This window comes from Phoxinus phoxinus (genome assembly GCF_949152265.1).
Source record: "Phoxinus phoxinus genome assembly, chromosome: 1".
NCBI lineage: Eukaryota > Metazoa > Chordata > Actinopteri > Cypriniformes > Leuciscidae > Phoxinus > Phoxinus phoxinus.
In genome coordinates, this window is record NC_136876.1 from 30,284,531 (window position 1) to 30,428,709 (window position 144,179).

At 39.8% G+C, this 144,179-nt stretch overlaps 4 protein-coding genes across 11 annotated transcripts in view; 1 reads left to right on the plus strand and 3 right to left on the minus strand.

The window, feature by feature from the left end:
* The window catches only part of LOC307003135 (uncharacterized protein), a 12,031-nt gene extending 9,820 nt beyond the window's left edge, over nt 1-2,211 (plus strand). The window contains exon 7 of the mRNA XM_079621260.1: nt 1,650-2,211. Within this exon, the coding sequence (XP_079477386.1) occupies nt 1,650-1,770 (121 nt within the window). The 3' untranslated portion in view covers nt 1,771-2,211. The remainder of the gene's footprint in view (nt 1-1,649) is intronic.
* Nucleotides 2,212-14,717: 12,506 nt separating this feature from the next.
* septin9a (septin 9a) lies at nt 14,718-90,033 on the minus strand. Of its 7 annotated transcripts, XM_079625600.1 has the most exons (12): nt 89,761-90,033; nt 80,662-80,745; nt 56,157-56,837; nt 27,251-27,451; nt 23,138-23,266; nt 22,903-22,984; nt 22,431-22,568; nt 19,966-20,083; nt 18,335-18,430; nt 18,155-18,251; nt 16,822-16,873; nt 14,718-16,124 (listed from the first exon to the last, which is right to left on the minus strand). In XM_079625600.1, the coding sequence occupies exons 1-12, from the start codon at nt 89,783-89,785 to the stop codon at nt 15,992-15,994; spliced, it is 1,836 nt and encodes a 611-aa protein (XP_079481726.1). In that variant the 5' UTR covers nt 89,786-90,033; the 3' UTR covers nt 14,718-15,991. The 7 variants fall into 7 exon arrangements, with proteins under 7 accessions (XP_079481726.1, XP_079481730.1, XP_079481729.1 ...); XM_079625604.1 differs by lacking the exon at nt 56,157-56,837 and having other exon boundaries at nt 89,761-90,020; XM_079625603.1 differs by lacking the exons at nt 80,662-80,745; nt 89,761-90,033 and adding an exon at nt 76,690-77,064.
* A 22,556-nt stretch (nt 90,034-112,589) lies between these two features.
* On the minus strand, nt 112,590-117,897 carry LOC307005686 (uncharacterized protein). Its single transcript, XM_079626060.1, has 4 exons — nt 117,756-117,897; nt 116,794-117,102; nt 115,952-116,097; nt 112,590-115,716 (listed from the first exon to the last, which is right to left on the minus strand). Exons 1-4 carry the CDS (start codon nt 117,835-117,837, stop codon nt 115,615-115,617), a joined length of 639 nt encoding a protein of 212 aa, XP_079482186.1. The 5' UTR covers nt 117,838-117,897; the 3' UTR covers nt 112,590-115,614.
* An 841-nt stretch (nt 117,898-118,738) lies between these two features.
* LOC307003004 (uncharacterized protein) lies at nt 118,739-124,224 on the minus strand. Of its 2 annotated transcripts, none has more exons than XM_079621030.1 (12): nt 123,938-124,224; nt 123,647-123,848; nt 123,253-123,285; nt 122,161-122,360; nt 121,990-122,077; nt 121,826-121,861; nt 121,696-121,749; nt 120,901-121,134; nt 120,299-120,405; nt 119,908-120,073; nt 119,694-119,777; nt 118,739-119,605 (listed from the first exon to the last, which is right to left on the minus strand). In XM_079621030.1, exons 1-12 carry the CDS (start codon nt 124,006-124,008, stop codon nt 119,570-119,572), a joined length of 1,311 nt encoding a protein of 436 aa, XP_079477156.1. In that variant the 5' UTR covers nt 124,009-124,224; the 3' UTR covers nt 118,739-119,569. The 2 variants fall into 2 exon arrangements, with proteins under 2 accessions (XP_079477156.1, XP_079477157.1); XM_079621031.1 differs by having other exon boundaries at nt 123,967-124,214.
* Nucleotides 124,225-144,179: the final 19,955 nt, after the last annotated feature.

Consider the following 144,179-nt stretch of genomic DNA (forward strand, 5'->3'; position numbering starts at 1 on the left):
ATTAGGTACAGACGTTCCTCTCACCATTCCATGTTATGTGTTTGTGTCGCCATTAAGAACTCCGGTCAATTTTAACATTGAGCTAATTTTTTAGTAAATTTGGAGTGCTGTCAATACAGAGATCAACGACAAAAATAGGTGTTGCCTACACCGTGTTATCCTCTTTTTAAAATTTGCACCCTATTGACTTCAATGGGGCACGTTATAAACCTGCTTTTATTTCTCTTATCATCCTTGATGTGTCATTACAAGTGCCCAGCCATGTTAGATGATTCCTTCAGAGTGAACACGGTGAATCTGACTGCATTAGATGTGAAAGATATGAATAAAAATTATGTTATTTCAGCCAGCGCACATACCTGTATTTACATCCTGTTTTCGGTCGAAGTCCAAAGTAGTCGATTGTCGAGTTCACGCTCGTGATCATAGGTAACTAAACCTAAACAGGTTTCGACCGAAAACAGGATGTAAATACAGGTATTTGCGCTGGCTGAAATAACATCATTTTTATTCATATCTTTCACATCTAATGCAGTCAGATTCACCGTGTTCACTCTGAAGGAATCACTCAACATGGCTGGGCACTTGTAATGACACATCAAGGATGATAAGAGAAATAAAAGCAGGTTTATAACGTGCCCCGTTGAAGTCAATAGGGTGCAAATTTTAAAAAGAGGATAACACGGTGTAGGCAACACCTATTTTTGTCGTTGATCTCTGTATTGACAGCACTCCAAATTTACTAAAAAATGAGCTCAATGTTAAAATTGAACGGAGTTCTCCTTTAAGATCATGTCATGCGCCTCCTCTAACCGTTGTTAAATGGAAATGTAAAATGTAACCATGACAATCGCTTGTAAGAACACCTACATTGAGATGGTACCAGAGACTATCTGCAGTGGAAAAGCAAACAGAAATGTAAAGCGAGCCGAGTTGAGCTGCACCTTGCAGTGGATAAGAGACTTTGGACTGGGCATACAAAAATCTCACTCCATTATTAAAATGAATAGCAAAATATGTATAGAAATGTAAACGCCATAAAGTAAACTCAAAATTCATCAACAGCATATTATAAACAATGTAAACAGTACTTATTAAAGGAACAGTTCACCCAAAAAAATTTAATTTGCTGATAATTTATAGTTTATTTCTTCATCAGAACAGAATTTAAGATTTTTAGGGTTTCATTTCAGGCTGAAGTGAATGGAACGTCCAATGATGGAATGACAATCAAAAATACAAAAATAAATTATGAGCAAATTTTAATTTTTAGTTAACCATTTCTTTGAGTACTGCACATTATTACAAACTGCTCTGAAACCACGAGTAATGAATGAACTCAAAGCTGGTGGACGTGCAACAGTTTTCACTTTCAAACGTGCAATTGCATGTCTTTAAACTGTCACTTTTTGAAGTTTAATAATCCCATTTCACTGTATATCGTGACTCTGTCTTTCCGTCCATAAAATTAAGACTGTTTTTAAAACACCTTGGGTAAGAGGTGCTCATTCCTGTTTCTGGATATCTACCTTCCTACCAAATAATCAGTGTAAAATATATTCTAATGTTAGACTGTATTTTCAAATATATAACAAAAATAGGGAATCTCTCAGACTTTGAAATGTATTTTTTTTTTATTGTGTTCTTAGGTGCTTCCTGGGCATCAACCCTGATACAGGATCTAAATCCAAGAAGAAGCAGGGAGGCATCAATCAGCAAGTTTGTTCTCTGCTGCGCAAACTTGTGGATTTTGAATGGATGGCAACATAATGAGATTTTGTGTTGAGTATGTAATTGTTGGCTTTCTCCGTTTTTACTTGCTATATCACCACTGAATGTGTTGGACTGCCCTTCTGGTCAAGACCTTCACTTCTACCGTTACTGTTCTGTTTTTTGGACTGCCATCTCGTTTGTTCTCTGCTGCGCAAACTTGTGAATTTTGAATGGATGGCAACATAATGAGATTTTGTGTTGAGTATGTAATTGTTGGCTTTCTCCGTTTTTACTTGCTATATCACCACTGAATGTGTTGGACTGCCCTTCTGGTCAAGACCTTCACTTCTACCGTTACTGTTCTGTTTTTTGGACTGCCATCTCGTTGCCGACTCTTGCCCGTTGCCGACTCCGACTCATGCCCGTTGCCGACTCTTGCCCGCTGTTATGATATTGTTGTAACAATTTTAATGGAAAATAAAATCAATTGTGGAAACTATTGTTTAATCTTTTTTTTACTACTTTTATGTCATCATATTGCATTACTGTATTAAATTGTAAGTTTACAGTTAATTACTGGCTACTAATTGCATTACTTTTACAGCTGAAACACAATAAATTACTGTTCAAGTTACAGCTGATAACTATATTTATACAGTTATGCACTGTGAAATTACAGTAATGATGTGATATCATTAACTGTGAAATCACTGTACACAACTGTCATTTTGCTGTAATTTACATTAAATTTCTTACTGTAAATTACTGTGAAAGTAATGCAATTAGTAGCCAGTAATTTACTGTAAAATCACAGCAGAATTTTTTACAGTGTAGATTTCAGTCGGCACACATCAGTCGCTAATTAAGAATAACTGCGTCTCCATGTTGTTTCATCAAGAGAAAATGTCACTATACTGCCTTAACATGTTAGAAGAGAAATCCAACATGAAAACAGCACACTATAATCATGATGATAAAACAGTATGGAGAGAAATAAAGCAACATATTCGCAGTTCAGAGGTCCATAAGCCCTCGTTCACCTTTAATAAACACTGCACTTCTATAGGCAATGGTGTTTCCCTTTATTGTTTAATATCAAGAGGCAAGCAGATTGAAGCTAGCAATTCAGCAATTTCCCCTTTCCCGCAGGAAAACTCCAGCTGAGTAAAAGAGCTGGGCTGTTCAGAGCCAATCAGAAATTGTATTTAAGGATTTGATTAAGCTGTAAGAAAAGTCAAATAATGGGAGTTAATAAAAATATAAAAATTGATATGAGCAGGGTTACATTGGTTAAAGTGCTGTTCTCACAGATATTACTCTCGAATACCATGCGAGCATTAATACGGGCAAAGAATATGTACAAAATTAAATACATCAAATTGTAAGAAAATGTAAATATAACCAAATATAAAGTGATGAATGTTAAAGGCTCATTCATTCAAAAAAAACTAAATGAAAACTCTGCGATTGAGGGTAAAAAATATTCTAAATATAGTCTTCTTTCACTATGAGTTTTTCCTTGAACTGCTTTTCAGTGGTTGTCTTCAGTGTAATTGTTTCAAATAGGCACAACTAATAAGATACACTGATATTATTATGGAGATATTTTTTACACTAGACCTGACATTTAATAGCTCAAGGTTATTGTATTTATTTCCTATTGTTCTATTCCAGGAAAATGTAGGCTAGCTTTCAGATCGGACCTTGCTAAAAATACACATGAATTTCAAGAATATCTGGGGGCAAAATCCTAATCTCTTAATGTTGAAGAAATTAACTCCTTGACATTTCTCATTTGAATCGATCTCTCTTAATTATGCACTATTTTCCATGACTATATATTCAATGACTCGTGGTCCACTGTGTCTCTGCAGATGCCTGACGGCACATTCCATTTGCTGCAGTTAACGAAACAAGATTACATAAGCCGAGCAGGTTAAACCCACAAATGACTGAACATATAATAAAAAATATCACCTCATACTGTTAGAGCAGAGGTCCAACAATAAATATTAAAAGTGCCAAAATGAAGTATACATGTAAATATTACAATACGCAATATAATACATTGACTTCATGGCTCACAGTTATGTGTTGCTGTGAGACTCTGATTTCTTCCTGTAATTCCACACAAATGCATAAAGGATTGAAAGCCGGCAAGTCTGCCAAGGCCGCTGATGAAAACTAAACAGGGCTTGAAGTCGAACTGGCCCCTGGGACCCTTCCTACTCACGCTTGCACGTCTCTTTCTTTGTATTCTTTCCTCTATCTAATTTTCACCAGGATGCGAGAGCTAGGCGCGCTACACTGATTTCCATCAGCGCCCAGGAATATAACCTCTTTGTTGCCTGGGCAACCTGCATTTGCCTTAGCGGCTTTTTTTGCATATTGCTGCAAATTTTTTCCATTAGTGAGCCAGTGGTAAACAGGAGAGGAAGATAAGGCTGGAGGGGGATGGAGAAGGTTGGCGGCGGGGATGCGAGTGGAGGGGCACTGTGCTGCACAACCAGCTGGTTTAGGATCAGTCTTTCGGGTCGCACCATGGCACAACACCTACAGTACCCCAAAACAATAAGCTAGTTATTAACCAATGAGTAGATCTCAGGAAAGCATTTCTCAAAAGCATCATGAGCTAAGTTGATGGTAGAGATCCTTGGTAGCAACGATTCTCTTAGGCCTAAATGCTATTGGGAAAGCAGTCCTGGTAATTTTTCACAGAAAGAAAGAAAGAAAGAAAGAAAGAAAGAAAGAAAGAAAGAAAGAAAGAAAGAAAGAAAGAAAGAAAGAAAGAAAGAAAGAAAGAAAGAAAGAAAGAAAGAAAGAAAGAAAGAAAGAAAGAAAGAAAGAAAGAAAGAAACTTCCCTGTCTTGATTGAACTAAAACAAGGGAATTAATTACTAGGCCTACAACGTGGCCATGATTTAGTAAAACGAGGGAACAAATTATTATATTGTTGTAACGAGGTTCAGATATGGGAAGAATTGGCGGGAACCGGCAAACATTCAAAGATTTTAATAACAAAAGAAATTTGTTTTAATACAAGAACGAAAGAACCCCTCGCGGACTGCTGGCCACACAAAACAGGAACAAAACATCAAATAAAAATCAGGCCTGTTCCTCTCTCAATCTTCACAGTTGTCGCTCCTCCTTTATGCTTCCGCTCCTCCATGAGAGATACGAGACCGGTGCGCGGTGTGCGCCTCACAGGTGTCGTTCATCATTAATCACGCCACTTTTCTCGCGGCGTTCTCACGTCCCTCGACCTCGTCCTGCTCGCCACAATCGTGCTCTCGTTCTACTTAAAGCTAGAGTAGGTAATGTTGGAGAGCTAGCCAGATTTGAAAGTGGCACCTCTTCTAAGCTCCGCCCCCTCCTGTCAGTGCTCCGTCCAAAGCTACGCCCCCCCACAAACATGAACGCGCATCCACATTTGGAGTTAGCTGCATGTACCTATACTACCAGTGATGCGCGGGTTGATCCAAAATGAGCGGGTGCCTGCGCCCGCGGTTACGAGTCATCCAAAAATATTTTTAATGATATTCGGGTCGCGGTCGGTCGGGTCGTTTACCTTTGTAATTTATATGTACTAGACACAATGTTCTATGAAATACATAGGTCTACACTTTATTGTCTGAATGCGCGAGGATGACGCACGAGCAGATGAAAGTGGGAAATCCTTATTTACCTTTTGAATGTTGAGCGCGTTATTAACTTTTGAATAAAAGCTGACGCGGGACAAAATGCCCGATTTCCCAACGCGTTGAACTGAGCAATGCCATTGTGCCATTTTAATAGGCTTCTTTTAAACGCATATAGCTCAGTAATGTCAGTTTTATGTAGCCTATTTGCTGAGAGGGGGCGGGATTTTTGTTGGGAAAGTCCGGGGAGAGACGCACACGTCGATTAGGCTGGATAAACACATGCAGCATCTTAATTGTTAAAAAAATGAAACGAAATAAATGAATAAATCAAGCCTTTATTACAAAACACTAGGCTATATCATACAGCATTCTGAAAAATGCGCACCCCTAGTTCCTCCGTCTATGGCCCATGACGCGATGAGCATTTACTCTAGCTACTTTAAAAAACGCGGGTCGGGTACAATATTTTCTTTCTTTTTTTTGCGGTCCGAGTTGCGGGCGGGTTAGTTGAAAACGTCGGTCGGGTGCGGGTTGTTTATACATTGACCCGCGCATCACTGCTGTGCACGCAGTGGTGCTCGGGCACGAGACATTAAGGCATCTGATTGGTTCTTTACATTCGCACCGAATGGCAGTGATTGGTCAGAGTTTTTACTGTCCTACAGCTGCTACAGAGGTCAGATTTGTTTCATTCCTTTGTCTGAACACATAATGTATTGACTACTATCAGAATGGAAGGACCATTTCACCCAGTATAAAAAAAAATGTTTCTGAACAGGATTACCAACCCTACCTTTAAGGAAAAAAAAATAGCAAAACGTGCTGACGTACAGTATTAGTAAAAAGTTGTGAGAACGAATAGTTAAAGTGGCCACAATGCACATATTTCTTTCAGCATATCATGTGCGGGGCTCCGTAGAAAAGGCAAAGTTTGACAAGTTTTTGTGACACTCAACCAGATACTGCGGAATAAATACCAGACATAAAAGATCACATTATGTATGACACACTCAGCATGTGTGGGTCATTCACTCAAAGAACAAACGGTGTTGTGAGTGTATAAACAGGAACAGGAAGGCATTGCAGGATCTTTTGTTACATCAAATAATATACATCTTATGGTGAAAGCTTCATCATCTCTTTAAGTGTCATAAACATGAAATGAATGCCTCGCTGTTGACCTATGACCTTTCTCTGAGTCAGAGGGAGTTATAGAGGTTGCAGTTTAACGCTGGGTCTGGGAGTTACTGTAGGCTAACGGGACACAGGTTAACCCGCAGATCTCTCTTGACTCCCCTTAGCTTCCCCACTGCACGTGAAGTGCAGCCAAGTAGAAAATGAATTCCTTAGTACCTGATTATACTGTTAGCCTTAGCTCTGACTTGTCCATCCAATGTCCCACATCAGCACTTTAATGGCCGCAGACGTGACTCCCCGGTCGAATGAAATAGAGACTGGCTCCTGCAATATGCTAGTAAAGGGCAATTTACCTGATGGAAGCTCCTTCATCAGCCTCTTCTTTAAAGCCATAAGACCACTCATCTCCTCAGTCACCCCCTCTTCTTTTTATTCATCTGAAACTCATTCTCCAGCCATCCTGCGGTCATGCATCATCTGTCCCACATCGAGTGCACCTGATTGAATACCGGTACATCAAACAATCTCTCCATATATTACATGGACGGCGCAAAATGAGGAAAAGCAAAAGGGATGGAAAGAGACACAGAGGTTGTGTTATAACATTCCAAATGTCCACTTGCTGTCCAGATGGGATACACTCACGTTCTCCAGCGAGACAACTAATAACTGGTTGTATGGATCCTGATGTAAAAGCAAGGATTGGCCAGTTGCTTCTTAAATGTAGTTATAAAGCCACCAACAGGCCAGACAGAAGATGATATATGAGAAAAGTGAGACCATCTCACCTGGATGAGGTGAAAATAACACTCTCAAAGTAAATAAAACCTATGGTGCATGTGACTCAATGCATACAAGTGCATGAACAAATGTTTATTTTAAATGCAAATTTATTCTGAATACGAATGCTGAATGTAGAATCACATGGAAATCAAAACAGTTCAGGGGGCTGCAAATAGCATGGTATCACACATACACACAGAAATCGCAGGCTACTGATAGGGGGCAGTGCAGCTATAGTCAGGCGCTTGCAGAGTGAATGAGACGATGATAAATGAGTGAGCTGCTCTCATTAATGCAGATAATTAACTCCAATGGAGCAACAGCACAGGCACGTACACAGCACAGCACAACAACATCCTGCCCGAGAAGGAAACAGGCCACCGACTCTACTGATGCAAGATGGAAATAATCTCCCGTGATACCAAATTGATTTTCAGACAAAACACTGACAAAATGACATCATCAAAATTTAATTACATCATCTCGAAGTTTGTTTGGGGTTTGAGAGAGCCCTGTTTATAGCCCAAAAATATACTTGAATGTTTGGTTGACACACACACACACACACACACACACACACACACACACACACACACACACACACACACACACACACACACACACACACACACACACACACACACACACACACCGCACCGTATGTTTTGTGTACCATTACACCCCTAATATATATATATTACACAAACATTCATATATAAATACTATAGGCTACATATATGCTGAGAGACAGACAGACATGGAAAACCATGCCCACACCCATAAGCACCACACAAAACATCAAAGCACATGCACTACATTCTGACTGACATCAAACTTGCATTTTGGTGTAGTTTTTATTTATTTATGTTAATAAAAAAAAAAAAATAAAAAAAAATGTTTACTTATAAAAGGCTGCTCGCACTACATCACACTGATCTACAGAGGGTTTTGCCCATGGAGATGGAGATCAGAGAGCCATCTAGAGGACAAAGCTGAAAATGAAATTGTGGAATGCAGTCAGTTGCAAAAGTAACTGAATGCCTTATAAGACAGGCATGTTCAAAATACTTTGACCATCGCCTATTCTTAGAGGCCTGTGATTGTGACTAAACTTAGACCTTGAGTTATTGCTCTTGAGAAATTATAAGAAAATCAGTCTGCGCTAATAGTGACAATGGTTGCTATAATGTACAGACAAATTTCATAATGCAACATAACTTCAATCTTTAGACCAATGCAAAAGTCTAATTAGAAGATCCCTTGTGAATTTCGAATTGAAGTGTTTTTAAAATGCAGCTTTTCGAATTAAAGCAAATTTAAGTGGTTAACATTAACTCATAAGACTTTCATGTGTTGTTGAACAAATTAGTCATAGGCTCAAACTTGTTTTTGAAGCTGCTGCTGAAAAATATCAAGCACTTTGATTTAAAGAGGCTATATGCGTTTTTCTGAAATTTAAACTCGCGACTGACACCTGTGGCCAAAAAACAGAACTGCTCTTCCTTTCTGCTCGCTCGTACGTGCACACTTCACAAGTCATCTGCTGCAAGGAGGTCAGGTCAACATTATGTTTACAGAGGTAAGAACAGTCAAATACATATATTGTTTGAGATAAGTGTTCTGAGTGATCTGAAACATTTAACATGAACGCGCTTGACGTCACATCCGCAGACAGCGCGGGAAAAATCCGACCCGAGAGAAAATAGGAAAAATAGGATACAGGCTTATAGGTGCACCCACTGTGAGCAGACAAGGTGTCAGTATGCTCATCAGGAGATGTTTGAGTCATAAATGGTAAAATAAAAAGGCTATTGTTTCGTTTATTTTGGGGAAAAAGTTCCATATAGCCCCTTTAATGGTGAATACATAGGAAACTTACATTTGAACACTCATAGGCAGAACTCAAAGTAAGCAAACACTTACTTTACACAAATATTGGGTAAAATAAATTCCAGATTAAACTGGTCTGATCTTAAAATTTATTTAATCTTTAATCTGGAATCGTCTTTGTAAAGACAGATTGCGCAAAAACGATGGATTTAATTTATTAGATTTAGTAGATGCTTTCAGCCAAAGTGATGTAGACTACAAATGAGGAATACAACAAGCGATTCATCTTAAATAAAGAGGAAATAAAACAAAAAGCACTAGCAATCCAATGTTTTTCGAACATCATCCCAAATAGGCTACTTCTAGAACAGGGAGGGATATAAGAAATGGTGAAAGCATAAATGTTTTTTTATTTATTATTATTTAGTAGTCTACCTTTTTGGACAGCCTTCACGTTGAGAGCAACTATGCTGCTTCCTTAGACAGCTCACTAGTTTTTGGAGCAAAGCCCATGTGCGTTTCACTGAAGAGCAATACCCATCTTTAGCGACCGCCCACACAACCACAAATCATCATCAGACAGCCTGAGAGTGAGACTCTTAATATGACCGAGGTGTGTAACCCCAGAGACCCTGCCATAAAGAGAATCAGACACCAACAGCCTAACAAAACCTTCAATGTGTCGCATGCACTCACCGTCTATTGACGTTTCAGTCTTTAACAAAGACCCAGACCCCTGAGCAGTCCTACAAGAATGAAATGTCAAAGTTGAAAACAACAGCTGAGGAGGATGAAGAAAGATGCTGTCAGGTTGGTACCTTGTACATGTACAGTATTTGAACTGAGCCGTAACTGCATAAATGAATGCCACCCCTTTGTGCATACTTTTCTGACAACACATACACACTAGTGAAAGCACACAAACTCATTCGCACAATACAAAACCACGACATTGTCTTACTCAATGTTATGGCAGCAAGAACACTGGAAACTGATTTGCGTAATTCCTCTCAGCCATTAGCTTCAGGAAAAAACGTCACATCAAAAGGAAATGAGGGAGGATCCTCTCCCTTTACCTATCTCTCTCTCTCTCTCTCTCTCTCTCTCTCTCTCTCTCTCTCTCTCTATCTCTCTCTCAACATTTATCAAAACTGTGATCTTACGTATGTAATAAACCGTTGCGCGCATGCAAAGGAAATGCACCACAATTCAATTATTTCAAATCTGAACACCTGATATTACAAAATTTAAAATGAACATATAACAGTTTCAAGAAAAAAATACTTTTATAATGTAAAATAATAACATGCATGCAATAGAAACACACAGCACAATTTCAAAATCTGACATGATATAACAAAGTTTTGCTTATTTTCATAAAAAAGAGAAATAATATGTTACAATAAATAACTTAAATGGAAAAAATCTAAATAAAAAGTTATAAATCATAATAATGCATATGAAAGAATGTATCAAAACCAAAAGCATTACTGGAACAACAACAAAAACTGTAATCTGTTTCTGTAAAAATGTAAATGTCACACACACACACACACACACACACACACACACACACACACACACACACACACACACACACACACACACACACACACACACACACACACACACACACACACACACACACACACACACACACACACGAATTGAATTTGCTGCTGCCTCCTAATCAAGGCCAGTATGATTTGCATAAGGCTGCATCCACCCCTCTCGTGCATGTCTGAGAGCCTGGCATTGAGCCAGCAGACAGAAAGGAACAGACACATGAAACACAGGGAGAGAGAGAGAGATACGAAGAGAGGAGGTAAGGTAGAACCAGAACAACAACAGGAAAATTAAGCCATGTAGAAAGGACGAGAAAAACAAATTTGAAACAAATGGCACAGATGCCTGCAGAGACAATCAAGGGGCAAGGTGGAGCATGACGGCAGGTGGCCACAACCATGCCCGCTCTGAGCAAAACGGCAGGTAATGTGTCTAATTAAAGAAAAGGAAATAGGCTGTTTTAATTAACACAGTCTTAGAGCAGCTAACATATGCAGATTAGAGAGGTGGAGTCAGAACTAGAGCTGTCGACTTTCTGCTAATTACCACGAATGAGACCTCAAGGACGGCTCGAGCATACATGCTGATTATTGTGGGAAAGCGTTGAACAAAGGTTATGCAGACGAGTAGCTACTCTAGATGATGACATTACCCACACCTCCTCTATATTCTGTACATTTGGTATTTACATGAATACTCGCACCATGCAGCAGATTGAGTGTTGATATGTATTAATGTGGCCCAAACATATGTTGCCTCCCATTGCTTTCCTCGATGTGAGGAAAAGCTATGGGACTAATGCTTTTTCCCGCAGTAGCTATAGTTAATTAAACAAACAAACAAAAACAAAACAAACAGACAAAGAATGGAGAAAGTTGATCTACACCAGTGGTTTGGCTTTACGATCTACAGTGGCAAGCCATAATAGCATAGCATTTAAAATGATTTTAAAGTCATCAGACAAATTAGTATAGCATTTTAGTTGGCCATAACATAAAAATAATTCATCTTATCTGTATTGTACAGAATTTGAAGTCTTCGACTGCTGGAGCTGGTCAGATGACAACCGTTAGTTGCTAAGCAGATTTAATTTTCCCAAAGCGCAGAGACAAGACAGCATATAATTAGAGTGACCGCAAATACAAACGTGTATCAAGCTGAGATCAGGAATTAGTCTTCAGGGGCAAAATAAATGTGCCAGCTTTAGAGTTTAGTGCACTGTAACAGCGGGGGCTTTGCCCACTAATAAGTGCACACAAGGCTCTCTCATCTTCATGAAGACGGCATCCACAGACAAACTATGCTCATTCAAATGGCAAATTAATTTAATTACAGCAAGATGCAAAAGCGCAAATAAAGGGAGGGAGAGCAAACAGACCGTGGTGGGGAACAGACGCCCCGCTGTCTCAATCCGTGAGACACAGGAAAGAAGGAATCTGGGAAACTGAGTTCTGTGAGCCGAGAGACAGAGGTGTAGACATAAGGTGCAAGCAAAGCAGGGCACCATCTGTTTCTGTAAAGGTGAGAAAACGGGATGCCATTCTTAACAGCGATAAGAATGCATCTCCATTTTGAGATGGATGGGTTAGGAGATAATTATGATCAACTCCAAGCACCTAAATGATCCTTAAAAAAAGGCAAACAAATTATATGTATTTCAATAATTACATTTCAAGGCAATAAAATAAAACTTCAATACTGTGTGATACTGACAGGTGCTCGAGGTGTGATTATTATTATTATGCATTTTATTTAAAGGTGCCTTTCTTGACACTCAAGGTCACCATACATCATCAACAAGAAAATTACAATATTTAAAGGGGTCATATAATGGTACATGCACTTTTACAAGTTGATTGTACTGAAATGTGTGTTGGCAGTGCCTGTACACAACCATCATAAAATGATAAAAATCCATCCAGTGTTTTTTTTTTTAATCACCTTATATGTTTTACCCTGTCTCAAATTGAGCTGTTCGATTTTGTGACGTCACAAAATCGACGCCCCTCCCACGATTGTTGATTGACAGCAGCGTTTCAACACAGACCCGCCCTCGCTCGTGAGCGAGCTGTCAATCATAGTCCGCGCGTCATTGTTGATATACGCTGGAGCACTGTCTGTGTCTATGAGCAGAATGGCGTCTAAGCGATTGTGGTGTTCTGTTCTCGGGTGCAATAAAGGAACACAGCAGTCTTTTTAATGTTCCTAGATCAGAACCACTGAAGACGCAGTGGCTGAGATTTGCTTTAGAAGGGAATATTCCTCAGGACAAATGTTTTTTGTTTGCGCAAATAATTTTTCACCAGACTGCTTTACAAATGAGGGTCAATATAAAGCTGGTTTTGCTAAGCTGCTCCTGAAAAAAGGATCGTGTTCCTGCTGAACCTCCAGAAGAAGTGAGTGTAACGTTTTATTAACCTTTATATTAATCTTTGCAAATCGCTAGCACGCTTCACGATGAATGCGGCTAACTTAATGTTTACACTCAGGGTAACGTTACATTACGGCATGTTTTTACGACGTTCTCAATATAATTAATAATTCCACGCATCACTGACAAGCCTACATTTAACGTTACCGATTTTTTTTTTTCATGACCATTAACTGTTAGCTGTAACATCAATCGGTCAATGAACTAGCGTATCAGTAAACACATAGCGTTCGTATCTCACTAACTTACTCTACCCTGACAGTACACACACAAAAATAGATAAAAGTGACATTACGTTAACCAACCATCCGACTCCGGTTCGAATTGATACGGTTGCACAGTCAGTATCCTCAGAGACTCCCGCTGCCATTCTTCAAAATATAGCCTCAACTCAAGCCTCAATACAGTTGTCAAGGCAACACTCCACGTGTGTTGTGTAAAAAAACGCCCCACAGAACAGAGGGGCGTGGTGAGCAAAGCTCATTATCATTTAAAGACATATGCACTAAAACGGCGCGCTGAAAACAGAGCTGTTTTTGACCAGGTAAAATGAGTGTTTTCTTACAATACTAATGATAATTTTTAATTAAAGTATATTACAAACTTTTAATTTAGACCATAAATAATCATATTAGCTTGTACAAAAATGGCATTATATGACCCCTTTAAGTAAAAACAATGAAATGCAATAAAAAAAAATAATAAAAAAAAAGACAATGCAGTTGTGATCAGAGGGAGTAAGCTATTCTAAACAGATGGGTTTTGAGTTTGGATTTAAAATGTGAGCGGGAATCAATATTACGAAGATCTGGTGGAAGCGAGTTCCAGAGCTGAGGGTCAGAGCAACTGAAAGCTCTGCTCCCCATAGTAACAAGGCGGACACAGGGAACAGTGAAATGGATGGAAGAAGAGGATCTAAGAGTGCGAGCGCGTGTGGGTATATGAAGGAGGTCAAAAAGATATGAAGGGGCGAGATTTATGAATGACTTTAAAAGTGAGGAGAAGTATTTTATAATTGATACGGTAAATGATGGGGAGCCAATGGAGCTGTTGTATAAGATGGGAGTGATGTGATGATTATGCTCTACTGTAAGATACCTCATTCAAGTAAGCTGTTAAGTCCAAGCATTGACTTAAAACGCTGTACATGATACCTGCTGAAAAAGATGAATTACTTGCATCTGTTAAAAAAGCATCAGATTCATAGTTCATCTCTATACTAAAAAAGCAGAATGGATCAAGAGGAAATGAGAGCATGTTACACTGAATTAGAAAGAAACATAAAACTCGAGAGAAAAAAAAGAAAGTAAAATAAATTGTGAAAAAGTGCCCTGTTAAAACGCCATATAATCAGTACTGATCCAGATATAAATATAAATTTGGCTAAAATCAAAATAATGCATCTAACAATGAATATAAAATAACCTTGTTAATAAGTTTTTATATTCTGGTTGAAGACCAAATGTCAAAATTATATGGTAAGGTAATTTAATGGACAACTTAATTTAGTACCTATGCAAAATAATATCATGGAGTGGAAAACCCATTATTAATCAATAAATCTGTCCCAGGACCACATCATTTGAGCAATTACATTTATAAAAAGAGTCAAAAAAATAATTTACCATTCAAATCTTTATTTCCTTAAAATAACAGGATATCAAAGTTATTTGTGTTACTCTGAATACCAATACAAAAATGTAATCACTATGAATATACAGCACAGTACAAAACAAAGATATTTTCCCAATGACGAGCATTAATAAAGGGGTTTGCAGACAGAACAAAGCCTGAGGAACTCATCAGACGTGGCAGGCAGCTTTAAGGCACACAGACATCTTGGCACTTTAAGTTTCCTCTCCTCTAGGCTAAGACAAAACAAGAAACCTAAACTGACAAGATTTCCACATATTCAGCATGACTGGAAGAGAACGAGGCGTTCTGGAAGGTTTAAGATAAATGGCAATGAATATGGCCTGATAAAAACAGTGTACCAGGTGGACAGTATACACACAATTAAACGATTCATTAAAATACATCAAACACACTGCTATTCTCTGTCCAGTTCAGGTCACATTCTGCAAGAAATAAGATCGTCTTTATAAATTATGAGACAATCTCATTTAATCCATATAAATACTATTCAATTTTGGATAATCTTTCCAACACAACTCTCAAATCTCTATGTTTTTATATGGTACTGGGGGTCCAATGAGTCAATATTCCTGTAATTATTTGCACAGATTTGATGAAAACATTAGCTGAAACAATGGCACACCAGGTTCTCCACAATGCTGCAGGCAAGTAGTATTTGCTTTGTATGTATAGACATCAGATATCCTGTAGTTTTATAAAGTGGAATGGAAATTTAAAGGTGGTCCCACTTTAGCGCTGGGTTCAAAAGATGACTTAGCCTTGTCTCTTATCGGTCTCGCTCAAAATTAAGCATAAATATTAAGAGAGCATTCGACGAATCACATAAAAGGAGCGTTCGGAGCATTTTCCTGTAAAATAATCATGGCGACATTGAAAGGAAGAGTGATGCTGCATGTGAAGAGCTTTTTGCATAGCTTGACCAATCAGAAACTGCCTCGTAATCAACTTCTGCACGCACAGACCTGAAGCATCAACAGAGTGAGTCAAATGCATGCAGTATATAGAGAAGCTCTTTAACGGCTGTATTTTAGACCAGTGCAGATGGCTTGAGGGTTTAAGAGCACTGTGCTGGAGTTTCTTGGAGGTAAAGTCATTATGTGCTTCTCTTGATAGACCTCTTCACCTCAGGTACATGGCTGATTGAAGTGGGTGGAAATGAGTGTAAGGTGAATGGAGGGTTGGGGATTGGAGAGGAGTGAGGAACAGGAGCGTAAGGGTTGTTTATTTCGGGGCGCTAGATTTCGTGGGAGGCCGGATGGTGCTTGCCGAGGCCGTTTGCCTGAGTGTTATTCTCGTTGAGCCGACGGACGCGGTACATCTCGTAGTGGATGCTGCTGGTGATGTCTTTAATGTTCTGCATGTGGGTTCTGCAATGAGCCAATCACAGAGTTATGATGATGAAAACAAGCCCAGCACGTCACGAACACTTTCACTCAGAATTAAAGTTCACATCAACATGACAATTATTTAATGACCCTCAAAAAGGGTCCAAACCCATATGACCTACTTTCATTTGTGGAACACAAAATAAGCAAAACATTTTGACCATACAACGGAAGTCAAAGGGTGCAAAACAACATTTGGACTTTCATTGTATGGATATGGATATTTAGTTTTTCACAGAAGAAAGTTATACAGGTTTGGAAAATGTCCCGGGAATGTTTGATTTTAGGTTGCCAGTGATTTTCCGGTCATCTGTAAGTGCGTTCACACACATCCCGGTAAAATCCCGTAAAGACACGTGACATTAGGTTGAGACGTGTAACGTACATGTCGAAAACATGTACACTAACGCATCGCGTACCGCTCGCCAGCTTTATGGAACGGTACGCGATGCGTTAGTGTACATGTTTTCGACGCGTACGTTACACGTCTCGTGTCTTTACGGGATTTTACCGGGATGTGTGTGAACGCTCTCACAGATCCCGGAAAATCACTGGCAGTGTGAATGATCCAAAATCAAAAGATCCCGGGACAAATCCCAGGTCACATTATCCGTGTATTTTTCGGAATCTCTGTGTAAAAGGGGCTTTTGTTAAACAAGCATAGACTTAATCCACTGACCTTATAAGGAGGTCCCGCAGGTAGGCAAACTCACAGTGGGCAATATTCTCAACTATAGACAACAAAACGCAACAGACAGAGTTCAAAACAGAAGGTAAAGAGCACTTATTACACCTATTTGAAAGTTCTTCCTCTTTAGCCAATTGGAGAAACAAAAAGCAAAGATCACTTGTTCACAAGGTAAAGCGGTGGACAGAGATAAGACAACCACCCCAGTCTCTAGCAATTCCATTTAAACCGAAGCCTTCCTGAAAGATTACCATGAGAGCTTGACAAATGCCTGGATGTGAAAAAATGTTTATGAATTATAGATTATGTCAAACTCCATGAATGAGACAGAGAAAGCCACCATGGAGCAGACATCCAGTACAGGAAATGAAAGGTTTTCAAAGAGACTTTAATAAGAGGAGTCAAGCTCTTCAAAAAGATTACAGGATAATTACAGAGTCATTTGACTCTCAAAAACAGCTCACCAAAAATTGAAGAGTTTTACTTTGTGAGCATCTAAGCACATCGACCGCCCAGATACATGTAGTTACTATTCAAACAAGGCTGTATATTGCTCTACAATAGACCCTTTTCACATTTCTCAGAAGCAGAAGTCGTCAAACTTCTTTAGCGATGAATGGAAGACGATAATTTTGATATTTGCATTTGCTCTAAAAGCAAAAGAGAAAAACTGTTTCCACGAGTTACCAAAAGAGGGATTGATTACAGCCGTTAGAAGAGAGCAAGATGTCAAATTTGCCATCAGTCCCTCGGCCATTGTATTAGGAAAACTCTCGCAGCAGCATTCATTTTACTACTATAATTTTTTTTTGTCATTTACTGACAAGGTAATATAATAAAGAATAGCGTTATACATGTGTGTAATTAAAACAAATAGCAAATAAATAAAATATGACCAGATTTGTAATGTTGATAAATGGAAATGCATCATCACAGTCCGTGAAAAAGACAATAATATAATAATTCATATACAAAAAAATATGACATTTACAATGATACAAAATATTTATATTCAACATATATGCTATTCTTTTGATCTTTCTATTCATCAAAGAATACTCAAGTAATAATGAATGATTATTTGTGAAAAAGGCATGTTAACAGTCCAGCGGCTTGCTGACACAGTCAAAATGACGCACTCATACTGTTCTTCTGAGTGGGTCTTCATTTGATAAGGCTTTCTGAAGTTTGACTCATTTAGCCGTGTCTGTGGTTAATGAGCTCCCTTGATGTGCTTTTGCAACGTTGCTGTCTGCATAGTCCTCTAATCACTTTCTCTCTCTCTCTTCTCTAAAGAGGTTTAGAGACCAAAGAGTCACGATACCTTCAATAGTTCCCCATTTTGTTTTTCTTCCCAAGAGTCTTCTCCCATTGACCTGGTATTCCTGGTCACTTCCTACTACTGCAAAAGGAATCATCTCCTAAGGGTAAAAGAAAGGATACAGATAATAATCGCAATGTGTTTAACAAACTATGGATGCTTTTCTGTGTAGTGCAAACTCACTCTTATTTTCTCATTGATTGTTCTGTCCTCCGCATCCTCATCGAACTCTTTCTGTGGATAGACGTCAATCCCATTGGCTCGAAGCTCTTCCCTGATCTACACAAAATGAAAACCATCAAGTGCTTCAGGAGAAAAGTACAAAATGGATAAAGAAAAACCATGTTGTCTTTAGAAACATTGAAAATCTTTAATACCTCAATATTGTGACATTCAAATTTTTTCCATGAAAGTTGAACTAAGAAACGCTTTTGGAATCGTTCAGGAGATTTCTCCAAAACAGAGAAAGATCCATGTCTGTGCTCCAAACAGCATGTGTTCTTCCTGTAAGAGGCACGCCACCACAAGCACAAGGAGCCGTTGAGGTTGGCGAGCGCTTCCTTACTGCTATGTGAAACGCCACTAACAACCCCAGAACAGATGTTTCTTACCTACACTTCATCATACCACGTGTCATCTCAGCTTCATACCACTGCTCTAAAACTGCACAAACTCCACTGTGGCTTTGTTTCAGAATAATCAAAAAGTCCTTTTTTTTTTCATCCATATTAAGTAATCCACCATCCCGACATAAATAAAACTGCATTAGTGCTTTCACAGGGAAACAGTGTTTCTGTAGAAGCTTTAGACACAATCTGCAATTTGGAAAATCTCCTAGAGAAGAGAAAGACTCAGTTTGCCAACTACAGTAACAGCATGACAGCCTTTACCAGTTCTTTCACACATCAATGCATGGACTTGTGGCATTCATATTATCCAACCGGGGCTCACTGCACAAAGATGCACATTGTATTTTGTCACGGCCCTTCATAACCACGAGCTCTACTCAGATGTAAATATTAAGGATGGCATCAATTTCAAACCAATTTAAGCCTGATTCAGACTTAAGAATGTTAACAATCAAGAGGACTGTGCAGGATAGATTTCATTCACGGACTTTGCAAGCACAGATTTCACAGGACGTTTCAGAGTGGTATGTTTTTTTAATTTTTTTATTAAGACTGCATTGTTTGGGGTTATAATGTTCAGGAACAATGTTTAAAATACATTTTAACCACTCTTAAGTTTGTCAGCCTTAGGAAGCTTCTCATTGACATCGCGACAACACTGTCTTCTACAGTATAATGCAGTTTAGCCAGGCCTCGTCCCCCTTTTTTTGCGTATTCCGTGGGTGGGGGTTATTTAAATGAGGAACATTTTGACTTTATTAGATCGGGGAAAAACGTGTTGTAGTCCAATGAGCCTTTTGTTGTAGTTTGTGGAAAGTGAGTTCTGTTAAATAAAGTATCTCCATTTGGAGTGGACTTGAGCTTTGTAACCTTGCAGATATTTTTCATACTCCAAATTAGGACAGGGCCATCCTGACATTTTAATTCTAAAAAGACTTAGCAAACACTGGTTTCCCACTTTATGTATGAATGGAGTTTTTAAATAAATTAATAAATCTGGACAAAAAGTCATGTCGTTTTAACAAAGACCAGCAGTACAACATGGCAGTCAGTCAAAATAATGGCTTGTTCTACAGTTAATAGTTTGTCACAATTGAAAAATAAGTATAGTGGAACGATTTTTAACTTTATAAACAAGAGAGCAACAACATTAAGCATTCATCTATCTGTCAAATTTTAGCTCACCTTCTTTTTGAAGAAATCCCTCTCCTCCAGAGTCAATGTGTCAGCCTTAGCAATGACAGGAACGATATTCACCACCTTGCTGAGACGTCTCATAAACTCCACATCCAAAGGCCTGAGACTGAGGAAATGACAGGAAAAATAGATGTATAGCGAAACCTACATTACTGTTAACAGGACCGTAACTTAACCACCAGAGGGCGAAAAACACCCCAAATGCACATGCTCTAAGATATGACATGCTCTAAAGATGCTTGTGGATGACAAGATTATTCAAACAGAAGGTGAACGGAGACCTTTGAATGTGAAACGAAAAAAGTTAAAAAATAAAAAGGCATACAGATCTCCTGCCAGAGTGACTGTTCGAAATTAGCCAAGTTGTTCAAAGCCAGAATGCAGCTTCTGGGAGGAGACATCTGCAGTGTTTGACGGACATGAAACAGTCAGACATTCACAGCGGGCCACACAAGGCCTGCAGCACACACTCTGGGGGCATCAGGACACAACAAATGAGTGTGTGGTTAGCATGCGAGTTCAGAGTCCTTAGATCTCTTTCAAAATAAGTTGAATGGATGAATGAATACATGTCTCAGGGGTTTTAGTGACATGGACTGTTAAGAGGAACTCAAACAGCTTTGTTCATGTGCATAAATGATGTGCCAAGAAAATGCATGGAATATAAATGCATACACTACCGTACAAAAGCTTTGGGTCACTAAGATTTTTGTTTAAAATAAATAAATAATTTTATTCAGCAATCTCTTTATTTATATCTCAAATAAATGATGTTGAACTTCCGATTCATCAAATGATTCTAAAAGATGCAAGCTTAAATGGTAAGCAAAACTGTTTTCAACATTGAAAACAGCATATTCAGCTGAAGGATCATGTGACACTGAAGACTGGAGTAATGAACTCCGCTTTACCATCACAGGAATAGGTCACATTTTAAAATATATTCAAATAGATATTTTTTATAATTGTAATAATATTTCGCAACATCACTCTTTTACTGTATTTTAATCAAAGAAATTCAGCCTTGAGAATAAAGAGCCTGCTTGTAAAAAGTTTGTATACATTTACTATTTTTCAAGGGAATTTCAGATGTTGGTTGACAACATTATTATTATTTATAATAATAATAATTTATGAAGCAGATATCAATATTTTGGTCTAAACTCTATTTAGGTGGCCTGATTCATACTTGTTAGTCCAGAGGCTCTTAATATTTATTCTGCTGCACTATCAGATGTTGGTCAGACAGAAAGCATCCCTACTAATACGGGTCCCAGCATCTGTCAGGATAACGGTGTATACTGTATACACATTTAACACATACATTCAGTATACACATTTTATTTGGAAGGTTGCTACAAATTCTTCTGTAGTAAATGAGAAATAATTCAAAATGTCTGGAGACTCATGCTGTCCAACAACATCTAAAAACACACCAAACACAATGATTATCCATCAGAGACAAACAACAGAACAGACCACCCACTTAATTTGGCACAAAGATGTTATTAGATGTAAAAAGGAAATCTGCTAATGGTAAATAATGACTTCAAATCCCTGATGTAAACAGTAGCTGCTCAGGAAGGGAAAGAATATTTCATTCTATAAAATGTTTTAATATCCCAAAGAACCATGTCCTGAAATTAAGTATAAAAAATGCTGTTTGGATTGCTAAATGTTTCTGTAAGAGTCGCATTGTTAAAAACCTGTCCTTCCAGCCAGAGGTCAGGCAGTAATGTGTTATACAAGGTCTTGTAAAAATAAGAAGTGTGGTGACTCTACTCAACATCAATTTTACAAGGATAACTTGATACTTTAACTGCACACACTCATAGATAAAAAAACGTGAATTTGAAGCTGTTATTTATCATTTCTGAAAACGTACGTTTCTAATAAGTAACTAGATAAGACCGTATTGGTGTGAGTGTGTCTAGTTTTTGTAGAACAAAACGTCAAAGTATCGACAGGATATGTGAACCACGGGCTTTATTTTATTCAGAAATCGAAAAACACCATTATAAAAACAGGTTCTGACGTCATACTTGCACCACTTTATAGGCTTATTTGGTGTTCAAGAAACATCTATTATTAAAATCAATGTTGAAAACTAACTATTGAACATCAATTCATTCTGCAGGAGAAACAGTACTGCCCTCTGGAGGCTCTGACTTTCTTAACCATCATTTTCCACCAGTTTTCTCCCTTACTAAACATAAACATCATTAGGCAGACCACATTTGAATAAATGCACGCATGTACAAAACTTATTCATGCTAACACAACTGATATTAGTTACTAGACATCAGGTATATGCAGCACAAGGCTTTCAGGGTGATCCTTACACACAGTTTGAGTATTCAAACACACAACATGACATGCAAACACATCAGTGTTTAGGTAAATCTGTTTCAAGATCATAATGCCACTTCTAAAAAGTACAAATGTTTACTAACCAGTGTCCTGTGGGTGGTATGAAGTATATGCAGCAGTGCACTCGTGAGTCTGGGATCCTCTTCTTCCTGTCAATATTGATCTCTTCCTGCAAGTACTGCTCATACTGGTCATTGATGAATTTCATTATGGGCTGCCAACTGTTGAATAGAGAGAGAGAGAGAGTAATGTAATGACTTTTTCCCTCAAGTGTCTCTAAGGGCATTTTCACACCTGGCTCGTTTGGAGCATTTGTTTCAGAATCTGGTGGTTGGGTCACCATCACTTTGATGGTTGGAGATGTTTTATTATTCTGTTCTGCATCCAAGCATGGCTCCATAAATGGACACCATTACCATTCCAGAACAAAACTATACCGCCAACACTTAACAGAACTGCTTTAGACTGTCATTTATATTTCACAGAAGAGTTGCTGACTAAACTGATGAATTGTACAGCATATTAAAACTGAGGTCACAAACAAACGGTCTTTACCAATTCTCGTTATTGATCTGGTCGCCAAACCCTGGTGTGTCTATGACTGTCAGCTTCATTCGAACTCCTTTCTCCTCGACATCTGAAATTAAATTAATATATTTTATAGCATTCCAGTGAGAGATTACATGCTTTGAACTCAAGATCAAAATGTTTGAATCGCCATGCACAAATTTATGAGTGACACGCTAATGGACAATCATAGAAAATAGAAAATTCAGCTGTACAGCCTTACCATGACTGATGGACTTGATCTCGATGGTTTTAGGGATCTTTTCCTCAGCCGTGCCCAGGAAAGACTTACGGCTCACCTTAGACTTGAAGAGCGTGTTCATCAGTGTGGACTTCCCTAAACCACTCTCACCTGTACACATGCAGAACAATACACATTACCAACCCATTAACTAAAGGCTGCAATACACTACACTCAATTTGCCCAGAGTTTTGCCCTCAGTTGATGTCTGGACGAGTCAACGCTCGCTGCCGAAAGTCAGAGACATTTTGCTGATTTTGGGCAGTCAGAGTTGACAGATTTACCCATAGTGTAAGTCTATCCAGTCTGAGGGGTTTGATATATTGAGCCAATTGATATATTGAGTTAAGAATGACTTCACAGTTTGATGTGGGGGTTGTGTAGAGAAAGCCACTGTTCAAAAATGTCACATGGCATCTCGGCTACATTGTGCCATAAGGCACGTGGGAGACTCTGCAGCCAGCTGGAAGAAGCTTCAATGGTTTCATGAGACCAAAATTGAGCCATTTTTTTTGGCCATCAGACCAAACCCCATTTAGAGCAAGCCAAACGATGCCCATCATAACAAACACACGGTAAAGTGTGGTGGTGGCAGTATCATTCTGTGGGGATGAAATAAGATGCTTGCACATCAACACAAAGCTACGTAACAATGACTTAAAGCCATAAGAGTCAATAATATTCATAGTAAACTATGTCGAGTTTTAATTATAATCTATTAGTACGCTTTCAGTGCTTCCCATTCATTAATTAGACTGTGACGACCCGAAAATATATTTCAACTCCTCATAACAACATAAAAGGTCTTTAATGTCGTGCTTTGCGCCATTGCTGTCAAACAAACTAAAATCGAAAGAGCGATAAAGCTGTTTGCGCTACTCAAAGAGAAGTGCACACTTCGCCCACGTGATCAGCACTTGATCAGCTCCACAGGTTCAATTCTCAATACTGATTCACAGTGAATGAACGTAGTGAAGTCCATCTGTGCATGTGCCGAATTTATGTGTGTATTTGGAAACGCAGTTACGGGTTATTTTCACATTTGTTGACGATTACAGTGTTTCACTACATTTTTAATGAGATGCGTTTGTAACCCCCTTTTTTTTTGGCAAAATAAAAGCTTGACTGCAGTTTCCGTCTCACGTTTAACTCTTGCATGTATAGAAATTAGGACAAAACTAATTATAAAAGTTGAATTTATTTTTCAGTGCATTTGTTTTACAATATATGTCCATTACTATCATAGTAATCATATTATAACAATATTATTGCGGTTATTGCCAGTGCCACCCACCACAGTTTCGCAAAATCCTGTGAGAAACACTGAACAACTTGTGGGCAGGCTTTAGCATATGGATATTATTATTCTTTTATGTCATCTTGGCAACCAAAGACGAGTTTTAAGGGATACAATTATTGACAGGGGGGCTTCAAAAGAATAATGCACTGCAAATGCAATTATACATTTAATCATTGTCACTGTCAAGCAAAATAATAATAAATAAATTCAACGTAAAACATTAAACCCCGAAAACTTCCAAGGAAGTCGAATATTGTTTATATACCCGTTAGGTCTTATTCATTCAAAGATCATAAGTGATGCTTCCACTCAGGCTGTCCTGTGGTTTGAATGAAACTATCATTCCTTTGGCTTTTGATAACAGGAGCTTGTGTTTAGCTGTGGTTTTCTTTACCCCTCCGCTAGCCCACATCCGTCAGCCTTGGGTTCATCACTAAAGTAATGAGGGCCGGTTCCTTTCTGCACGGGGCAGGGCTGCAAATATTCTCTCTCTAAACACCGTCATCCAATCCCACCGCTAGGGGTGGGCAATATGGCCAAACAAATTATCACTATAAAATGTTTATCTGACATTGGATCAGATGTGCCTTCCTAACCCCATATACTGCCTAAAAAGGTAGCACTTTTCAGGTTTCAGACACCTTCTTCAGGAAAATGTGATGGAATGAGAGACAGGAGTCAGAATAAACGGGCTGCAGCTGGGAATGGCAATGCTGATCCCGAGGGTTGGCTCTCTCCGCTCTGACTGGGTTAAGTCAACAGCAGGTTGGGCCACATTTACCCAAAGAGCCACATGTGAGAACCCAGCTGCAGCCTTGCACAAATACAGGTTCATTTTGCTGTCTTCAACAGAGCTCGTAATCATTTTCTCTTGTAAACTCCATATAAATCATCAGAAGTTTAATAGAGGAACGTGTCTTCTGGGACGCTAATGCTGAAACAGAAAAATACCACCAGGTGATGCCCTAAACACATTACTCAATACACGTCTTTCCCTAATGTACATTCTTATTTCCTCATTTCAGACTTTACCGGTCTCAAGTTATTAACCCATTAACCCATTTTTATAAGCAAACTGTAAGACTTCAGCAACTTCATGTTTGCTCTGTGATCAAAAGCAAAACAAACAACAGTATAGTTTTGGCTCTAAAATCTCATTGGATGAGCCACATCCATAATGCATAATTGTGCATGCATGATTGCACATCAGTTGTATTGTATATTATTAATAATATTGCACCAAGTTGCTATGTTGCTTGGCTACCATAAGCAATTTACAGTTAGGTTAATGAACTGCAATACCAAACGCAAGAATTGTTTATTGTGAACTTTAATGAATGAACATTGGTTGGTTCTCATATTGCTGCAGAATTACTGCAAAAATATTGTGGCTTCTTGTGGCTTATTGCTAATTAGTTATGTTTGTAATGTAAACCTCACTATGAGCTCATTCTTAAATAGCTCAATTGCTTCATGTTCAACTTGATTTGAGTGATTTGATGAACAATAAATAAGGGTGAAAAATGAAAATAATCACACAGACTAATCTAGGGACTAGACTATCGAGTCGGGCTGTTCTTACTTGGCTCAAGCACTATAGCAATCACCCAGAACAATGGAGCTATGTTGTAGAAATGTGCTAAAAACCATAAGAACACATCAGACACAGCATAGCAACACCCTGGCAACCATTAATACAGTTGCGGCAACTTCTGCGCAGGTAAGCATTTCTCAGTTTCTTGTGGAAATGTGAAGATTGAATCATAATCAGCTGAAGAAAGAAATTAATACAGGTTTGGAACAACTTGGGGGTGAGTAAATGACAGAATCTTATTTTTTGGGTGAACTATCCCTTTCAGCGCAAACTTGCCAACACAACCCTAAAACAAATACTGACCGCTAACCTAAACTCTACAATGAACCTAGTATATCGCTGTTAACACATCCTGATGAACAGCATTACTGTTAGTCACTATCAGATCCATCTGTGTTTTTTCTGAACTCTGAGCTCAACATTTCCTGACAGGTGACTTGCGCTTAACTGGTTTGGGGTATTTCAGTCTCCTAAAAATAAATGTGTGGCCTGTCATGTATTGTTAACTATTACATTTTCTCTGAACGTAAGCTAACAACAAATAACACATTAAGAGCATTAGAAGAACACTCAGTGAATCAGTTCATGAGTGTCAGTTTAATTTCAGTAGATGTTATTGTTTCACTTTTGTAGATGCAAATCTAATAAATCTCATTATCATTAACACTGCATCTAATGGACTAAAATAAAACATTGATACGCTGCAATGAGCCAAAATAAAAAAAACATGAACAAATGCATACAGGCAAAAAATAAACTAACATGTAAGAACGAACATAAAAATGCACATGGAATAACAGTCTGACTTGTGGCATTTAATTGAGCATTGCTTATGAAAGCCTACGTGTATTTGCCTTGCGTAGGAGTGTGGTTGGAAGTGTTAATCTTTGATTACCATAAGCTTGTTTTATTAAAGGTTAAAGTAATTAAATGCATCTCTACAATTAGAATTTATGTCACTTGTACTTTATTATTTTTAAAAACAGTCTCACCAAATGCCTAAATAACAGATCGCTTTCAATAGCAAAGCTACAGTATTATTATAATGACCAATGTTGGGGGATTAAAATACAATTTTAGACTTTAAAATGTCTAAAATAAAGCTATTGAGGTATGAGCGTCACATAACAGTCCAATTATTAAATTAAAATGTAGCTGACTTGTATGTTCTAGATCAACGCTGGAAATGTTGTTGACTCACCCACTACCATGATGTTGAGCTCAAAGCCCTGTTTCATGGCCTTCCTCCTCATCTGCTCCAGGATGGCATCGATGCCCACGTAGCTAAAGTCAACGCTGGGTTTCTCCAGGCACATGGCCGGGGGCATCTCTTGTATAACAGACTCTGCCATGATGCTACTGCTGCTGCTACTGCTGCTGTAGCTGGAAATTACCTCTGACCCTGAAGACATGAAGAGAAGATACAATGAGGAGCTGTATATAATGTGTTTTGATTTAAGGTCATATGCACTCCACAGCAATCAACAGCATTCACCCTACAAGGTATTTTATAAGCGGAGTCTGATACAGACACTCTAGGAGAGAATGTGCTTCTACACGGCTGGACTATAGACATAATAAACAGGGAACTCATCTCCGGCCTGCAGCCAGCTAGCACATTTTTACTTCTCGATTTATACAAATATCCATTTATTTGAGGCTTATTATTAGGCCCAAAATGTTCTAATCTCTCTACAATGCATCCATCATGTGAAAGAGTCCCTTTCTCCACATTATATCTACTGACATTATTTAGAGTACAACAATCTTATGACCCCTCAGTGATCGGATCAGGTTGGGATCCCACTGGACTACAACAGAAGCCAAGGCACATTGTTTATAGATTATGATCAGATTGCTGAAACCACATTTGATCTGGGACATATTTTGACCACATTTAAATAAAGGTGTAAATGCAAATGCATTTTTATGAAGTGCTTTCAGCTATGCAAGTAATATGTAATACGGTTCCGCTGATAAATCACGTCACCTTGATGGACTAAGAAATGTGAGAAATCACTTGGAAAGCCTGAGGAGTTGTATTGACAGGAAATGGGAGAAAGAATTTTGAATGCATTCTTTCAATGTTTTTAAGTTCAGTAAATTACAGACACTGTTCGATTAACACAACCAGCATAAGTATAGCCAGTATGATCAGATCTCCAATACAATCATCAATCAAAAACTGGACAAGAAACGCATGCCAATTCCAGGTGAAAGGGCACCACAATGACAGTTGCTATTAATCTAGGTAATGTTTCAATATGCACATTTGAAACCAAAGGAATTACAATTGACCAATTCAAATGTCACCCCCCCCCATCCCCTCCCCATACGCCAAAATTGTGTAACATAGGACATTCACAAGATACGTCCCAAGAATTAGATAAGAAATACCTGATGTCTAAAACAAAACTCCCACCAGACTCCTACATGGTAAAAATACATGAACCACTTCCTTTGTGTGAGGAATAACCATATTCAGTGATAAGATACTCATGTGGTGATCAAAACATCATGCCAGCATAACAACGACATGATGTTTGTATGATTTTTCTTTTAATTAGAAGGTGCAACAAAACTTCAAGAGAAGTCAATGGAGCCCCAGAGTGTACCTCTTCAGCGGGCCCCATCACCAAGCCTGCGGCCCCATAGCGAGGCCCATGGATCAGCAAGTCCTTCCAGCAGACAAAGCAGTTACAATTTCTTCCAGTAACTTGATCCACTGGCAGCTTCTCAGGGCTCGGTACAGTTATTCAGAAAGCCTGTCGGCTCCTCTCCACCCTGTCAGGGCGTCAAGCCAACAGACCCACAGCCACTGGATTCCTCGCTTCACAAAAGACCCGCTCTTCCCCAGAGACTCTCCGATGTAACAATACATTACAGGTATGCTAGGGCAAACGGCAGCACAGAAACTAGTTTTGGAAAGTAACAAACATTTTGAATGTGTTCACAGGATATCAAAAATCTCTTTCCACTCACTGGTTCAGTCTAATGTATCACCTTGACTGTGATCCATCTCTTCCAACACGAATAACTTTACAACTTGGTTGTCTATTCTCAAAGTTATCAAGTATGTGCATTCAAAAACCATCGTTGATTCAATGATATTGATGTAATGAGATTGACAGATTTTAAAATTCTACTATTTTGTCTAAATAAACAATTAAAATAAATTATTATGAAATAAATCACTAAACACTCAAATTTAAATGCAAAAGTATTACAATTCTTTCAAATCACCAATAAAATCTAGGCATTTCTGTCTGTAAATACATGTCTAAATAAAACTTACATAAATTGTAGATATGTAAATAAATAGTATAAACAAGTTCATTTTGAGTCGAGATTTGCCAAATATTATATTTAACAGTGTTATTAAATTTGTGTTTTTCAAAATAAAATTTCAGTGTGCGTTACATGATGGCAAAGGTAATCTACATGTAAAAATGGGAAACAAGTACAAATAAATATCCAATATGAACTGACATTGATAAAAAAAAAAAAAAATCTCGAACACAAGGCAATAATTGATGATACTGAAAAATCATTTCATTGTGTGTCTTTAATCAAATATCTCAATGTACAAATATGCTGACTGGATAGCACTCTTGAGCTTCCTTTTGTCAGCATAGACTGAAAACACAAACCGAACAAGCCAGGAGGAACAACTAAAAACACCCTTTCAGCATTGAAAGAGGCTAAATGGAGCTCCACACACCTCTAAACAACACACTCACTCTCACCTGAATGAGGAGTGTGTTCAAACAGCTGAATTAGCTCTCTCAGCTTTGATTAAGCATTCTGAGAACAGATGGCAGGCATGTGGCAACAACACTTTTCCTATGAAGAAGGCTGTCTGAATAGTGTCATATTTCCCTGTTTATACTGCACCCGGTGAGAAGACACACAAAGCCTCCACCTCTAATGGCACACAGACTACATCCTCGGTTCATTTAAAACTGTTTGCGTCCCCTCCTCCTTTCCATTTAGCCAGGTCAAGGCAAGAATCACCTTCACATTCCACTGCTTGGTATCCGCCCCAACATCCTCCTCATGGGTAAATACACATAGATGAATGCAGAGAGGTAAAGAGTCATCTCAAGCTCCTATTTTGCCATTGTCAACAGAGGTTAAAGTGATACAAAGGAGCATCAAAATGGCCCATGCTGACTTAAGACAATGCCGCTGTATTAAAAAAACGTTCTCAAACAGAAGACAGTTAGCAGAACAATATTTCTATTAGGCCTACTCCTGATTCTAAGGAAATTATAATATACATTACAACAGACAAAAGCAAACATTCCGGCAGATGCTCTCTAAAGTTGTCCATGTGTAGTGACCTTTGGCTGAACGTCTGATACATAAGGCACACAAAATGGGAAACACTTCAAGTAGGGCTGGAAAAATAGATTTTTCAATTAAAATGTTGTCGATTCAATATCAATTCTCAAAAGCCACAAATCAAACTTTTGTCTGAATTTCTTTCCACAAACATTGAACATAATGTCTGATAGACGTTAATCTTATTACTAGTCTTCTCCACTAGATGTCGTCCTCTTATTTACCTTATACGATGTTAAAGCGGGGACCTTGGCTGTGTCCAAAATCACCCCTAAACCCCTAAATACCACAGTGGACTTTGTCGAGTGCGCTCATTCAATCCCACAATGCACCACAATAATGACTAGAGAATACCCATAATACACTATAAGGGTCATGCCAAATTAACTCTAGCGTCTGACCAGAATATGGTGCCCACAGAGGAATCATATATCCATCTTTCTTTACAACCCTCTGGTCCAATGTGGCAACAGTGTAATATCATACAGGTATAAATACATTTTTAATATATTTTTATAAATTGTTTAATTAAGGTTTAAACATGCTTGTTTCCATGACAGAGTTCAAGATAAATATTTTCATCTACTAGTTTGCGAAGCTTACAATAATTATTAAACAGCATGCACAAATTAATTATGCAAAAGCCCTTCCAGCGCACTCCGTGTCTGAATTCGCTCACTTGTTTTCATTCACTCGTTCAAGAGGACTATATTAGTGGACTAATGTAGGGAATAGTGTAGAGGGTATACAGTAGGAGATGATTTTGAACACAGCCTCTGTCATTCATTCCATGCTTAACATGGCAGATGCAGCATGAAAGATGTTCCAGACAGTTAAAGGAACTGTAACTGACCCAATCAGGCCAGTGGAGCATGGTCTCGAAAGTTTCTCATTGGCACACGTTTTTAAGCCTAGCCAATAAAACATTCACATGCTGTGTGAGAAGTTTTGTGTGTGCACACTTCAGAGGCGCACAAACAGAAAGTTGTGCGTATCTACAATTTTGTACAATCTACAAAATATACCTTATTTATTACAATACAAGGAACAAAAACTATTTTATAAAAAAAAAATTGTGTGGTAAGACCAGTGAAACTTATTAAATGAATCAATCGAAAATCGGGAATCAAATTGAATTGAAATCTTGTAAATCGGATTCTAATAGGGACATCGGATTCGATACCAAGCCCTAAATTTGGGAGTTTCGAAGTCGTCATCTGATTGGTTGAATAACAGTCAATCTGAAAACGAAACGCTGGGTTTTCAAACGTGTGCAGTTCAGTTCACCATTGTTGCAGTAAACTTGCACAATGTTCTTTAATTATTCATTTATTGGATGCACGCCAGTCTGTTATTGCAGGGACTCTGATTGGTTACTTTACATGTTGGCCCGACAACCTCTTGGGAAGTCCTTGGCTAATGAAAGCTGTGATGGAGTCCAGACCTTCTGCCGTTAGACAAGTCCATGTAAAATTTCTGAGGGCCCTTTTCCACTGACAGGGTGCCATCAGTTGAAAAGGGCAGTTCTGTGGCAGAGAAATTGGATCCACATCGGCTCCTAAAACCTCAAACCAGGAACCATCCACATTAAAAAATATATATATATCCTTACATGTCATATTGCTTATATGGCATTTAAAATTATTGCTTTTACAAATATCAAATGTGAGTAGTACTGACTGCTAAGAATTTTATTTGTTTTACACTACCGTTCAAAAGTTTGGGGTCAGTAGATAGGAAATCCCCCTATGCGGTTCTAGGAAATAACATTCACTTGCTGCCTATAGGGGAATTTGGAGGAGATCCTCTTTGGCTCACAGTAATGTCCGGCATCTTAATACCCTCAATCAAGAAGAGCACTTTACAATAGCTGTAGGTCGCTAAAAAGCCCACCTGTATTGACGCAGGAATCTACAAACTGCACAAAGACTGATCAAACACAAACATTGGGTTTTACTTCACTAAAACACACATAAGAAAAGCAATTTAAAATATTTTCCCCTACTTTTTAAAGGAATATTGTGTTTCAGAGAACTCGTCATGCCAGTTTGTTGAGTTTATCAAGAGCGGATTTCTTGGCAATACACTACATAAAATTTCTTCAGAACTGTGTTTTGTAGAAACTTTTGCCTATGACATTTTTGTACCCTCGTTTCTTGGTTCAGCTTCAGCTTCTAATGAAACATAAACCCATTAGCCATCACTGCGAAACATATTTAAAGTGTCTAAACTCCCTTACAACAGGCAGAGTCACAACAGAAGAAACAAGCTGACCTACAAATCTATGATTTCCCTTCATTCAGGACCACGTGTGTCGTCTTTCCTGAGTGATATTGTGCAGCTCAGAAAAGTAAACTGACCCCATGGCCTGTCATAGAGAATGGAAATCTATGCCAGTAAAAGGAGCTGTGAACACAGGTGCCTGCGCACAATCAGAGTGACCCCATAAATCTCCAGTACCATTAGCCCGGACGTTACAACCTTGCCAAATAAGCAAAACAGCTGCAAGACATTCAAATCACATTATAAGAGCAGAAAAAAAAACTAAATAAAGGGTAATATGTAATATTACGGCCTGCTTGTGTAGATTATGTCCAGACAGAAAGTTATTAGACAAATTTACCTTCAGTGCCTGGTTGCAAGAAACTATTTATTTTGTGTTTTACAGTAGAAAAAAAAGTCATGTATTAAGGAACAACATGACAGCAATGAGGTCTTTTATCATTTTCGGATGAAGACATTAAAAAAGGCACCTTAAAGTGAGATCAAAGGCCGTAGTGAAAATGCATGTCATTCCTGTGAGTCATCACTCAGTGAACCGTTGTGACAGACAGTGTCGACTGACAGGTTTGGGGGGCCTCCGCCGCTAACAGACTCCAGGCCTGAGGAGATAACAGTTAGACGGGCCAAGTGAACACTGAAACACCCGCAGAGAAAAACAACATAAGGGTGAGAGGAGAGGTGAACACACAGTCCTGCGGCTGATGATTAGCCGTTTCCTGAATCGGGGAATGTTGGAACCCCGAGACTTGTTTTTAACCAACATGGGATCTATACAAATAGCTAATCTGTTTCCAAGCCATCATTAGAAAAACATTTTACATTTTTGACGTAATGAGAACCAAATCACAGTTCCTGCCATTATAAACAACACACGCAGCTATTATCATCATCATCACTGAGAATTCAACTACATTGTACCGATATTTTTTAAATTAGCTTTTTGCATATCACAATGGTTAGTTAAAAACCCTCCAACAAGACCTGAAGATATTACAGTCTCAGTGGACAAAAACAAAACTTTCCATCTGAAACTGAAGAGTTGGACGGTATTAGTCCACTCTCTGTTTTCAATTACAGGCAAAAAAACATCTTTCATCTATTGCTGTCGCCAAGTATTCAATAGCTTTGTAAATAAATGCCAGCGACTCTGCAGTAAAAAGAGTAAGAAGAGAGGAAGTCACGCTGAACGACTGATTTATTCCTCTCAGCCTGAGGTAAAGGTTGCAAATCACAGAATGTGTCCGAGGTGTGACACTTGTAAAGTGGACCCAGAGGATTTGCAAGAGTGTAAGGAGGAAGAAACAGTCTCATCCCAGTCTAAGGGGAGTCCATAGGGCTCAGGTCAGACCACATTGAAAAATTTAGCAACTTCCTGTTTGGGCCATTGCAAAAATGCCATCTTGAGCGGCCCTCTGACTATCAAAACAAACAGATTATATTTACCGTAGTCAAAATAGATGTATGGAGAAGATTAACACTGTTTAGTAGGGGCGCATCGATATAAAAATTCTGATGAGCTGATCACCATTTTCATGTTATGTCCAGAAACATAAATAGCTGATCATTTATTTTACACTATTTATACTACTTGTCAAAAATAAAATAAAAATGTAATTAAACATTTCAAATGTCATAAGTGAATATAGACATTACATTATAAATGTAATATATTTTAAGTTTGACTAAATATTACAATTTTAAAGACTTAAATTATTATTGTTGATTTTAAATAATAAAAAGACAAAAGTTTGGGTCATTACACTTTTTTTTAAATGAATACTTTAAGGACACAATCAATTAATCAACAGTAAAATACATTACAGAATGATTTTATTTAAAATTAAATATATTGATTTTTCTATTAATCAAATAGTCCTGAAAAAACAATTTCCACAAAAGAAATGCTTATTGAGCAGGAAATCAGCATAATGATTTCTGAAGGATCATGTGACACTGAACACTGGAGTAATGATGCTGAAAAATTAGCTTTGATCACAGGAATAAATCACATTTTAAAATATATTAAAGAAAAGAGCTTTTTTAATTTGTCTTATTTAGCAATATTACTGTTTTTTTTTTTTTATATTTTTGACCAAATGCAACCTTGGTGAGCATAAGAGATTTCTTTCAAAAACATTTAAAAAAAATCTATCTGACGCCAAATTATTAAGTGGTAGAGTAAATCCGATATTGACCCATACAGATAAATTCAAACAACATCAAATAAACTAAGTTGATAACCATTGTGGTACAAATGGTGCATCCTCTAGCCATTATATTCTCAACAACTGCACCTGTAACAATCAAGCAGCCACTTGAACATTATCATTCCATTCCTGGAGAGGAACCGCAGATGACCAGACATATAACAAACACATGTATACATTTAAAAGATATCTTTTAACATCGCCTGATATGACATTACCTGTGAGCTCTGGAAAAATGGTTACAAACTCTTGTGTTTGTCTGCTCTTCTCTACACTTTCACCAACATATGATTCCAAGGAAAAAAATGGGAATGTGCTTTCTTCTACACAAGATAAATCCAGTCAAAAGGTAGGCTACCATTACCGTTTCAAAGATTGAGAAAATATAGGCAGTACTCAGGGGAGCCATCACTTTGCTACAACCTTTCTTTCTCAGAAATGACTCCAGAAAAAAAAAAGATACTAAGCATGGAATAAGCCTGAGGACATCCATAATGCGAGAACATGCATACAATTATACGATTACGATTAAGCTCCGGCAAACTACAAAAGACACCCAGAGGCAAGACCCAGCCATGTAGAAAGTTAGGGAACGACTCTAGGAAGGTCAGACAAGGCAGATCAACAACTCGATGCACAAGAGAGAAAGACAAAAGGAGATAGGGAATAAGCAAACTTCTGCCCTCCTGCAGAGAGCGGATCAATGCAGAAGGGAAATTGATGTTAACTCTCACAAACACAGAGTGTTAGACTCATAGTATTTGTGTGGGTGTGATGACCGCTCGTTCAGCGCTTCGCTGGGCCGGAGAGGGTGACCTCCGAAGCTTGGGGTTGTAAAAGCAGATGGTGTCATGCACACAATGGAAAAACATCTGGAAGTGAGGGATATCGTACTCCCAAACTGGCAAAGGACAGCAGAAGTGTAAGTGAGCGATAAGGATGGTGTGAAAAATAATATGGAAGAGGAAACTTTCTGCTCATCGAGTTTTACATTTGAAAAAAACTGAAATTAAAATAAAGCTTACCAACTCCTAATGTTGTTATAGTACGTACTGCAAACGTTCCTGACTGCCAAAACATTAAATGTGCAAAGAGGAAATGTTCTGCCAATAAGCTTTTAGTTGAAATGAAGTCATTCGCAACCCATTCTAGATATGAGCCACCTGTACTGCATAGCTGGAGCGATAGAGCCTTGGAAATATGGCCCTAGCATTCTTAAAAAATGATCCAACAGTAGTCCAGAGAGGTTAAAGTGTATCTTTGGAACGACAGGAATGACCTTTGGAAGATTCTTGGATCTGACCTCAAGGAGAAAGCGACAACCAGAACATCTGGGAATCAAGGCAAAGCTGATACTGCACGGTGACATCACTTCTACAATGCGGAAAACCAGTGAAAATCACATGAGAGATCAGATGAGAGATAGAAAGCAAGTGATTGTGGGTGCTTTTCCTCAGCATGCTTCATCTCTCAGGCGAACATAAATTCTAGTATCAAAGAGGCCTTTTATAATCAGTATCAGTTCTTCAGAACCAGGCTCAATGGAGATTCCTGTACACTATCTGTATTGAGATAAATGAACACACTCACATAGTTGAGCGCTTAAATTAGTCGTATTATTGTCCAAATATGCTTAGAAACCATCTTGATTTGAGTTGTTGATCCTTAAAATGTGATCATGAACAGACCGAACATGAACAGACTGGAAAGGAAAGCTATGAAAAATTAATGTTTACTTATGTTTACATAAATAGCCTGAGGTGATATTTAAAGTTAGTCCTGAAAGCTCTTTGAATAATTCACTCATAATGATGGTAAACAGGATTCAATTGTTCACAGAAACAAGAATAATTATTTAAAGAGTCTTAAAAAGAGAATTAATTACAGTTTATGAAAGTCACAGGCATGAATTCCATTCCATCTGTTACTTCCATCCAATACTTTGCATTGCAAATCAATACCGGTTATATGTGTGTGATGACAGACACTAGCAGTGCCTCAAATATGAAAGCATAAGTGTTAACCTCATGTGCCCGGCAGGTGTTTATGACACTATAAAGCCGCCGCTCACCCTCACCACAGAAAGGACGAATCAGAGGTCTAGGTCTCTAACCAACCATGCTCCATTCCTGCCAAAGACCAAAGAGTTCAGTGCTAGTAGACATATACACTACAGTACAGGGAAGTAACATTCACACCAGGAATATTCCCAACAAACCCAATTATGGACAACATTTCCATCCCACAAGAATCCTTCTAAAGGTTCTGTGGAGTTTTCAGTGGAAGTGGCTTGAAACCCTCAGAGGCCTGCTGCCCTGGGTTTGGAAGAGTATGTTGACTGTATAAATAGAGAAAGGCCAGCAAGGAGTTTGAAATGACTCATCAAAACTTAGGAACAAAACGTGGTGTAGGAAAGACAGAAGAAGTGGTTTCACTTTGTTAGCAGTGAACATCTCTGGCTTACAACAGATCTAATAGATGTTTGACATGCTATAAAAGACCACTTGAGACATACAGACTTTGCTAATGATACTTGGCCTAAACTATTTAATTTTAGTTTCGGTGACTTTATTTCTACGCTGGATGGCTGGATGTCAAACCTATTGACAACAGTATCAAATGTTGGCTTTGCTGTTACTACAGATAGCTCTTCTCATGTTTTTAACACCTCAAATAACGGTGACAAATCTGTGATAGTGGGTTGCAACCAAAATGGTTTAAAGGAAATGGATGAGAAAAACATGTTTTCTCATATATGAACAAATGGATGATGACGGACATGACCAGGATAGAGGAAGAAAATTGTGTGGCTTTCTTCCTGGTCCCCATGCAGGATGTGGGCAGACACATAAATGACACGTTGAGAAAGTCACTGTTATAAGTTAGATAGTGACTTGTTAAATAGCAATAAAAACAAAAATCAACAAAAGGTCAGATCAAAGCTTAAGAGTGAATCTCAAGAAAATATGTAAATACAAAAAACACTTTTTTTATTAAAGAAAATTAGGTATTTATCAGTTTTTTTGCATTGTGATATTTGTTGTAATGCTTTCGTATGTTTAACAAAAATTTCAAACAAGTATTTATATAAAAAAAATATATATATCCCGTTTTATTACATAATTTTTAAAAATTAAAAATCTGCATAAATTAATGACTACTGTGATACCAAAATACCATAAATCATAAATATACAATGCATCAAATACATTCCTAAACAGAAAAACTATAGCAAAGGTTTGAAAATTAGGCTTTGAGGAGGTGAAATTACACAGGACAAGAGTGTCTGGGTCTCATGCAACCCTGTAACCTGCACACTTTTAATTACAAGGCCAAGAGAGAAGGTGCAGACAGGGAGTTAAGGATGAAAAGAGAGAGCGGAACAGGCAAACACGCCCCCTATGCAAACTTACAGATGCTTTAAGAGACCTAATAAATCTTCCCCGCTCAGAACTTTCCAGTTTAAACATCCGTGAAGCTCTAACATGGAAAACAGGCCGAGTCTCTGCTGTGAACATGGAAAAATCATACTTACAGACATGTATTTACCTACATGCTCACAAAAGTCCAACTGGCTCTGAACTAAACTTTCCTACATTGTTAGTTACGGTAAACAATGCTTGTAAAGAAGCAAATTGCCAGCAGGCAGCAATAGACAATCAAAATGGGAGAGATTGAGTGAAGGAAAGGGAAAAACAGAGGAAGAAAGAGTGAAAGAGTGGAAGTGTGTTGACCTACCCTCCTGCTCGTCCCTGCTCAGGCTCAAACCTCCAGTGTGAGTCTCAGCTGGAGTCTCTGGGCTTCTCTCTGACTCCACCCACATAGTGTCATGTGACACTAACTCACCACACCCCTCTCCAACTCCAGAGAAAACAGTGAAAAGAGATGGCCAGAGGAAAAAGAGAGAGAAAAAGAAGGAAAGCAGGAGGTCTATCTGGCTGACAAAGCACACACGCACAAATCTTAGAGGCTGGCTATCCCTCTTCAGTCCTGAATTGAGAGAAAACAGAGCAAGCTCAGAGTTTGGACTGTCCAGCACCAATGATTTATGAGCTCTGAATTACCTGAGCCCTTTTGTTCTCCCAACTCGAGGAATTTGCGAGATCTCGGTTTAGAGAGAAGTGTTATGTTGCATTAATGACTAGTTTTGAGACACCCTGATTTAAAAGAAACTACTCTGATCCTGAAAAAAATCTGTGTACAGTGTATGTTTATTCAAAAATAAAAAAATGTATGCATGTCATTACTAATTAAATAAATCCTAAAACGTCATGTCAGTAGTTATGAGAATACTAATCAAATGGTTTGCTTTGCTTGCAATTAAGCACAAAATCCTAATACCAATAATATAATTTGTCATAAATAAATAGTACAATAAAATAAATAAATGCACAATAAAAGCATTTTCACTATATTGGTCTCAGCAGACTTTTGGCCCCCACTGTTTCTTTTTCAGTTTAGACTCAATCCAAACCAAAAAAAAGAGAGCGAAAAAAACACATGCTTTCAATCGCAAAGAACGATCAGTGTCCCTAAATCAAAAGCAGATTTCACATCATTTCTCACAGAGAGTTTAGCTGAAAAACTGCACCTTAACATTCACAGAAAACATCATCAGTACAGGCAGGACTAGATTACAATCCTTAATCAATAAGTCCATCTGTCCGCTTTTCATTCACCTATACGTCTGAAATACAGCTGTGCATGTGCCTTATGTCTAGTCTCTGCTGCAAATAAGAGTAGTATTTTAAAGGGAAATGAGTAAGACTAATAATATTGTTTACATTATTGAATTAGACGTGCCAGATAATTGCGGTCACTCCAAACATGTACCATGAAACTGAACAGGCAGCACTCATGGCATCTCCTGATGTAGGGCGTCATAAATTGTAGGCCGTGGCCCTTGACAATAAGCCACTTCCCTTCTTTCACGCGCCAGAGGAGGGGCTCGAGTTTCAACATCAGCTTTTATTAACACGGAACAAAAATAAACCCTTTCGATTTTTGGCTGGGTTTACAACAATTCTAAGACCCAGCGTTCCTGTTCTCCGAGGACAAATCCTTCACACTTTGCATCTCTGCACTTTTCCAGGAGGCCGGCTTTCTGCTTTTTGCTGAAATGCTTGTGAAAGTAGCAAACTCTGTGTAATCCACTCAAACCTGTGGTCAGAACAGCGCAGACATTTGCTTAAAGCAACACTAAGGAAGATTTTTTACCTTAAAATAATGTTTCCAAAATCATTTCAGTGGTTCAAGTCATAACAGGGTGAAAGGCACTTATACCTTCGCTTTGCGGTCCTTTATCTGCTATAACCACACTATGTAAGATTGCCAGATCAGGTAGCGTTTCTGTAGTTTGAATGAGACATAACAAAACTACAAATTTGACTTTGACTTGTATTGTCAAGCGTTACAATAGTCATTATTTAGTTTTTCTTTGTTTCTGATGTCGCAATACATCATACTTTCATGAAATCATGCAACATACTCTACCTTGTCTGTGGACATCGTTCATTCCCAAGCAGGTGCTGGATAAACAGTGAGCAGGCGTGCGACAGTAGGCTGCGGTAGGCTAAATTATTTACGACAGCGGTAATGGACAATTCCGCTTCTAACCAGTAGGGCGACCGCAGAGAAAAAGTTCCCTGGTGTTGCTTGGTTGAGCATTTCCCCCAAAATATAAAGAAACTCTGTTTTCAAGTTAAAAGATGCCAATGTTTTCCCACAATGCTTTTCGTACGAACCCTGCAAGATATGTTCCTCTCCTCCAACATAATCCAGCAGGATATCTTGCTGACATAATGTACTCACCATACAATGATAACTATTCAAGCTCAACAAGTACTCATCTCCAATGTTTCTGTCAGATGAACAGCATCTACTGACTTTCTTTGACTGCGTTCCATATTCAGTTTCTGGAAAGCCCTGCATGCAGATGTCAGAAGGAGAGAAAGAAGTTGGAGGGGAGAGCATGAGACATTTGTTCCCTTGCTAGGAGGTCTTACAGCAGACAAACAATGGAGCTGAGCCATCTTTGTTCCCCAGTGCTGAGAAAGAAGGGATGATTTATTCCTCTGTAAAACTAATGCAAACCATTTGTATCAAAGAAGTGAATGAAGTGTTACAATGGTAATAATGCCCAGCTTACGTGGTTGTGAGAGTGTATAATAAAAGAGAGGATCAGATGTTTTGTTATGAGTAAAACACCTCATACAGCAAATAAAGGAGTAACTTTTAATAAAGTAGCTGAATTCTAGCCAGTGACAAAAATGTCAATAAGGAAATCTCAAGCTCACCATCGGTTTTAATTTGTAGTTCAGAAAACATGATCACTCTTGAGCTGCTAGTTTGCCTCACAGGAACATTGTTACTGGCTTTAATGAACTACATCCATCTGCTCAAATTTTATTCATTTGCATCTTTGTTGCAGAAGGAAACTAAAACCAAAGTCTGTATGAAACAAACAAGATTTTGGAATCAGATTATTATTAGATCATGATTTGGCACCAATTACTCCCATCAGGGTCCCGGTGGTTAATTTAGATTTCTTCCTATTTAAACCACAAGAGTAAACAGAGTGAGCTATTAATTTATATAAAGTCAAACAGTCTCAGAGAACCATAAACCACTCTGCATTAGATAACTGGGTCTGCTGGCAGCTGTGCAGAGAAAGAAGTATGGATTTATATGGAGGAAAGGTGTGGATTTTTACCACAAGGTTGGCCAGGTTACTAAAATCTTTGAAAGATTTTTAATGTTTTGTCACTCAGTAGCACGTCAACTAGATGTCAAAAGAACAGAACTGTTTTCTTTTTCTTTTCTTTTTTGCTTCCACGATTTTTCTTAGAAACAATCAACTTTTCTTTTTTTTTTTTGACAGATGTAGCCTATTCTGCGTACACCCATTTCTGCCAAGCTATTCTGTGTTTTCTGTACAGTGTTTAAAAGTAACACTTTTAGTAACACTTTTTTCCAGCTAAATGGCACATAAAAACAAAAGCTGTGGTTTAGTCAGATGGCTATTCTGATCTAAATGGCCAAAATAAGAGGCAAACTGAACCAAACGGAAGTTTTTAATAATATTTAGGCTATATTTTATTGCAGCTTCATTTCAATTAATGAAAAATATTTTTCAAGTTACAGTTAACAATGACAACACAAGTTGATGCCTAAATAGTTATAGCATTTATAGCAATGGCAAATCATTTTAATGTCAGACATTTATCAGTTATAATCTATAACAGTAAAATAATCATCATCGTATTTGCCAGAATTGTTATAATACCTCCCTAGCCAGTAGACACAAGTATATCTACTCTGCATTTGTCTAACAAAAGAAAAAAGACTGAGTGGCAGTCTGGCACGTCACAGCAGGCCACCATATCATGACGTATGCAGAAACAGCTAGATCAGATGGCTGATCACTCAACATGCTTCACAACAAACAACAAGTATCACTTTACAACCTCTTGTCTCCTCGTCGCTCTGACTGCACAATGACCCCCATCCTCTGATCCAGCACTAATTTGTCTGATCAACAGCTTGGCCCGCTGAGGGCCAAGTTTTGTTGTAATCTGCTGGGATTGGGTTTATCCCCTGAAGAACATGCAGATATACAGAGAGGAACAGATATCATTATTCAGATATCTCTTGGATGCCAAGAGACATGATATGCCCACAAGCTGTTGTCACAAGCCGTGCCAGCTTGTCCATCTGGCCCTCGGTGTGGAGAGGATTGGGGTGAGGGGTACAGCTGGCACGGAGGGTCTGACCCTGACACAAGAGCAGGGGAGACAGCTGTACTTGCTTATCCCCAGTCAAAACCACAAGGCCAAGGGGAGAAAGAGGAAGCCTGGGGTTTGTCAAAGGATAAGAGCTGCACAAATCACACACTCACAGTTGTGGCAGACCCCCTTCACACCGCGGCCCCGCAGAGTCAGGGCCAACAGCCAGAGATACTGACAGTGAGACAACAGACTCCGTAGACTTGAGTTTATTTGATGCCCTTGATAAAAATTATTCACAAACTCCCGTTCTGCCACTGGTCATGTCATATCATGTAATTGATGTTTTGTCAAAATTAGAATCCATCAAGTAAAATTGGTTAAATTATTTTAAATGATTGCCTAATTTTGATTATATTTAAAGTGGTCACAGTATGTCAAATTTAAATATTATGCATAAATATTACAATTATTTGTTGTAAAATGTTTTTTACGTTTCAGAGTGGTATGGTTTATTGTTGTTGTAATTCTCTTATAGATGCGTTGTCAGAAAACTATGGTAATACAAACAGTAATCAAAAAAATAAAAATAAATTTCAACCTCTCTAAGTTCGTCAGCCGTATAGGACAAACTTTTTCCGCGATGGAAAAAAACAGCGACAACACTCTTCTCTAGCACAGTTCAGCCAGGCCTCGCCAACTTTTTTGCGTATTCCGTGGGGTGGATTTTTTAAATGGGGAACATTATGACTTTAAAGATCCGGAAAAAGTGCGTTGTAGTTCAAACGAGCTGTTCGTTGTAGTTCTTGAAAAGTGGATTCTGTTAAATCGAATATCTCCCTTTGGAGTGGACTTGAGCTTTGTAACCTTGCCGATATTTTTATGCTCAAACAGCAACATTACAGACCAAGTAAAAAAAAAAAGTAAAAAAAAAAAAAAAAAGCATGACCCCTTTAAGACATGATTTTTTTTTTCCAAGGAAAAAAAAACATTTTATTGACTAGAGGGGGACTTCAAATAAATTGTGTAGTGAAAAATATTTATACTTTTTTCCCTCTAAATATGCAAAATAAATAAAAAAAAGACTTCAAAAAACATCGTTCAAAAACAAAACAAAAAACACTTCAGATTTAATATCCCAAGATAAAATGTCTGAAGTATAAAATCATTGGTTACCCGTAAGCCAATCACATAACGTTTGGTTATGCGCCAGCTCAGCAGCATTTAACTGCCACTGTAAACACATTATAAATAATGCGAAAACGAAACCATGAGAGAAATACCGGAGTAAACATGGCTGTCAACGACTTTTGTAGATTATGTGATGTAAATCTACGCATCCACGGCACAATCGGGGCCTCTAAACTATTTTGACAGTAAAGAGAAACAGGAAAATATTTGCAGCCAACTGTCAAAGTTAGGATTAGTTATGTCAAACACAGCTCTTTGTTCATTTCGAGTCTGTCCGAAATGCTGCAACTTAATTGCAAGATTACAGCATGACATGGCAATATTTACGAACTGGAAAAAAGTTCGTTTTCGATTTCCCCAATCTTAAACTCTGCGCTTAGCGTCTACGACGTCACGGCTCTCAGCCCGCTCTCTGTTCGTTGATTGGCCGGCTGTTTTCAGGCCGGAGGAAAACTGAGAGACATGTCCATGTCTCAGACTAAGTACAGAAGCGAAATGAAATTGAGCGGAAGTACGAAGTCTGACGTAGTCAGGCTAAATAGAACCTACCAGTGGCCAAGAATAGATCTCTGATCCGAGGGAGACGTTTAGAAATGGAAAGCAGTCTAGATGCAGCAGTTTTCCTACTAAGTCATCTTCCAAACAAGGGTCTGACATACAATCTGAGAGTTACATACCAACATGCTAAACTACAATATCAGAGCAAGAAAAAAAAAGAAAAAAACACTTGAATTCATAACCATTTTTTTAACCTTTACATGGGAAACAGCAGTAAACCTCAGTGGGCAGCTGCCGCCCTGTTTTCCAGAGCTGTTGGGAATGTAGAGTCATGGTGAGGAGGCTGTTAGAGAAAACAGAGTTAGATGCAGTCAAAGGCCTGTTTGTCACCATGCGTCCAGAATTGCTGCATGCTTCAAGCAGACGAGAAACCACCACTCACTTCCGCACCACACAGCAGCTCTTTTGTTCTCTCCAGCACAGAGAGAGTGAGGAGGAGACATGTGAACCCCTGTTGGAAGATGACTTAGTAGGAAAACTGCTGCATCTAGACCGCTTTCCATTTCTAAACGTCTCCCTCTGATCAGAGATCTATTCTTGGCCACTGGTAGGTTCTGTTAGCTTTATGGAGGAAAAAAAAGAGAAGAAAAACATTCAATAACTTTATGATTAGTAAGCATGATGGGTAATTTCTTAATTGCTAATGTAAAATCTAGGTTCTGAAAAAAAAAAAGTTCAAACCCACTGATCGGCCAAGCCAAAAACTACTGACAAACTAACCTCAGGATCAACTCTTTCTGTGGGAAAAGAGAAATAAAGTGAAGCTTCCAATCAAAGATATATAGATATTAATAGAACCGCTAACCGAAAAAACATCCACACACACACGCAGAGATTCAGAATGTATCAAAACTATGTAAACTCCTACTGTTTCTGTGAATCGAGGGGGAGGCGACCAAAGAGAAATAAACTCTTGCTATTAGCATTTCAAAGCCGCCACAGTAAAGTCCATTTCAAATGAAGCATGCGGGCGTCTCACGGGGCGGTGTGTGTGTGTGTGTGTGAGAGAGACGTGGTCCTGAGGGAAGCACATGTGGGGGAGTTAAAGGGTTATTTCAATTTCTACCACAGGTTTCTCTATGGTTTTTGTGATTTAAAAGAAGACCTCGCAGATCACCGGCTACTCCCTCTGCAATGCACATATTATTTTCCTTAAACCAACCTGAAACAAAGCACTGCAAACATTTTCAGTCCCCCATAAGTATCCATAACCTGTATCAATGTATAATTGAGTTCAGCTGAATATTCCATAAATTAACACTAAATGTGCAGCGGATTTAATTAAACATATGAGCAAACTGCATGTTTTAAAACAAGCATTAAAATGGATATTTCTTATATGAATTCATCCCATCAACTGAATTGTTTTTTGTTTTGTTTTTGCAGAACCAGAGTTCCAACAGCCTTGAAAAATCTAGATTTTTAAAAAGGCCTCATTTTTAAAAGTGTGATTTCTATATCTGAAAATTCATGTTAATTATTAAAATGGGCATGAGCATTTTTATAATGAATGCTAATATTTTTTGCTAATATAATATTTTTTCTTATTATGCCAACATGCCAAGCTCTAAAATAATTGTATCCTCATCCTTAGCACAACCACTGCTAGAGACACCAGAACAGAACCTATTTGTGAGCACAAAGTGAATGAATCACATTGAACAAGACATCTGCTCACTCTCAATAAAAGAGCTCCTGAAACCACATTTGGCCAAATGTTGCTTTATTGGCTGTGTTGGCTAAGATTCCAGGCAGTGTCCAACTCGACAACAAAAAGTAGGCCACATGATGGCACAGTATCACACAGTAATATTGTCATGGATGTCTACAAATGAAAAGGCTGCATTTAAGTAGTTCAGCGTGGATATATACCACAGTGAATCATCCATTACAGAGATCTGATCTCAAAAACAGGTTTGTTGAACTGCCATGACGGAAATGTGGCCTAATATCTTCACCTGATGGAAAAAGGTATGACTCGAGTAGAACAGTGACTCCTACTGGCACTTAAAGCAGCTGCAGAGAAAGAGAAAAAGAGAGAGGGCAAGTGAGAGGTCCTTTGATAGCGTAGCTCGCAACTCTAATAGGAATTCAACCTGAAACGACTCATGAGTGGAAATGTAACCAAGCACAATAGCCATCAAAACCACATCCTGTATTTCTCTTACTCTCACAGGCATGTAGTTCTTGATATCCACTTGTTCCTTCACTTATTCTTTATATTCTGAATAGTCTGAGCCTAAAATTGGTCTAAATGAAATTGATGTAACTGGAAAATATTGCCAGCACCTTTTCAGAGACAAACAAAATGTGTTTGAGGAAGGGACTATTCACAGGAATAGTTCTGAACTGAGTAATAACTACCAAACAAAGCCAACTCAGCCATCCAAAACTCTGTGTGTGTGTGCGTGTGTGCGTGCGTGCGTGCGTGCGTGCGTGCGTGCGTGTGTGTGAAAGAGAGAGAGAATCACAAAAAGGAAAAGTTTGCTGATGTGGTGAAGCCTCAAATGAGATCAATACAAACGTTTCAAGAATCCGAACATACTTTTCATTTCTAATCTGCTTGTCTCTGACCAGACAGCTGAAGGGAAGAAGCTGAAAATGTGACACACAGAGGCATGAAGGCACAGATTTGGTCAGGTACTGTGAATCGCTTGGCAAACTGTGACATTAACTGCTGCATCAATGAGTAGTGCTAACCTCCAGATCACCCTCTCTCGCTCTCTTTTGTTTCTCGGTCTCCTCGGTAACTTCTCACAAAAAAAACTGGAAACTTCTAGATCACCCCATCGCTGACATTCGCAGGGCTCTCTGAGGAGAAAGTGTGTGCCAAACACAGTGAAATTAAGAGCGCTCCTTGCATTCCACTCCTCTCAGGAACTCACTCCTTTAAGCCCTCTAGAAAAGATGCATGGTCATCTAGTGCACATAAGTGGACGATGGTCTGCAATAAACAATTTTTCAGACAATAAAAGGTGATGTATGTAATTTTTCGACAATAAAAGGTGATGTATGTAATTTTTCGAAGTTAAAGGGGAACTTGGCCACTTTTTCAACTTAATAAAACTGTCTAGAAATCATTTGGATGGTTAAATAACCTGTTCTGGTTAAAAAAATGGTGACTTATGGTGAAAATCAGTGAAGAAATGGCAAGAGTTGCCAAGTTCCCCTTTAAAATACTTGCTATCCAAGTTTAATTTGCAGAGACAATTAAAAGTAAAACATTGGAAGGTTGATTCTCTCAAAACATATAAACGCTGTGATGCTATCAGAACATTGCTCTGAGAATCCATACCTTCGTGGTGTGAATTTGTCAAGGGACAATCGGTTTTGGCAACCAATGACAGATGCAAGGAAGTTCAGGAAACCTGTTTGATACTGTAAACCGTAATTTTCATTAAAAAAAACGTGCCTGGGGTGGCGACATTTCTGCAAAATAATATCGCATTGCTTCTTGCATATTTTGTAACACATTCAAAGTGAAATGTCCAGTAAGTGGTGCTATAGCCTGTTCAGCTTGGAAATGAAATATGCGGTCAGTGCCGCTAAAAGATTAATGCTCTATTGACACTTCAATGGGACTTGTACCCAAATGTGCCACATCACAACTGGAATGCTGTACTAGGAGAACTATACTGAGCAAGTTAATTACATTAGAAATGCTATACCCGGTGAGCACTATGTCTTGCAAAGTTTATTTCCAATCCCCTTCAGCACACCTTAGCTGCCTTTCCACCGTCAGGTCAAACCTTTCTCTTTGCTTAAAGGATTAGTTCACTTTAAAAAAAAAATTGGCTGATAATTTACCCACCCCGATGTCATCCAAGATGTCCATGTCTTTCTTTCTTCAGTCGAAAATAAATGTATGTTTTTGAGGAAAACATTCCAGGATTGTTTTACACAGAATGGACTTCAATGGCAACCATCTATCCCAATGTTCAGAAGAAGGTTCAAATGTCCAACTCAATGCAGCTTCAAAGTCTCTACACGATCCCAGTCGAGAAATAAGGGTCTTATCTAGCGAAATGATCGGTAATTTTCTAAAATAAAAAAATGGTATACTTTTAACCACAATTGTTTGTCTTGTACTGGTCTGTGACGCACCACGTATAACCTTCTTTTGAACATTGGGATAGATGGTTGCCATTGAAGTCCATTCTGTGTAGAAAAATCCTGGAATGTTTTCCTCAAAAATCTTAATTTCTTTTCGACTGAAGAAAGACAGACATGGACATCTTGGATGACATCGGGGTGAGTAAATTATCTGATAGTTAAAGGATTAGTTCACTTTAAAAAAAAAATGTTTTTAAAGTGAACTAATCCTTTAACCGTTCCATTCCACGCGGAAGAGGGCCAGCTGGAATGGATATGGTTTAATTTTTTCACAATGATATGCGATGTAAATTGTGACACGTTATGGAAGATGATCAGATATTCCTTTAATTTGTACTATTAACTTCAACTAGAACCGTTCCTTACCGTTTTTAGAACCATTTGGTCTGACTGCGGAGGATTATTTTAAGCGATCCTAAAGAGCTCGATTAGCTGCTTCCGGTGCGTTGAAGCCAAACTCTTCAGGACAGTGGGTCGCTCCTCCCTAGGAGCAAGGTTGAAGACCCCTGCACTTTGGTAATAGTGTATTGAGGACAACATAGTATTGTGCAAGGAACTGCACAAAGATAAGTCTTTATTAATTGACCATCATAATTTTTGTGAAAAGGAATAAAAGTTGTTCGCGTTTTACTGCCTCAAAATGCTATGCTATAATCTGCAATGGATTGTATATGTTTTTGGGGTACTAAAAAGTTAGAGCCACATATTTTCCAGTGAGCCAAGGTTGATATTTTTCTATTCTGTCAGTATAGAAAAAACAGGCTTGATTAAGTCCATTTTAAATCTGTATACTCTCTTAAATCATAGCACATTGAAAACAGAATGTTAAAGTCTTCTAACTTACGAATTAATACTACCCGCAGCCCTATTTTTGTCTTTTGATGGTTCTTTGATGCGTCATGATGAAGACACACTTTTATGGTACTGTATTTTCCAACAATCATGTCTGGCTTAGAAGTAAATACTTAATTGTTCTTTGTGAAATATGCACTTCCCATGTTTAGAAGTAAACAATTTTCTGACCAAAACACACACAAAAAAAAAGTAATTTAACTGACATTTTCAATCAATTGCCAAGGACAATTACCAAAATTAGGATCTTAGTAACCTTCCAATTATGGTTTTGTCTTTGAACCTTTAAGGTCATTTAAGTGGGTTTTGATTCCAGAGTCAATGGTTTCAGATATAGTAAGCAGGTCTCTAATACTGATGGGTCAGCACTCAGCAGATTTATGGATACAGAATGATCAGTTCCACAGAAGAAATTCATACAGGTTTGGAACAACGTGAATTTTTTTGGGTGAACTATCCCTTTAAGTGCATATCTCTAAAACATTTCAGACAATTAGCAAGGGCTTTGGCCTTATAAAACACATGTATGTGTGCAGACTACTTCCTGAAGTTAGGGTGGAGGTCACTTGTAAGTAAAACAGGAGGTATACGTGTCTGAACAATGTCTGAATCACTAGTAATTCTTTCCCCATTCATCTTAGAAACGATGGTCATAGTTTCAACAGGCTCATGAGCAAACTTAAAAAGGCTCCTGCAAATGCTGGGAGCAGTTCTGCGCCGTTTACCATGCTAAGTCCAAAGGAAATAGAGCAAGGTCAGCCAGTCACAGCTGATGGCTCAAGGAAGGAAGCTTGTGTGAATGTGCGCATGAGTGTGTGTTTGTGTAAGAATATGAACTCCGCTTTAGATCACTTCCTGATGAAGCCAACAAAGCAAGAGCTTTTCTTTAATATTTCCACCAAATATGTATGCGTTTTCAACTACACACAATTTTTCAGAGGAAAATACATATTAAATCTAAAACATACAAGACATTTGGAGAAAACCAAATCTAAATCAATGCAAGTATCAATATTTGTGAATAATCAATAATCAATACAATGTGAACAATATTTTAACATTTTTATAATTGTGTAATTTTATAAGGTGTCACTGTCAAGTTATCCATAGTTATGCAAAGTTAAAAATGTTTAAATGTAATTTACACCACATGGCACATGCACAATATGTAAGTTTCAGGAAAATTACCTTTTAAGGGGCAAGTAATATATTATAAACTACTCAAAAACTCTCTTTAAACACTTTTCACAGTATAAGTTCACAGGGCCAAAGAAGCAGATTTTTTAAGAAACACCCGCATATGAAATGACATAAAAATGTCTATTATCCCCGGTAAAACATGTGCAGGTTGCAGACAGCCTAAATCTTCACCATAAATTTTTTTTCTTAATGCCACAACATTCCTTGCAATATGCAAATCCAATTTCCAAATGCTTGCTGATGGCCCTGTGTATCAGCAGAACAAATTTAAGAGGTCTGTTATGCTGGCTGGGGTCTAATCAGAGGTCACACCTCATTTAAGAGAAAATTGGCATGACAAGAGTCAGTCCCTGCAGGGATATAACTTTCCATTAGCCTCAGGGTTGAGGGAGAAAGGAATACACACACAACAGACTGCAGGTCACTGAAGGTCTTCCCACCATTTTCTGTGACTAGTCAAAAAGGCATGCTATCTCTGACTAATATATAAAAACTCTCTGAAAAGGACACAAATACAGTATGATAAAAATAGAAAAAAATATATACTCACACAATAAGTTAGAGGACCTCACAGTGCACACAATTCCCATAGCAGAATATTCACTAATCGCTACATCAAGTTTTTCCTTTTAGACATATTTCGACGATCATGGAAAATATTTTTGGAATGTTAATCATTGTACATATTACAATCAAAATAGGTAAGAATAAACCTTCAATGACAAAACTAACTTTCTGACAGAACTTCTTTTTGGCTGATTTGAATCAGAAGGAATTTTCCCACAAACATTCACAGGGGGAATTCAGACGGCAGAAACAGATGAACGGTCACCTGGTAAATGTGTCATTCTATTCAGCTCATTGTTAAAGCTCATCTCTCTCTAATCCCTACGGAGTCACAATCTAGTCATCAAGCAGTCACTGTTCAAGTCATGAATGCTCAAATTGTTGAGTAACACAGATTTAAAACACAAACTAGGGAGCAAGCCCTCTTCATCATCTCTTAAAGGTCATGTATCAGAAGCAAAAAGTCACTTCCACATCAGTTCTTAAACACTGAATAGTGTGACCTGGACTAGCTTTTGCAATATCAGAGGCATGACACCAGCCTCTGGTATTAAAGGTTGTATCAGCGATTTCAGGCCCAAACATAAATTATCACATTCATCTAATCTTTCCTAACGATCCGCTAGCTGCCCGCCCCATAAGCAAGCTGTCAAAAAAACGCGTCTCTGTAGGCAGCCTAGGCTCTGAGATCTGCAGACAAAAACAATTGGTTTCACCAACCACTCAAAACCAAAATAAACAGTGTTCCAACCAATCACCGACAGGGGCTGGGTGTTGTGAGGTTTTGCGCTCGTGCACGGTGACGGCTGCACGCGAAGTCGGAGCTGAAGAAGAAGCCAGCGTCTATCAACAAGATAAATTGAACATGGCTGAGTCAATCCCCAAGAGGAGGAGGAGGAGGAGGAGGAGGAGGAGGAGGAGGAGGAGGAGGAGGAGGAGGAGGAGGAGGAGGAGGATTAGGGCGAGGGAATACCATCGTGTTTATTCCAAGACACGCATAGTTGTCGTGAAGGCTTTTGAACAGTAGAAAGAAATTAAAGTTAAAAAAAAAAACTTTTGTTTTTTTTTAATCGGAGGATCGGACGCCGAGGTTGCACTGTTTCCTCTGGACAGGTGAGTAGCAGCAACTATTTGAAACAGAAATCTTTTGTAACATTATAAATGTCTCTTTACTGTCACTTTTGATCAATTTATTCCTTCTTTGCTGGATGATGTTTATTAAAAAAAAAAAACTTTTGAATTATACATTTTATCTTTATAAAATTTAACAAACAATAGGTTCAATATAACAATATGTTCTACTGCAGTCTTTTTTGGTGGTTCTTCTCTTAATATATGCACACAAATGTGATTATACTAGAGCCAAGTTAATTAAATAACAACCAGAGCAAATCCTAAATGTAGCTTTAGCTTCTGCTAAACATCCCCCACCTGTAAATTAAAAAATTTAAATGGTCAAATTAAGTGAAAATGTTAGATAAAAAAAAAAACCTAAATCAATACATGATGTTTTACGACTCATAATGATCATAATTGCAGCATATTAAATGAAGTGCATCAAATCAATGAACTGCAGCATACTGCATATTGATATCATATCGCTTTCATTTTTTTTTATACTGGATTATATTTTTTAACATCTGTTAAAAAAAAAACTACTCAGAGGTCAGTTCTTTTTCACTCTTTTCCCCCTCATCTAGACAGTTTACAGTGACTCATTTGGCCTGCCTGGCACATAGTGCTTTATCTCTCTCTGCCTCTCCTTATCTGGGCTGTGTCAGCAGGACTCTGCTTGCTACATCCACGCTGAGGCTGTGCAGGAACACTAATTAAACCCAAATGTGCCGCATGCTTCCTGGATCACATCCTGAAAAGGTTTTTCATCTCTCTCAGTCCTATTTTATACTCAAAAACTCAAGAGAAGAACAACTGGGCCGGTGAAAAGACACTAACACCCAAAAAAAAACAGGAAAATAGAGGAAAAACATTGTGTCTAAAGCACATGCTTGCAGTCAATTGAGCATTTCTAAGTAAACAAATCAGATAAAACAAACCAGTCATGTTGTCTACAATGTTTACGATCAGTCTTCTATATACAGTGTAAAAGTTTAAACAGTGTCTATTTTTATGCAGCACATTTTATGAACTCCAGATCTGGACAGACACACCCACCAGCTGCATGCATGCGTCTCAAAACAACAAGCCCCTTAGCTACAGTGCAAGGCTGTGTTCTCAATCTCACCCACAACAATTGTGCCAGATGGGAGAGGAAAGCCATACGAGACTATTTATCTTTCATATGCAAATGTGAAATCTGATGGGGGGACAACTTAGACCAATAACACCAATAAGAAACAGATGCATTTACAATGGAAGTGCTTGGTAACAGACAGGAACCCAAACCCATGTTCAGTGTGCAAATTGAACAAAGAAAAAGTCTGTGCATTGACTTGTCCCTGAACTTTAAATGAGTATTATGTAATGTTATAATATTATTCCTATGACAGTAATAGCCATATATTCTAAAACAAATGCACTGAAAATTAAATGAAACTTTCATAATTAGTTTTGTCCTAATTTCTACACGTGAGCTAAGCTTCTATTTTGACGGAAACTGCAGTCGAGCTTTTATTTTGGCAGAAAAACAAGTTTACAAACACGACTCATTACAAATCTAGTGAAATACTGTAATCGTCAACCATGCAAATGTGCAAATAATGCAAAACTGGTGCCTGCTACATTCTGCTACATTCTCAAATGCATGCTAAACTCAACACATGCACAGATAGAGTTCACTGCATTCATTCACACACGGTGAACTGAGCTGATCGCGTGAGCGAAGTGCACACTTCTCTTAGTTTGCGCAGTGCAAACACACAATCCTTTGATAAGGACTCAAAGCTATATCGCACTGTGGATTTTAGTTTGTTTGTCAGCAATGAACCAAAACACAAACATTAAATAACTTTTATGTTATTATGATAAGTTTAAATATGTTTTCAGGCTGCCACAGTCTAATTAATAAATGGGAAGAACTGAAATCTATTTGTGGCTGTCAGTGTTGATATTGTGGCGGGCCACCACAAATAAATCAATGTATAGGAAACACTGTGTAGTGTACTACTTATCCTCATGATCTTCCAAACCTATAAGACTTTAATGTGTCTTTGAAACACAAATGAAGAATTTTTTTGTAAAACCTGAGAGATTTCTGTCCCTCCATTGAACGTCCATTCCACCAAAACTTTGACGTTTCAAAAACAGAAGGTGAATCTTGCTTGCTTGACGTGAAAGAACCAGCAAGGTCTGTTCTTCCACATCATCCATGTACGGTTGATATTGCATTCCATTGATCGTATTTGATTTGCTTAATGTATTTTATACATAAAAGCCTAAATGAAATCTGTCCATCATATAAAATCACTGTGTCTCTTGGAATAAGCTGCAGTTTCAAAGATGAACAAACATTAGGGTGCGTAATTAATGACAGAATTGTCATTGTCATGTCTTTAACCTTGAGAGAAATATAGAAAGTTAATCATGACAATTAGCACAAGGCTAAGAAAAATATTGTTTCTGTGCTCAAGATGTACATTTAATGCTTCTTTATTTGGTGCTTTAAAGCTTCACTAACCTTTTCCTAGATTGGCTCAATGCACAGTTTTTAGTCATGACTTAGGAATATGGTTTCTAAGCCAGTGTTGCACTCTTTTTTGCACCTTTCCAGTACAATGAGTGCAAAAATATCCATTTCTTGGGTTACGTTCAACTTTGAAACAGCAACACCAAATTTTGGAAAGTTTTCATATTTCTTCTTTACTGCCTAAAAGGAATCTCGATAATCTTAGTGTTGATCCAGTACTAAAACAATGCATCAGATCTGTTGATCTCACTTGATGATACTGTTCCAACATTCTTTCCTATGAGGAGTTTCTGTTTTTCTCATTACCATATGCTGGGATTCTGTGTGATTTGATCACATTCACTACTCAACCTGAAGAGTGCTTAGGAAGAAGACGTTCTCATGGGCCCCTGCTTCTCAAAACACTAATCTTTGGCACACCTCAATTCCATTAGAACTGACTGTGGGGTTCAAAAGTCTGGGTGGATGATGGGAAATCTGGGATTTAAAATCTAATTAAAACATGAAAATAGGGGTGTATCCCTTTCCCTTCGCCAAAAAAAAAAAAATGCGTAAAGATGACATACATTTCATGAGGAAATGGGGGACTGGGAGAGAAAAAAAAAAAAAAAAAAAATCACCTTATAAAAGGTAAAAATCCCCCTAAAGATAAACTAAATGGAAAAGTAACTTTCTGCATCTACATTGAACTAACCAACGCACAGAATATGAAGAATATGAAAAGTTGTCCAACCCTAAACCAGCCAAGGTAACAACACAAATCTAATTAGGTCTAATTATAATTTTCAACAAAATACCAACAAATATTGCGATTAATTGCACTACTTTAGTGCACTAATTTAACTTCACAATTTAGTGTTGCAAATTTGTGCAAACACCATGTGCAAGTGTGGGTATCTGCAGGTAATGGGCATACCGAAAGGTATAGGGCTTGCCTAAAGGTTATGCTGCCTTCACATGCTTTCGGAATAATCGTAAATACGAGTTTCCTACTTACAAATTGGACATGGTGGGTGCCAATAGCCTCATGGGCAGCGCGCCGACAACAGCTTCGTCACCTTATCTTGTTGTTAAAGTAGTCATTTGACGCATATTGTATGCTTTATACACAGCAAAGAAGCCTGCATTTGACCAAAAATCCAGAATCATCAGAAAGCTGACTATCTAGATTGCGTGGTGAATGTTTGTCAATGAATCAGATGCTAAATACAATTTTCCAAATAAATAAGCAAGAATAAACCTGGTGTCCTCAACGATTCCTGTTCTTTCTGACAACAAAGCGCTTGAATATCCCAAGACCGCCACAGACCCAAACCCCACTGTACAGTATATGAAATAGTCTTAACAGACACTCCAAGTGCACTTCACAGTGTAAACATCAGATCCAGATAGCAATTCAGAAAAGAAAAAGCACATGTGACTTACTCTCTAGAGGCCTTGCAGGGGCTTCATGTACTGATGGAGGAGTTTTGTATTCATTGAAGGTAGGAGTGATGCTGGCTGCTGAGGTGAAGCTGTTCTCTGACTCCCTTGCAGGAGACGGTGTGTCCAGCTGTCTGTTAATGTGCATCTCAGCCCGTCTAGATGGAACTGAGATCTCAAGAGGGCTTGGAGGCTCTGCTCGCCTCTGGGACAGCTCTGGGAGCCGGGACGTAGATACTGGCGGGTCAGCTCTCCTAGGGGGTGTTGGAGGTTCTTGGGGTCTGCTGTGGTTACCCTCAGCCCTTCTGTGAACTGGCGCATCTGTGGTTTTATTCTGGAGCGAGACCTCAGGTCTCTTTAAGCCGAAGCGGGCAATACCGGGACTGGGTGAGCTGTCCACCTGCTTCGAGGAGATGTCGATGGAGAGCTCTGTCCTGCGCGACCCAGCGTCTTGGATGCGGCCCCCCGATAACTCCATGCGCCGCAGGCTGGACTTTGGAGAGCGCTGGTTGGAGGAGGAATCTGAAGCATGCCTGGAGCTGGATTCGGAGTTGAGGGATCTCGCGTCGTAGAAGCGGCTGCTTGTAGAAGAGGTGGAGGAGCGTAGAGGGTTGGTTGTTCTACGGGAAATAGGAGAAGGGTTTGTGGATGTGTCCTCCTCCACTTCAAATGACCTCTTTAGTGCTGTGAACAAATATGAACAAAAATATGCATAAAAACCAGGAAACTTACAAAACTTAAAACAGAATAACTACTAACTAAACCTACAACTAAATAATATTTTAAACAGTAATACAGGTGCCTTACTAAAGTAAATATTCTATAGGCCTAAATACAAATAAAAGAAGCCAGACAGATATAATCATCAGTCCATCATTTTGAGTTGACTGGTAGAAAATGTGTAAAATTTAAAAACCTTTTTCAATAGTTTAAAAATGCAAACAAAGTTCGCACGGTCGCAATAGACTATGTAACAAATGTATCAAAACGCTGAAACAAACGTTTCTTTTGCGCTGGGGAAATAAGCTTAAAGAGTAGCTACTTGTTGAAATCATGGAGGTTGAAATAAGGAAATACTTTTAAAATACCTGATTTCACACGTTTCAAATGTTTCGTAAACATAGCTGCAGTTTGAGAAAGCTCGCGCCTTAAAACACAGCCTTCCTCACCAAATCCTACTCGGCTCACAAACAGTTTTTCATTGAATCGGTCCGAGTGGGAGCCAAAAATTAAACCGAGTCATTAAACCGAGAACTGCTGTATGCATGTAGGTGCAAAACACTCTTATTGATAAAACTGAATTGAAGAAAAAAAGAAAACCTAATAAACAGCAATATATGGCATACATATAGCCTATTGTTTATGCACTTTATTTGAGCGTTCAGGATACACGTGATGGGAATTACGCGATGACGTAAAATAATCACTGAATCCATTTTTCAGTTTGAAAGAATCTATTCGCGAAAACGAGTCACGGTTCTTAAACTGTGATATATTTTCGTGGCCAAATTTATTTTATTATTATTCCCTTATTAAGGGATTATATTTGACCTCAAATGAGTTTCTCTCGATATATATATATAATTATTTTATTTTTATAAGGTAATTTTAGGTCACTATGGTGTCTGCAGAGTAGCAAAACCTTCAAACTCAAATAAAAATACAATATAATATAATACATTTCAGGTTCATATAAAGATATATAAATTTGATATAGGCTAGGCTATAATTGATAGAAAACAGTATAATTCCCCGTAATATATTTATTGCCATTACATATTTTTGCATCAGTTTTGTAAGCCTTTTACAAAGAGATTTGTGGCATTGCATCAAGACAAAAGGTGTTCCTCTATAGCTAAGAGTGCAAACATTGATGAGTTTCTGAAACTGGAGCTGGAGAGCCTTACTGGATTTTTAAATGATCTGCAATGTGGTGCTTGACAGAAACAGACACACAGTGGCATGCTTGGTCGCTCAGGACATTTGTCTGTACTAATCCCCAGAACATTTCTAGACACTCGAGTCATGCACAGACACAGCAGTAGTAATGACCAACAGCAGCGCTACGCCTTCAATTTCTAAGCAGGTGGCTGCTATCCCATCCAGTTGGTCTGTACAAACATTAACCCACACATCCCTCTGTCTCTTTTGTAGAATGGCATGGCTGCTTGGCACTGCTCTTAATAGCATCTCATTCTTTTTTTAATGCTGGTTCTGGCAATATAGGCAACTGGACATGTGTAACTTATTTCCAAGTGGTTCATTTTTACACATGGAGCTCAGCGACTATTTCATGACTGAAGCAGCAGTTTGGCCTAATAAGATCAAATAAACAGTACAATCTTATACGGTAACCTTTTATTGGCATCTCTCTAAACTGAAGCTACTCTGTAATCAAAGTTTAGCTCATTTTATTTTTCTGTAGTCAGTGCTGGATGGATGCAAAAGGGCCTTTGCAATTCTTGCTTTTTGCGTTAAACTTCAAGGCATCGAATTCACAGCTGGACCTAAGTTAAGTGTGGGAGAGCATCCGTGTTTGAAGTTCTATTTGGCAGCCATATTCATGAGAACTAAACGATAATGTAGCTATTTGTGCACGATCAGATATGCAGCCAGCTGTGGGAAAAATCAAGAAAATCAAGAGTATACCTGCATATCATATGCTATGGCTAATTATATTCTTAAACCATCTTGAAAATTTGAACATGCAACAGACTTAGGCTCATGATGCTCTTAATTCACAGCAGTGTTGTTATTGTTAAATAACACAATTAAAAATAATTTTCATTGATTGAAATTAATCTGAAATAAAAAATAAATAAATATGATATGAATTTTGAACTTAAAAAAATGTCTTATAGGTGAATTATAAAGCATTTTACGTCATGCTTTCTGGTGGCATGCTTATCACAATGCAAAAGGACTTGTTGAACCCAATGGACATGGATCCAGTTTTATGGACATAGATCCAGTTTCTTCCAACACACAGGAAAAATGACCTCCGGTCAGCAGGACAGGATGGAAGCTGATGGTCCTGTTTTGCAGTACCTCCCTTGCACTTTGATGGAAATGAGGCCTGCCAGGCATTTGATTGATTTTTGAAAGTATTTTTTTCCTTACACCACTGGTGTTTTGATTGAATATGGGATTGATACTGTACATTCAGGTTCATAACACACAGTTGTTTTGAACTGGTTTACTTTTTCTCATGAGTCAGAGGACAGAATGACCATTTTCTCATGTCTCATCTTCAGAGGGGGCTTTCTTTAAAGCTGCACTGCGCCCTGATGATTTAATTTCCTGTCATTTCAACACACAAACAAATTCCCTGGGGCAGGATAATGATTCAGTGTATGATTGTGAATGGGTGTTAAACAGGAAGAGATATTGTCAGTCTTGTTCCTTTTAGTCCGGGCAATAATATGCTTGGCACAGCATGCTATAGAAGTATACACATATGAATAATAATAGTTTGATATACAACAGGATTAATCGCTCTTACGTTCTGTCCTCAAACAACCTTTTCATGCACAGGCAGGAAGTGAATGATCACAGTCAGATTTTATTGTGTAGTCCATTATCATCGCTTTGCACTTGCAGTATAAAAACCATACAGTCCACTACAGCCAAACCAAGCACATGATCTCTTACACAAGAATCCTCTTCTCAATGTGGTGCATGTGTTTTTTTGACAGGGTAAGCTGGTTAGACATGTTTGATGAGAGCTCCAATGGTGTCTGACTTTGAAAAATAAACCTCAGTCTATCTGTGGTTTCAGAAACTATTTAGCACATCCAAAAGATCCAAATCACAAAACGCACTGAAATGGCTGCACCAAATACATTTAAGAAATATCCATTCCTGTAAAGGCAGACAAAAATCATAAGTCTGCTTATTTAGCAGAAAAGAAAAAAAAATTCAGCTTGGTGCATGCCACCAGAAAGCATGACGTAAAAGGCTTTATAATTCACCTATATAAGACATTTTTTAATTCAAATTTCACCTCAAGTTTCGCTCCAAAGTATGAGCAATTGCAATAGTGATGCTTGCCTTATAGCAAGTGCCACTAACTAACATTAAAGTGGCTAATTTGATAGCTATTTGGTCCAGAAATTATCTTAACAGTTCAACTATAATCTAAAGAACAATCTGTTGTAATTATCACAGTCACATCTTCCCAACCAGAAAAAAAGACTTAAGTAGCAGCTCAACCCCATACTGCCAGAGAATCAGAGGTGTTTGAGGAATGTGTCGACAAAAACAACAGGATACAAACAGATAGTGTAATTCTACTGTAATGATATGTTTGGCCTTGCTGATCTGTGAGAGTTGGGAGCTGTGTGATGCAGCCTAAGGCTGTGGTGGGAAATGGGCTGCACAAAAACACATAAGAGCCACAGTACACACAGCTGCAGCTTTGAGTAAACACGTATACAAACGCACACAGATACGATTGCTCTCACAGAACCCTATGCTCAAACATATGCACATCTATGGAAGTAAGAGTTTGTGTTTGGTTGTATGTATCATCAATTATTTGTCCGGAAAATAGCCAACTATATCTACAGGTTGAGGTTCAATAGTTTTTTCTGTTTCTGGCAAGTCCAATGCTCTGTTAACAGAGATGGTGCAGGTGGGATACAAACGTCTCCGTATCTCCATTGCCAGATTCAACATGGTGCAAAAAACAATCGTGTCCCACTTACTAATGGTTTCAAGCCTCCGGGTAACAGTTGATTTGTTTTAGGGCGGCTTGCAAGACATTTTGGCTTCTAACATTCAAAAGGATCTTCATCTCAAATGTCAGCAGAACCAGTGTGGTTTGCTTATAATGTGTTGCTCTTTTCACTTTTCACTTAATTCCAGGTTACAGGTAACTGTGTAAAACTATAGCAATGCAGCTACAGTGTGACATACAATAATTGATGCAGATGTATAGAACTGAAGTCATGTGATTCACAACTAGTTGATTACCCAATTGAAAAGTTCGCCCAAATATGTCGTCATGTTCTTCTGTGCATAAGAAAGTATTTTGATAAATGTCTCAGTGTTAATGTCCATTCAATAAAAGTCAACGGGCACCAAAACCTAATTAACATTCTTCAAAATAACTTCCTTTATTTTCCACATGCAGAATAAAGAAAGTCATAAGGTTTTGGAATGACAGGAGGGTGAGTAACTGAAACATTTTTATGTGAACTATCCCTTTATGACAACCAAGCTTATTTAGAACATTGTGACTGGTTAATCAGCTTTTGGCCAGTTTAGACCAGTTTAGAGACCAGATAAAACCAGCAACAAAATTTAACTTTTTATTCCAACTGGGTAATCAGCAAGTCGCAATAATCAGCAATAAATTGACTAATACAACACCTAGGCCTGGTTTCACAGACATGGCTTAAATTAAGCCAGGATTATGCCTTAGTTCAATTAGGACAATAGATTTAATAAACATGCCCTAGAAAAAAAACATTACTGATGTGCATCTTGAGACAAAACGATGGTGGAGACATATTTTAAGATACAGTATATCAATGCAAGTTGCTTCCAGTTAAAACAGCTCAAACATGAATTTTAGTCTGGGACGAGGCTTAAACCTTGTCTGTGAAACCGGGGGCAAATAAAGTAAGTGTTGGTGAGTGTGATTGTGGCAGTGTGTTTATATAAATGACAGATTTTGCATGAAAATACAGCTCTTTATAGTTCATTAAAAAATATTTTAAACATTAAATGACAGATTTTGCATCAAAATACAGCTCTTTATAGTTCATTGAAAAAATATTTTTTTCCATTAAAAAATGTTAAATCCAGACAGTTGACGGTAGCCATTGACTTCCATAGTAGGCTGTCTGGTTACCAACATTCTTTAAAATAACTTCTTTGTGTTCAACAGAAGAAAAAAACTCAACAAAATAATTTGAGGGTGAGTAAGTAATGAAACATTTTTTTGGGGTGAACTATCCCTTTAAGAAAGGCAAAAAATAATCACAATACTGTAGGAAAAAGTATGAACATACCACAACCGTTATCGGTATACTGTCTCTCTCATGCACCTCTCTTTTCTCCCTATTTTAAACTTCACCTGTCTCTATTTTAACTCCCTCGTCAGACTGTGAATACCCCACACGTCTACTTGAAATGATCATACAATGTTTTTGAGACAGTGGATTAAAACCATTTTTAACCAGCTCTGCGCAAAAACTTTTTGTGTTAAACCAAGGTAAACCAATGCTCGTAACAATCACCCATTCCCATATACTGCAGCTTAGCAATGGTTAACTTCAGGTATATTATGATAAGCTAGAGGGCATGATGTTTTATATATGAGAACTTTTAATATAGCCTACTCTCAGTTACAGATAGCCATAAAATTCAGCCATGTGACTGACTGCTCACCATAACACATGCACATCACGTTTCCAGGGAGTATATCAAAATGTTTTCACTTCAAAAGTAGAGCTATGAATTTCAGAAGTTATGAGCTTCATTTATTAAGTCCATTTCCTTGTGCAGAGGCCAGCACTGAATAAAGGGAAGTCATTTATTGCTTCGTTCCCAACCTCAGGCCTTCTCTGAAAGAGTGAAAACAGCATTAGCCTGCAAGTGATGTGATGTCATTAGCAGGAGACACTGCTAGCAGATAGCATATCATTGAATTGCTCTGGGAGCCGCTAACCCGCTAAGAAGACTAGCATAGTGTAGCATATGCAGTGCACAGGTTTCCAACTAGGATTCTTAGCTAGCAAGACATTTTTAGTGAGCTATTTTTAACAAGAAGAACATGTTGGTTGACAAGTGTGTCACCAGCTAAGTTTAGAAAACTATGCTAGTTCATCAGCTAGACCAGCCAGGAAATTCATGCTAGTCTAAATGTTTTTTTTTTTAAACTATACTGAACAGATTTACCTATCTTCACTTGAAAGTTACCATAGAATTGAAAAGCATTTGCTTGTTTATTTACTAGTCACTAACTGAAGCTAATCGTCTTTGTTAATATGAGTGAGACGCTTTTCCAACCCTGAAGTAACGTTGCACAGAACCACACTATAAAGTGCATACTTCTCTTTATATTGTGGTCAGTCCTGCCTTTACTTTCTGCAAATAGCCACGCCTGATGATGAATTTAGATACAACATTTAGCTTTACATGCAACAACATGAAAGTGGTTTGGTCGCAGTATAATGTGAGTGCATTTCCTGTGCTGATGTCTTATTTGTTAGCAATGTAATGAGTCCCAGTCTGAAATAGTTGTCATGTGTTGCTAAAATGACCAAAAGCTGTCAATTTAGGTCATCCAGAGCACTCTGCAATCCAGCAGGATTCATTTAGAGACACATAAATATTTGGGCTGATCTAGAATTGTCGTAGTCTGAGAACAAACAAATTAACAAATGTGTTTCTATCAATCATCCAAGCACTGTCGCTCTGAATGACACTAAATGTGTCTGAATTGGTTTAGTCTCAGCTCAGAGTCTGTTGCATACCGCACACAAAACAGAAAAATAATTGCTATTTTTATAAGGCTCTAATCCGGTTTGCTGGCTTAGAAGCGATTTTTACTTTTTTTCTTAGTAGCAAATAGGCACCTTTTTTTTTACATTTTCTATTCCAATTTTGAATGTAAAACGAAAAAAAAAAAAACGTCTTACCATTTTCTAAGACTGCTGCACCTTTATTTAAATACATTTTTTTTGTACCAGTCTATTTCAGATAACTCCGCCCCTTAACAAGTAAAATAAAAAATAAACTGTGGTTGGTCGCTTTACATATTATTAGAGATTCACAATATATTAGTACCGTTAACCGTTATTAGTATGTTAACTTGTTTTTAAACTTATCATACTGTTCTAAATAGTATTTAATTGTTCATGCTCAGTATTTGTACATTTAGATTAGCCTACCTTTGCCGTCACCTAACATTCTCTTTTAAATGTAATCTTTATTATTTATTAACTCTGTTAAAATATTAGTAATATTAAAAAATATGAAAATATTTAATGGCTTATTAGTATCGGCCAGAATATTCCCTGTCTTACACGGTTCTAGGCCACAATAAGCTGCAATGTGGACCAGACCTTTTGCATGCAGTTTACTCTAATGCCTGGCTTTGTCAAAAACACACAAGGTTCGTAAACATGCATCTAAATTGAGAACTCAATGTCTGGCAAACCCTCCATTTTCGGCACCCGCAGAATTCAGCGCTTTCTGTGAGTCTGTAAGTTTTAGCTCAAAGCCAGAGCACACTATCTGCCTCTTTTACTGTCATCCTCTCATCCATTTGGACAAAAGCATCTATTTTTGTCTGAGACAAAGTGGTATATCCATGAAGCAGCAGCCAGGTGCACAGCTAAAGCCTCTCATCCCGGTGACCCAGGTCATCAGCTTACTTATGAAGACCACCCTGCCCTGACCGAATGCCATTCCTCATCCTCTAACCTCCCGATTTTTGTCTCAAAACGCATTCCGTGACTCAATAAGTGAGGACACTGAAAAAAAAACAGACAAGTGGGAATACGTCTTGTCTATTAGATGCGTGTGCGTTTGCCAGGGTCTCTCGCAGCTGGATGAGAGGTGTTGAGAGAGGAAAAGCTAGAGGAAGGGGGGATGACAGAGCAAATCAATGCTAGGAGCACAGCGATGAAAAAAATGAAAGACCGAGACGTGAAGCTCAAGGAGGTGTGCAGGACGAACGGACGCCAGCCAGGTGTGATCCTCATAGTCGCAGTCAGTGATGGTTAGTGTTGCTTTCGTGTTAGTGCAGTGAGGACGTTTCCTGTCATGCAGGACTGTTTGTGTGTACAGCACACAGAAAAGAGTGAATAGCACATACTGTGCATGACAAATACACACAGAGCTGTAGACGGCCACATGACCTGCCTGACACATCCACAGCACACTCAGCTATAGACAACAGAGAGACTCCAGGGAAGATATAGAAACAGAGACTATAGCTGCACTTTATATTAACAATTAAAATTAATAACTCTTTCAAATGTATTTGATCAATGATTTGTACTTTAAAACTCAACGTTTTCTTTTTAAAATGTGAGAGAATCCTATAAAAAAAAGGAACACAAACCTTCAAAGTCTGAGATTATTCCCTCCAAATGCGGATTGACTGTGGAATCAGACATTTTGAAGCCGAATCTCCAGGATCAAAGCAACCTTTCCCAGTAAGGCGAAACTCTCACAGACTTTGTGCTCTCCAGCTCCCAAACAAATCCCAAATTAGGAGGTAACGGGGGGAGGAAAAAAGAGAAAGCAGTCAGAGCGGTCCCAAGCACAGGACTTTCTTAAAGGACCAACTAAGTTTTTCCCACTTCCTCCAGCTCTCTGAACGCAGCAGACCTCAGAATGAGAAACTGATGACAACCCCCCACCCCCTCTCGCTCTCTTTCACTCTCTCATTCCTGCCCTCTCTCCTCCCTCTCTCACTCTGACCGAGTTGCTTGGCTTCTAACGTGAGTTATTTGAGTGAATGCTCAAATTGAACTTTCCAACACGCCCCCGTACACCCTGAAATGAGGCTCTTTTGAAATCGTAAAAGAGATACCGTGAGTATTTTTAGATTAAACTCATTCAGATTGTGTAACGTGGGTGGAAGAGCACGGTCCGTGCGAGACGTGGAGAGCAGCGGCGGTACATATTTCATCAGAATCCCTAAGGAGAGCACGTCTGCGCTTGCGGCTTCCCCAGTAGTTTCCTGAATTTGAGCACACATCTATTGCCTGAGGCCACCAGCGCTCCTCGTATAACAGACGGTTGAGGCCACAGGGTGTCATAAATCAGTGACCTCATCTTTAGTTCGGACTCCATCAGGGCTGCATTTCTGCCCACACCTTCTTGTGAACCACCGCCACACGTTTTCATTTCATCCAGACATCAACGGCTGTGTTTGTGCACTGGCTACCGAGTTGAAGAGCTGGTTTTGTTTACAGATTCGATCTGCTAACTGCAGATATGGCGCTGTATGGTGCAAACTGGTTTGTTGGGTTTTTTGCGTCTCCCAGAAGTAAATCTCTCTGGCTGATGGGAAACACTAATGGTGGTTACATGATGTTACACTGAGGCCTGAAGTGTCATGGGCCAGAGCCTACAAAAACAGGAAAGTCAAGCTGTATGTGACTAATCATACAGCAGATTTCGCAGCTCTTCAGGCATGTCTAATGCAAACACCAGGCCTTCTGTATACAGACTTGCAAACACACCACACACAAATCCGACGACGAGATCCTGTTATATGTATAGGAACAATCTGAAAGGTTTCAGGGGAACATAGTATTAACCTTGACAGCCTGACTCATAAATATTGATAATTAGACCCATATTTGCTTATTATTCAGAAAGACTCCTCAGAAGTGAGCATAATTAATTTTCTCCTGGTGTTCTGAAGTTATTTCGGATTTAACAATTTCACTTCTAGTCATTCATTTATTTCCTTTTTGTAGCTAAATGATAAGTATTTTTTGATATCAGTAAGAATTATTTTAAAATAATTAAATACTTCTGTTCATCAAGGATGTAAAATGATCATAAGTGGCAGTAAAGACATTTATAATGACACAAACCATTTCTATTTCAAATAATTGCTGTTCTTTTGATATTTCTATTCATCAAAGAATCCTGAAAAAAATGCACCAGTTTCCACAACAATATTATTTATAAGCAGCAAGAAGCACAACTGATTATTATTGATAATAATAGGAAATGATACATAAGTGTGAGCAATCAAAATAAGATTTCTGAAGGATCATGTGACTGGATTAATGGCAGCTGAAAATTACGTTTTCCATCAAATTGCATTTTAGAATATATTAAACTTAAAAAGTTATTTTAAATTGTAATAATAATTCATGATATTACTGTTTTTATTAACTGCTTTTAAAATATGTTGGCTATGTAATTTAACAGTCATCTGTGACATACACAACTCTATACAACATTCACACACCATCACACACTAAAAAATTAACAGAACTGGTCTTTCATAAAATTAAAAAAGAGCAGTATAACCACTAGATGTCACTATAACGCACAATATGCGCAAACGATTGTGGAATTTGACACTCGTTTGAGAATGTCGGTCTGAATTCTAGCACTTCTTGCATGCAAAAACTTGAAATGAAATGAAATAATGATAATAATTCTAATGAAATAATTAACACTCGCGTGATTTCTTTCTCAGATGGTGACATCTCACTTGTTATATTAAGGAGAGCTGTACCAGGCTGAGAGGCTTCTGTAAACACGTTCTGTCTGAAGCCATAACTCATTTCACATACCACAGAGAGAGATATCCCTGACACTGGAAAATGTAAACAATCACTTCAGTATCAGCTTCCATTTAGGTGGTACACGTAAGTGGCATGTGATGTTGCATCTGTGTTGTTGCTAATTCTCCTGATGTGTACAGTATAGGCCTATAAATTGTCTGTTGAACTCGGATTTTAGAATCAAAGTAGAGCTTCGGTGTCCTTTTCCAGCTGCTCCCTGAGCCTCTGCATGTTTACACACTGCATTTAGATCACCAGTCAGGCTATCTGCACTGCCGTCGTCTCCCAGGACGCCATAACACTCTCCAGCAGCAGCAGAACATCTGGAGAGGGTCTCTCACACCCAGACCGTAAGGGAGTTCACAGGAGCGGCTGGCCAATAGAGGGCGCTAGGGCGCCTCTATTTATTGAATAAATAATACATACAGAAATCATGTATACATATTGTCAATATATGTGTGTTTGAGGTATTAAAGGCACCCAGTAGGCTATGTGAAAAATTTGATAGAAATTCAAAATGTTTGGTTTTTCTACACGTCCCCTCCACCTGTCTGCAAGTCTCATCAGCTCTGGGGCACTGGAGAAATAGCCCCAGGGAGCACCCAATTTTAACTCGGTAAAAACTCTCATCCAAGGGTTACTCTTTTGGCGTAAATCGATGCGTGTGGCCGTCTACCGGAAGCTAGTTGTTTTAGATGATAAAGTTCTAAATATGGATCTTTTTGCTTACACTAACGCATCGCTTCACTTCAGAAGGCCTTTATTAACCCCTGGAGCCGTGTGGAGCACTTTTATCATGAATAGATGCGCTTTGATGTACTTCCAAAGACATACACCCATTCACTCCTATTATAAAGTTTGGAAGAGCCAGGACATTTTTTAATATAACTTTATATTCTTCTGTCATATACACCTGTGGCTTCAGGTTAAGTAAATCATGGGCTAATTTTCATTTTTGTGTGAACTATCCCTTTAATAGCTACTATGTTTGCTATGTTGTGGAATATTTGAAAAATTCCTCACACACACACACACACACACACACACACACGCACGCACGCACGCACGCACGCACGCACGCACGCACGCACGCACACACACACACATATATATATATAGATTTATATAATTTGATGTTATTGTATGTATATATATATAGTCCACACATGTCCACCACAAGGGGAACTGGTGTGAATAAATAAGTAAATTTTTTTAGTTAAATTTCAAATGCAAATGGAAAGTTTGTGCGATATGTTTGTTTTTGTGTAAGAATGCCTCAACCTTTTCATATTGGCATTAAATAATTACTTTTTCACATTGGTATCCTGCAGTTTGTGTTAAATTGTGTTTGGGTGGTTATTACTGTAATTATAATAAGAATTTGTATTTATATAGCCTTTCCAACACCCAAGGTCGCTTTACAAAGATAGGTTAAGGATTTGAACAAAATAAACCTCAAAATTAAAGATAGGGCTGAAAATAATATACAGAGGTCACTTAAAGCTAGGGTAGGTAATGTTGGAGAGCTAGCCAGATTTGAAAGTGGCACCTCTTCTAAGCTCCGCCCCCTCCTGTCAGTGCTCCGTCCAAAGCTACACCCCCAAATCCCCCCCGACCCCCAACACAAACATGAACGCGCATCCACTTTTGGAGTCAGCTGCATGTACCTACGACACAACTGGCTTACACCGACAGAGAAGCTACTGTTAGCATTGGGATTTTTTTGAGAGGGGGCGGGATTTTTGTTTGGAAAGTCAGGGGAGAGACGCACACTTCGATTAGACTGGATAAACACATGCAGCATCTTAATTGTTAAGAAAATGAAACGAAATAAATGAATAAATCAAGCCTTTATTACAAAACACTAGGCGATATCATACAGCATTCTGAAAAATGCGCACCCCTAGTTCCTCCGTCTATGGCCCATGACGCGATGAGCATTTACTATAGCTACTTTAAAAAACGCGGGTCAGGAAGCGGGTCGAGTACAATATTTTCTTTCTTTTTTTTGCGGTCCGAGTTGCGGGCGGGTTAGTTGAAAACGTCGGTCGGGTGCGGGTTGTTTATACATTGACCCGCACATCACTGCTGTGCACGCAGTGGTGCTCGGGCACGAGACATGAAAGCATCTGATTGGTTCTTTACATTCGCACCGAATGGCAGTGATTGGTCAGAGTTTTTACTGTCCTACAGCTGCTACAGAGGTCAGATTTTTTTCATTCCTTTTTCTGAACACATAATATATTGACTACTATCAGAATGGAAGGAGCATTTCATCCAGTATAAAAAAATATGTTTCTGAACAGGATTACCTACCCTAGCTTTAAAGATTCAAACAAATAATATATCCAAAACATGGTCGAATTTAAAGACTGTGAGCTGAAGAGTAATATTCAGATAAAAACATTTCAGTGCTCAGAAGTGTGCTTGCGAGCGCCACCTTTGTGCCCTCAAAGCCCGCACTTTCGCATCCTCCACACGAGTTACCTGCCCAGGAATCACTGCGAACGCCCAATCAGATAAATGAGGGGAGGAGTTTTTGTGGCTGTTTATGGCCTGTGCCAAAATACACTCTCAGGTGCCCTCGTGGACTCAAGCCCAGTTCCCCTTAGGTCTGCACTTCCTTACGTCACCAAGTGTGAACTCGAAGGACGTCCACAAGGCTGGAGTGTGCCAATTGGGATCCAGCCATAGACTGTCGGGAAGTGTGCGCATCGAGGGTCCATATCGACCTCAAAGGGGGGCGCTCGCGATCACCCTTCTGAAACCTAAAATAACCAATTGGACATTCTACAGTCTCATGGACTTAACGGACACGCACACGCAGCAGCCATATGGCCCTGTCCCAAATGGCACTTCATATGCACTTTCGGTCTTGTGGACTTACAATGGCTGCCGTGTGCGCGTGCGCGTTTCCGTTAAGTCTGAGTTAAGACTGATGCGGGCTCCGCAGCAGACTTCTGACAGTCAAAGAGGCGTTACGTCACGGAAGTGCGGACTAAGAGGAAGACCGCGAGTGCTTATGGTGCCATTTGGGACAGGGCCACTTGCGGTCTTGGCCACTTAAGAGCGCTTGTACGAGACAGCAAGTAAGTGTGCAAGACTGCTCCATGTCTTAAAAATGCCAAAGTGCAGTGCCTTTAATTCACACTAAACCCACACTATATAAGTGTGGCTAAGCGTATCCCATCATGCATTATGTTCGGGATACCGAAATCGCGAGATGTCGAGGAAAACATTCCACTGTAATTTAAATTAATTAGATAGCTACATATAATTTGGTTATAAAAACATAAAGTATTGCACATATTATTGGTGCAAATATGGTATGTGTAGGCCTATTTTTTACAACATTTGCAACTGTTTTTATCACATAATTAGAAGCACCACAATTTTTAACTTGTGTCTGTTAGATACATATTCTGAACAGACATGTAGAAGTTTATTTTCAAATGCAAAGTATTGAAAATAATAAATAAAAGCTCTGTAAACACTTGCATATTTTGCACGACTATAAGTGTGTCCCATCGAGTAATCAAAAGTTCAACACACACTTGCAGTCTTTATGCCTACTTGAACACTTGGGTCACATTACTTAATAATGTGGAACAACCTCTTTAAGTTTTTCCATTGACCTAAGAAGACAAACTGGGAAACTATTTAACAAACTTGTCTGAGATCAGTTATCTAAAAAGATATGCTAAATAAAACAAACAAAAGTGTGTGTGTGTGTGTGTGTGTGTGTGTGTGTGTGTGTGTGTGTGTGTGTGTGTGTGTGTGTGTGTGTGTGTGTGTGTTTTAATTAGCTGAGTGTGTGTGTTGTATATGTGGTATATGTGGTTTATGAGGACACAGATATGTATAATGACATAAGTATCACAACATAAACATATCCTGTGTCCTCATAAACCAAACATACATACTAAACTGGGTGTTTTTTGAAATGCACAAAAAGCAGAAGGTTTTGTGTGATGTGTAGGTTTAGGGGTAGGGTCAGTATAAGGAGATAGAATATACCGGTTGTACAGAATAAACCATTATGCCTATGGAGAGTTGCCGTAAACCACATGTGTGTGTGCTGCGTGTATAAAAAAAAGGGGTTGATACTATTTTACCATTTAGTAAAAATGTAGTTATAATTATTATTATTATCACTATTATGAATCGCAATTTGAACCAGTCATCACATAGGTAGCCTACTCAGGTATACACACAAAACCTGAAATTGCACTGAACTGTAAGCGCCTCTGTTTAACAGCTCACTTCCCACCCCAAAGCTTTCTATGTGCTTCACACGATATTGTTTGCATGTAAACAGGAAGGCTGTTTCCCTTTTAAACATGCACACACCAAAGGGGTCCTGCTGAAGGGTCTTTTTGCTTTCATTTACAAGATTCTCTGTCTCATCTTGTTTTGGCCTCATGTGAAGGAGTTTTATACAGTACATGATGTTTTATAAATCTGAGGCCCTGGTGACAACTCTGCTCTATTAGATGATGTTGACAGACAAGAGACGTTGTTAATCCACACGGATTTAAACACCCTCGGTATATTTAGTTTCATCAGATAATAAATAATAAGATTAAAGGATATTATATATTGATGTAGTAATAAATAATCTGCTATATGCTATTGAAATGCTGGGTCAGCACCTGACTGTACCAAGTGCGATGTGTTTATCTTAAAGGTGCGGTAATGCACTAGCCCAACGAATATTGGCAACAGGATATGATGTCATCCTCTAGGGCAGGGCATCTGAATTTAATAAATAATAAAAATATTCAAACTTAAAAATATGGAAGCCCATTTCAGCTGCATAAGGGGAAAAGATACCTTGGTAAATCTTAATTATGACATAAAAAGTCAAAATTATCAAATAGAAAGACATAATTCTGACTTTTTAATCTCAGTCATAATTATGCCCATGTCGTAATTGAAACAAAAAAGATAACAAAAGATGATTTTGTTTTATGTGGTGGAAATGAGCTTCCATACACAATGAGTGCAGGAGCACCCGCTCCACATAATCCACAAAAGTCCCTCAAGGACCATCTCTGGGCAGCAGTCAGTGGGACACACAGAGGGAGCGGTCAGGTTAGTGAGTGAGGCACGGCAGGCCCAGAAAATCCCTTGTGGAGGGAACGCTCCTCTTGCTCCAGGAGGAGGAGGCGTACTGCTGGTAAATACATAAATGGTAAATGGTAGACATCAGAGCCAGTGGCAAACATCAGAAGGACTAGCCAAGGTAAGGCTGTTCCAGGCGGGGTACATGAGCGCCGAGCGCCCGGAGATCGACTGGATCTCATAACTATTTATAGGCGCTATTCAAAATGTAGCAGGGTGGAGTAACTCCACCCATTGGCAGATCGTACGCATGCGTTCAGCTTATTAATTGCCTTGCATGAGTATAAAAGAAGTGGGTTTTAGCCAAGGGGGTAATCCATCCGCCGGAAACCGAAGCTTCCCCGGGGGCCGCCATTGGCTATCAAGCCATCACCTGCTGTTAGCATTCCATTGACTCCCAATCATTTTGGCGTCAATTTGACAGCACGTAACTTTACATCTGAGGTGTTTAAAGACTCCATTTGTCCATTATTTATTTATAAAGTAAGTAACACGACAATGTATAAAAGGCTCCATTACCTTGTATCTTAGGTTATGGCCCCGTAGAAGCAGTTTTTGTAAAAATAGGCTAACGATTGCGTCATATCCATGCGACTCTCTGTCGCACAGTCGAGAAATTACCGTATAGACAGCCGGAGAAGCTTGCAAGCAATCGGAGGGACGTGGAGGCATAAAGTCCGATAAAGTCAAGGGAGAAGCCCATAGAGAGTCATAAAGTTGATCCTGCTGCTAGCTCATGGATGCTCACGCTCTCCTTCTCTGCGAGATTCTAAAGGGAATGATTCAGATTTCTCTCGGCACAGCTACTAGAAGACTGACAGCTGTCAGACACGTTGCTCGCCTCACATCTACGTCGTCAAGCTCAGTTTGAGCCTGCGCAGTACGGTCAGCAATCAGGAAGTGAGTGCTTCTAATTGACTTAACTTTTCTCCGTTGAAAGCTATGGGGTCGCTGTGTCCAGTTTATATACTGTATATGGTCACAATGGAGTCGGAAGAGGAGCAGCGGGAGCTAGAGGTAGAGATGGAGTCCAAGTATTCAGAATACGTTACTCAGATTGAGTAATATGTATGTTACAAATTACATTTTTGGGGTAAATTACATTTTTGGTTTAAATTACATTTTTGGGTACATTACTGGGGTTCCTCTAACTTGAGAAGGGTCTGGCTGCAGACTCTGCAGACCTGCACTCTCAGACTAGCACGCTCAGGCACGAGTGCTTCCCGTATATTGGGCAGCTAGTCCGTATCTCCAGGTACCTCCGCTACTGTCAACTAGCTCTATTTAAATATTTGTTGTGTGTGTGTGTGTGTGTGTGTGTGTGTGTGTGTGTGTGTGTGTGTGTGTGTGTGTGTGTGTGTGTGTGTGTGTGTGTGTGTGTGTGTGTGTGTGAGAGAGAGAGAGAGAGAGTGTGAGAGATGCAGATTGGAGATTGGTGCACATTACTGCATAAACTGACTTCCAGAATGTTGCTGTGATGTTTTAGCTATTTATTATTCAATGTTGATGAAAATAAAATTGTAAATTTTGCTATATGTGACCCACGTCTCACCCATTCTTTGATAAAGAACCTTTGCGCCCTTAGGGCTGTTATTCCCCAGTATTCTGGGGTGAAGTAGTCCACCGTCATTGCCATTTTAGGCGTCTCCTTTGGAGTTTGCCCCTCCCCACTTTGCCACAAAAAGTAAACCACAGATTTGAGCTTTAAACAACTACATTCTCGTATTTTTTTCTCCTCTATATACAGTATAGGGAGTTGACAAACTTAAGAGTCACTGAACATGTTCAGTGAGTCTAAATACAGCAAGGGTTACAGTTTCTGGACAAGACTGGACCTGATACCATCCCTCGAAAGGATCAATCACATCATCATATTTCATTGTTTGTGTGACTTATGAATGACTTATGAACCGTGCCATTCTGAATTGTCCAATGCCTTTTGTTTTCTATTCTCATCTTTCATGAGTAAAATATAAAAGAGAGGAAGCCATAAAGCTTAGCTGTATGAAGCATGATGAAGTTAAAATTTGTAAAACAGTAGGTTGAAGACTTCTTTTTTTTTTTTTTTAGATTTGAGGAAGTGGCTCGAGTTTGGACATGTATTTAAGGAATTTTTTTACTGTTAAATTCTGTGAGAACACTGCATTATGGTTAATCGGACAGTTGTAAATATATTATATTATAGTCCTCAACTTTCCATCACAAGTCGTGGTCAGTGTAGACATGTTATTTCATTTGACACAAATGAAAATGAGACTACAGTCTGAAGTAACAGAATATAGCCTGGGAAATATGCGGGTACTGTGTCAATCATTCAGCAAAAACAGTAGACAAAAACATGGGTTGTGAAAATTTTATGTTACCAAAGACCCTAAGACAGTGTGACCTATTACACATACCGCACATTTTACCCTTACAGGTTCATTCTCACATCATTCTATTATTCACCACTTCCTGTTTTTCATCACTCTTAGAAGTCTCTCTCTCGCTCTCTCTCGCTCTCTCTCTCTCTCTCTCTCTCTCTCGCTCTCTCTCCAGCTCTGCTTACACACTTACTAGCTTTCCACTAACAAAAAAGTACCACAGGATCATCACAGCTCGACAATAAAATATAATATGCAGGTAAATGTATAGTCACAATATTATATATATTTTCTCAAGTATGGTTTCTGTAAACTAAATAAATAGAAAAATTACATTAATGATGATTTTATGGTGTGTTAGTCATTTTTAGCAGTAAATCTCAAAAGACAAAACAAAAGGCAAACAAAATAAAATGATTATTATGACGATTCCATTCAATATTTTAAAGTGTAGGCCTGGGTAAAGTGACAGAATCTTTTGAAAAGAGTTTAATCCTTCAAAAAGTGATACAGATATTTAATGTCATTGATCAAATACAATATAAATCGACCATTAAACCCATTAAACCCAAGTTCCTTCACAACAACCGGTTGTTAGGTTCCTTAAGTCGCTCTCCAGAACCTTGACCCTCTCTGCTTTCCCTCCGGTGTAATGATCTGCTAACCTCTGTCTGATCAGCACAACTTTCAAAAAGCAGGTAAAGACACACTTCATTCACAAGCACTTACTATTTCAAGGCACTTACATACAAACACACAAAATTGTTTTCTTCATTGCATTTCACCTCTGCTCTAATTTTCTTCCTCTAGCTTTCTAAAAAAAACTGGCATTGCACACTATGAATATTGTTGGCTCTGTGACTAATTGCTTAGTTCCTCTATTGTATGTCGCTTCGGATATAGCTAAGCATCTGCTAAAATGCAAATGTTTTTGATGCTGTTTTTACATTATGAATGTACATTTCTATGTCTATGCAAACATACGACGTGTGCTAGAACTACATTTCACATACAAATACCCACATTAAGATCATGCCAATTTGTTGCTTTTCTCTTTCCCGGTTTCTGCCAAATCCATTATAGACCCACCTGGACTGATGCCTAACTATCTCAGGAGTAATCTGGGACTTGCGCTGTGAGATCACGGAGATCATAAGGGTCATTCCTCATTTATTTATCCTGGCACTGGCTCTCACTCAGGGCACCAGGTGTGTCAACTCAGATAAAGGATAAAGGCCGGTATTATATACTGTATTCACTTTTTCTGTGTGTTGCACAGCACTGTTTTTTTTTTCTGACTGCCAGAACCTCTCTAAGAGTCCTTGGCACGTTTACAAAAAGCCTGTGTGCTGACAGTGCAGAGCACACCACAGCACTGATACAGAGAGTTTCAACCACACACACGCTCTCTTTATTGGCTGTTGTCACAGCATGATGAGCGGGTTCCCTCTTCCAGTCAAAGCCTATGGAAAATCCAGCCCTGTCAATGGAAAATCTTACAAACGCACATTGCTCTGCAGCACCATCGCCACCAGGGACAAAAGTGTATAGCGTAAATGCTATGTCTGCAAAAAAAGAAGCGAGATAAATCCAATTTTTACTACAACATGTGTGAAGAAGCAAAGTCTCCATAAGTGACAGATCCCAGCTAAAGCAACAAACACAGGACCACTGCCATAAAAATCTTACAGAGCAAAGGAAAAGAGCGGAAAACATACTTCAGCATGTGAGAATCTCTTTGAGCCGTGTCCCAATGGTGGCGCACCGGTCTCTTACCTGCGATTTTGTCCCCCTCCATGGCTAAGCGCACACCCTCCTCTGCCACATGTAGCCCGTCTCTCCTCCAACCTTTTTTTGTTGGACTTCCTGTTTCTCTCCCAGCGCACCAACACTTTCTCCTCCTTATTTGCTTTCCCTTGCTCTCTTTTGGCTTTTCCCTCCCTCTCTCTCTCTCTCCTCCTCTCTCTTTAACTCTACCCCAATCTTCTGTTTAATGTCTTCCGTGTGCCGTAATAATGAGCGGATGCAGAATTACGGCATGCCCATGTGCTGATCATATGGAGCGTTCTTGCTTTTTTGCTTTTACAGTCCTCTCTTATGTGTCCGTCTCTCTCTCTCTGCGTCCTCTGACACTGAGGCAGCATTGTGTATGAGATGGAAACCCAAGGCCATGTGATATCCCAAAATATCTTCTCTCGGCAGCTTGAGGAATCCTGGACTGCCCTCTGATTTTCTCCAGGGCTCTGGTGAGTCACGAGAGAAAGGTCGAGGAGATAGACGTGACCGACATCACACCCCTGTGATCGAAAACAAACATCTGAACACTGACTCAGACCGTAGACAAACAGTTTCATGCGCTGCCTGCCGCTCCTAATTTCAAGTACAGCCAAGACACACAACGCAGATTCCTTCGTTTTTCTTTGTGTTGCTCAACGAGAGCAAATGCAGACCTCTGTTTGAAAGCATTTGAAGTCAGGATGATGTGTCTTTGTTCAGGAAGTGGGAATGACCTTTGGCTTTCCTTTCTGGGGGGTTGCAGGGTCGTCTGGCAAAGCAGGCAGCTGGGAGACGAGCCTAAATACTTGTGAAGAAATACACCAGCCAAGACTCATAGCATAAATACATAGAGATTGTACTCTAATTAAATGACCTATTTATCAATAATATTCATATTGATGCATATAATACAGAAAAGATAGCAAACGCAAAATAATATTGATTAACAAATACCAATATGTTATAAGTTGACAGATGTCTTGCGCTTGTAGCCTCGTACTTAGTAAAGTAGTGATTTGTAAAGCATTCTCCCTAAAGAACTCTTAACACAGGAACAATACTGCCTCTATGAGAGTATTCATAGATCTACACCCACTGCCAGACTCACAGCCTTAAATTCCCAAACACATGACATTTCAGCCCTCAAAGAGAGGTTGTGTCATAGTATTACCGTAGCAACAGGCTTTGTTAGCAACATACAACACACTCCAGTCCACTCAGAAGAGCTAACAGATCGATAATGTTGTTTAAAATACTCAGAAATGTGGCCAAAAGTTATCACTATGCTTGATTAGTAAATAACTGAAAGTAAGAGTTACTGAATAATTATGTTTTTATATGGAGTTCCGTAATTTCCGACCTGAGAAGTACGACCCATGTGAAACATGAAATGGCCTTTAAACAAATACTAAACAAACTGCAAAATGCTGTCTTTTCAGATATTTCATGCATGGATTGCATCTGTAGCACTTCAAGAGATGACACTGTGTGCAGGACACCCATCTCAGCCAGGCTCCTAAATTAACGCTTGTCAAGTGCCAAATGCAAGTAAAATTTGGCGTTGGCTATATGAAATAGTTTTACTTGCCAGTTGGTGTGATTATCAAATTGCAAAGGCTGTGATTTAATTATATATATAGTCGCGCCAATCTGGGGAGGATACATTTTTTAATGGATGCCAGTGGATGAGAGGCTTTCGCACGCTGTAGTAGTTTTTGTAGGTCTTTCCGCCAAAATATAACAATCTATGGCTTAAAATAATAATGATAACAATCATTATTATTAAGAACTCAATACAGTCAGAGATGTTTAGCACAGTGTGTGCTTAAAATACAGTTTCAAGGACTTCTGCCATCTTATACATACACAACAGCAGCCAAATGTCTCCTGTTTTAAGTAGACATTCAGACTCGATGACGCCAGGATATACTTTCTAATCAACAACATGTCATGTTTGTTAAGTGCAAAGCATTAAGACAAAACATGTTGACATTTTCCACAGCAAGTCAGTGACCAAAAGTCAATACTTCTAGGATATATATGTTAACTCTATTGTATATTCTCAATTATATATAGAAGTGTTTCAACTTCATTAAAAGAACAAAAACGTATATCTTAAATAAGACTGAATTTATTTATTAGTACTACAGTTATTTTTATGCTTCTCCAAAAAGTTATGTTAGTAGTTTTAATGTTTTCTGATGGCTGACACATTAACACATAAAAAAAAAAATAAAAAAAAAAAAAAAAAAAACCCAGTCTGGAAAAATCTGTTTTATGTAAGAGTAAAACAGGTTTAACATTTGCAACTGCCTGGACAGCACACAAACAGAATTTGCTTTAATTAGCATTCTTTCTCTTGTGTGCGTCATTCATGAGCATGTGTTTATGTGTATGTTTTGTTCATGAAGTCTGTCAGGCAGATCTCTGGATCTTCAACCAGCCCCCATATGCAGATGTGCTGCTGACATTGCAAAAGCAGCCTGCGCTTCCCGCTGAGAGAGGATGCTTCAGTGGTGAGATAACACACACATACACACACACACACACAGGCATGCAAGGTGTGAGCCCTCATGCAACCACATAATGTGCAAAGATCCACGAATGTATAGCCTACATCAGAAATAATTTGCTCTGTCCACTGCGAGAGAATGTTTCCTGAGACAGATACACAACCGCTCTTTGTGGTTTTCTCCCTCATTTAAATATATAACCTTCTTACACAGAAAGCAAACCAAATAGGCAGCTGCTTTAACCACTACCCCCCAAACACGGGTACACACACATTTAAAAACTCAATTACACTTTACAAAAATACATTTAGGTCTATTTATCATTAGTTTAGATCAGTATGACTTTAAAACACTGATCCATATTACACTGGACGTCAAGTGGAAATCCACTATGGTTCCAAAATATTTTATCATTCAATCACTGGTGGTTTTCAAATGAGAACTTCAAAAACAGAACAACCAAGTATATAGCAACATAGACAGACAACTAGACAGGACTAAACACAGGACTTAATGAGACTAGTTAACAAGACCCCTGAACTAAGACTCTAATCAAATCTGTAACCAATGAGACAAACAGGCAGGGAATGGAGGAAGACTGAGATAATTAACACACAGACATCAAAACACTAGAACAGAACTACACACATGAAACGGAACACGTGACACAAACTAAATGCCTTACGAGTCATGACAGATTTCCATTAACTGTAGTCTATCTCTGAGCGTTCCATGAACAGCTGTGTTTTTAAGTTACAAGCATTGTCAATCATAATTCGAATCCTACTGTCCAATGCAGTGGATACTTTTACCAACGCATGCATACAGTATACTATATTTTGTATGCGTTGTGTGCAGTAATAATAACAAAACTAATAAAAAAATACAAAATATTATTATTAGTATTCAAATCTATTATCCAATATCTTTTTTATTTTGAATGAATAACATTAACATAAAATGAACAAATTGGCTTTCAAACATCTTTTACATTTTAATAGTTTTCATCAGCCGATAATTCACCACATTAAACAAAATATGATCAGCATAATGCGTAAACCATATTTATTCTTGCTGCAAACCCATATCAAATGTAGTCTGGATTTAATTTTTTTCTTGGGTGGTTTGTCCATGGTTGGCATCTGCCTGATTTGGCGGCTTCTTCCGCAGTACTCTACGGTTTAATTGGACGCACAGCATTTGACATCATCAACAACAGAGGTTTCTCTTCCTTTTAAAAGATAAAAAAAAAAAATACTATACAAACTATACATAATTGTATAGTTGCATTTTATTATTTGCATTTAACAAGTTTTTTCCCCCCTGCCTGTTTTCCCTCCTGTCCAAGACTCCTGTCCACAGATCAGATCAGATCTTTGGTGAAACTACTTCATCATTACTATATCATGTATCATTACTATAATCAACAACAGCAAACCCATGCGTGAATGTGACTTACCAGTACCAGTACCAGTACCAGTAGGACTTGTTGCCTCTCCTCTCTCTGGCCTCCTCAGCCTGCCACTGGTGGACCTCGCAATGCCTGTCAGCACAGAAGACATAATAAACACGTATCAGAATGATCTGCTTAAGAGGAAGGATATAGAGGAAGATGTAAAGGACACGGTGTCCAGAAGAAATGGAGTAGAGGAAAGCAGATGTGTTAGGAAAAGACTTCAGAGCATTGAAGCTCAGCCCACTCAATTTAAGGGCTGCATGTGTCTGTAAAATAAAGTCAGATGGGTCACAAACACAGAGACGGATCAAACGCTGCTGTCTTTTGAAATCTAGGCTGGCTATAGAACCCTTAAGATTGGCAGGATTAAGGTCAGCATGAAACGGAAGTAGCGATAGTCTTTTTCTTTATATTATGACAGATATTAAAGAGAAACAGATTCCCGAACAAGAAAAAAACGTAGGGTGGGACTTGATTTTGTCCATCAAAATTAATTGGATGGTTGTGGTTTTCTATTGCTGTGATGTCATGTGAGTGACAGGTTGTCCCGCCCTCACGCCAGTAAACACGTCATCAGAGAAGAGAATACATGTTGCTGCAAGAGGCAGGGGAAGTTATTTTGATGAAATATTATGAGGGCACACAAATTACAAAACATGATGTGCACGGATAAATAATTTATAGTAAATTCGGCAATATCCCATAGAAAAATTTTAATTGTCAATTTTGATTTCATGGTGACTTTAAGTATCAGACATCTTACAAAAAAGTGATTCAATATAGGGTTTTGCAAAGTGACAGTGTTTATAACTCACGCCAGTGAGATGCAGAGATGACTCAAAAGGTCAAGCTGTAAAGGCCAAACTCGTTTGCACAGGTTTGAACTGTAATGTAGGTCATGCTGTACTTCTGAGTGCAATGCTACTGGTAAATGTGATCATGCCTTTGCATAAGTATAGGCCAACACATCCAGGTGATATTTAACCTCAAATTCAAAATAAATAATTAAATAAACTTGTTTACTGTCATGATAACAACATTTTAACTCCTAATTCTAATAACCATTAATGTAATTGTGGTAGCATTTCTTGCAATGACATTAATTTATGCTGACTGTAAAAGCATTATGTTACAGTAATTTTAATGAGAACTAAACATTTTAATGAGCATAAAAATTAAATAAAAACAATACAGTCTTGGGTTAATTGCCATGAAAATAATATCACACTCTAAGAAGACAGAACATTATGATACAAGTAAAAAACACAGGCCTTTAGTTTGGTAACTTATAAAAACGTTTTTTGCAAAGGGTTGAAAGAGTTTGACGCAACTGGCTTCTTCCTCCGAATGAATTACTGAGAGATACCGCAATCTATATCTGTGTGAATGTAAGTTCTTACAGGTCCGATTTTTTTTGCTGATTCCAAGAAGATTGTGACAAAGAAAAAGCTAAGACGTGTTGAATGTGTGAATTTCCTGTGTGCATAACATACAGTAGTAAGAAACAATGAAACCACTCTACGCCAGTCCCTAAAAGCATAACAATTATTCTGCTTAACAGGTGACAAGGCATTCATTTGTTTCTTTCAGATGTGCAGGTTTATTTATCAATTCTGGCGAATCCCCACAGACTCTTTCATGAAACTGATGAGTTGATGAGTCAGTTTGCTCTTCCGGCAGATGAATCTGTCTATTGACTCTGTGGTTGAATGTCCTGGCACCAATAACAAATCAACAGGCATGTCTGTTAATGAACTGATACGAAATCAATCTCTTAACAGTTGTTAGTGGCATGCGTCACAGATACAACAAAATGCAAAAAATAGAGATGGGGCCATGAGCTTTAATAACACATAACTCTTGTGCAAGTCTAACAGATAAAAATAGACTTCTTCCGAAAAACAGTGCCCTCGTACTATTATTCCACCTCTACGTCGCTGGTTCAGACTAAATTAGTCAAGCCTAGAAACAGTCACTCAGTGCTTAGGTTTCCCACCAGATTAGACCACCTAACCTTTTCTAATACATCACCTGATCGTTGGGTTAATGTTGCATTATAAACTCAAGCTGTCTGTGCTTTTATTTATTTTTAGATACTGTAATGATTTAGTAATTCGTTTTTCCCCCCGCATACATGAACTAAAATAACATTAAAATAACATGAAAATATACAATCTAAGAAATAAGTAAAGCACCTGTGTCATTTTGGGCTGTGACCTCATTTTGGGCTGTGAGTTTTAAGTCTCCTTTTAAGCAAGGGACAAAAACGTGCTTTTATCATCTGAGAAATATTGCTAATATTCGTCCTTTTTTATTTTTGGATTATGCTAAGAAACTAATTTATGCTTTTATCTTCTCTCATCTTGATTATTGATTATTCCAGTATGGCTTACCTAAGGGTTCTATAGCGAAGTTACAATTGATACAAAATGCAGCAGCCATAGTACTAATGAAATCAAAAAGGAGAGAGCATATTACACAGGTTTTAATGGAATTACATTGGTTACCAATTCATCAAAGGATTGAATTTAAGGTTATTTTGTTGGTTTGTAAAACACTGCATAATCTGCCAACTTTATACATTTCAGACTGTCTGTCTAGATACACTGTAAAAAAAGATTAGTTGACTCAACTTAACTAAGTCAAGTAATCTTGTTGCTTTGACTGAGTTAATATGAGTCAACTTATAGTGTCAAGTTTATGCATCAATTCGTGTTTTGAAGTGTAATAAACTTGACATAAATTGACTCAAATTAACTCAGTCAAAGCAACAAGATGACTCGACTTAGTTAAGTTGAGTCAACTAATCTTTTTTTACAGTGTGCGTTCCAAATCGCAGTGTATACCATCCTCTAGTGCTGATCTTCTGGCACATTATAGTAAATCTACTAGTAAATATAGTAAATATACAATCTGGTGGTACTTCTTTTAGCCACTAAGCTCCACAAATTTGGAATTGTCTACCAAATGAAGTGAAAGAGGCTACTAGCATTCATATTTTTAAAACAATATGCATGGTGTGAAGTTGTGTCTAAGTGTTTTATGTTTTAATTTTACCTTCTGATTCTCTTCTAATGTTTTTTAATATTTTATCTATATTATTTCATTATATCGAATATCTTTATTTTGACGTGTAAATTTGTATTCCCATTATATTTATTTGTATGATTATGAAGCACTGAATTGCAGCAGTCCATGTATGATTTTTTTTTTTTTTACTAAATTTAAAAAATATATATTAGGCTATTACAACGGTTTTTCCCACCAAGCCCTCTGCTACTCAGCAAGTCTAAAGATAAAGGCATAATGGTGTTGAAATGCAATAGGCCACAAAGTACAGGAAATATTCAAACAATGGAGGTAAAAAGGCTGAGTGACAGAAATGATGTACCAGGTACAATGTATATCATGTAACACTGAATATATTACATTCTGTCAGGGTGAGTTCTATGAAAAGCTGACAAAATTCAAATGTTATGAAGTGGCTGAAAATGTCCTCAGTTTTATTGACACACTACAGAGATAAGAAAGGGTGAGATAATTTGAGTTGTTTTCTGTGTAAATATGAGGGGTCCCTTCGCATAACATTGGGACATGACTAAACAGGCCAGCATTGCCACATACATACACTCAAATGTGGGTTGCGTATTGCGTTACATGCATTATGGCCTACAACTATAATTTGTAGACTGTATATATATATATATATATATATATATATATATATATATATATATATATATATATATATATATATATATATATATATATATATATATTGTTGCCACTATTTTATTTTTTTTGAGTTTCAGCCAGTAAAACCAGTAAAATTGCAACACATTTTATTGTAACTTCAGCACCATGTTGATTTTACTTAAAACGAGAAGGCAGCAATTAAAACTAGGTTTAAAAAAATCCTTTTAAAAAAAGTAGCATTACTTGTGTTTAGAGGTATAAAATATAAATAAATCCATAATCTTTTTACATACTACATATATATATATATTGCTGCCATTAAAAAAAAAAAATTGGGTAAAACCCTATCTAAAGGGAAATCGTAATAGTTTGATTTTGAAATCACTATCATTATGACTACATGTTTCAAACATTGCACATGTTTAGACATTGTGTTTCACAACCATAAAGAATATGGAAGAACAAATGACCACTTCGAGTTTAAAAACAAGCTACAAAACCATGCCTTTTATTATAGACCAGTATATTCTAATTAAACGAGACACATCAAGAAAGAACAGGATGAAATTGCTATACAATGTGAGCATCTTAGAGATGTTTAATCTAAGTTTTAAATCTTAAAGTCGGCATGAAGCGGAAGTTGCGATTGCATTTTCTTCCCTATTGTGAGGAAATGGTGAAATGGTTCGATTGATGGATGGTTGTGGTTTTGCTATTGCTGTGATGTCATGTGAGTGACAGGTTGTCCCGCCCTCGCGCCAGTAAACACGTCATCAGAGAAGAGAAGAGATGTTGCTGGAAGAGGGAGGGGAAGTTATTTGGATTAAAGATTACAAGGGTACATGAATAATAATATTTTTTTTAAATAAAAAGTCATTCATATGAATTGTGCCAATATTCCATAAAAATAGGAGTTATCCATTTTGATTTCACAGTGACTTTAAGTGTTTTCTGTAAAAAAAAAAAAAAAGTAATCCATCCCACAACTATTAGAGTAAAAAAAAAATTGTAGGGCGATTCCTCTGAAAAATGTTGCTATCAGCTCAACCAATGTCGTGAGTTTGGGGCGGTTTTATGTCTTTGGCTGACCAGGGACAGACAGGGGGAGTTTAGTTTGGATAGAAACATTCTTTTTGCAGTTCTATATGGTAATGCTAGCAGAAATCCGTAGCCTTGCAGGACATGTGACAGTGACTGTAGGTAATCTTTAACTCCGCTCTCCTGATTCTTAGCCATACACACCCTGCAAGATGAAGTGGCCATTATCAATCCACGACATTCCTCTGTCCGCATTCAGTAATCACTAAGCTAACAGTCTTGAGTGACAGAGACAGAAGCAGTGAGACATGGAGGAGGTATGAAAAGACCAAACCATCTGTCAGTTTCAGTGTCAAATCAAGTGCTGTCAAAAGAAACATTCTAGCACATGCGAAATTGTGTGACATGGTCCTGAAAATGACTGTGATCAACCTTCCAAGTCGACATGCCTCTGAAGAGGAGAGGAATTTCAAAGCCTTGGTTAATTTTACGGGAGATTCGTGTTGCCGCTGACTCACCTGTCAGCTCGACTGTGATGACAGGGCAGGTCAGGAAAGGGGAGGGAGGCAGTGAAGGAAAAGGAGCCAGAAACTGATAAAATATGTGCTATAGTGCAGAGTCTCTATTGCCTCAGTAAGCTCTGTTGGGCAGTGATCCAAAATAAAGGATTAACAAAGAGATTCATTCATCCGCTCAAAATTATTCACTTCTACATGAGACATGGGAGACATTTTTTAGCATGAAACCTTACAGAATTCCACATGGATGTATTGCATTCAATCCGACATGTAGAAATTCAGTTTTTGCTGATGATCTTCACACTTAACCGTGTCCAATAAACAAAATGGAGGTACAAAATTACTCATAACAGGAATCATAAGTTCATCCAAGCATTAAACTGTTGCAGAAAGAGCTGACAATGTGCCATAATGAATAAATGGTCTGTGTGATTTACGCCCTGTATGCGTGAACATGTCTAGTGGAGTCTTATTGTGTTAGTGTTTGATTACTTTTCATTGTGAGTTACTGATTTACCTCTAAGTGCCTAGGGTGTGTTACATGTGCACACTCAATACAAAGTGTTTAATGATCTTTGAAATATGTAAATCAATAAAAACAAACTTGAAGTGCTTATGACTTTTAAGTGATATTTCAGCCAAAAAAATAACACTCAACACAGTCATAATTTACTTCCTCTCATGTTGTTCCATATGACTTTTTTTGAACATTGTTTCAACTGCTTTTTCCCATTGAAGGAATGATAATGGTGTAAACAACAACAACAACAACAACAACAACAACAACAACAACAGGTTAGGAACAACAAGAGGGTGAGTAAATGATGACAGAATTTTTATTTTTGGGTGAACTATCATTGTTCTTGGAGTGGGGGGCAAAGTTTACCTGAGGGATATTCTCTGAATGAGATCGCATACACTGTGTGCTGCCAGAGAAAGAAGGAGAAAAAGGACTGACTGATTACATGATCCAACATGTGTGTGTTAGGAGTTGGGTGTGCTGTGACAATGACTTTGGCAGGCCCGAGGAAACACTACATTCCTGCCAAATCATTGTGTACACAGAGAGTTCGGCTTATAAGTTTGTCAAGATTATAGGGAAGAAACATGCGGCTGTTCTCAATGGAAGAGCTCTATGTAGCGCCGCAGGCTCCGTTACACAATGAAGGGAAAATAGTGAAGTTAAAACTCTGGGAACAAGCAAATGAATGTTTGCCATTGGCACTGTAATACAGGGAATCTAGCATGCCCAGTAAATATGGTCACAAAAATGAGTTGATGTGATGATCTCCCTTAGGCCTGGGACACTAGGCGATTTGAAGATTTAAACTGATTTTAAAACTGTGGGAGTCCACAGACATAAGGGCAGTTTCAAGCGATTTAGCATTATAATCCTCCGAATGCACACAGAAGATTTGTCCGGACCAAGAGACCACACACCTGTCGATTGTAGTAACATTTTCACAGTGATCTCATGGAGACTCGCGAGATCAAACGTGACTTAAGGACGATCTACATTGTCAGCTTGTTCTCAGGCGTGAGTTTGTGTGGTGAAAAAAAATTGTATGGGTGATCTAATTTTGTCAATTCTCCACTTTTGTGGGAAATTTGTGGCTGTTTCAGCTATAGAAGCAGGCAACATCCGGTAAATTAAGCTTGCTCTTTCTCATTGGCTCAAGAGTCCTAAAAATCGAACATGTTTGATATTTACGATTTGGGATTGTGCGGGCTCCGGAAACAGTAAAATAATTGCAATGACACCACACAATTGAGGATTTTTTGGACAAAAAGTCGGTTGCGAGAAGCCTCGAATCGGGCCACACACCCCCAGGTCGTTGGGAGTTGCTAACGGGTCAAAAATGTTACAATCATTTTAGCTCAAAACTCACTTTCAGCCAACGGCGAGTTTATCCTGATAAAGGATGAAATGCAAAAAACTGTGCGGTAACCGTTACCACAGTAAACATGGTAATTACGACCGCTTGAATAAATCAGACAAATCATATAGGCTATCACAATCGTGTATTTATTTTATCTGTCGTTACGTCTCGTTTCTTTATACCGGACTTTCTGATATCCATATTTAGCTAATTGTGATTACAATAAGAAAGTAGGCCTATATGTGTAAGCACGTGTGTCCTCTCTCTTTTGTAAAATAACGGTAAATACTACTTTTTTCTTATTTCTTATGAGACTAATGTGCAATCTTGCCGCAAATTAATTAATTATGATCAATGTATCACTTATTTAAGTAAACAACAAAAATCCCAACAAACGGCCACTTTTATCATGTTCATTTTTCGATCTCGCTACCCTGATAGCACACATCACAGAAACAAGGATTTGATGTGCGTGTTTACAACTGAAAGACGTATTTTTTCTTTCACTCATCTGCAATACCTGCTCATAGGACGCTTTCTGTCAGATGTCAAATAGACGTTTAGAAAATGTATTTAAGATGTTTATGATTTAGAATGTATGTAAAACTGACATCTTAAAGACGTCTATCAGATGTTAGCAAACAGTAGATGCTTTCCAGATGATGTGATCTTTAACAGACGTGTTGCAAACGTATATGTGTGCTATATTCCAGTGATTTCTTTCTGATTAGTTTTCTGATAAAATGTCCATTTGTAAAAAAAATAAAAAATTGTTTTCGTTGTTCCGGTGAAATTGTTTTCGTTGTTCCAGAGAGGCGTGTTACGGGCAGGTTTTAGTGAAGTTTTGGGCTCTGTGCTACTGGTCCGTGTCTATTAGCCCAGCCCGGCCCGTTGAAAGCCCTGGCTCGCACTGATCCGACAGTGGAAATGTGGCTATTGTGTCCATTACATAAATCTTGAGGTTTTCTATGGGGTTGTAGGGGACTTCTTTCTTATAGGGCCACTTTATAAAAGTAGACTACTAAAAATCACTCGCATTATAACATCTCTTTATGTTCAAGAAAAATATAAAATGCTTTAAAAAAAAAGTAATATAGGGTGAAAAATGTGGTGGATTCAGACAACCCCCAAAGATGGGGTTAGACAGTCTTATAGGCTATGTGTTATTTTTTCCTTCAAATGTTTCTGCAAATCATAAAATTAAGTTAGCCTACAGGTTAGTTAGTGTGCGTATTTTCACTCGAATTTTTCACTTGCCAAACAGAAGTCGCGTTCATTAGGCTAGAGGTAGTAACCATACAACAGCATGATGCTTTTGCTTTTATAATTGCGATCAGTGTGGGCGGTACACGTAGCCTACATAAACACTGACAAATGATTATGTAGGCCTATAAGTTTATTATAAATGTGACAAATAAGTTAGATTTGGCGAACTGCGCTAAATTTGGCTAACTTAATTCATTTTCACACAATGCAAAACGTACGACATTTTCAATGAAATAACCCATCAAATAAATAATTGTGCAAGACCCTAACGTTTGTCATAAAGTAGGGAGATGTTTATCTTAAAAAAGTATAAATTCAGTAGCCTAATAATAATAATAACTGACCCTGACGAAAGATGCACAGCACGTGAGGAAAAAGAAATTGAAATTATGGGAGATCATTTTCAGTTAATCGGTTAATTGTGCATAGCTTACTATGCCTAAATATTGTTTATACAATTATACGATAAGTTTTTAGATGTTACAATGAATTATAATAATTTGCATAGGCCTGCATGTTGTGTAAGTAAATCGTTTGTTTAAAATAGAAAAAAAAGAGGATATCACAGCATAAATTAACTTTTCAAGTTTGCTTTCACTTTTACATAAACTATAGGTCTCTATAGATTAACAGCTATTTATGAGAGCATATCACATCGGTTGTCAGTTGACTCGAAACATTCGGTGGTCCTGTATTCTACTCACCAGAATATGTTTTCTTCATGTTCATCGGGTCCCGTTTGTCCTGAGAAATTCAACTTTAGTCTAGGTCCTTATCTGAGATTGCAACATCTGAAATATGTTCGATCGTTGGGTAGAATTTCTCTCTGGCACTCCGCAAAGCACATGAATCAGGATCAAAATGTGTGTATTTAATTCCTCCGTAGCCTACACTAAAACAACTAAATCGGTTAGAACTAAACTTCTATACACCTCCAGCCTTACCTGTCCACACGCGCGCGCGCGCACACCTGTGGATAACTCCGCCTTAGGGATAGAGAGATATAGGACACCTGAAGGGTTGACGCTGGAATTATTTGTTAGGCTTCTTGACAAACATGCAGATGTTTTGTTAAACAGGGTTTTAGGATAAAATTAGAATTGTCTATAAAAGGAAAATGTAGGCCACATACATTTTATAGTAGGTTTAGTGTCACTGATGCATTTGATTTCTCTTAAAGGAGAACTCCGGTCAATTTTAACATTGAGCTCAATTTTTAGTCAATTTGGAGTGCTGTCAATACAGAGAACAACGACAAAAATCGGTGTTGCCTACACCGTGTTATCCTATTTTTAAAATTTGTTTTGCACCCTATTGACTTGAATGGGGCAAATTTTAAACCTGCTTTTATTTCTCTTATCATCCTTGATGTGTCATTACAAGTGCCCAGCCATGTTGAGTGATTCCTTCAGAGTGAACACGGTGAATCTGACTGCAGTAGATGTGAAAGATATGAATAAAAATGATGTTAATTCAACAAGCGCACAGACCTGTATTTAGTTCCTGTTTTCGGTCGAAGTCCACAGTAGTTGATTGTCGAGTTCACGCGCGTGATCATAGGTAACTAAACCTATGCGCGTGAACTCGACAATCGATTACTTTGGACTTCGACCGAAAACAGGATGTAAATTCAGGTATTTGTGCTGGCACTTGTATGACACATCAAGGATGATAAGAGAAATAAAAGCAGGTTTAAAATTTGCCCCATTCAAGTCAATAGGGTGCAAATTTTAAAAATAGGATAACACGGTGTCGTTTTTGGCGATTTTTGTCGTTGTTCTCTGTATTGACAGCACTCCAAATTTACTAAAAATTGAGCTCAATGTTAAAATTGACCGGAGTTCTCCTTTAAAAGTGCACGATTTAATACTTTGTTTTGTTTTTTGCAGCTATTTCCACATATGGAATAGGCTACGGCTAAAAAAGTGGTAACAGCTAAATCATAAAAACAGTAAACACTTCACCTTTGGCTAAGCCCCGCCCCCCTTAGTTACTGTTGCTACCTCCGACAACTTCATCTGGGCTCTGGTTTGGTATCAACATGGCTTATGCTGTGTACGGCTCTTCCTGCTGAAATTTTATCAAACTTTTATAAAGCAGCAAATAAAGTGTCCGATAGAAGTATGGCAAAAGGGGCTGCAGTATGCGTTCGAAGGCTATATTCAAGACATACCGGTGAAACGCAAGCAACAACAAGGCATCCAAATAGAGGCAAAAGCATAACGGTCACAGTCAAAAAATGAACCACCGCATATCTTAATCGAGACGGAGGCTGGAACTAACAATATCAAGGAGCAACACTGTTCATTCAAAGCTGAGTAGGTCTCTATTCACTTCTATAATCGTTATTACAAAGCAAACGGACTACGCGAGGATAAAGTTGTATTTATTAGCAGCGTGTGCTAGCGTATCAACAATTAGGGCAGAGAACCGAAATCATAACCTAAAATAGCATAAAACTGTCTAACTAGTGTAGCCTGTAGGCCTGGTTAGGATTGGGTTCCTTCGGGTTACTCTCGTTCTCTTTCATTTTTATGTTTAATCACGTCACTAATTGGTGGGTGGAGCGAGTATTTAGTAAGCCCTCAAATGCGATTGAGGCAGGCTTATAAACACCTGGTGTCTTTAGACTGGGATGGTGTAAATGTACTGCTGGCTCTGGTGTGGTGAATCAGTGATCCAGATGCTGTTTGAGTGTTGAGGTAGCCTGGGTTTCCCCAGACTGCCTTTGCGCAGCGCGATTTTATTCTCGCTGAAAGGCAGTCTGGAAACCATGGACCTGATTTTCGCCTCGTTTAGGGAACCAATCACAGAACGGGGAGGGAGCAGCAAGACGATGACGACATCTTTGCGACACAACTAAGCAGTTTGTTTATATCTATGGAGTCAACATGGCAGCAGACGCGAAGCTACCTTTTGATGCAGCCTTAGATATTGTTCTAAGTAGTTTAGATTGCAATTTTATTTAGAAAAAAGAGCAGCGTTTGGCGTTAAACCATTTCTCTACATACGTCATCTGGTATAATGGAAACGATTGGCTATGCGCATTTGATAGACATTCTTAGCACCCAATAAACGGCGCCGGCGCATTCGTAAACCACGCCTCAAATACGAGAAAATGAACATGTGGTTCCCAGACCCAAGTCTCAACGAGAATTGGGTCTGGCGTTAGCCAGGCTAGTGTTGAGGTATGTTGAAAAGCGTTTCTCTTGTCTGTCGTTCTTCACTGTGGGTTAGGTTGCCAAGTGAATGTTTGTTTTAATAGTGAGTGAAGGAGCCGTCGCTGATTGAGGCGCAGCGTGCCATTGTTTTCCTGGTTGACCATGTATGGGCGAACGAATCACAGCAAAGTAGTGCCAAACTACGTCCGCGGTTAATAAGCGTCAGCTGGAGACTGTGACTGCAGTGGGATGTTTATATTCCACTTTGTGTTCCCCCTTTCACTGTGAATGCTACGACAGGTATGTCTTGAATAATGTTCTGCCCGTATTTATTTCCCCTTGCTGTTCTAACTAGCGTGAGTGTGTATTTTATGAGTGTTTTTGCTTTGTATTTTTGGTATCCAAAGACGTACACCTTGAGATTGACCACCTTTTTATATGGCCATTTTATCCTGGAATATGTGACTGCATCCAAAACGTGATTTGTATTGACTGAAGCATGATCAAACAAATATTCTTAATGAGGTGGTTATTGTGTTTTCAGACCTGTGCAGTTACACTTGAGTTGCTAGCTGCTGTTCTCCATACTGTGTGATTGTGGATGCTCCTCATAGTATAGTTGATTTTATTAGTATTAGTATTTTGTTTTTGTTTTGTTTTCTCCCTTTTTGTTGGTTGTTTGTTCTCCTCTAGCCTGTTGGCTGTAGCTCTTACTGTATGTGATCGTATGAATTGTACGTCACAGGCTAGAGTGGATTTATTTATTATTTTCTTTAGGCCCAATTCCCCTTGTTTGTAACCAGCCTCGGTGTTAGTGGAGCCAGGGTAGCCTAACTGGAAAGCGAGTTTCCCTTTTCTTTTTCTTTTGTTTAACGAAGAAGTTTGCAGTGCTGTGTAGTGTGAACCTTAATGCATTTTAACACTATTTATTAGTGTGCAGTGTGTATTCCTTCAAAGGAGGTCTGTGTCGTTGTTCACCGGTGGTAGTGTGAACTTAGCCTTCCCTAGTGTTTTCACAGCTGCTTACTGGCTAATTTGTTTGATTTATTCTTTTTTTTCTTAGACCAACCAACACCTTCAATCAATACCTCAATAAAGATTGTATTTTTATACTTTTCTAAGAACCTGTGTTTGTACATTTTATTGGGGTAGAGTTCCCCTTGCTCTGACACTTGCACTAACTAGTTTAGCTCAAGGGGTGGCGTAGTCAGTTGTACAATTAGGGGTGCCACAAATTGGCGCAGTCGGCAGGTTATCTTTTTTTTCTTTTCTTTGAAGTGTTGGTTGGCTACATTGAGCAGCATCGTGTGTGTGTGTGTGTGTGTGTGGAGAACAGCGGCTGGCAGTATGGACTCGGGCGACGCCGGTGGAGGATTTGATGCGGCGCTGCAGCAACTGCGGGACCGTGTGACACAGCTCCAAGCTGAAAATGAGAGACTGTCAGGTGCACAAGGAAACGATGCTGGCGGGAGTGGTCCCCTGCCAGTACGAAGAGAGCAGGCAGTATATCTGCCTAGAGAGAGACGGTGCTCTAAATTCTCCGGCTCTGTAACAGCTGGGTCACTTTCTATTGAAGAGTGGAGTGAAGAAGCACAAAGTTGCATTAGGTCGAGGTACATGTCTGATTTGGAAAAGGCAATGTTTTTGTATGACCATTTAGAGGGCGAAGCCCGGAGTGAGATTAAATATCGACCTGTAGTTGTAAGAGAAAATCCTACAGAAATCATTTCAGTGTTAAAAGAGGTATATGGATGTTCTAAGTCATATGTATATTGGCAACAGCGTTTCTTTGACAGAAAACAAAGAGAAAATGAGTCATTATTTGAGTTTTCCCATGCATTAATGGAGCTTATGGAAAAGGTGAAACAGTCCAAGGGAGATTCAATTTCTGATCCAGACATAGTGTTAAGAGACCAATTTTGTGAGAATGTGCGAGATATGTTACGAAGGGAACTTAAAACACTGGTTCAGGCTAATGGGCGTTTGTCTCTCTTGGATGTAAGACGGGAGGCCACTAGGTGGGTGGAGGAGGGACAGACAGGTCGTGACCGGAGTCACCGCGTACCGGGGCGCAGTAGTGAAACATCTTATATGTCTCAGTGTGACTCCACGGTTGCTCAACCTTCTGAGATGGCGGAGTTAAAGGAAATGGTTTTAACACAACAAGCCCAACTAGATATGCTGGTCCAACACTTGGGACAGTCTATTGGTAAACCTCACGCCCCTCTGTTAAATAGGGAAGGCCGTTTTAAACGTGCTCCTAATGGTCAGCCTATCTGTATTAGATGTGATCGACCTGGGCATATAGCCCGGTATTGTCAGTCTGCTCCTGCTAGCAATAGTAGATCTACCCCTCACACGTTATCAGATTACACCAGTCAGTCATTGCCCCTTGTAAGTAATTCTAATAGCCAGCTGGGAAACTAGAACCCCCCAGTGTACAGAGCCGCACACTGGGAGGGATGGGTTCTGGCTCTGCATGTCCTTCCTTTTTTGGACAGTTAGTGGGTAAATGCCCGGTGTTGAGTGTGGTTATGGGAGGTGTGACAGTCTTGTTTAATTGACACTGGATCAATGGTTACAACTGTAACTGAGAGTTTCTTTAGTAAGCATTTTAGTCATTTGCAGAGGAAAGATTGCAAGTGGTTAGGCCTTAAGGCAGCTAACGGGCTAGACATACCTTACACTGGCTATATTGAATTGGATGTGGTCGTTTTAGGACAGCGTATTCCGGGGAGGGGGATATTGATTGTCAGGGACCCACCAAATGTGACCCTCCAAGACCGTAAGGTGGCTACCCCTGGTATATTGGGTATGAATGTACTTTCAGAGTGCTATAGGGTTCTCTTTGAGCAGCATGGTTCACAGCTCTTCCACTTCCCTCCAGTTAAGTCGGCGGTCCCAGCAGCTCAACGGGCCCTGCGACATTGTGCGAAGATCCAGACCCTCGTCAACGCCCCCAAGCCGTTCAAGGTTAAAGTCCAGGGGAAGTCTCCGATCTGCCTTGGGGCTGGTGCCCTGACTATGGTTCCAGTTACCTGCCCTCAGCTGGAAACCGCTGTTCTTGCTTGAGCCGTTAGGTTTTGAAGATGGACAATTGCCCGAAGGTCTTCTGGTGTCTCCCACCCTGGTTTCTGCCAAAAAGGGCCTTTTGTATGCCCCCATAGTTAATGTTGGGTGTACTGAAGTGTGGCTTTCCCCTCGTCGTGTCGTTGGGACTGTGCAAGCAGTGGTGGCGACCTCTGCTGGAACTAAACCTGTCGCTGTTGAGCCCTCATGGGAAGAGTGTAGCGCTTATGTCTCTACCCAGGAGGCAATCACTTCCTCCAGTGTCCCTGAGTCTATCCTCCCTGACTTTGAGGGGCTGGCTCCACAGCAGGTTTTACAAGCCAAGGCCCTCTTTGCCCAGTACGAAAGCATCTTCTCCAAGGGTGATGGAGATTTGGGATGTACTTCTCTGATTGCTCACGAGATTCCGTTAGTTGATGATACCCCAGTCCGCCAGCCCTACCGACGAATCCCGCCCTCTCAGTATGAGACTGTGAAGGCACACATTCAACAGCTCCTAGATAGCCAAGTTATAAGAGAAAGCAACAGCCCGTACTCTTCCCCCATCGTCCTTGTAACAAAGAAAGATGGGAGTCTTCGTCTCTGTGTGGATTATCGGCAGTTGAACTCCAAGACCCGTCATGACGCCTACCCTCTCCCCAGGATAGAGGAGTCCTTAGATGCCCTGTCTGGGGCAAGATGGTTTTCTACCCTTGATCTTGCAAGTGGGTATAACCAAGTCCCAATGGCAGATAAAGATAAGTCAAAGACTGCCTTTTGCACCCCGTTTGGCCTCTTTGAGTTTAATAGGATGCCATTCGGGCTCTGCAATGCTCCAGGCACCTTCCAGCGCCTTATGGAGCGCATGTTTGGAGATTGCCATCATCAATCAGTTCTCCTGTACCTTGACGATGTGATTGTATTCTCCACTACAGTAGAACAACATCTTGAGCGGCTAGGGGAAGTGTTTGCTCGCCTTCAAAATCAGAACCTGAAAGTTAAGTTGCCCAAGTGTCAATTCTTCCAGCATCAAGTGAGTTATTTGGGGCATGTGGTTTCTGCTGATGGGGTGGCTACTGACCCTGCGAAAATCGAGGTGGTTAAGGAGTGGCAGCGCCCGGCCCACTTGGCCGACTTGAGATCTTTTCTTGGCTTTGCAAGCTATTATCGGCAGTTCGTGGAAGGCTTTTCTAAACTTTCAGCCCCATTACACCATCTTGTGGGGAGGCTCAGTGGACCAAGGCGGAAGGGGAAGACTCCTCCGGTTCCTTTAACAACAGCATGGGATGATGCTTGTGAGAATGCATTTCAGTCTTTGAAGGAGAGACTTACCTCTGCCCCAGTCTTGGCCTATGCTGACTTTAAAAAGCCCTTTATTGTGGAAGTAGATGCCAGCCATGGGGGTTTGGGGGCGGTTCTCTCTCAAGAGTGTGACGGGAAGGTTCGCCCCATCGCCTTTGCTAGCCGAGGGTTGAAACCCAACGAGAGAAACATGGAGAATTATAGCTCAATGAAGCTTGAACTTCTTGCAGTGAAATGGGCAGTGACAGAAAAGTATAGAGAGTACTTGCTGGGGAATCATTTTACCATTCTGACAGATAATAATCCTCTGAGCCATTTGCAGACTGCCAAGCTGGGGGCGACTGAACAGCGGTGGACTTCTCAACTTGCATCATTCAACTTTACTATCAAGTACCGCCCAGGGAGGAACAACCAAAATGCTGATGCATTATCCCGGCAATACCTGGACCGTTTTGCTGTTGGGACAGACGTCCCATTGCTGGGAGCCCTGGCTGGTATGGGCCAGCCCCTTGCCGCCGAGGGTCACTGTGGAGAAGTGGTGGCGCTACCTGGCCGTACATCTCAGGACCTAAGCCTGCTGCAGTCATCGGCCCGGTGCACAAATATCATCAATCAGGTCGGCGTCCAAGAGCTGAGGAGCGTGAGTCGTTGTCCCGCCCCAGCAGGGTGCTGGTGCGTCAATGGGACCGCCTAGTCGAGAAGGAAGGGGTATTGTACCGCCTCATTCATTCCCCAGCTGAAGGCCTGGAGATACTCCAGCTGCTGTTTCCCCAGTGCTTGCAGGAAGAAGTCCTCTATAGTGTCCATGATAATCAGGGGCACCAGGGCACCGAGAGGACTCTCCAGCTCCTACGGGACCGGTGCTTCTGGCCGAATATGACCAGGGATACTGAACGGTGGTGCCAACGATGTCAAAGGTGTGTATTGGGCAAGGCTGTCCAGCCCAAGATTCGTGCCTACTGGGGGACACTGCAGGCTACCCAGCCAAATGAGATCCTGGCTATCGACTTCACAGTTTTGGAACCTGCAAGCGATGGTCGGGAGAATGTTTTGATCTTGACCGATATTTTTACCAAGTACTCTCAAGCATTTCCCACCAAAGGTCAAAGGGCTTCCACTGTGGCCAAAGTGTTGGTCCAGCAGTGGTTCCATCGTTTCGGCCCCCCAGGCCGTATCCATTCTGACCAGGGGCGGAACTTTGAAAGCATCCTGATTAAACAACTCTGTCAGATGTATGGCATCCAGAAGAGTAGAACCACCCCTTACCACCCCCAAGGTAATGGACAGTGTGAAAGATTTAACCGTACCTTGCACGACCTGTTGCGTACCCTACCGTCAGCTGAGAAACGACACTGGCCCCACCATTTACCAGACTACCGGGCACACTCCATATTATCTTATGTTCGGTAACCATCCAAGACTACCTGTGGATTTCTTGCTCGGGACTGGGGTAGCAGTGCAGGACGCCGGCAACTTGGAGGACTGGATCCAGAAACATCAAAAGAGTATGCGGGTGACCCAGGAGCATGTCCGGCAAAGATCAGATGATCTGATACGCCGACGGAACCAGCACCATAATGACAATGTGAACGATCCTGGATTCGAAGAGGGGAGGCTGGTGTACCTGCGTAACCATGTGCCTGGACGGAATAAGATCCAAGATCACTGGAACTCTGTTGTGTTTCGGGTGCTACGGAGTCCCTCTGGGACTGGAACAGTATATACTGTGGCCCCTAGAGATGGAGAAGGACCAGTCCGGCAGGTGCACCGGTCTGAGTTGAGGGCTGTTCTAGAAGGGTTACAGTCAATGGCAGAGGAGGCCACTCCTTCCACGAGCCAAGCTGACTTGCCCACTAACCCTATGGTCAGGGAAGAGGAAGAGCAGGAAGATGTGGTCATTTTTCATCCTGAGGAGATACAGGAGGCCCTAGATTCACCCAGTTCCCTCACTCCTGCTGAAATGGAGGCTATACCTGAAGACGTGACCATGACTCTGCGACGCTCGGTTAGATCTACGGCAGGTCAGCACCCTAACCCCTACCGGCTCCCTCGAGCAATTTCCATGGGGAATGAGGAGGGGATATTGCCAAAGGTTGGTGACCAGAGTATTGAAGTGTGAACTGCCATCGTCGGGCCGCCGATTCACTTGGAGGGGGTGGAATGTAGCCTGTGGGCCTGGTTAGGATTGGGTTCCTTCGGGTTGCTCTCGTTCTCTTTCATTTTTATGTTTAATCACGTCACTAATTGGTGGGTGGAGCGAGTATTTAGTAAGCCGTCAAATGCGATTGAGGCAGGCTTATAAACACCTGGTGTCCTTAGACTGGGATGGTGTAAATGTACTGCTGGCTCTGGTGTGGTGAATCAGTGATCCAGATGCTGTTTGAGTGTTGAGGTATGTTGAAAAGCGTTTTAGGTTAAAAAGTGGGTTAGGTTGCCAAGTGAATGTTTGTTTTAATAGTGAGTGAAGGAGCCGACGCTGATTGAGCCGCAGCGTGCCATTGTTTTCCTGGTTAACCATGTATGGGCGAACGAATCACAGCAAAGTAGTGCCAAACTACGTCCGCGGTTAATAAGCGTCAGCTGGAGACTGTGACTGCAGTGGGATGTTTATATTCAACTTTGTGTTCCCCCTTTCACTGTGAATGCTACGACAGGTATGTCTTGAATAATGTTCTGCCCGTATTTATTTCCCCTTGCTGTTCTAACTAGCGTGAGTGTGTATTTGTTTTTGCTTTGTATTTTTGGTATCCAAAGACGTACACCTTGAGATTGACCACCTTTTTATATGGCCATTTTATCCTGGAATATGTGACTGCATCCAAAACGTGATTTGTATTGACTAAAGCATGATCAAACAAATATTCTTAATGAGGTGGTTGTGTTTTCAGACCTGTGCAGTTACACTTGAGTTGCTAGCTGCTGTTCTCCATACTGTGTGATTGTGGATGCTCCTCATAGTATAGTTGATTTTATTAGTATTAGTATTTTGTTTTTGTTTTGTTTTCTCCCTTTTTGTTGGTTGTTTGTCCTCCTCTAGCCTGTTGGCTGTAGCTCTTACTGTATGTGATCGTATGAATTGTACGTCACAGGCTAGAGTGGATTTATTTATTATTTTCTTTAGGCCCAATTCCCCTTGTTTGTAACCAGCCTCGGTGTTAGTGGAGCCAGGGTAGCCTAACTGGAAAGCGAGTTTCCCTTTTCTTTTTCTTTTGTTTAACGAAGAAGTTTGCAGTGCTGTGTAGTGTGAACCTTAATGCCTTTTAACCCTATTTATTAGTGTGCAGTGTGTATTCCTTCAAAGGAGGTCTGTGTCGTTGTTCACCGGTGGTAGTGTGAACTTAGCCTTCCCTAGTGTTTTCACAGCTGCTTACTGGCTCCCATGCGGATGGCTTGGTATTCCCTAGTTATGTTAATTTGTTTGATTTATTCTTTTTTTTCTTAGACCAACCAACACCTTCAATCAATACCTCAATAAAGATTGTATTTTTATACTTTTCTAAGAACCTGTGTTTGTACATTTTATTGGGGTAGAGTTCCCCTTGCTCTGACACTTGCACTAACTAGTTTAGCTCAAGGGGTGGCGTAGTCAGTTGTACAATTAGGGGTGCCACACTAGTATAACTTCACAGTAAGGTTAAAAGCAAAATGTATCTTAGAGCAAAAGTGTGCTTGTTGATCCTTGAGGGGTTTCGCTGACTGAGGACGTCCACACAGTTTAATCCAAAGACGACACTTGTCAGTATTTTACTTCGGTTTTGGGAAGGGAAAAAAACGGACACCCCCCTCCAACCTCTCTGGGAAACGCGTATCTGTGTTACAAATGCCCCAGGCACAACGCTTAACCATATTTCTGATAAAACTACGACGGTAATAGCCTGCCTAGACCAAAATATGAGACGCCTGTGTTAAAGTCAATGGAGCGTTGTGAAAAAGTGTCGGACCTCAGTGGGAGCTCGTTCTTGGCTGCGCTGTGATTGGTCAATCTACATTCCAGGGCGTGGCTTAGCCAAAGGCGAATTATGATAATTAGGAAACAGCAAAAAAATCTAAAAGCTATCTTACAAAAATATCATAATAGCTATATTTCGGGCCAGAAAATAGGCTATTAGCTACTAGATTGTATAGATTTTTAAGATTTAAAACAACTTTCCCCATGACATTTACAAGAAGTCTGAAAACACAGTTCAAACCTTTGGTTTAGATCTACCTTCAGTTGAGTCTAAATATTTCAGTGGAAAAAATATAATATTCACATTTTAGTTTGAAGGACTGTGAACTAGGTGTTTGAAACAACATACAAAACAATTGCTATCAAAAAAACATTTGTTTCAAAGCTACATGCCACACATTTAGGACGCTGACTCTATACATGTTTTTAAAGTTCAACAAGACACATTTGTTGTTTGCCATGACCTATTCGTCCATTTGATGATCAGTAACGGCATTATAAATAAACGGCATTAGGCTACTAACGGCGTTATTTATTTTTTAATCAAACTAATTAGCCAACTAGTTTCCTCCGTTACAACGCAGTTACAGTTAGACAATAAAATGCACCGTTAATTGAGTTCACTGAAGCGGTTTTCATCCGATCAGGCTCTCTCTCCGTCATATGAACTGCAAACTTTTTTTCTGGTGTGTGTATGTGTCTTTGTTTGTGGCAGGCGCTGAAGGTGCGTGTGCCATGCAACGCTCTTTCCAGCAAACAAGGCGTTCTTGACATATTCATCAGCTCTAAGAATATGTTGCTTCTGGAGTCCACACTTTGTGCGATGTCCATGATGGTTAGTAGTACGACAATCTTGATCATGTTTGATGGATGACTGAAGGTTCCACTGATGACATACGGAACGTATGTGAGTCTCTGCGTTGTGTATTTTTTTCTTTTTCTTTGTGATAGTTGGCTCGACAGTGGGTCTGTTCGTTTTCTGGAAGGTTGTGGCTTCATACGCAGGTGAGGAGGTCGGTGCATATGGGTCTCGGGACAGTCATCCAGTGGTATCTGCACAGAGGAAGAAAGAAAACAAAAGAGAAAACGGCAACAGAGCAGTATTCGTTGTAAAGACTGGTTGTATCATCTATTCAATCTGAGTCTGCTATTTGTTGTTCCTTCTTTCCCTAATTCTTAATTCATGAGACACCTAAAAGGAAACAGTGAGGTGAGGATGGACTATGGTTGGGAAGGGCCTATAAGGGAATCTTCACCACAGGGTTGGCCCCCGGAAGCATGTTGCTTCCAGTTCTTCCCTGGGCTCCTCACTGGTCCATGTGTCTGCCCTATCCTATCCCTGTAGGTAGGGGGAACAACTTTACATTGTGACACATGAGTCCCAGTTTTCCTTCTCTGACACAATACTGCAGCTGCTGTAATCAACATCTCTTGATGTGGTCCGTGCCACTTAGGTTCTAACGGCTTGTTTCTTGAGCTGAACCATCAACAAAACAACTCAAATTCAGAATTTTCTATGGGAGTTTATTTTACTTCCGTCGTAGGTGTGTATGTAAGCGTAACACAATTGGGAGTCATTTCTCCTTCATAGTCTAACACAACTTCAGTCATTGCAGACTTCATACATGATGAGGATGGGTTCGTTACTGGTACACGCTGTAATACAATTTTCAGAGGTGTGAGGGTAGTTAACCAATTTATTTTGCTTGATTCATTAGTCACTGCATGAGGGCTTTTTACATTTACAGTCTGACCTAACACCATTACTGATGAAGCCTGTGCTGTAACATAACATTCTAGGCTGTGAGTTTACTTATTTAGTGTCCCCCAAGGGAAATCTGAGACAGTCACTTTCCTTTTGTTCTATTAAACAAAAACAAGTCTTTCATCTTTGTTGTAAGTTACTGGGGAAATTAAGCACTCACAGCCCAAATGGCTAACACCTCGAAAAGCTTACCCATGAGTCCAATGACGAGGAGAGGGGTTGCTTTAAAGTAGCAAACAAATGGAGTAAAAGCTGCATAACATTGTTAACTTGTCTTAAGTTATTCTTGTTTTTTCTACATTCTTTTCCAAAATGTCCGTGTTTGCCACAGTAAGAACAAGTGGCTTCTCTAGGACTTTTGCGTTTCTTTGGCTTCTCTGAGTTGACCTTAACAGTAACTGCTGCAATTCTTACTCTCTCTCTGACATCAGAGTCTCTTTCCCAAGTGACTAAACTGTCCAAGTTGTCTTTCAGGGTTCTCGTACACCATGTGATGTTTGAGTAAGGCAACGCCTTTCTGTGTTCTGGCAAAAGACAATGAAACCATGTGCGAACCAAAGGGCCATTATCACCTAACACCTTCTCTGGCGTGTCAGCAATTCCGCTGTAAGCTGCAGTTTCACTCTCCTTCTGTACACAATTAGTAATTTTCGACCAATCCACTTTCGGTCCAACAATGTCCGTTAATTGGCTCAGTCACGATGGAGTCCATGTGCTCTCCTAACAATGACTTGAACTCACTGTCTGACCACAAAGGAGTCGCTAGACCATCTTTTTCAGTTGTGGGAACCAGCTTAGCATTCCTTCTAACCATTTTGTGATGTTTCTATGTTACCACACAAACAAACACTTAAACTTCTCTGATCAAGAGGGTACACTTGTGAACTATTGTTTCCAAATTACCAACACTTCACACTTAACTTCCCTGTCTAACAAGAAAACAGAGGATACACAAATTACTAGCAATTTATGCTAATCTTCCCAGCCTGAACAGAGGATTAAACTTCTATGATAAATCAACTTCTCTGGTAAAGCAAAGAATAAACATTCCCTAACTTTAAAGAGGATGAACCGTCCCTAGCAACCGTAGAGGAGAACAAAATATTAGCACGTAATGCTAACCTTCTCTGTGAAACAAAGGATAAACAAAATAACTAGCACGTAATGCTAATCCTTCTCTGTGAACAGAGGATAAACCAAAATAACTAGCACGTAATGCTATTCTTCCCTGCCTGAAACAGAGGATACAAAAATATTAACGTAATGCTAAACTTCCCTGTCTAAAAACAGAGGATAACTTTCATCTCTAAAAGAAAAACTTTAGAGGATAACTTAGTTAACAAAACTTGCAGCTGTTTGTTAAAACGTACTCGGTTACTAACGTAACCTCGGTTCTCTCTAGGAGAGGGAACGAGTACTGCGTCGAAAGAACGCTACGGGAAAGTATTTCTTTGTCGAGATTGAAGCCTAAAAATTAATCCTTAATTTTGTAAACATGTAAAACGCTTTTCTGTAGCATACAACCTTAGGCGGAGCAATATCGCTCACCCATTGGCTGCTCCGCCAGAAAAGCACAGCCTATGCGAGGCCAGAGACGCTGACCAATGAGGACGCTTCGCGCCCATTCTGCGTCATCTCCCGCCGAAACAGGCGTGGCCTAGGCCTATAAATACGAGCATAGCTGTCTAACACACCGATTTTCGTCACGAAAGCGACGCAGCGTGGGCACGCACGGCCATGAGACGCAGTACTCGTTCCCTCTCCTAGAGAGAACCGAGGTTACGTTAGTAACCGAGTACGTTCTCTTACGTAGAGTTCTCTCGTACTGCGTCGAAAGAACGCTACGGGAACCCCATGTAAAACGCCGTGCGTGCTCTTGGACCGACACAGACACCTAAGGGCGCGCGCGCCCTGGCATACAAGTGCCTACCCCAAGAAGTATAGGGAGAGCGGCTAAAATAGCATCATCCCTTTATAGTAGTGCCTCTAAGGGCATAATAACATATATATGATTAATATAAATATATATATGAGGGGTAATAGCATGCTCATGGGACACCATGTCAGTGAGTGATGCTTAAACATTGAAGTGACCTGGGCCGCAACGCGGGGCAGGAACACCAAAACATAGTCTTCTAGACCGAGAGCAGTTTAGCCTGCAGCGCAGGAACCTCTAGGTTATAGAACCGTATAAATGTAGACGGGGAGGCCCAGCCTGCCGCCATACAGATATCTTGAAGCGAGATTCCACTATACCAAGCCCACGAAGAGGCCATGCCTCTCGTAGAATGTGCTCTGATGCCCAGGGGGCATTCCAAACCTCTAGATGCGTAGGCTAGCGCAATGGCATCCACTACCCATCGAGATAGACTCTGTTTCGTCGCGGCTCGCCCTTTAGAGCGCCCACTGAACGAAACAAAGAGCTGCTCCGTCTGTCGAAAAACAGCAGAGCGGGACACATAAGCTCTTAATGCCCTGACCGGGCAAAGGGAGCTATTTCCGTCCTCCGAGGCCGGCAGGGCCGACAGGGAGATGACCTGAGCCCTGAACGGTGTGTTGAGGGACTTAGGTACGTACCCATGCTTCGGTTTCAACACGACTACAGAGTCATTTGGCCCGAACTCCATACAAGAAGCTCTAACTGAGAGCGCTTGCAAATCCCCCACACGCTTCACTGAAGCGAGAGCCAGAAGAAACACGGTCTTGAAAGACAGGTGTTTCATGTCAACTGAGTGAATAGGCTCGAAAGGGGCCCCTTTCATAGCGTTCAACACTGTAGAAAGGTCCCAAACGGGGACTGAAGGAGGCCTTGGAGGGTTTAACCTCCTGGCTCCTCTAAGGAAACGGACCACCAGGTCGTTTCTGCCCAGTGAATGGCCAAGCGTTGGATTAACGAACGCTGATATGGCAGCCACATAGACTTTGAGCGTGGATGGGGTTCTTCCCTTATCCAACAGTTCTTGGAGGAAGGAGAGAATCTCCGTTTCCCCGCACTGGAGCGGTGACAGACCTTGGTCTGAACACCAGCCAGAGAACACCGACCATTTGGAAGCGTAGAGCCGTCTAGTAGACGGAGCCCTAGCCTGTTCGATCGTGTCTAACACTCCCTTTGGGAGGTTAGCGGGTACCCGTTTATGGCCCATACGTGTAGGGACCAGAGCTCCGGGCGAGGATGCAAAATCGAGCCCTTGGCCTGCGAGAGGAGGTCTCTCCTCACTGGAACCGGCCACGGGGCAGTACTCTTCAGCCGCATCAAAACTGGGAACCAGGGTTGATTCGTCCAGTATGGAGCGACTAGTAGCACCGAGCATCCGCTTTCCTTGATCCGCTCCAGCACTTGAGGCAGGAGTGAGACAGGAGGAAAAGCATAGAGCGGACGGCGGGGCCAGACACTGGCCAGCGCGTTCGTGCTCTTCGAAAAAAATTCTGGGCAGTGAGCGTTTTCCTGGCTTGCAAACAGGTCTATTTCCGCTCTGCCGAACGTTTCCCACAGCAGACGCACTGTCTGCGTGTGTAGGGACCACTCTCCTGTAGGAATGTTGTTCCGTGAGAGTCTGTCTGGGCCTACATTCAAGTGGCCTGGCACATGCGATGCTCTCAGCGAGCGCAGGTTGTGCTGGGCCCATACCAGTATGCGTTCCGCTAACCTGAATAGGTTTCGGGATCTCACGCCACCCTGGCGGTTTATGTAGGCTACTACCGACGTGTTGTCCGAACGGACCAGGACGTGGTGTCCTTTTATCCGGGGACAAAAACGCCTCAGCGCAAGGTCCACCGCCATCATTTCCAGGCAGTTTATGTAAGGTAGTTTGGTCCGTTCTGCCCACTGGCCAAAGAACGGTCTGCCGTCGAGCAGTGCTCCCCAGCCTGAGGTGGACGCGTCCGTGGACACCACCTTCAGGCTCGAGGAAGTCCCCAGGCTTACACCTGACCGGTACCAGTCTGACGCTCTCCATGGTGTCAGGGCTGAAATGCATTCCTGAGTGACCTTGAGGCGATAGCGACCGTGCAACCATGCTCGGCGCGGAACGCGCGCTTTCAACCAGAACTGCAGTGGGCGCATGCGCAGCAGGCCCAACTGCAGTACCGATGAGGCTGAGGCCATGAGGCCCAGCATTTTCTGAAATCTCTTGAGCGGCACTATATGGCCGCTGCGGAAGGATTTCGCCATTTGCAGGGTATTTTGCCTGCGCTGTGATGACAGCTGTGCTGTCATAGATAGCGAGTTCAGATCCAGTCCTAAAAAGGAGATCCTTTGACTGGGAAACAGTGAACTTTTCTCCCAATTGACTCTCAGACCTAAGCACTCGAGGTGATCGAGTATTAGTGTCCTGTGGTGAGCGAGTTCTGAAGGCGATTGAGCCAGAATCAGCCAATCGTCCAAATAGTTCAGAATTCGAACGCCTCGGAGTCTCAGGGGTGCCAGCGCCGCGTCCATGCACACTGTAAATGTACGAGGTGCTAGGGATAGGCCGAATGGCAGGACTGTGTACTGATATGCCCGGCCCTCGAAGGCGAATCTCAAAAATCGCCTGTGACGTGACGCAATTTGTATGTGAAAATACGCGTCTTTCAGATCTATCGCCATAAACCAGTCTCCTCGGCGAATCTGCGCGAGGATTTTTCTGGTCGTGAGCATTCTGAACTTTCGCTTTGTTAGCGCTTTGTTCAGACGCCTCAGATCTAAAATGGGTCTGAGACCCCCGTCCTTTTTCGGTACCAGGAAATATCTGCTGTACAGACCCCCTTCGCTCTGAGCTTGAGATAAAGGCTCTATGGCCCCTTTGCTCAATAGTTTCGCTATTTCGGCTCGAAGTAGATGTGCTACTTCTGTTTTTACCGTGGTTTCGACTTTCTCCGTGAAACGGGGTAGGCGTCGATGAAACTGCAGCGAATAGCCTCTTTTTATAGTCTCTAGCACCCATTCTGAGACCCCGGGAAGTCTTTCCCATGCATCTGCACGAGTGACTAGGGGTTGAATGTAATGTGGGCCCTGGTCGCGATAATGGCGGTGACACGAGAGCAACCGTGTGCTGTAACATGGACGCCGTGGCGTCTGAGGTGGGGGGCATGCTTAACACAGTATGCGTCCCGCGCGCGCTCTGTTCTCTGAGTTGCGAGAGAGCGCGCGGGGAGAGCCCCGTAGGGCTCGTTATGCTTGTGAATAAACGTGGGCGCTTGGTGGCCGGCACATTTATAACACCGGGGACACTGTGTTTGTGAACTGACTGACCGCTCGTTGGTTTCGTTTTTACAGAAACCGCGGAACGTGCAGTGTGTAGTGGTTGTGGGCACTGGACAGCGGGCACGCTCACTACATGTAAAGCACAATCGGCATGAGCCGATTTTATGTGTGCAAACCCTGTGTTGAACGGGGCTGTGCTTGTGTGAATGAATGGGCACTGGGTGGGCATTGCAGTTACACACATTACACCATCGGCCTTGGCCGGAACACCAGAAAATAAACTCTTTTTTCGATTTATCTGGGTCGCCGTGAAAACGGCGTTTGTGTGCAGGCAAACGGGCTTTACGGCCGGTTTGTTGGCTGCTGAATACACTGGTACAAACACGGAACTTAGGGCTGTACAAGCGGGAATCTTGGGTGGAAGTCCGGCCGCGGCGGGACCCGAACAACGTCTTTTTCCTAGCATAGCTAGGATGGCGCCGAGGCCTCGGGCTTGAGTGTTACCTTGGGCCGAGGACCACGCGGTGGCGGGCGGCGTCCGGCGGAGCGAGACCGTGGTCTCTCTCGGGCCTGTTGCTGCTGGGCCTGTGCGGCGGGCGCGGGGCGCTGCTGAGTTCGGGCAGGCGGCTGTTTAGGGCGGCCTGTTGCGGAACTGGAGCGCTTTGGCAGGAAATGTTTCATGGCCTGCGAAGTCTTCTGTACCTCGGCGAATCGGTCCGCGAAGTCCTTCACGGAAGATCCGAAGAGGCCAGTCGTCGAAACGGGAGCGTCGAGGAACGCCGAGCGCTCCGACTCCGCCATTTCGGAGAGAGTTAGCCACAGATGTCTCTCGGAAACGGTAGCTGAGGCCATAATCCTGCCGATGGCGTGTGCGGCGGACTTTGTAGCACGAAGAGCTAGGTCTGTGGCGCTACGTAAGTCCGGAACACTGATCGCGCCCGGGCCTTCCTCGTCTAGCTTGCGGAGGAGGTTGGCCTGGTGGATTTGAAGCACCGCCATGGTGTGCAGCGCCGATGCAGCTTGTCCAGCGGCGGAGTACACGCGGCCGTTCAACGCTGACGATGTGCGGCAAGCTCTGGATGGTAGGACTCCCTTAGCCCGCCGTCCAGCAGAGGGTGGGCAGAGGTGAGTCGCTACAGCTTCCTCGACCGGAGGGAGAGCGTGGTAGCCTCTGTCTCGAGCACCGTCCACTACGGAGAATGCTGGCGAGGCAGAAGTACGCACTCTGGCTGAAAAAGGCGCCTTCCACGATTTCGCTACCTCTTCGTGAAGCTCAGGAAGAAATGGGGCGTGTCTGGAGGGTGGCGCAGCGCGGTCTCCAGAAAGGAAGCAGCCATCCAGCCGGTTAAAAGCAGGTTGTTCGGGCGTCGACCACTCGAGGCCGAGGCTCGACACGGCCTGTGTGAGCAGACGCATCAGCTCTGCCTCAACGCTGATCTTCCCTCCTCTGCGTTCCGGAACAGCGGGGGAGGGGAGGTCCACGGAGCTCGCCCATCCCTCGCTCTCCGAAGCGAGAAGCGAGCAGCAGTCGTCATCCCCCTCAGATACAGCTTGCTGGTCATCCTCCATAACGGACATAGCGGCGGGCTGCGGCTGTTGTCCGTCGGTGAGCGACTCGAGCGAAGCGTTGAGAGGAGCTAGCGGCGGTGGCGGCGGCGAGCTCCTCGTGGAGGGAGGTTCCGGGACCCGCTGAGCGCGGCGCTTCTTACGGCGCGGCGCTACAGGGGGTGGGTGAGCAGCTTCGGCAAATGATGCAAGGCGAGTCCGCAGAGTCGCGATGGGCATCATGTCGCAGTGATGGCAGCCGCCATCACCGAGAGCGATAGCTGCATGTTCCTCGCCCAAGCAGGAAACACACAGCAGGTGGTGGTCCCCGTCGATGAGCGCGGCTCGGCAGGAGCCGCAGGAAACGCGAGACATCTTTAAAAAGACACTCGTGCTCTTTCTGTGAGAAAAAATGCGTGTCGCAGTAGGCGAACACACACACAAAACACACACAAAGCAAAAGGATATTCCACGCCGGAGAAGCGCAGCAGGGAACGGCGGCTGAAGGCGGCGAAGGCGGCGGCGACTTCAGATAAGGGCTCGTCCTGCTGAAGTGCTGTTCCAAACGGCTGTGGCGGCTCGAATCCAATTCAGCGATGCGTGCAGCTTCGTGAATTTTAGAAAATCGGTGTGTTAGACAGCTATGCTCGTATTTATAGGCCTAGGCCACGCCTGTTTCGGCGGGAGATGACGCAGAATGGGCGCGAAGCGTCCTCATTGGTCAGCGTCTCTGGCCTCGCATAGGCTGTGCTTTTCTGGCGGAGCAGCCAATGGGTGAGCGATATTGCTCCGCCTAAGGTTGTATGCTACAGAAAAGCGTTTTACATGTTTACAAAATTAAGGATTAATTTTTAGGCTTCAATCTCGACAAAGAAATACTTTCCCGTAGCGTTCTTTCGACGCAGTACGAGAGAACTCTACGTAAGAGAACTTGCAGCTGTTTGTTAACGCTTCACTGACGGCGCAGAGGATCACACTTTTGTACTGGTCTGCAAAGGTTATTTTGTATAGAGCAGCACTCACCACAACCCTTAGTTGAGAGGTTTCAAGATTCAGTCTGGAACTCAGTCAGTTGAGATCTTTGTTGAGATTCAGTTTGGAAAAGTTCATTCTTTGTTGCTTGAAGTTTTCAATCTGGATTCAGGTGAGGAAGCTGGAACTATATCCGGGTCACGGCACCATCTGTTGTAAAGTTTTCTTTGATCGAAGCAGAAACCAGGAGACTTTTGGATCACGTTCAAATTAGAAGTTCTTCTTTATTGAGCGCGGCTGCAAGTTCCAAAATCAGTCTAAAATCTAAAGCAGTTTACCTTGCATTTTTATATACCTTCCAAGGGGGAGGGATTTAAATTGATGAGAACAAAGTCTGTAACTGCAGTGGCCTGCATGAGTCAGCTCTTTTACAAAGAGATTTCTTGATCTCATCAGTCAAATGATCCAATCAGCTAAACTAGTCAACCACTGGGCCAGGGCAAAGGACAAAGGTAATTTAAAGTCGGCATGAAATCAAAATTGACCCTATTTACTTTGTTAGCGGATATTACTAGTCTTGTGGTGAACAATTAATCCGTGCAAGTTAATACACGGAAAAAAATTGTTTGCCGAAGTTATCTTTAATCAAAGTCTGAAAAGTTACTTTGGGTCTGGAATGGTTCTTTTCCTGATGACATAGGATTGACGGCTTGGGTTGGTTAATCGCTTAACCACTCCCCTCAACCCATTACTCTTCTATGGGCGAGAGATGGAGAGGAGGAGCGCTAAAGTAAAACCCTGCCCTCTGTTCAATATTCCGTTTCACTCGGAAATGCGTCACAACACTTGAGAAAAGTCGTTTGCAACTTCCGGTTCACGCAGACTTTAACTCACAATAAAGAGGACATGACAGGAATCTCAGTTGATATCATCATCTTAAATGCTAAATTCAAGGTACAGAACTTTCTCAGTTTTTATACGATTGTTTTGGAATCTAAATTAAACATTTAATAAATTTGTAATCCTACAACCTCCTCACCTGTTCACTATATACATTCACTTGCACCACTCTTCGTTGTCTGATCTCGTCTCCCCATGGACACACAGACTCTTCCTCGATCCTTACCTGTGCCACTTACATGCATCCGATCCCGTTCCAAGAACCTTCTGCCATCTTCAGTGACTCCTCTGTGTTTACCATCAGCCTCGTTCCGATCTCCATCTGTAAAGGACAATACTGTTATTCATCAGCTAAGTTCCATTCATCTATCTTCATTGTGCTCACCATTTACATCTGCTGATTTCCGTGCTTCTGTTCAAAATGTATTTTACTCGCCTGTCTGCTTCATCACTATCCGTGACAGTGAGAGGCTGTGAGACCTATGGGAACATACAACTGCTGTAAAATTGAGAATTTATCTTTAAAGTTCTGTAAAATGGTTTGAAACGTTATGGTTTAGGATTTCAGTTAATGGGTTTTAGTAAACAATTGAGAGGCTATAATACATCACACCAGTTCTACCAGAAAGCCTCGGGAGAATAAATACTGTGACAATTAAACATTTATTAGCAGCCCAGCAATCAAATTCTTTGGCGTAGCTTGCAATCTGAGGGTCCGGACTCTGCATATCCTGCCTGAAGACGAAGGCAGGGGTGCAGCCGACCCTCTGCGAGGTATGGGAATGGTCCATCCTGGTGGTGGTGGGGTGGATGGAGGGAAGAGACCTTCCTGGTGGTGTTGGGAGGTTAGAGGGAAAAACCTGTGGTGGTGGTGGGGAGGATCGAGGTTAATGGAAGCGTCAGCATCTGCGAACTCAGACGTGTGTAAGTACCAATCTTGTATACCACAAGTATAATAATATGATTGGATAGATGAAAAGGTAATAAGTGACGTTACGTAACAATTGAGTCTTCCCGGCAGAACTTTTGCTAAATCTTACATATCTTGTTTCCAATGCTGTCAAAAAAAAAAATCTTTCACTGGTTAGATGTTTCCAGTCACTTAAGCACACATTACAACAAATGATAGACTTTTCATTTCATTTTCCAGAAAATACTTTTTGAAAAAGAGTTTTGCTGATGGCATGCATGACATTTCCCATGCATGTTAAACTCAAACAGGACTGACTGTGCAATTGATCTGACAAACACTTTTAAACCCACACATCTTCTCACACATCCTCTTGTTTCTGGTAAGACTATCATATGTTTTTCCCCCAAATGTATTTTTTTTACTTTGAGGTTTCAAACGCCACTCATAAAGCCCTTTGACCGAGATGTAGGCCTACATTTAGATGGATTAAAGTAAGAGTAGAGGTGACATTCTTTGAAGCAGCGGCAGTTTTCCTCTAGAGGGGTCTTTCTTGAAACGAATGTGTTCCACCACATGAGGAAGTGTGCAGACTCTGCAAGCCCCCCAAGAGAGACCAAGATCACAAGTCAAATAAAAACACAGACTGAAACAAAGGGGACATTTTCAAATCCTGTTTTTCGTCATTTGTCAGAACATTCGTCATTATTATACACTTGTGTGTATGACCGATGCTATACATTATGGTTATCAAAAATATTTGCATCAGGAGAATAAGAACAACATCCACAGTGAATTACATTACACACAAGTTACAAATGTTTATTTAGAATCCACAGATAACTAAAGTCAAAGAGAATCAAAACAGGAACTGCCCAAACTGAATCACTCATTTAATGCTAAAGCATTTTAACTATTATGCAAAACTGTAGAAACATACATAATAACTCTTATTTACAAAGGATGGAAGAATGAGAATTAAAAAATAAAGACATTTAGAAAAAAGGAACAATTTTTTTGTATCTCAACAGAAATGCGTCAGAAAGCCAACCTCATCAGACTGAACTCAAAGTATTCAGTGGGACTGAATGAGTTACAGCCAGAGGTGGGCACAAATACATCAACAACTATTTTGTAACTACAAATACTGGCTCATGAAATGTAACAAAATAAAATACAAAAAACTGATGTGAAAAATGTATTTAAATAAAATACAAGTAATAAGTATTTTGAAAATACAAAAATACCACAATAATCTTACCGGTACATCTTTTTTATTATTACTGAAAGGTCAATAACACAAATAGTAGCAATAACACAAATATGAGAAATGTGTAAATTCAAAATGGCGAAGTAGCAAAATAAAAAAGCATGGGCATTTCACTAAATCTCTACAGGGCCTGAAATAGCTCCCTCTGACGTAAATGGCATGTAGCCTATAGCTAAGTTCACATCAATGGTGTGGTAGGCTGCCCTTAATAGCAAAACGTGTTTGATGTAGGCTGCGTAGCCATATTATCTTTGTTACTCTACTCATGCCTTAAGGCTTGAATAAGCGTAGAGAGACATTTCCTCACCACTGGCTAAGGGAGGGGAAACAGCCATACATCTATATTTATGTTATGTGTACTAACAGCTTTAATGAGGAACTTTATTGAAAGGTTAACAACAGAAATAGTAGCAATAACACAACTATGCTACAAAAGAGAAAACTAAAGTCAAGTCAAGTCATCTTCATTTATATAGCGCTTTTAACAATGTAGATTGTTTCAAAGCGGCTTTACAGAGATAAATGTATAATTTAAAGGCACACCGCGGACTTTGTGACCTAAAGATTTGAAGCATACGAGTTATTTTAAATGATTCCTCAGGCCAATATACAGCGCTTGACACTATCAATGCTCCGAGCGGGGATGCCCTCTTGAAATACCGCCTATGTAAGTTTGGAGAAGACAGAAGTCTTTGGCCCAGTGGCGGAGCCAGGATTTTTTCATGGGGGTGGCCAGGCAAGGGCCAGCAACCAGTCTGGGGTGGCACAGACATTTTTATTATTTTAATTAAAAAATGAGTTTGACTATAAGTATTGGACTGTTTTAGTGCCTACACAACTGAATACAGTTAATTTATACTTACTTGTAATTTAGATAGTAGTGAATTAGGAATCATGGAATACGGAGTGAATTTTTATCTTTTTTATTATTATTATTCACCACCTCCAGGCATATTAATAAAGGGGCACACACTATACCTAAAGTTCAACTTGCTCAGTTAGCTTGCTTCTGGTTCTCAAAACCCCCAATAGCTTGTTCTACATTGTTGCACCTTCATGAATGAGACATGCAGATAACTACTGTAGCTCAAAGATTAAATCAACCTTCAGTGAATTTTATATAATCATTGAATTCTTCAACCAATTCTGAGTTTGTAAAAAAAAAGTTGCAACTGAGAAAGTTAACACTGCATGTTTAACTTTTCTATATTAGTTGTCAAAATAAATAATTGCAACAGTTCTATCATAGGCTACCTAAATTAAAAAGGGAACTAAATGTCTCTTTTGAATCCCCATGTGCAAGAATGTGAACAAGGCGGAAGTCAACAGCACATAAATGCCAGAATGTAAAATTAGTTATTTTATGGGTTTAAAAATGATCCATTTTTGTCCTCTTTACAAATGAACGCCAGCTAGTACACTACATTTAAAAATGACATCAGTTTGTGCCTTATATTGTGATCTCACATTCTTAAAGATTCTTTTAGTCACAGACAGATGTGACACATAACAAATACATGCATGCAGTTTTGACACAGCTTTAATCGCCTTTTTGATTATTTCACAAGTCAATTGACGTCAAAACACGCCGCATTTGCGCACCGCGAGCACAGTACAACGGCTGACAGGACAGGAAAGTTAGTTTTACTGAAATTTGGCCTGACAACATCTCATCTTACCAAAGATAGCCAACTGATGTAGGACAACGCGCGCCACTTTTCTCAGCATCTGACAGAAGTGTCACCAGCTTTCACACACATCTTTGAAAATAAGAGTGGCATCAGAAAAGGTTTACGCTTGTTGTTTCTTTGACTGCACAGCGACGGTCTTGCAACCCACCAGTTGAGAAACATTGACTCTATATTTACTATGCGTATATCACTGTCTGTTGTTCTGCTGAAGCTCGTTCGGCACCTGCACATTTCCGCACTCGTTTGACTTGCGCTGGCGCTGAGGTGCAGTTGGAGTGCGCGTCTCACGTTTTTTTTTTTTTTTTTTTTTTTTTTTGTGGTCTTAAAGAGACGGTTCTGCGTTTAAAAAACGTAATTCTTGACAATAAAAAAAGAGACAGAAACAGCAGTTGTGAGAGGGGTGGCCAAAGGGGTGGCCAAGCTTAGGCCTGGCCACCCCCTAGATCCGCCCTTGCTTTGGCCAGGTCATGTGACCTGGAGAACGAATCACTTTACGACTGTCACGTGACCACAAGCTCTGATATGCTCTAACCTGGACATTGCCATTGCCAACATCAGACCGAAAATATGGCAAAATCATTTACTATGGTGATAAGCATATGGTGATTTTTCTTAAGTATTTGAAATACTCTAAATACACTCCCTCAAAATATTTTGTTACAAACTACATTTAATTTTTTCCACACCTGCAAAATACAAATTACAAAATATACTAAAGTAATTAAATACGTATTTAAAATACATTTAATTGAAATACTGCCCATGTACTGCCCATTGTGTATGTACTGAATGTGGAACTATATTTAAGCAACAGCAAATTGGGTGGTTGTCCAGTAAGCTTTGTTATTTATGTGGATGTATCATGTAAAGTCTTTCCTTCGGGGAATGGTCATGACCTCGTACACTTCATTGCCAGGCCTTTTCTCCTCTTCTCCCCTCTGATCTCTGTTCAGTTTCTTAATCTGGAACAAAAGAGAGGAACAATCAAACTTATTACACAATTGCTGAAAAATGCCTCTCAAAATTAAGGTTAAAGTATTGGTCATAGACAATAAGTGTGTAAAGATATGGCTGGAGATAACCCAGAATACACACACAGACAAATCTGAAATCAGCACTTTCCAGTTTGGATATGTGTAATGCATTCACAAAGTTTCTGATGACCTTCAGATTTACAAACAGGTGTATGACATTCACCTTGGGCACCACCCACACTCCAAGCACAAGGAGTAACAGTAAGAGCACACTGCCAGCTGTCAAAGCCGTCACTGGTATCAGTAAATCATTCATGCCATTGGACTTTGAACTTTTGGAAGAGGCCGGAATGATCTCTTGCGGCGGGTCTATAAAGAAAAATATGAATAACTTCAGTACGGACAGTGCGGTGCATCACTTGCTTCAAAACTATAACCAACCATGTTTCGCATTAAAACTTTTTACACTGAAAGTCAAACTGAGTTTGTGTGCTGAATTTGACAGGAAACATGCATTTGTTTAATTTCATTTTCTTAGATTCTCACTAGCTGTACCTTTAGGACAGGGGGATAAAGAAATAAATACTACTGTTCAAATGCTTGGGGTTGGTAAGATTTTGATGCCTGTGAAAGAAGTCTATTTTGCTCAACCAAGGCTGGATTTATTTGATAAAAAATATAGTAAAAACAGTAATATTGTGAAATATTATTACAATATAAAATTACCGTATTATTTTTTTATGCTGATTTGCTGTTCAATCTTTTTTTTTTAAATCATCAATGATAAAAACACTGTTGCATAATGTTTTTGTGAAAACCATGTTTTTCAAGATTTTTTTTGTTGTTGATGAAAACAAAGTTTAAAAGTAAAACATCTTTAATGTCACATTTGATCAACAAAAAGGGTACTTATTGAATAATTTTCTTTTTAAATTACTGACCCCAAACTTTTGAACGGTAATGTATATCTTAAATGACACTATCCACTACAGGGTGAATTCTAAATTGCCTGTAATTACATGCTGAAAATTAAATCTCAAGAAAAAAGCAGGAATGTGCACTCACCTTGAACCAAAAGAAAAACACCTGATTCATCCATTTTACACATCTCAGCGATAGCCGTGCAGGTGCACCAGTAAGCCCCAGTGTCTGTCGGTCCTACATTTATGATGTCTATAGTTAGAGTCTTCTTGTCATTTTTTACTTTAAGACGTCCTTTGTAGTCTTCAGAGAGAGTTAAGATGTCAGTTTTGAAATAGTAGTAGAAGATTTTACGTTCGCTCCAACGTCGGCTGTACAGACTCACACCCAGCACTTCTGGCGGAGGTGCAGGACACTTGATAGTGTAATTGTCCCCTTTATATTTGCTCACATCTAAAAATAATTCAAAGAAACAGTCTGGATCAGTTCACAGCATCCATCAAAACAGAAGTCGAGAGAACATTAAAGAATCAGGTGTTCTTGGCACTAAATGAGACACCAATACCAATACCTGGACAGTGTAGATGAATGTACCTTCTGTGGTATATCACCTATTTCCTTATCATTATGAGTAATAATATTCCTTATTCCTCATCATTAAAAGTTGAGTGCTACATCTGATGTTGCAAATTTTAAATTGATGTCGTTCCTTGTGTCGTCTTAAGAACTTTCTTGTGTGGAACTTAAAATAATATATTTTGAAGAATGTTTCAAAACAAACAGTTTTGGTGGTCTTTGCCTTTGCACAGAGACATTCTTCAAAATATCTTCTTTTATGTTCCTCATAAAAGAGAAAGCCATACAGGTTTGGAATGACATGAGGGGGAGTAAATAGGTAAAGTTAATTTTAGGTAAATTAAAGAAAAAAACTCTTGTAAACCACATTTACAATTATAACGTTTTTAAACCATCAAGAGGCATTTTGGATGCAATCATAAATATGAAGTGAAAAATGTATCGCTGTCTAAAGAAAGTAGGTCAACTAATGACACTATGTAACACACAAATTACTAAAATGTATAATAGTAAAAACACTAAGCACTAACCTGCACTTGCAGCAATGTTGCAGAGACAAAAAATAACCAACAACAAGAAAAGGATTTGCAGAGACCTCATTGTTATTGCCATAAGTGTCTCTTAATCAGTGTCCTCTATCTAAACACAGGAAACTAAAACTGAACGTCAGTCTGCATTGCATGCATGTTTATATATATATGTGCTCCAGCCCACAACCTCTGACACCACCGACACGAAACCTCAAACGATTGAAGTCATACCAAGACTAAAACATTTCCAAGAGTTCCTCTTATAAATAAGAAAACACAATAATTCGATTAATTCACTTATCAATTGAGGTGATGAGCTATAATGCAAAAGTAAACAGGCCATTATGCAGCAAGACTAACTGCAACATCAACCATCATGGTTTTATTTTTGAGGCGGCAGTGGCTCAGTGGTTCACGTAGGTTGTCTACAAACTGGAAGGTTGGTGGTTCTATCCCCGGTTCCACGTGATCAAGTGTCGAGGTGTCCATGAGCAAGACACCTAACCCCAGCTGCTCCCGATGAGCTGGATCACCGCCGTCTGTGTATGAATGGGTGAATGTGTGGCAATATGTAAAGCGTTTTGGTGGCCATGGGTCAGTTAAAGCGCTATATAAATGCAGTCCATTTACCATTTCAGTTAGCCTAATAGCTGGTTTGATTTGCATTGAGAGATGATCTGGAAAGTTATTACCCATGCCAATCTCTATGGTGAAGGGTATGTGATGATGTGGGGCTATTTTAATTTTAAAAAGCCAAGGGAACTTTTTTAGGATGCATAGTATCCTGGATACATGAAATAACTAGCCTTTGAAAATAAAAATATGCTTGCCTCTATGGGAATTTAACATAGGGATGTACTGACTTATGCACACTGTATTTTAAGGAAGAACATTTATTTATTTACGATACATTATTCATTCACAAAGAAAATTGGTGTCCTTAAAGGTTGGAGTTTTCCATTTTTTTAATTAAGACATTAAGATTTCCAAAAGATTTTTTTATTTATTTCTCTTTTTAGTCAACTTTAGCATGGGTGTGTTCACTTATGCTAAGCACTGTATATACACACTGATATATACACATACATAATACATATACAAACTGCTCAATAGCGCCACCTGAAGCGCTGGGTCGTCACTGCTGGTATCACAACCAGTCTAAGTACTATTTGAAGCGATAGTTCATCCAAAAATGACATTGTTGTCATCATTTACTCACCCTCATGTTGCTCAAACCCTGTATGACGTTTTCTTCTTTGGAACATGAAGGAAAATACTTTGATCTTACAGTGTTTTTTTTGTCCATACAATGGAAGTCAATGGGCACCAAAACTTGTTCGGTAACTTGCGTTCTTCAAACTAACTTCTTTTGTGTTCCAAAGAAAAAAAAGCACATGATGACAAACATTTTTAGTGAACTATCCTTGTTTTAAGGCTTTGATATATCTAATTAGCATATAGTAAATAAACCATATAATGTGGTTATTGTAAAACTCATCTGTTATTCTGTAAAATTCCCACCACTAAAATTCAGTCTGTCTGTAACACACAAAAACACAGACAAGCAAAGAGATACAAACAGTGAAACTTCTCAATATCAATCTTGAAACACCAATCAAATTCGAGAACTGTAACTAACTATAACATGAAAGGGGCAAAACAAGGACATGAAATGCAATATATTGCTTCTTTTACCATTTTAAAAATATTTTTTATTTCTTTATCATATTTGTACAAGGCAACAGTGCAAACTTGCTTTACTTACAGTCTATGTACATGGAAAAACATGAGGTCATGTAAACTTTTTAGTTTCTTTACTTGGAAAAAATCTTATCCCGCAGGCAGTGGACCTGAAAAATAGGTTTTAAAAAAATTTGGTCACAAATGATACACGATCAAACAACAGAATCCCGTTTAGTTTGTAATCTGGCATCTTACCGAAGTTTCTGACACAGCTCCTAGATTGTTGGCTTCAGTGGTTGGGATAACAAAAGAACTCAAGCGAATATCAGTAGCACTGTACTATAGAGACCAAACAAAAACAAACACAAGAATAAGTCAACCAAACTGCCAAGAGAGTCAATTTACAGTACAGTACAGTACAAATCAAGAAAATGACAGCATGTACACTGTGAGTGACATGGTGGCTTACAGGCAGTTCTCTGGGTGATGAGGAGAATGGCGGGTCACTGGCATACATGCGGGTGAAGGGTTTGTCTTTGGTAGTGGGGTGATTCGTGCAGCAGAGGCGCAGAGTGGCAGCAGGGAGGTGGATGTGCCAGATGCTGCTGTGTTTCTTTACCAGCTCATCCAGCATCCTGACATACACAATAAGTAATGCTTGGACATGTAGAAACAATATATTTTTACACTACAGCTTTTTTCCACCAAAAAAAAAAAAAGAAAGATCGATCATGAAATAGTTAAATGCCATTTCTGTTAAAAAGCTAATATTAGTGTTAAATCAAGTCACATCACATATTGGATAAATTAAAAATAATTCAAAAGTGATATTGGCAGTTAAATGTCTGAAGATGTTGTACTCATTAAGAAGTGATTCGGTGACCAAGTCCATGTAACCAGTTTGACGGTGGTGTATCACCAAGGCATTTGCATTCAATCTCAGCCGTTTCTTCAACTCACGGTTAATCTGACAGAAAGAAGGAACATGATGAATATAATTAATCAATTATATGAAACTGAACTGTTTTTCAAAAACAAATGACGGATAAAGGAATTCGTAAATACACACTACCAATCAAAAGTTTGGGGTTAAGTTTTTTTATTTTTTATGTTTCTAAAATAAGTATTTTATGTTCAACAAAGCTGCATTAAAAAAATAAAAATACAGTAAAAACAATAATATTGTGAAATGCAGAATAAGGCATTAATATGTGCGTTATAAGTATCGGTACTCATAAACAGCCAATATCCTAGTAATATGCATGCTACTAAGCAACTAGTTAATAGTGAGAATTGGACCCTAAACAAAAGTGTTTAACGATTTTTCTTGTAACAATGTAAAAGTCTTTACTGTCACTTTTGATCAATTTAATGTGCTCTTGCTAAATAAAAATGTATTACTTTTTTCAAATCTTTCTGAGTCCAAACTTTTGAAAGAAAGGTAGTCTATTGTATCTCTTACTTCCAAGAGGATCCGCCTAGGAAGCCGGGAGAGAATTCCGAGAGGGTATCCCTGCTGACTGAAGACTTCAGCAAGACACTGGGCCACATCCTGGCTGAGTTTCTGAGTCAAAGGAAAAGCTTCCACCCATTTGGAATGGTAGTCAGTCAGGGTCATGATGTGCGTGTGCTTGTCTACTGTCGGAGAGAACGGGCCTCTAACATCCAGCCCGAGCCATTCCCACCTCTCTTTAACCTGAGAGAAAGGTAAAACAAGGTCTTATTCTGCTCTATTATCTATAAAGGCCCAGAAACAAAAGGGGTAACTATAACAATAACTATATTGGCATCCACACCAAGGGGTGATATGCTGCAGTTATGTTATCTGCTGCCTTTAATGGATTTTGATATCAATGTTTTTCATTTTTCCAAAAATAATTTCCAATGATAACATTCCTGTGTCGTTATCGGTATAGTTATGGTTGTTCTCATAAAATCAGAACGATTATTAAAACACTCAAATTATGAAAATAGGATAATGTCGAAAGTTATGCTCCAGTAAGTGCTATTTTACCCCCAAAAAAAGCATTTAATCTAAAAGGGTAGTCGTCATCCTCGTACAGCACAGCATAATGCAAGACGGGTTAACGTCTTTTTCTAATATCATAATTTGTAAAAATGCAATTCTCCAGAGACTTACCCAAAAATAAATCTTTCGGATGAAACCTTAGCCAATAGCAGACACCCATTTATAACAAAAAACAAACAAACAAACAAAAAAACAGCGGCATTGCAGTTCTGATGTAAACAGCCGTACCTCAATTATATTGGGTTTTGTTTGTCCTAGAACACCGTAAGCCACATGAGGCATCTGATTAAGAAATAACAGGAAATGTATCATTAAGATTTTCTTGAATTGTATTCAACAGTACCACATGATTACTTACAATATTTAATTCATTGTCTCCAGTCCAGCTAATGTTCTGAGGAAAAAACAACCGACAAATGTTAATGGGTTGAACACTATTTTTTTACATAGGAATGTAACAATAATATTACAATGTCTTTACACACATTTTATATGAAAAACGAATGTAAAAATGTCCATTACATTGGGCAAACAGTATCCACTGTGAAAGAAACTCGGTATAGTCATGCTTCTGTCCAGAGCTTCATCACCCAGGATGGTCCATGGCGGGCTGAACAAACAAATGAAAAGAATAACAATTAAAACAGAATAACATCAACACATGTTGTGTGCATCTGATGGGCAGCTGCAGACCTATTTCCTGTGTCAGTCAGCTGCTGTGTGGAAACGCTCTGTGGGTCAGCTCTCTGGCTGGAACAATTTTCTGTTTTGTTCGGGTGTAAACTCTTCTCTGTAGTTCTGTGCTCAGGCTTTTCTGAGTAAGACGTCTGCGAGGTTTCTGCTGCCATATCAGGTGCTGCTTGAAGAGAGGAGTTTGAGTCACCTACACTTCCCTAAAATTGCAAATGACAGGGAAGAGGGAAATTTGGTCACCAATCACCATTAATGAACAAGGCAGTTAAAAGGCATCTGTACTACTGATGGATGTGTTTGAAACACTGCTTTGTAAGATTCAAAACTTTTTTGAGTCACATGATTTCAGTAAATGTTTAATTAGGTCATAACTGTTTCAAATGGCTTCAATCTCAGTGAACCAATGCATTTTAAAGGCACATTTGTATAATAAAAAAAGGAAGTCTGGTAGTTGTATGTAGGAATGATTAGTCAAGCCCTCCACAAAACAAGCCCTACAAATACATTTTAAACAATTATACAAACATTTCATAATTAACAGTATTTGAAGATTTTTAGATTGCAATATATTTCACCTTCAAGAAAACTTTGTTAAATTGTAAAATATGTATTTTTATAATATGTCAAAAGTGTGGGCTTTTTTGTTGCAATTACACGGGGATTGACCAGCAGGTGGCGCCAGTGTGTGCAGTTTTGGGCGGTGCAAAACAGTGAAACATTTAGCTAAACTTAATTTGATTCTGAGTTTCAAAAAGCTCAAAAAGCCTCAAATTTGCTGTACAGATGCAATGCTGAATAAAAGCCATTCTAAAACATGCAGCTCTGACCCACTTGCACCTGGTATCATATTGACGCTACTTTTAGTATAATGATGCAGCATCAGTGCAACCTTAAACTTTTTCATATTTTATCACTTATGGTGTCGTATTTTTTATGTATCATTTCACATTAAAATATTAATTTAATGAAATTATTTCTAAATTTGTGTTTTCTCTGTAAATGCATTTGGGTGTAAATATACACCCTTTCATGTGTAATTCAAATAAATGTTTCATAATGCAAAATGCAAATAAAGAACGCTGTGTAACTCACCAAAGCTCTTCTGCTTCTAGGGTTGATTTTAACCTGTAGGGTAGAATCCGGAGAGTAAATACAATTTAAATGTAACATTACATTAAAATGGGTAACTTAGTTGACATGAAATTACAAGCCAGTTTCCTGTGCTGGCGTAACACTATAGTTACACAAAAACTATTTGCGCCTGCTTGACTTTAAACTTTAATTATCCTAAAATTTAATAATTATTCAAAACACTTTGTTTAAGAATTACCTTTATTATTTGAGTTACAGTACATGACATATTTATACGAATTAATTTACGAAATAAACTGGTGAAAAACCTAAAAGTGAGTGACCATGAAACAAGACACTGTACCTTAAACACACATGTAACGTGTCTGTTATGCTTAAAAATAGTTAAACGCACCTTTCTTTCTGGATAACGGTTTGGGAATGAAAAGATGGTCGGCACAGCCCATGAATGAAGTCTTGTTCTCTTCCCATCTTCAAAAAGACACTTCTTTTCAAAGTGGAAAGAGCAAATTTTACTATTTTGAGTAGGTTTCCAGTCTTTCCATCTTAATTTGTGAAGCCACTGTTTTAGCAAGCTGTGGTCCTTCAGCGGGAATCTGAAATAAAAACAATACGGGAGCATAAACATAATTCCATACCGTCAATAATGTTTAAACATCATTTAAAGTGAAAGCGTTGCGCTTACTTGTGGAATGACACGGTCTTGTTACTCACATCAGTGTTTCTACAGTTATATGCACAACACATGAACGGCATCGTGTTTGAGGGATCAACATGCAATCTACCGATTTTTACTAATGGCTTTTTACTAAGAGATTGTTTGTTATCGTATCGTTAATGCTGTGTTGTATAATATATGTCAAAAGGTCGTTTTATTAACGAAAAGAAAACTGTGATATTCACCAAAAACCAAAACAGACATCTAACAGCCAATCATTCACAGCTCCGTCTACATCTGTGGTGTCTAGCTGCGAGAAGCGAAAACAGATATCGCCACCTACCGGCCAAAAATATACTTAAGCTCAGATTAACTGACATTTTGAGTAGTTTGATAGCAAGTTTTCTATTAGTATTCTTCAATTTCTTTTGTCAGCTGTCCTTTTTTTAACTCAGGAAAACTTATATATTTGGAATATAGAATAAGGTTTTACATTTTAAAGGATAACAAGCACCACAGTTTTATGCCAGTGCATTTAGGCAGAAAAGCGCCTGAAGAATCCTGAAGAGTTCCATGCTTTACTGTAGGCTATTATACTTGCAGACCTATAGTAATTTATTGTAGGCCTAATATGCATATAAATATATGTTTTTGTTAACTGCTTTGATCATTCTGATATCAGCCAGCCTCCTGACATTATGTCTGTCCATTTCCTCTATCGTCCTGTGAGATTCAGCACAATTGAATCAGTGTTCACAGCGCTTGCCTGAGGAGGATGTGAGGTAGGCTATCTATCAGCAGGGATTGTGTTTGCTGTATCACTGATTGCATATTAGTTTTGTCTATATATTTTTATGACACAACTATGATCACTTCCAGATGAAGGGTATTGAACAGCAGCATTAACCATCAGCTAAAGTGTGGGAATATGAGCAAATCATGTAGGCATATTGCTTGAGAAAGGCTTTCTCTTCCCCAGGTAATGATGTTTGGTATGGTTAAAGCTTTATATATTCAAAATGAATTGCAATATTTTTTTTATTCTTTAAACATACCGGTAATTAAAGCCATTCTTTTTTTGTTTACTGCATCAACTTATCTATAATATAATAGCTCATACATATTTAATATTTTTGGAAGTAATATATATTCATTCAAATTAAATCACTACAATGGCTGGCACTAATGATAATTATATTTTGCATATATTTGCATTATTTTAAAGGCCTTTTCTCTAAAGGCCTAAATTTTCATGACAACAGGCAAATATAAAGTTATGTCATGAAACAGATGAAAATAAATATCTGTGTGTGCTGTAAAGTGGTTAGAAAAATGAAATCGGAATCGGCTAAAATTTGTATTGGCAGACGGCAGGTCAAACTCAATGAAAAATCGGAATCGGCCAAGAAAATTGTAATCTGTAATCTTTCTGATTGGCTGGTATCAAACACCATCACATAATCTGATGTTCACAGATATTTTATTTATTTATTTCTACATTTGCCGTAGTATTGTCGATGGGTTCAATAACACATCCTGCAAAAGCTGCCTTGAGCCAGTGGTATTTGGGGGGCCTTGTCATGGAAAAGTTTGGGAACCCCTGCTCTAAAGGGCAGAGCTGATGTATCAGTAGCCAATGAGCTCACTGCTCAACCTTCAAATACTCAGTCAGCATTTGCTTTAGCAGTTGCAACGCTTTCAGAAACCCTCCACCTTCCCCAGCTCCACCTGTATATCTGCTACGGGTAATTTGCTATATTGTACAGCAGCAGCACGTCTTGTTTACAGCAGCGTGTCGTATCTGCAGTATTGGTAATAGCAAGTCCTGTGTTGCTCTGCAGCAGCAAACACCATCTATTACACCAAGACCAAACATAACATTGTCATATCCATTACCATGTCAAACACTCTGAGAGTCGTCATGACAGAATATTATTTGTTTAGTTCACCATTATTATTTTTATTTATTTTTTTAACTGCACTGGACAGAAAAACGTTTTCCTAATGTAGAATTAATCAACTTTCCATTATTTTACTGTTTACTGTTGCATATCTACAAATGGATTTTTCAAGATATTGACTTACATGAATCTCATACATGGATATTTCAAACAATGGACAATTAATCTGATTACATGCATGCACAAATACTGTATACAAGGAAAAGCTTTTATGCGTCTTCAATGACTACATTGATCACACACAGATGATTAAAGCAAAAGACAAGAACATCTAGTAATATTGCTAGAAGTTCATAAGAAATTAAAAACTAACCCAGGACAATAGACAGTCACATATTTTACTCACAGGATCAAATAAACATCATATCAAAAGACATGCTAACACCCACATCTGCAACTCCTCAGCTCTCCAACAGAGATAATCACTTCAGTCGCAACCTTTGAATTTGTGGCCTCTTTAATTATTACCAATTATCTCATTAATGCTCATCTAGGTAGGCCTATAATAGTCAAACACTCCCTATAGTCTTGTAGAGCCAGACGTTTGTATCTCACCATTAAGTGAACAGCCCGTGGGCACCGCGCCATCTGATGATGAGACTAAACACTCCTTATCGTAGTCCAGCCATGTGTCTGAACTCTTGTCTGTGTACGGAACTTGGATATTGCTTTGTTTGCTGTTGATACTTTCATTTGTGAACACAGATATGTCTATTTTTCTTATTTGATAAATTACAGTGAGCCTCAATTGACTAAATATGGTGGGAAGTAGGAGTATTCCATTTGGAAAATCCATTTAGAAGACTTTGGGTTCTTTAACCAACCAGAAATACTCTCTGTCTATGAAATATTTTGCATGTTCAGATTGTATATCAATTGTATGACTGTGGTTAGCAAAATGAAAATCAGGAAGATATGAATAGATTTTTTCTTATGGTGACTTTGTGGATAAATGAAGGCAACGAATGCCACCAGTAGAGGGCATCACAACCCAATAACCATATCAGGGGGAATACATTTGAGAGGTGGAGAAAGGATTAGAAAATTAGATTATGTTTGTATTTTTATTTTTTATTTTATTTTTTTTATAAATGTTTAATTCAACTTTAGGATCCAATGTAACACATGGGGATTTGGATATATTGATTGTCTTGTGAATCCACAGCGATAAGCCAGATGAGAAGTTTATCTATAAATCATATTTTTACTCTTTTAATTATTTGTATAACTGTATCATCTTTACATCTCTTTTAATTCATTGTATAACTATTTTAATTTTCCTTTCTCTTATTTTGTGATTATTGTATGATTAGTGTATGAAATGTGCTATATAAATAAACTTGCCTTGCCTTGCCTTGCCTAAGAGTATTTTTTTTTTTAACAATTTTACAGTTTATTTAAATATGGCAAATTGAGTTACCAAATAAATATAAAGCAACTTTTAAAAATATACATTCATTTATTTGAACCAATTTCACATCTTCAGAATCTCAATAGGCCTAAATAAATAAAAAATATGTTCTAGCTTATATTTTAATAACTCTTTAAAAAAAAAGTTTTTTACTATGTCCGACAAATCTCTAATAAAAGTACTTAATGTAGCTAATCTAGCAGTATATTTTAGGCCTATGTTATCCTTTTGTTGTACGTTAACTGATAGATGACATTTAGATACATTTACTTTTAATAATTTAGTAGACGTTTTTATCCAAAGCGACTTACAAATGTTGAATGAAACATTTAAAATAATATCAATGGGCAAATTAACACAAACTGTATTCAGTTGAAACATTGTTTGCTGTATTTCAACTATGAATTTAGTGTTGAGAAATATGCTAATATGTTGAGAAAACCTCAGTTCTACAGCAGTAGATTAGACTCAAGAGTAAAAACAAAAGTTGTTCCATGCAGTCATTATAAATCTATTAAAAAACAGCTGGACAGCTCTCTTTCAGCGATTACAAATCCATTACAGAACAGCTGGATGGTTTATTCCTGGCCTTCATAATAGTAGTTTTACAGTGCAGCTGTTTTAAAGTCACTGCTAGACGTTCTGGCTTCAAGAAACAATAAGTTAAACAATGAAATAAATGGAATGTAAATAGGTCAACAACAAAAGCAATCCTGATTTTACATCATAAACAGCTTGCTTGATTATAAGATACCATAGCAAGCATCATATTACTAAATTGCCTAAATAATTTTTTTTATTGTATACCACAATAAAATCACTATTACTGTTTTTTCACACACACACACACACACACACACACACACACACACACACACACACACACACACACACACACACACACACACACACACACACACACACACAGTTTTTCATTTCTATCCTTGTGGGGACATTCCATAGGCGTAATGGTTTTTATACTGTACAAACTGTATATTCTATCCCCTTACACTGCCCCTATCCCTAAACCTACCCATCACAGGAGACATTCTGCATTTTTACATTTTCAAAAATATATAATTTAGTATGTTTATTAACCCATTCCCCTCATGGGGACCGCTGGCTGGTCCCCACAATGGAGGTGAATCTCAGGTTTTACTATCCTTGTGGGGACATTCGGTTCCCACAATGCATAATAAACCAAGCCACACACACACACACACACACACACACATGACTGTTTGCCTCATGGGGACCAAACAATTTCCCCACAAGGATTTTGGATATTGCCATCTTTTAACAGGCATGAGAAACACCCCAAAAAGAAAAAATGTGCGTAATTATAAATTAACATTTGTTTGTGAGTGCTTTGGATAAATTATATGCAAATCAGATAATACGCCTTTAACTTTCCTTTTTATCTCTCTGTTCTTATACTGAACTTGATTAATTAAAGCTAAAGAAAAACAGTGTCTGATGGAAGCGACAAACCTAAAACAAGCAAGCATTCAGGCTGTCAGATGATCAGTGAGAAAACAGATCGCATCAGTTTCACGAAGGAAAAGTCTGTTGCCCTATGTGGAATATATGTCTGGTAATGAAGCCGAATGGATCTTATGCACCTCCCTTTTTCTCTCCTGAGACTTTGGACCGACAGACATACTGAAACAATCATCAGTTATAGTCTCAGGGAGAGCCAATGGGGACAAAGACATGCCATAATCTCTGGAGATTGCAGTAAATGGGTCCAAATGGATTACTATATGAATTTTCAGCATCGTTACTCCAGTCTTCAGTGTCACATGATCCTTCAGAAATCATTCTATGCTGATTTGGTGCTCAAGAAACATTATTATTATCAATGTTGAATCTGGTGCTGCATAATATTTAGTTTGTGAAAATTGTGATATTTTTTTTAAGTTAAAAGAGCAGCATTTATTTGGAAATCTTTTGTAATAGTATACATGTCTTTACTGTCAAATATTAATTTCCTTTTTAATCTTAGTACCTCCAAACTGTTGAATAGTGTATACTGTTCACAGATATAAAAAGAATAAAGCAATGAGTTCAAATGGAGAGTAGATGGGGACTTTTTCTTAAGTTTGCTGCACAGTGCTCACAAATCCATTTAAAGTTTTAAAAAATCCTAATATCAAACAGTGTGCTCAGACTTGACACAACACACTAAATAATGCAATCAAACATCAGCAATATTAATATAAGCTATTTGATCATTATATATTTTATAAATACGAAAGATTATGATAACAATACTCCATAAATGTTGAGAGAGAACTCATGTTCTCATGATCCACTCTGATAATTAACTCCATATTATGGCAAGGCAACCATAATTGAAAAGCATCCTGGATGCTGGTTGTACGCTTGAGTAGCCTACACTTGTCAGTCATGGTCAAGTTCGGATAATGGCTGTGTGGTAGAGTCTACTTCTTTAGCTTTGCCGGAGCAAACCAACCTGTTTCCTCTCTCAGCTGGAGGTGAGGTTCCCGATCCACAGAGCACCCACAAATGAGCCCTTTCATTTCAGAGTGGCTTATCAAGGGCCACCACATGTGTCTGACCACATGAACCCCCCCCAAACCCCACACACCTGTCAGTCATTAGGCACTTTACACTGATAGGGGCATTTGTCTTTATGTCTATGGCATACCAGCTCACTATTGGCTGAAGCTTGGTGAAGGCCAGGTCAAAGTTCTTGCAAGTAGGATGGTTTTGGGCAACGGCTGGATATAGAGTGTTCCCAGGTGAAACGAGAAGGTTTGGTTTGTGTGTATGTGTCTGTGCTTCTCTGTGTGTTGGTTTTAGACCTTTCAATTGGATCTAAACATCTGTTGCAGCCCATTAGACAGGTGACTTTCTCTGATATTTTTAAGAAAGAAAAAAGAAAACTAATTGAACAAAACTAAACTGAACATTAAAACTTGATCAATGTAGAAATTAATCCATTTATATTAGCTTGGAAGAATATAAAAATACTATAAAAAAACAAGTAATACCCCTTTAAACAACACAAGCAAACAGAACAACAACGATTACGAGTGTGATATTGCTTCTGTTCATCAGTTCAATTAACAGAAACTTAATATTGAGTAACTAGACACAATATTTTCACTTATTATTGCTCCTAAATAGTTCCAAACGAAGTGTTGAAGCTCCACTGACCGTTTTCTGGTCATTTTAATTCCTGAATGAACATGTTTTTTGTACAAATCGGTTGAGTGAATGATTCAATGAATTCATATGCTCAAAGTAATTAATAAAGAAAGAAATCTGTTTTGTTCCTGAATTAATCAGTTTTGAATTAATCAGTTAAAGGTTAACTGTCGCCAAAATTGAACCTATAGGCTCTTTTTGTTAATCTACCCGAGTCAAACTTTCGTTTAAAAGTAAAATTAGAATGGAAACGCCACTTTTAAGATTGACCATATTTTCGTTTTAGCTCAAAATGCCTTTTGAATGGGAGTGCTAGGGGCACTACAATGATAGCATCAAAATCGCTATTTTTAAAACACTAAGAAGGCTCGACACAACATAAAACTGAACTTGAAGTATCACCAGGGGCTCTACACATGAACTTGAGCACTGACTACATTGTTTGTGTACACAAAGTTTACTAAAAAGAAAGGTTTTGAGACCCTTTAAATGAATGAATTAAAACCTTTTTTTTATATTTGTCGCCACATATTGGTGTAACGATGTACCCTGCCAAAAATAAGTCACTGAAAAATGAGCACCATATGCTAGAGTGATACAAACAGTTCTGTTTTACTAAATAATTTATTCTCAGTCAAATTTAAGGACTAGGCCAGTTCACACCAACAACGATAACTATAAAAATAACTATATTATAATAATAAGTGTCCTGTTTATTATAAGTGTATTCTGCATTTTGCCTGCCACTTTAAACGCTTAAGCTCGTTCTGAAAGTGATTTCAATGAGATCATCATTCCTCTGTGTCATTATAGTTGTGACTTCAACTTATATCACATGTGCATGTTTATTGAACAACCTGCAAGACAACAGGAAGCTATTTATTTTAGTCAATATTTGAAGAAACTGAGTCCTTTAAATTCTTTACTGCAAAACGTCCATGAATTATGTTAAGTCAATGTGCTGCTGTCAGTTGATATCTTTATCTTTATGTTGTGAGTGAGGTTGCTTCAAACATTAATAGTAACTTGTGATCGTACAGCACTTGAATCGGATTTCGCAACTATAATCTTCTGCAATCTAAACTAGAGTTGCTATCCATCCTGAGCCAAAGCCCTGCTGCCTGGGGCTTTGCTTACAATTATAGCTCATTACATACGTGTGTGTGTGTGTGTGTGTGTGTGTGTGTGTGTGTGTGTGTGTGTGTGTGTGTGTGTGTGTGTGTGTGTGTGTGTGTGTGTGTTTGTGTGTGTGTGTGTGTGTGGGTGTGTGTGTGTGTGTGTGTGTGTGCAGGTGAGCAGTAAATGGGACCTCTGCTATTTATGGGGCCATGGTCAAAGTCTTCTGAGCATTCTGTCAAAGGTCAGATGTCATGATGCCTTCATGTAGTCCAGAGTTTATTTTTAGTCCAAACAAGGCTGCTATTTAGGGAATCATATAGGGGTGTCCTAGTAATTACCAGCAAGCACGTCCACCCACCATCTCCTGCTCAATTGAAGCCATCTGCTGCCAGGCCAGGGGGGTGGCCGAATCTGCCACCTCGATTGTCCCTCCCATTACACACATATGCGTTCAGATAAAGTGTTTACAAGCATGTTACTCTATGTAAGGGATGTTGTCTGTGGACTCATCAAACACGAGGAATTACTCCATTTGGCACAATTTACTTTGCATTTATCAAAAAATTGATTGAGGGAACATTTTCAGTCCGTACAGCTGAAATTGCTTAAAGCAAAATACTTACAAACGGTGAACATGCACTTTACTAAGACATTTCAACTGGATCTGTTCTTTAAAAAATGCCATTGGTTTAGCCTAATATCGTCCGCATTGCTCTGCAATAATAACAATAACATTTCTTAGACCCAGTCAAATTAACTTAATTTGTAGTCAATAGCTAAATCCATACTTTATTTTAAAATCATATGAAGAATTTGATATTACTTAACTTGCAAATAAATTCTCAAAATAATAATATTATTATTAAAATAATGTATTTGTTTTATTTATGTGATGTTGGGGGGAAAACCCCAGGGATATAATGCTCTTGTCTTTTTTATATAGTGAATGATATTCCTGAGCACCTTCCTCTCCCCTCCTCGTCCATTGCTCTACTCAGACCTTCTTTCCACCTCTGTGCTCTTGCCCTACCGCACACTGAATTCAAAATGTTGTTTCTTAAACCTGCAGGTCCCTCATTAAATGCCTCCGTGAACTCCAAGTTACAGGGCTGGAGGCTTCCACACAACACAGCGTGGGTTTGCGATCCTGTAATTAAAGTGACAGAAGTTATACAAGAACGTAATCAAATCTCACAGACTCAATTACTGGACAGCATACAGCTTTCAAAACAGGATTTATACCAATGCAAGCATGCACATGAGTGCCTATGTGCTTTTGCAATGGTTTTAATGCTATTCTTTTTCATCAGACAATTACTAGACAATAAAATGTTTCATTATGGCTCAATTACACCTCCCGCTGGGACTTAACAGGCTCTTTGTCACCTCAGACTGGAGAAAGCAGACTGCCATCTTCATCTCGTGCCAGACATTCCCTGCCATTTTGCCTCACAAACAAAGTTTCTTTCCATATCATGTGTTTCAGCGTGCTTTTGTTTTACGCTCACAATCATCTGCACGACATAGATTATGCTGTATTAAACATTATGTGTGATGACTTTGCGAAGGTCAATTAAGATAGCTGGTGCAAACCTTTGTATTTCATGGCACGTCTAATGTACGTTGCATCAAACCACCCAGATGTGTGTTCCGCGCTCTTTTGCCTGCTGATCCCTATCTGTAAAATGAACAACCGGTGCTTAGTAGCACAGGCTTCCGTTGCAATTTACCCACTCTCGAGGGTATTGAAGACTCGGCTTTGAAACAAGTCTCACATGTTTCTCTGAATAAAATCTAAGCTGTCACACCAAAAATTACTCGAGACTAAACGTGGCATGATATTACTTTATCCAAAAACAACAGAGCTCTCTCTCTCTCTCTCTCTCTCTCTCTCTCTCTCTCTCTCTCTCTCTCTGAAAAATGCTGTTGGATATAATCAAAACCAACCTAGGGTTGAGACTGAGACTACCCTGAATGACTAAAAACGATTGTTTAAGTTAATGTTTCATCCCTACAGAAAAGAACCCCTACATTTCAGCGCAATTTGAGGATTAAGGTGAATTCGCTTTCATCCAAGAAAGGCTGAAAACTGAAATGCAATAGGCCCTCAATAAACTGGAGAGAAAATAAAGAGCAGAGCAGGAAAAGTTAAAAGACAGACTGAGTCAGATTTGTATTTTATTGATTTAGCTGTACCTTGATGACACCATAAATCATCACATGTTGCCAAATGGTTGCACGGGGTTTTTGTTTTTTTAATCTGAGAAAGTTTTAAGCAAAGCACAGCTCAAGGATAAGATAACCTCCACCACGAGACATCTGGTAACACTTCACAATAATTGCTGCAAAACCCTGAAGATCTGAGAAAAAATTCCAATGTTTTTCTTTTTTCTTTTCTATTTGCCTTGTGTCTGATGCTTTTCTTTAGCCTTTATACAAACAGATCTAGAGCAATGCATTTCTAACAAAAGATGTAACTGCACAACTCTTGTAAAATCAATCTACATTCCAAAATAGCATACACAAATCCCCAAAATGGCCTTGTTGTATGATAATAATAATAATAATAATAATAGGCTACTAAAAAAATATATATATATATAATAGATTCACTTCCTGATCATTGATGATTTTTCTATGCTTGACATATATGTGGACAACTGAACCACCAACACGATCTCATGAAAGTGAAGATATTTGTCACAACCTACCAAATGAATGATTATAAGACCATTCACATACCTTATCTTCAATTCAACCTTTTGCAGGTTAATATGGAAAGCATTTACAGGCTATTCTACAGAATTTGTGTATTTTTCCACACATTTTGTATGTATGCAAATGACAATATCAAAATACAATTGTACAATATCCAAGGTACACATTTCTAGTAATTGTTAATTCTCATATTGTATTTTCAGAAAGTTTTGGAATATTTTTCCTCTCCCCAAATTTGTCACTACCAAAACACAATAATAAATCATTAATAACAAAAGGCTTATATTGAACCTATTAAGATTTTGTTTACATCTACCTTGTAAAAATATTTGTTGATATTTTATAATTAAAAAAATACAGGGAAATCCATAACAATTACAATTACAATTTTAACAATATTTCAGGTGTAATTTATACGAGTTGTTGTGTTTTTAAACAATATTTCTTTGCAAAAGTCATAAAATTTATCATACTGATTTCAAAGTTTTAATGAATTAGTTTGAATAGACATTGAACCAAAAATATAATAACATCTTATTTGATAATTTAATATACTTTATTTGAGACATCCCCTGTTTCGGTCATGACTGCACATTTTCGGTAGTGACAGTAGCCTAATGTTTTTGGTAGCGACCACATCACATTACAGAATTTTAACACTAATGATTTACATAATAAAACATACAAAAAACCTAATGATTTGCATAACTGTAAAAAAAAAAAATAATCATATCCACCAAATAAACGATTATGTGTTTTCCTTTTTGTCACTACCAAAACGATGTCACGAAACAGTCATGACCGAAACATGGTGACGTTTTAGTTACTTTAATTTTAGTTACTTTTGGGCCTAGTTCAAAGATGCTAATCAATACATGGTTACACAGTTCTGAACAGGTGTATAAAAACTACACTTTATGGAATAACACCCAAAAAAGTTTGCTTAATTGCAGAAAAAAGGCGTTTTGTAGTGACGTCCCTCAAAGTTACAAACTTTTGAACACATTTACCTCAAAATTATGGGACCTAATTTCCTAATCAAAAATGTAAAAGTGTGGTCAAAAAAACATTCACCCAATGGACTAAAACATATAGGGCCCTATCTTGCACCCAGCGCAATGGACTTTGAACACCGACGCATGTATCATTCCTATTTTGCACCCGCGTACAGCGGACTTTTCCCTCCACAGACGCACGTCGGTAAATTAGGGAATGAACTTGCGCTCGCGGGGGCGGTTCAGCGCAAAGAGGAGGCGTGTTCCGGCGCAAAACTTCCATGGTGCTATTTTCCAGTTTTAGAAAGCAATTGCGCCATTGACCAGGGAAAAAACAGTCTAAAGACAGTGGCGCGTTGCGCGTTAGTGATATGGTATTTTAAGGGCGCGTGCTTGGCCATAATGTAGTGTGTTAACGCGCATCCACTTTGATTCTCTAATAATTATAAACAGACGCAGCAGTTTTCATTTTTGCAATTCATACATTATTCCAAGGAAAAATATTAACACACGAGGGAGGTTGTGTCCGTGAAGATGTGAAAAAGATCTATCTAGATAAAAAAAAAAATCTAGATTAAGCTACACATTTACCCAAATTATACGCCTGTTTAACCGAAGCTAATTTGAGTGAGTTTCTCCCATCATCCCCAGTCTCACTTCTCTGTGTTTTACGGCCCTGACGAGAACGTCGGTCTCCTCGCTGTGAACTGCTCCTGGCGTGCGCCGGCAAACCCGCCGTTATAATAGCAATCCGCCGTGGAACAAGCGCGCCGGCTCTTAAAGGGAATGTGAGAGGACGCTCTGATTGGTTTATTTCACGTTACGCCCAAACCACACCCATGAATAATGAAGCTACTTCAGACCAACCCCTTTTAGATTTGCGTCGGGCGCACGAGTCATTTATCCGCCGGGAAAATAGCAACAGCGCCCGGATCCGCCCACAAAGTTACTTGCGCTTTGCGCTTTGACACTTGCGTTTCAGATCGTTAAAATAGGGCCCATACTGTTTCGGTAGTGACATGAAAATGCGGGATACATTTTTTTATATAAAGTTTCATGATTTACAAAGAAAATATAAAATACTTTTTTTAAACTTCACTTTAAAAAAAATCAAACATATATTTTTAAAAACAACAATGGAAAAAAAATGCAAAAATTATTTCAATAATTTTCATAAGTTTAAATTTAGTGGTTAGGGTTTGGGACAGCCACCTCCCAATTGAAACCAATAAATTATGATTGTATATATATAAAGCTTATGTATATTTAAAATATTATTGAGGGATTCAATATAGATAATAGAATGATCTTTGTTAACATCTATGATTTAAATACGTAAATGCTTTTTAAACCTTTTTTTTTTTTGGTGGGACAGCAGTTTGCACCAACTCTGTAGAATGACCTGTGTGTGTGTGTGTGTGTGTGTGTGTGTGTGTGTGTGTGTGTGTGTGTGTGTGTGTGTGTGTGTGTGTGTGTGTGTGTGTGTGTGTGTGTGTGTGTGTTGCCATTTATTTTTTTCTTAAATTTATTTTTCCTTACTATGAAACCACCAGATCATCAGCCAGACTGGCATCATCTTGTTTGCCTGAGTGTCCTGATGCCCGTTGCGACACAGGTCCCCTGCAGCTCAGACACCCACAGTGCTGTGATTACAGAGAGTAATGAACCACAGCCACAGGAAGGGGCACCACCAGCAGACCACCAGTTCTCATATGTGGCCCAGGCCTGCAGCTCAGCCTCCAGGATGAAACCACTGGGCGGGTAAACACAGGGGAGGGCACAGCCACCGACAGATTGCCATCTCTCACAATCCACAGAGGGCACGGCAGAGAGGAACGGCAGAGGCCGAGTCAGACAGGGAGGAGTTTGGCTAACTTATCTATGAGTTAATCAGCCTCTGACCATACATAACCAAAGTATTCAGTGTCTGAGTATAATGAAAATGTACAGTTCCTTTTTACTATTTTTGTGTTTTTACTGTGTCCCCAAAAGTTAGTCAAACCTGCATAATAGCTGTGCTAAAAATGTTTTTATTAGTTTTCCAATGTACTCTACTGTTCAATAGTTTGGGGTGTAACGATAAACTGGACGGAAGCAAATGCAAGCGCAAAGATATATTTATTAGATAACAAATACTCAAATAAACAAAGGGTAAAGACAGCTCAATACTGAGAACAGGCGCGCTCAACTCCCAAACCGTTTTTTGGGTGCAAGTATAAAAAAGTAGATGAAAAACCTGTGCAAATTTCATATATTTATTTATACCATGTCCACACAAGACAGATCGATGCAATAATAGTTCCAGCGCTGAAAGCGGTAACTTCTCCAGGGGGAGCCGATGATCAGGAACACAGTCAGCAGGAGAGCGTGACGCAGGGACTGAGACTGGCAATCCAAGGTGCAGAGTGAAGGCGATGGTGAATCCGTGGTGAGATCAGAAGTGAAGTAATCAAGAGTCCAGTACACAGGAAACACGAAGGAACAGGAACAGGCACAAGGACGGGATACTCAAACAACGATCTGACAACATGAGACAGGAGAGAAGACACTAAGTAGGCTGCGAGATGACATGCAGCTGCCGCTGATCGGATGATTAGCGACCACGCCCACCCGAAATAATGAACGTAACGAGACACACACAAACACACAAGACTAGAATGAGACAGCGGATCTACCAACCGTGACAGTACCCTCCCCCCTAGGAACGCCTCCTGGCGTTCCCAGACAACACTATCTGCCGATTGTAGTCATCGATGAGGGAGTGATCCAGGATGTCTCGAGCAGGTACCCAACTCCTCTCCTCCAGACCGTAGCCCTCCCAGTCCACCAAATACTGGAATCCATGTCCCCTCCGTTTCGAGTCCAGAATACGATGTACCGAATATGTAGGTTCCCCATCTAGGAGTCGCGGCAGTGGAGGAACCGGGGTAGGCGGGTTAAGATGAGAATGAAACACAAGTTTTATTTTAGAAACATGAAAGGCAGGATGTATTCTCCTGTACGCTGGAGGAAGGTTGAGGCGGACTGTTTCCGGACTAATGATCTTGGTGATAGTAAAAGGGCCAATAAATTTGGGAGCAAGTTTATTAGAAACGGAGCGGAGAGGAATGTTCTTAGTAGAAAGCCACACTTTTTGACCAGCGACCTATACGGGTGGCCTAGACCTGTGGCGATTGGCTTTAGCCTTGGTGCACGCCCCCACCTGGAGTAGAGTCTCGCGGGCTCTAGTCCAAGTGCGGTGACACCTCTGGTCGAAGGCGTGAGCGGAGGAGACCGCGACTTCGGATTCCAGGCTTGGAAAAATAGGTGGCTGGTACCCTAAGCTACACTTAAAACGGAGAGAGGCCCGTGGAGGACACTGGTAACGAGTTATGGGCATATTTCTCCATGGCCTCCCTCTCAGGGACAGAAAGAGTAGAGTTTGCCCTTAGACGGAGACTTACCGGTCACTAGATCTATAGCACAATCATAGGGAATCCAGGAAGAGAAGCAGCCCGAGACTCACTGAACACTTTCTTCAGGTCCAGATACTCCGCGGGCACGTTTGACAAATCCGCTGCCTTCTCCTGTAACACAGAAACAGATACAGACGGACAAGCAAAGACAAGACAGGACCAATGGCAGGGCTTGCTCCACATAGAAACGGAGTTAGAACCCCAGTCCACACAAGGGTTGTGCTTCACCAGCCAAGGGTGCCCCAAAACAATAGGTGCAACCGGGGAGTCCATAAGGAGGAAGGGAATAGTCTCCGTATGGTTGCCGGAGGTGATGAGAGTTATGGGACCAGTAGAGAGTGAGATGTTGGGAAGTTGTTGACCGTTGAGAGCACTGATCGAGATCTGGTGAGGAAGAGACGAGAGTAATTTGTGTGCCAGGTGAATGTCCATGAAGTTCCCCGTCGGCCCCAGAATCCACAAGTGCTTGGCAGGTGTGTGTCTTGTTGTTGGCCCATATCAGTCTTACTGGAAGGAGAGCGGATGGTGAGGAATTCCCGGCGGAGATCCCACCCGATAGTAGCCTCAACCTTACTATCGGGCTTGCTCTTTTACCGGGCACGAGTGTAGAAAGTGTCCGCGGCCACCACAGTAAAGGTAGAGTCCATGGGATCCCCGCCTCTCCTTCTCCTCCCGGGAAAGCCGGGCTCTCCCCACCTGCATGGGCTCGTGATCGTCGATGGGACCGACGTGCTCTCCTCCATGCCCTGACTACTGCATCTTCTGTCTCTGAGTTCATTTTGAAATCGAACTCATCATCCTGTCGACTTGACCCTGCTCCTACTTGACCCTGTTTCTATTCTGAAACTTTTTCATTCTGTCATCTCTGCACCTATTTCTTACTTAATCAATGCATCTCTTTCCTCTGCTTCATTCCCTTTGCCACTTAAAACTGCTGCAGTTACCCCTGTTCTCAAAAAACCCAACCTTAATCCCTCAGTTCTATCTAATTATTTTCAATATTTCAAATGTATCCTTCATTGGTAAATTATTGGAAAGTACTGTTGCCGCCAAGCTTCAGTCTTTTCAAGTAAAAAAAAATTAATTTGATCCATTTTAATCAGATTTTTGCAAACTTCTTAGTACTGAAATTGCACTTTTAAAGGTAGTGAATGATCTACTACTCTCTGGTGACTCTGGTTCTCTATCTATACTTCTACTACTTGATCTTTCAGTACAGGAATTTCGATCACCTACTGTCCCCATAAAGCAAGGTATCCCAACAATCTACCTGATTTCTCCAGTGTTCTCCAAGTCTCCAGTGTTGAAGACAAGTCTCCAGCGTTCTCCAAGTCTCCAGTGTTGGAGACAAGTCTCCAGCATTACAATCCTGGTAATGCAATGGCCCCTTGAAGTCAGTTAAACAGGGATGCTCCAAAAGAGAGACTGCAACCCAATCCACTCCCTATTATATATTATATAGCAAGATGAAACCTAACCATGGTCTACCAGGGAGGCTGACTGAGAGCCAAACAACTTGGCGTAGCCACCCCAACCGGGCTCTAAGAATGGAGGCCTTAGCAAGACGACTCTCTAAAGCGAGAGAAGATCTAACTACACTCTACGCTAAGGACTTCTTACCAACATAATGAAAGGAGCCCTAACCAGTTCTATTAAGGAGGCTCACGAGAGCCAACGACTCAATAGCGCTAACCTGGACAGATTTTGAGAGCAGAGGCCTCAACAATATTACACCCTAAAACGAGAGGAGGCCTGACTACGCTTAACAATTTTTATTTTATTTTTAATCCCCCAACATGCCGAACTAATCAGAGGGCAGGAATGTATACATAATAAAACACTGTCAAACAACATCATAGATCCAGCCTCAGGACCTGATGTAAGCATGTGATGTAAGCCTCTAACACACCCCACCTGACCTCAGACGTCATTTGGCCTCTACATCCTGATGCTGCGTTCACACCAAACGCGGATAGAGCGTCAAATTCGCATTTATCGCGTCTAGTTTGACGCTTGGACATATTGAATGCATTCACTTATCTCCTCGCGTTTCTTGTGGGAAGGGCAAGTGCTAGACAGTTGTCTGTTTGCAAGAAAGGCAGCGAAATTTAAAAATACTACTGTTATTGTGTCACGAAATGTAGTTTTAAGAGTTGTTCAGTTGAGAATGTAGTTGTTTAAAGCTCAAATCTGTGGTTTATTTATCAAGATAGCGCCTTTTTAAAAATTTGATCAGACGTTTTCGGTTTGTGAGATCCAGGCGATCACCGGGCGCTCAGAGCTCATGTAACCCGCCTGGAACAGCCTTACCTCGGCTAGTCCTCGTGACGTTTGCCGCTGGTAAACGAGAAATGTGTAAATTCACAATCCATAGCTTCAATTCTATTATATGAAACATACAAGTTAAAAGACTCGTTATAACGTAGGTTAAACTTCTTAAATTATGCGAGAATCTCGTTCAGAAAAGTATAACATAGTTGAACAATGTCATTCCATCTTTCACGCAGACATTGTCATATTACAAAATCATTTATTGAGGCCAAACATATAAAATAAGTTATTGAGGCCAAACATTTAAAATTACATTACAAACTAAAAAGCAGGCTAAAAAGCAAAAACAAACTAAAAAGCAGTTCAACTTTTTCAACTCGTGCATCAGACGCAAAAGCACCACTCGCGCGTATCACGCCAGAAGCTCAATTCGCCTCATTCGCGCGAATTCGCGTCTACTGCGCCGCGTTAAATGCCCCATTCGCGGAGCAGGACCTCCAGACGTGTGTAAACGCGTCTTTACATTGACTTAACATTGAAATCACTCGTGCCAGACGCTCTATTCGCTATTAGTGTGAACGCAGCATAAGAACGCTGGGCGCATCTACTCTGGATAACTTCCCTCAAATCCTGTTTTCTCTTCCTTGCATTGCGCCTCCTCTGCATTCCACTCGTCAGAGGAGGAGTGCGAGTAGCGACGCTCATCCTCTGGCCCCGTCTTTGGTCCTCAGACCAAGACAGGCCAGGCCCCCAACTGGCAGCAGTCTGCTGGGTGGCACGGGGAGCCAGGTCTGTGGTGCAGCGCAGTTCTGCTACCGCCTCAGGGGAACCCTGACCCTGGTCCAGGTCATTCAGCAGAGCGGCCTAATAAGCCTTCAACACAGCCTGTGTACAGGACAGCCCTGGCCTGACCCGCTAACGTGTACGCTCTGCCATTCAAACATGATGTCACAAGCAGCGGTTAGTCGGCAGAGGTTAGTCGATGCCTCCCCCAGAGAGCGATAGCTAGCCAGCATCTCTTCATCTGGTGGCATCGACTCAAATCCATGCACACACATCCCCTCCACTCTTGCATAATTCACATGCTGAAATGGAAGAATGCAGGCCGAATATGGTCTCTGCCAAGATCTTTCCACCTCAGCATGCAGATCGGGAAGAAACAAAAGGTTCACGAGAGCTGGGCAAATATGGCCGGAAATATATCGCTCGTCTAACTAACTGCGAGCGAGCTTGCATTTCTCGTGCCACCATGGCAGATCCGCAGGGACTGTTTTCACAGCTTTGTTGGTTCGGTGGGCGTGACACTGAGAGTGAGTGCTCACACAGGATTGCACTACTTCCCTGTGTGTAGCTGCGGCTATCACCCTGTGCGTTACAGCACCTCAGAGCACTTCTAAAAGAGTTAACACAATCTCAAGTCTTTTTCAAGATGTCATTCAGATCGTGTTTTTCTGGATGCGGTCAATGTTTGACTCCGGCTGATGAGCATGATCGCTGTATCACGTGCTTGGGCTATAGGCACGCTGAAATGGTGCTCATGGATGACTCATGTTCTCATTGCGGGAACATGACCATCACAGCGTTACGGTCCAGACTCCGTTACCTCGAAAGAGGTGGAGCCCCTTCGCTTATTCCCCGATCTAGCCCTTCTTTTGCCCAGCAGAAGAAGCCTACTTCGGTTAATAGCTTTGGTGACCTGAGGATAACAGTGAGAGGTAACCCGCGCTGAGCCGCCCCCGGCGGTCCCAGTCGTTTCTTTTGGAGCTCCCCTGGATGATCAAATGTCGGTCACTGCATCGGAGGGTGAGCTAATGTCCTCTGGGGATGAAGACTCGACTACGCTGCCTCCCTCAGGTGCGCCAGCGTTGTCCGAGTCAGACCCAGAGCTCACGGCTATGCTTTTCCGGGCCGCCACAAGTGTCGGGCTCGAGTGGAACCCCCCACTGTGTCATGAACCTTCGCGGCTGGACGATTGGTATCTCGGGGTGGCCGTGCTGGTTCTCAGCGCCCCGCCCCAGTGCCTTTCTTTCCGGAAGTGCATGAAGAGGTTACCGGGCTTCTTGCACCCCGGGTACTTCTTTTCCCGACGAGGCCCTCAACGAGGCGCCTCTATGCTCTGAAGTGGAACCTGTTCGTTGAATGGTGTTCTTCCCACCGAGAAGACCCCCAAAGATGTCCGATCAGAGTCGTACATTCTTTCTTGTAAGATGTGTCGGAGCGAAGGCTGTCTCCCTCCACCCTCAAAGTGTATGTTGCCGCTATTGCCGCACATCTCGATGCATTTACATTTACATTTACATTTATTCATTTAGCTGACGCTTTTATCCAAAGCGACTTACAAATGAGAAACAATAGAAGCAATTAAACTAGCAGTAGGACAACAATATGTAAGTGCTATGACCCTTCACAGTACAATCCAACGCAATTTTTTTTTTTTTTTTTTTTTTTTTTTTTTTTTTTTTAGATAAGTAAGTGTTAGTAGTACTGGATTAAGTGCTCAAGTGCTGCCGAAAAAGATACGTCTTCAGCAGTTTCTTAAAGATGGCTACAGACTCAGCAGCTCTGGCTGAGCTAGGCAGATCATTCCACCAGCAGGGAACAGTCATGGTGAAGGTCCGAGAGAGAGATTTCGTGCCTCTTTGGGATGGCACCACCAGACGCCGCTCACTTGCAGAGCGCAAGTTTCTGGATGGCACATAAGTCTGTAGTAATGAGTTCAGGTACAAGGGAGCAGTGCCAGTGGTTGTTCTGTAGGCAAACGTCAGTGACTTGAATTTGATGCGAGCGGCAACCGGCAACCAGTGCAATTTCGTGAGGAGAGGAGTGACGTGTGCTCTCTTCGGCTCGTTGAAGACCACTCTAGCTGCAGCATTCTGAATCAGTTGCAGAGGTTTGACAGTGCAAGCTGGGAGACCAGCCAGGAGAGCATTACAATAGTCCAGTCTGGATAGAACAAGCGCCTGAACAAGGAGTTGTGTAGCATGCTCTGATAGGAAGGGCCTGATCCTTCTGATGTTGTACAAGGAAAATCTGCATGACCGGGCAGTGCTAGCAATGTGGTCTGTGAAATTCAATTGGTCATCAATTACAACTCCAAGGTTCCTGGCTGATCTTGATGGAGTTATGGATGAAGAGCCTAGCTGGATGGTGAAGTTGTGATTAAGT

Coding starts and splice junctions, on each gene's coding strand:
- septin9a (XM_079625600.1), bottom strand. CDS start 89,785: ATGAACATGAAGAAAACATATTCTG. Junction 18,431..19,965: donor GGGATTTCTTCAAAAAGAAG/GTGAGCTAAAAT, acceptor CATTTTGTGTAG/ATCAGGGAAGAGCTTCGAGC. Junction 16,125..16,821: donor CTGCGGGACCTCCTTATAAG/GTCAGTGGATTA, acceptor GGCTCATTGCAG/AACCCACATGCAGAACATTA.
- LOC307005686 (XM_079626060.1), bottom strand. CDS start 117,837: ATGGCAATAACAATGAGGTCTCTGCAAATCCTTTTCTTGTTGTTGGTT. Junction 117,103..117,755: donor CAACATTGCTGCAAGTGCAG/GTTAGTGCTTAG, acceptor AATTATTTTTAG/ATGTGAGCAAATATAAAGGG. Junction 115,717..115,951: donor GAGTGTGGGTGGTGCCCAAG/GTGAATGTCATA, acceptor CTTTTGTTCCAG/ATTAAGAAACTGAACAGAGA.
- LOC307003004 (XM_079621030.1), bottom strand. CDS start 124,008: ATGCCGTTCATGTGTTGTGCATATAACTGTAGAAACACTGATGTGAGT. Junction 122,078..122,160: donor CTGACTGACACAGGAAATAG/GTCTGCAGCTGC, acceptor TTGTTTGTTCAG/CCCGCCATGGACCATCCTGG. Junction 120,074..120,298: donor ACCGAATCACTTCTTAATGA/GTACAACATCTT, acceptor TGTGTATGTCAG/GATGCTGGATGAGCTGGTAA.